Source organism: Emys orbicularis, chromosome 14 (assembly GCF_028017835.1).
Source record: "Emys orbicularis isolate rEmyOrb1 chromosome 14, rEmyOrb1.hap1, whole genome shotgun sequence".
NCBI lineage: Eukaryota > Metazoa > Chordata > Testudines > Emydidae > Emys > Emys orbicularis.
This window is the reverse complement of record NC_088696.1, coordinates 39,069,039-39,190,934: the sequence shown is the minus strand read 5'-3', so window position 1 is coordinate 39,190,934 and position 121,896 is coordinate 39,069,039. Positions and strand designations below refer to the sequence as shown.

Sequence of the window (121,896 nt, the reverse complement as noted above, 5' to 3'; positions counted from 1 at the left end):
TTGTTTCTGGAATATTTAACCTAATTCTGAATGTCCTGCTTCTTTGGGGTTTAGTTGGTTGGTTTGCATGAACTAAAAGTTTCGTGTAAGGTTTTTCTAATGCTTAAGTTACTAGTTCTCTCATCCTTAATTCACCTTAGAAAGGCTTTTTAGCTGGGACCTGTATAACCTTCCACATAGGTAATGTATGATTTACCAGCTGAGCTGTCAGAAGCAAGGACAGACATTTCACAGTGAGAAACGTTTAGGACAAACTTTATTTTAACTTATTTTCCCAAGCCAAAATAGGATATGGATTTGGAATACCCTTTCTTTAGCAGTAAATCAACGCAGTGGCTGTACTTCCATGCAAATGGCAGTGTAAACTGAAAGGAATAATCAAACAGTTACTCATCAGTCATAATACAGAGCAGTGAAACAGCATAGCGTTTAACAGAGTCATAGAATTGTAGGCCTGGAGGGGACCTTGCAAGGTCATCTAGTCCAGTCCCCTGCACTCCTGGCAGGACTAATTATTTAGACCATCCCTGACAGGTGATTGTCTAACCTGCTCTTAAAAACCTCCAATGATGGAGATTCCACAACCTCCCTGGGCAATTTATCCCAGTGCTTAACCACCCTGACAGTTAGGCAGTAGTTCATAATGGCCAACCTAAACTGTCCTTGCTGCAATTTAAGCCCATTGCTTCCTGTCCTGTCCTCAGAGGTTAAGAAGAACAATTTTTCTCCCTCCTTATAACAACCTTTTATGTACTTGAAAACTGTTATCATGTGCCCTCTCAGTCCTCTCTTCTCCAGACTAAACAAACCCAGTTCTTCCAATCTTCCCTCACAGGTCATGTTTTCTAGACCTTTCATCATTTTTGTTGCTCTTCTCTGGACTTTCTCCAATTTGTCCACATCTTTCCTGAACTGCTCCTCAATACTCCAACTGAGGCCTAGTGAGCTCTAGAGAAGGCAAGTATCATTATGTCCATTTTATAGGTGGAGAAACTGAAGCCATCTGACAGATTGGTATGATTTTAAACTAATAATATTAACATCGGTACAACTTTTATCAGTATATGCTGCAAACTAGCTCCTAGTTCAACCATCCCACAAGGAAAGCGGAGGAACCACAAACTAATATAAAAGCTGGTAAATTTGTTCGGCATAGTCTGTCTTCTGTAATGACACAAGGCTCTTGAATGCTCTGTACTTACTTCCACCCATCTAAGTAGCGTTTCATGAACGTGCCTGTCATCGTTAAAAGGTTTTGTGTTCAAGACATCAGCAACAAACTCCTTTGGTGTGATCTGTTGGGTCTAATGTAAAAGAAGCTTGTCTCAGCAGGACTCTCGCCTGGTCCTGCCAATGAGCCTCAGGCTTAGTCCCGTGCAGAGCTGCCTCCAGCCCTGGTGGCCCCCAGTACTACCGATGTGTACAGGACCAGGAGAGAAAACGCATTGCTCCCAGAGTGGCAGATCTGCTACATTCTTAGATCTGACGTGTGAGAAGCAACTCGGCCTCCCCAGGCTGACGGGAAACACTTTTTTAAAACTGGCCATTGAAAAGGAGCTGCTTCCAACCCAGCTCACAGAACCGCCCAGCCTCCCGGGGTCTCTGCAGGAAAGTGGTGGGGGCAGGTATTCACGCTTTGCTCACCCCAGCCCTCGCTGACATGGGGCACGCACTGATTTAAGAAACAAACAGGGAAGGGCAACAGATTTACCCACGATGACGTATCCAGTCATAGACCCCTGGCCAGCCCACAGCAAACCCGCAGGTCTAGAGGTGGGGGGGCTATGCCCCCGCCGCTCCCAGGGCCTGGCCTTGAACAGCAAGGTGTGGTAGCCTAGGGCTCGAGCCACAGAGAGCCTTCGTCTCCTTGCCATGCAGTGTCATTCCCACACTCCCTATAATGCGCACGGGGAGTGAGGTGCCTAACGGTCTGTCTACACTGCAATTAGCCACCTGCAGCCGGCCCCGGCCAGCTGACTCAGGCTAAGGGGCTGTTTAATTGGAGTGTAGACTTTGGGGCTGGGGTCCAGCCCCAGCTCTGGGACCATCCCACCTTGCAGGGGCCTACACCCCAAGCTCCAGCCCGAGCCCGAAGGGCTACACCGCAAGTAACCAGCCCCGCGAGCCCGAGTCAGGTGCCTAACTGCAGTGTTAAACATACCCTACGCAAGCAATTCCCGAAGCCAGCACCCCGAGCAGGAATCCGAACCCCTCTGCCCCTTAAAGGTAGTTGGGCACCTCCCTCCACAGGATTCATAGCCGAGCCTGCTCCTGGAGTGGGGGGCCAGAGCAGCGACAAACTCAGAGCCCGGCACCCCCCCCCCCCATTGCAGCCGGGCACGCAGCAGGCATGGAGAAGCCCATGTTCAAAGCCCTACATTGGAGCTGGGACTTGACTAGTCTCCCACACCCCAGCCACGTGCCCTGCCCACCAGGCTACAGTCACCCTCACTCTGGCCCACCCACTAATTAGTTAGTTATACAAAGTGGAATGGCTTCAATAGGAGAGCGCCAACGCCTCAGGTGCAGAGCATGCGTCTGGGAGGCGGGGCATGTGGCTGCCAGTCACTGCTCTAACGCAGCCAGAGCAGGAAGTTGAAAACCAATCATAGCTGCATGCCCTAACCATTGCACTGGGACAAACAGCTGCCCCCAAAGTCCCAATGTGCTTGTCCCCAGCAGGCTTTCGTGCAGCCTATGCATGCTCAAAACACGCCCACCTGCTGACGCCCCACCGGTGAGCTGGGGGGGGACCGCCCAGGTTGAGAATCCAGCCAGGGGTTAGGTGTGCACTAGGGTGCTGAGCAGTTTGGTGGTGGTAGGACAGCAGTGGCTTGGTGCATGCACATGGGTTGACATGTAGCCACCTGGGGGCCTGAACCAGCAGTAACTTAGGTGCTTACGGGGTTAGGCAGCATCTCAGCAGGAGTTTTGAGGCTCTCAGGAATGGTGGACTCGGCGGCCTAAGTGGCAGTTAGGTGCCGAGGTCCCTTCGTGGCTCTAGCCCCAGATGCTCTGTCTCTTGCTGGCAGTTTGAGCTTCTGCACTCACTGCTTCCACTGGGAAATGTGCCTTTGTGATACCTTGCATCGCCTCTCTCCTTCTCTGGCCCAGGGGAGCGTGCTGCCTTAGACAGTGGGTCTCTACTCTTCCCCTTTGCTCCACAAGCCCAAGGAGGGATTTTCTTCCTCCAGCTCGTGAGACACAGCCGGGACCCCCCTCCTGGAGTTAAGCATCAGCCCAAGTCCTAGCAGCCGAATCTCTCTCTCCTACTCATGCTTGATAACGCTCTGACACTCACCCTACCTTTCCCTGTGCCTCTGGCTACCTTTTATGCAGGCACTGTGCTGCTCCTGCCACCTCTTGGTGGCCTGATGTGGGCCGGGGAGGTGTCCTGTGTGCTTAAAGCAAGCCTATGGGATCGCGCCCCAGTGGCAAGACAAGCGTTCCCCTGCCTAGATTGAGACGCCTGCTTCGGCACCTCTGGGGCTGTGACTTGAGCTAGACTCTGAGCCGCTCGTTAGCTGCGGGAGCAGCATCACTCCTTAGACAGCATTGCAAAGCTGCCGGGCAGAAACGTAGGTGCCATGGGGACTTAGGCACCTTTGATTAAATGTCAGTGGCACCTAAGTGGTGGCTGTAGGCATAGAAAGACGCAATAGGCACCTCAGTACCTGGCCTAGCTTCAGCACGGTTAGGAAATCATACCTACCCAAAGCCTGTGCACAAGCCTCACAACTTTGGCTGTGATCTCTCTGGCATCCTTCTGCCTGATGGAATTCAGGATGATGTCAGTCAGAAAACAGTGGCACTTCCTGGCATAAAATATCTCTTCCCGTGCCAAAGCAAAACTTAGGAAAACGACATCTACAAGGAGAGTGTCAAACACAACGTACAGAATTAGCCACCCTATTTCAGCGTGCCAGCGCCAGCCCATTTAGCCAGCCACTGATCACCTGTCTGCATTGTCATGGGTGCAACAGAATCCTGTAACACTCCATGTGCCAATCCAGGGTCAATGGGAGCGTTGCCAAGTAAAAACTGAGCAAGGATTTCAGGATTCTACCCTGGCTTGTTTTAATTGCTAAAAATATTTGCGCTTTGAGCAGGGGGTGGGACTAGATGAGCTCCCGAGGGCCCTTCCAACCCTGATATTCTGTGAGTCTGTGATTTCCAGCTTTGCCTGCTGAAGTGTTGGGGAGCGTGAAAAGGCCACCGTGATTAGCTAGCAAACAGCTTCAGTACGTTTCAAGCAGTAAAGCCTCTGCCACAGCAGAACGTCTCTAACAAAAGTTTTCCACTAGGTACTGAATTGTCACACCATCCATTTAACTCGGACTGCTACGGAGTTGGGCTAGTACAACAGCGGCTACAGCAATTTAGCTGCAGGGACCTGGCAAGGAAACCAGCTGGGTGGGCGTACACATACCTGGCGAGTTCTCTCAGGGACACGTGTGTGCATGTGTGTGGCCCTGGCCCCAGAGCTGGCCCCGCTGGACTTCTCGCAAGGCACAAAGAGCGCATTGCAGCTGCAATCTGGACAGCACCTTACCCGGTAGTCCCCAAAACTCACTGACAGTTGAAGAGATTAGTGATTGACTTATTAGTTGCCAGGCACTAACAGTGGGGACTCAATCTATAAATTGGCCTGTAGCTTGTACTGCAGGAGCAGGGAGTGGGAGCTCTCGCTACACCCCATATTCGTCACAGTAATATTATTATGATATGATTATGGCATAATGATGATGCCGTTTGTACAAGATGGGTCATGGAAGGTGTCATTGGAAAAGGTATGAGTTGCTGAATATGTGTCATTTTTGTATCTGAAGTTATGGAGATTGACTGTGAATCTGTATTTCAAATGTGCTTCCTCTGGCCACACCCCCAGCCAGCCTTTCAGGTACAGCAATGATGAAGCCAGACGGTGCTGATGGCTCATCAGCGAAGACAATGGGCTGTGGAAAAGCTTCGTCTTCCTGTAACAGTTTCAGCCGGCCTGTAAGTTATGGCTGCTATGTCTCAGCGAGGGCATGTGACCAGACCACATGGTACTGATCATTCTGGGTACCTGTATCTTTCCACAAACTGGGCTGGGAACTGGTTTTGTAACAAAGGGTTCCCGCCATATGTTAATGCTATATACAGTGGGGAGTGACATCATCTAGTGGCCTCACTCTCCACACAAGAGAACTCCTGGAAACACCTGCGGAACAAAGACTGAACTGGGGGAAGAGCTGGTCCCGGGCTAAAAGGATTTCTAGCCTGTCTATGGAAACCTGGTGAACTGCTTGTATCATCAGCCAGGGTGAGAAATTGCTCATTCATATCCAGTCGTTCTAGTCTCTTAGGCTTAGTTTGCAATTTTGTTTATTTCTAGGTAATCTGCTTTGATCTGTTTGCTATCACTTATAATCTCTTAAAATCTATCCTTTGTAGTTAATAAACTTGTTTTTTGCTTTCTCGAGACCGGCGTGCCTTTCAGTGAAGTGTCTGGGGGGAAATCTCAGCTTGGTTAACATATCGAGGGAGAGGCGACCCATTTACGAGCTTGCATTGTACACGGGGGGTGCATGCCTGGGGAGCTGGGTGTTATCTTGGCTGTAGCCTCTCTATTGCTGGTTCATGCAGTAGCTGGTTGGAGCGTGCATGTAACTGCAGCTGGGTGAGTCCCTGCCTGTGTAAATGCTGGTGGGAGCGTAGGACCAGAAGTGGTCTACAGCTTGTCACAGCAGCACGGTGTGAGAGGGAGCCCAGGCTGGTAAGTGAGAGGGCTCAGTGGTACCCCAGTTCCAGGTGGCACCCCGCAGGGAACCCGTCACACTTGCCCTTTGGGGAACAGTCAGTTACAACTCGAGGTGTACTGTAAGTGCTAGGACTGATTGATTCTAACCAACGGTGACTACACACAGCTATAGTTTGTTAGGGATTTATGATATTTATGCTATATCCACTGTCATCTCGTCTTGTCTTCCCTCTACTAATGATATAAACTTGTTGGCCTTCGCGCCAGCGCAAACACCAAACAAGAATAGTTATAAAAGTGCTACCGAGAAGTTTGGTACTTAGCTCCTCATACTATAGACCAGGAAAAGGTATCAGAGGCATTTGTTTTCACCCAAAAAGCCTTGTGGCACCATCGAAATGCTAAATAAGCTGCCAGCTTTCCAGTTCTTTTCAATGTTACTGTACCTCTAGCCACTGGTTGACTGTTTGCATTAGCCAGTTTGATGCCAGCACTGTAAACAACACTCTCTTCATGCCAAGTGCAAGAGCCATCACTGCCTACAACTGGAGGATGTTCGACTTTAAGGATGAATCCTACATTATTAAATTCTTTGGTTACCATGTTGGTTTGGTCATTGACGGTTGTTTCTGGGGATAAAAAATATGTGGATTTTCAGACAATATAACCTGTAAAACGTCTAATAGGATTAGCACGTCTGTTAACAGAAAATGAGGGGCACAGCATTTTCACCCCCTTACTCCTAGTTGTACCCCTTTATTATTAATGAATTATTATTAAACATTTATACTGCAGTAGCACCTAGAGTCTACCAGTCTGGTGTGAGGCACAGAACAACCCAATTATAAATGACAGCTGGCAGCCCCTGCACCAAAGAGCTTACAAACCAAAGGTACAAACCCACAAATATTCTCTCCCTCCTTGGTACTGAAATCCTGGAAATACTTAGCAATGGTTATCGCGTGCGCCCTTAGTCATTGCTTAACCAAGCCCAAACAGATTTAGCTTGGGATGGTCACAGCAGCCTAAAGAGTTCTAGCTATTGAGGTAATCAGATGGGCCTCCTCACCATAGTACCGGAGCACTTTGCAATCATTAACACATTTTACCTTTACACCACCCCTAGGAGGTAGGCAGTGCTAGCACCCCCTTTGTACAAGGCACAGGGTTCATTGTGTGACGTGCAGGAGCATGCAGTAAGCTTTCAGCTAAGACAGAAATTGAACTGAGATCGGGTGAACCCCAGGCAGGACCTGCTCCACCCTCCCCAACTCCACCAGGTGCCTTTGAAAACCTCAGCTGTAGCTCTTTCAGTCTTTCCCCAGGAGTAACTCATTGCAAGCAGAGACTTGCAAAATGTTCTCACTACAGCCTGACATCAGTTGAGCCTATCTCAATTCAGGTTTCAGAGTAGCAGCCGTGTTAGTCTGTATCCACGAAAAGAACAGGAGTACTTGTGGCACCTTAGAGACTAACACATTTATTTGAGCATAAGCTTTCGTAGGCTACAGCCCACTTCATTGGATGCATAGAATGGAACATATAGTAAGGAGATATATATACATACAGAGAACATGAAAAGGTACATTGGCCAAACCGGACAGTCTCTACGCAAAAGAATAAATGGACACAAATCTGACATCGGGAATCATAACATTCAAAAACTAGTAGGGGAACACTTCAACCACTCTGGTCACTCAGTAACAGACTTAAAGGTGGCAATTTTGCAACAGAAAAGCTTCAAAACCAGACTCCAACGAGAAACTGCTGAACTTGAATTAATATGCAAACTAGATACCATCAATTTAGGCTTGAATAGAGACTGGGAACGGTTGAGTCATTACACAGATTGAATCTATTTCCCCATGTTAAGTATCCTCAGACCTCTTGTCAACTGTCTGAAATGGGCCATCTTGATGATCACTACAAACGTTTTTTTTCTCCTGCTGATAATTGCTCATCTTAATTAATTAGCCTCTTAGAGTTGGTAAGGCAACTCCCACCTTTTCATATTCTCTGTATGTGTATATATATCTCCTTACTATAGGTTCCATTCTATGCATCCCATGAAGTGGGTTCTAGCCCACGAAAGCTTATGCTCAAATAAACGTGTTAGTCTCTAAGGTGCCACAAGTACTCCTGTTCTTTTTATCTCAATTCAGGCTAGCACAAGACTAGTAATTGTGTGCTCCGGGCTTTCTGTAATGCCCTGCATCTGAAACTCAGAAGCATACAACTCATAGAGGCTTTTCAGTTTTGTTGTGCAAATAAATTCCTGTGAGCTGGTCTTGTACCCTTCCTGGCTCTGTACAATGCCGGGCGTGCCTATGGCACTACAGACAAAGCCTAAGGAATACAATAACTCCAATAGTTAACAATAATTGTACTAGTATCTTCACACAACCTCTGAAGAAGACTCGGTCAGATCATCTCCCTCTGCTCAAAAAGCCCTGGGACCAAGCTTCGCGGCCCTCTGAGCGAGGACTAGAATCGCACTCCCATTGTATTTTCATCACGCTCCCAACTTCCACACAGAACGTCAGGGTTTGCATAGAGGAGTCATTGAGGGTTATTAAAGTAATTGGTCCCATTTCTTTCCGGAGACAATAATATGTTACTGAGATTCCAACTGCATCAGACAGGAGGATGGGCAAGTGTTTTTAAGCTCAGGAAACCAGATTCTGTTTTCAGCGACACAGGTGAAAAGGTGAAGTAACTATTGACTTTAGCGGAGTTACTCTGGATTTACACCTCTGTAACTGAGGTCAGAATTGCCCAGTGTCTGTAATGGAGGAGGAGCAGGGAAATTATTATCCGTGAACTAATTTTGCTGGGCCAAATGCTTCCCAATTGCAAGTCGATTGAAATCAATAGCGATGAATTCAGCTCTCTTTGTCTCACTATGAACAATTTCCCTGCACAACTTGCTGTTGTTACATCATGCTACCAAAGTGCTGTCACCAAAATCATCTTCTCTCCCACCTCTCTGATCACATTGCCCCCTTCTTGCTTCAGATCCCTTCACTGTCTTCTCCTCTGCCTCAAGTTCCAGATCCTTGTCCTCACCCATAAACCTCTCCACCACTCTTCTTCTTCCTAGACCTCAGTAACTGTTTCTCAGCCCCCTGCTCCCAGTGACTATGTTTGTCCCAAGCCACCTCCAAAAAGCCCTTCTGTGTCCTTCTCCCACTCGCATCTTTACACCTTCATCGTACATCCTCATGTGTTTACTGCACAAGAACACAGAGTTCCCTTTACTCAAATCCCATCTTCTGCGGAGCACCTCGGCAATCATCCACCAAATTGAGAAATATGTGACACTGAAAGACGCATGCCTGTACAACCAACAGGCAGCACTACATAAATGAAGAATACTTACTTGTAACCAGAGTTCTCTGGGAGGACTGCATAGTCACAGTAATGGTAACGCGCTGCCTGGCGCAGTCTAGTGGTAGAACCTTCTCCAACGATTACCCACTAGAGCACATGTGCACCTCCTCCTACTCCTCACTTCAGGGTTTCCAAAAGTTCTGAGAAAGCGCGCTCTACCCCCTCAGTTCCTTCCCCGCTAACCCATACAAATCATAATAGGACTCTAAGAAAGAGGGGAAAGGTGGCGGAAGAAAGAATTTGAGTTACAAGCAAGTAACCACCTCTTCTTCGTGTGGGTCTGCATATTCCCACTTATGGGTAGTTTGACCAGAAGGGCTGAAAAACTCAGAAAGAGGAAGCAGAGTCGTAATGAAATAAAGACTCACGCACCACTCTACCTAATCTGGCATCTGCTTTTGAAGCCAAATCCAAAGCATTATGTTCGGTAATTCACCGACTTCCAAGTCAGTCTTACAGACTTCCCCAGTAGGGCCATGTTTAAGGTAAGCAAGAGCTGAATAATATCTTACAACAGTAGGCCCAGAAACTGTCACCAACTTGTAACATTCAATGATACATTATCTAACCCATCTGTAAATAGGCTGCACAGATACATGATGACCCACAGGATTCTTAGCATAAGAAACAACCAACTTAGATGAACTTCCAAAACCTTGTAGCTCTATTTAAATAATCTCCTAGAACCCTTCCAGCATCCAAAGTATGTAACATATATTAGTATGTGATTTTTTGGGAAAAATACTGGTAAATTAATTATCTGATTCATATGAAAAATCAGACACTAGTTTTGGCACAAACCTGGGATCAGGTCTAAGAACCACCTTGTCCTTATGAAATCTTGTAAATGATGGATCAGTCATTAGGGCATGCAACTTGCTCACCCTTCTGGCTGATGTTATAGCAACAATAAAAATGGATTCTCTGCCAAGGTTTCAAAAGGTGGCTTCATAAGCGTGGATAAAACCAAATGAAGATCCCAAGAAGGGACAGGAGCCCCAAGAATATCAAACCCTGGATGTGAGGCTTCCTGCACAGGAGGTAGGATCAGTGTGGATGCCATGCAAGCCACCAGATCAAGATACCGCAAAGCATCCTCTGAAGGGGAAAATGCAGAAGCCACACTCACATGTTCGTCCAGTGACAAATCAGCGTCATGGGGTCCACTCACCACTAGGGGCAGCTCCTCCTGGCCGCTCTGGGGAATCAGCTCTTTTCAGGTCCGAGGCCCCCTTCTGCTACTTGCTGTACACTCTGTTGCCGCTCGCTCGCTCGCTCGCTCGCTCTCTCACTAACTGGAACTCAGGATGCTCCTTCTTCGTGACTTGTCCCTTCGGCCAGGTCACTGTGCGTGGTTCCCTCTTCAAAGTCTCTGCTTCACTAGCAGTCTCAGGCAGTCTTCCCATTCACTGCCCCAGGGTGCCACTTCCCCAGTGGCTGGCAGAGGAACCCGGGCCCGCTTTCTACTCTGAGTTCCAGCTCAGGGACCCTCTAGTCAGCAGACAAGGTCTGTTCCCTCCTGGACCTTACTGCCTTTCCCTGAGCCCCTTCCTTACCTTCTGGCTCTCCGCTCCTCTCTGGGTTTGCCAGCCTCTCAACTCTCTCCTCCCAGGGAGTAACTGTAGGCTCCCTAATTCTGTAGCCTCCAAACACACCTCCCTTCTCCTAGGGAATGACTGCAGACTACTTCCCTGTGGCCCTTTTCTGTTATCAGCTCCCTGGCTTTATAGAAGCCCCAACTGTTCCTGCATACATGAGCTTCCTCTAATTAGGGCTTTCCCCTAAGCCTTAATTCTCCCAGCTTGTAGCCTAATAGGTTAATTGGCCCATCTGGCCTCCGTTAACCCCTTTAGGGCAAGTGTGGGGTGAACACCCATCACAACCAGTATCAAAGTCCATCTCCATATGGTGGGTGATTCAGAACCTCCTGTGGTGGAATATAATAAAGCCCTAGAGCGCAGGATTACCATTCTTTCCGGTAGCTGGGATCTGGGAACATGCCTGTAGCAGGAGGAAAAAAGAAGTGTGGAAACCTGGGCTAAAGAGGCATGAACTGGGACGAATCAGGTCTCTTAATTCTTGCTCTATCCTCCTCTAGCTGAATATCTGACTTCGGAGCTGCTATGGACCTCACCAAAGATAGCAATGGACTTGGAGGGTAAAGAGAGACAAAAAGCAAGAAAGATCTGCCTGGCTATCTTATAGGAGTCTTACGAGGAGGAGGCATAGATAGATCCAGAGAAAGATTAATAATCTTTGCTCTTCTCTTTTCAGGTGAAGAGGATGCAGATCACAGAACCAACCATCGCCATCTGCCTCTCACTCGTATTTGAGGAATGCTCAGACGCAGAACAGTGCACATCAACCACCACAGTAAAAGTCAACTTCAGATCTGAGGATGGTTCCGGAACAGGAGTGGAGGAAGGAGCAGGCCCCCCTGACCTAGAGAGAACCAGATCTGGAGATATATCAGCCCCACACTGCTGGTCTTCAAAGTCAAAAAGAGAACCAACTTAGGTTTCAGAGACAGAATGAGATGGGACTAGTAAGTCTGATGTACAGGATCTGGCACTGCTAACAGTGACTATCCTCTCCTTCACCTTCTTCTTCAGAACCAATCCACCCAGAGCTGACAATGTGGCTCTAGGTTCCTTAGCAGGCAGACATCTTTTTTCCACCAACTGTGTCTTTGAAGCCTTGACTACTTTAACAGAAGGATCCAGAGCCAGCACCAATGAAGACTTTGGTGTCTTGGAACCTTTAGACAGCTTAGCCTTGCTGAAGGAAGCCAATGGAGATGAAATAGGCCTCTTAGACATTGGATCCGACAACCTCCTGGAACTGGATGGTTAGCAGCAAGAACTTCCTTAAGCAGAAGCATTTGCAGTCTGTTCTGCCTCTCCTTGCACGCTCTGGGTGTATCAGGCAAACAGAACATCCAGGAGTAGTCTTCCCACAAGCACTTACGGCACCTAACATGGTCGTCTGGCACCAAGAAGACAGCTGAGCCTGAAGCACATCTCTTAAAACCCAGCTTCTTCTTCAGTTCCGCCATTGCACGGAACTGCCTTACACACTATACTAAACTAGCTATACTTATTACTACACTTAAAACTACCCTATGCTAAAAATTATACTAATTACAACAACTATACACTATCAAAGGCACTGTCAATGCTGGAAACCCCCAGAGCCCTATGGACTGGAGTGGTTCACTTCCATCTGGTGCAACAGTTGGAAGGAACTGAGGTGGTAGAAGGCACTGTGCCCCCTTATATAGCCTTACCCTCAGAACATTCAGGGATTCTGAGGGGAGGGCGAGGAGAGCGCATGCGTGTGCTCTAACGGCCACTGCTCAGAGGTGTTTCTACTGCTAGGCTGCACTGGGCGGCACATTACCATAAGTGTGAATACGCAGAGCCACTCGAAGAATCACTTTCAGATTAGCCCCCTCTCAAGTCATCTGGTGGATGTGTCTCATTGTTCTCTCTGTCTGGCCCCTATGGATTGCTGAACATCTCCTTGGGGAACTGAGTGTCCTCAATGCCAATGGAGTCAAGAGCAATTGAGGTTACTCAGCCCCTCACAAGAGAAGCTTAGGGTCGGATTTACAAAAACATCCCATTTTTAGGCTCCACTGCAATCCACAAAACTCCTGCTTGACAGCCATCTACCTCTGTAGACACACAAACTCACTTGGCACCTAGGCATCTATGTTCCTGCCTCCGAGCACACGCACTTGAGAGACAGCAGTTCCTCATTCAAATCCCTTCTCATCAGGCAGTAGAGGGGCTTGAACCAGTGATCCCTCACATCCTGGTGGGGCTCTAGCCACTGGGCTAAAGATCATAAGAGAGCTGCTCCTGCTTCCTTCCTCCCCAGCTCTCTTGTGTAGATCTAGGTGGCCTATGAGCATGCCTACTTGATCAGGCTGTGACCCTGCACTCTATGTGGTTTTATGAAAATATGCTAATGAGTATGAATATAATGTAACTGGAATATGCTTCATGCAAAAGGTCTCTTGTAAGGTATCATTACAAAGCTTATAATCTACTGAGTGTGGTCATCCTATTTGTATGTATGTATCATTCTTGTATCTGAAACTAGAAATATGAAATATAACTCAGGTCCTATTGTAATTATGCAAAGTGTGGGCCATTAATGGTGGCTTGGAATTTTGATGGCTCCCATTAACCAGGACAATTGACTGCAGATGGCTCTGTTTACTTGTAAGTCTTCCTGTATACATGTGTGCTGGCAAGTGGGCAGGGCCGGCTCCAGGCACCAACGAAGGAAGCAGGTGCTTGGGGCGGCCAATGGAAAGGGGGTGGCACGTCCGGGTCTTCAGCGGCAATTCGGTGGCAGGTCCCTCAGTCCCTCTTGGATGGAAGCACCCACCGCCGAATTGCCGCCAAAGAATGAAGCGGTGCGGTAGAGCTGCCGCCGAACTGCCGCTGATCGCGGCTTTATTTTTTTTTTTTTTTTTTTCGCTTCTCTACTTGGGGGCGGCATAAAAGCTGGAGCCGGCCCTGCAAGTGGGTAATGAAGTCTTGCAGTGCCATGTGATCATGTCACCTGAACTGGAATCCATCTTTAAGCTGGTGCTTTTCCATTTCGAAGGAGGAGTGGGAACCCAGAGAGGGACAAAGGATTCCTGCCTTGTGCAAAAGATATATAAGGGGGTGAAACAGAACAAAGGAGGCTGCAGTCATGAGAAATCCCCTAGCTACCACCTGAGCTGGAACAAGGACTGTACCAGGGAAAAGGATTGTGCCCAGACCAGAAAGACGTCCAGTCCGTGAAAGAAGCTTATTGAAACATCTCTGAGGGTGAGATTTTATCTGTATTCAGTTTTCTTACTGTACTAGGCTTAGACTTGCGTGTTTGATTTTATTTTGCTTGGTAATTCACTTTGTTCTGTCTGTTACTACTTGGAACCGCTTAAATTCTACTTTTTGCATTTAATAATATCACTTTTTATTTATTAATTAACCCAGAGTATGTATTAATACCTGGGGGGGGGGGGCAAAGAGCTGTGCATATCTCTCTATCAGCCTTATAGAGGGCAGACAATTTATGAGTTTATCCTGTACAAGCTTTATACAGAGTAAAACTGATTTATTTGGGGTTTGGACCCCATTGGGAGTTGGGTATCTGAGTGCTGGAGACAGGAACACTTCTTAAGCTGTTTTCAGTTAAGCCTGCAGCTTTTGGGGGCATGGTTCAGACCAGGGTCTGTGTTTGTTGCAGGCTAGTGTGTCTGGCACAACCAGGCAGGGCACTGAAGTCCTGAGCTGGTGGGGAAAACAGGCTCAGAGGTAGTCTCAGCACATCAGGGGGCAGTCCCATGGGGTTTCTGTGATCCGACCCGTCACACAGGCCCCTCACATTAATTAGGTGGAGGAGGATCTGCCTTCCCACAGTTCATGAATTGTTAGCAAAGCTTGGTGCCTCCATGCAGCCCAGATTTCGACACCTATCTCCATGAGAGGGGCAGGGCTTAGCACACATCTCTCATAGGCATCTCCCATTGGCTAGGTTAGGCAGTTCCCCGCCTAACATGCTGGCTTTTGTAGATCCCATCCCTCTCCTCATACACTGTATAGCAGAGGTGGGCAAACTACGGCCCGTGGGCCACATCCAGCCCGCGGGATGGTCCTGCCCGGCCCCTGAGGCTAGCCCCAGGTCCCTTCCCCGCTGTTCCCTCTCCCCCGCAGCCACGGGGCCGGGGGGTTGGATAAGGGAGCCTGGACACTGAACTCAGGCTTTGTGGATTACAGTGTTGTGTGATTTTCTAGGCGCCTAAAAGTTAGGCATTGTGACGCTCAGCATCCCTATGCCTACGTCCCTTTGTGAATCTGGGCGGTGGTGTCTTGCAGCATTGGGTCTTATATTAAGCTCCTTGGGGCAGGGACCCATGTCTTTCTCTCTGTTTTACATAGTGGTGTGTACACTGATCGACAGCCCTCAATAAATAATCATAATTTGAAAGTAGTTACTTAAGAAGAGGACATGGTACCTGGGCAAGTGCTACTGCTCATCCCCACGCCGAACATGCCAGTTTCAAGCTGCTTTAGCCAGGGAGGGGTTGGGTGAGGATCTGTTAGAGAGGGGAAATCGTGACACAAATAAGAAATCGGGTCTTTTTCGCACAGCTCCTTCCTTTTAATCTCCGGTTCTTCTCAAATCTTTTTTACATCTTGCAGCCCACGTGCATCCTCCCATGTTGCAGTTCCCTAGACACATTAATTATTGTTTCCCCGGGCTTCTGAACTTCAGGCGCAGGCCTCCACTCCTGCAAGGTGCTGAGGAGTCCAGGGTGCAAAACGTATTGCAGCAGGGACTGAGCAGTGCGACATCAGGCGCTTTGATGCTCATATCCCTGCAGAAGGGGCTTTCATTTTAAAATCTGGCACAAGATAAAGGAATACAAATAAATCACAATTAATACATACTGGGGAATCTAGAAAGCTTTTCTGAAGGAAAAGGAAATTTGCCCTTCACCACCTTCGTACCCCTTATGAGCAATCTGCATTCATTTACACATTGTGGGTCAGCACAAGGAGCGTGCCCCACTTCAGTCGCACTCAAGCCCTAGGCCAGGTCTACACTAGGAAATTAGGTTGGTAGAACGATGTCGCTCAGGAGTGTGAAAAATCCACACCGCTGAGCAATGCAGTTAAACCAACCTAACCCCCAATGGGAGCGCTTCTTCCATCAACAGAGCTACCGCCGATGGGAGAAGCCCTCCTGTCGGCGTAGTTAGTGTCTTCCCTGAAGTGCCACTGAAGCACAGCTGCACTGGTGCAGTGTTTTACGTGTACATCTGCCCCTAGTTTGGAAGCTGAAGTGGGCCTCAAGTGGCATAGGTCTAGAGCAGTGTACAGGGGTGAATTTAGTCATTCGAGTGCTTGCCTCTAGCTGCAGTGGGAACCCCTCTGGTTTGTGGGAGAGCAAGAGGAAGAGGTGAGATTCTTTCATCCTGACATTTCTTTTTTGTTAATCAGTATCACCGGACGTCTCTGGTTTGTTTAAGTATCACGTTTGCTAGTTAATTTCTCCTGCCATTGTTAAAGTAATGAGCACATGACACTTACCTTTTTCTGTTTGCTCCTGGCCCCTCCACTCTTTGAATGCTGCAGTTTTTTCCATTGGGTAAATCTCCCTTATGGTGCTGAATCTGTGTTTTTCAGCAGTTAGGGTAACTGGCAAATTCTGTTTGAATGTGTGTTGCTCCGAATGTTTCTCTTCAGCACTGAACGCAGCTTGAATAGTCTGGTCGTTTTCCTGAACTCCATGACTTATTTTCCCAGGAGACCTGCCAGCAGGATCTTTGATGTCACTCCCATTTTCAAGTGTTTTATGACAAGGTATATTATCTGCAAGGTTACTGTTGGATATCATCACATGCCGGAATTCACATCTTTTGGAGTTCACCATGTCCCATTCCTTTACCAGGGAAATTAATTTCTGAATGGGAGTGGCTGAGTTTCTATTTTCTGATTTTTTTGCTAAATTGCCTCTTTCCCCTTTCTTCCTTGGAGGGCTTGCTGAATGTTTACAATAGCTGGAATTTCCCCCGATGTCTGTAGACTGATGATATCCTCCAGGTTTATTCCTTCGTTTTGTCCCTCTGCTCTGTGAAATCATTCTGGTATACTTCTCATTCTCTCCTTTGCTATCCTGCATGTTTTTTATTTTACTCCAGGTATTAACACACCAGTTACTGAAATCCACAGCAGTGTAGGAATGTTCCTAAAAAATGGAGTGAAAAGTGGTTATTTTTAAATTACTCTTTTTATTTGCCCCAAATGAAAGGTAAATTTTGCCTTACCTGATCACTGATATTTTAGCACTGCACAAGCAGGGCCTTTTTGTGGTCTAAGTTGTATTGGCATAAACTTGTGAGGCAGCAGGAGCTGAGAACTGGTCATTCTGAGCACCTGAACCTTGCCCATGATACCAGAGCTAAGCCCACAGAGGTACTTAGACATTGTGGGCTAGATCCACTAGGGATTTGAGTGCCTAACTGCCACTTTGGCAACTCATGAAACTCATGCCAAAGGCCCAATGGAATTCTCCAACTAGGCGTTCCCCTGCCTATCTCACCTGTGGGGCTCAATCCAGTAGGCATGCTCAGAGCATGCCAACCAGACGAGACTCTGCATAAAACAGACACAGGTGGAGGAAGTGCCACCCTTATTCCCATTAGTTAGAGCAATCACCCAGGAGATGGAAACCCAGGTTCAAATCCCCTCTGCCTGATGTGGAGTAGGGCCAAGTGTGCCTGTTCTTAATGATCCAAACTAAAAACCTAGCACAGAGAACATTGAGACAGGAAGTAGCCTTCCCTGAGGCAAACTGGACAGGCCTTGATCAGGCATGTTTACTCCAGAAAAGAAGCACAAATTGCTCTGGGAACTCAAAAAGGCAATGGCACAGAAGCTATCTAAACACACCTGAACACTGAAAAACTATCCAAAGAAGCTCAACTACAATAATTGGCTGCAAATGACTGAGATTTTCTTTCTCCTGTTATAGAAGGAACCCTCTCACATTTCTGTAATAGTTAAAGAAAATACCTTCGGCTGTTTTACCCTGAATCTGTATCTCTTGATGCTCAGAAACCTGTGGTTCTATACACAGGTGCTGGAACTCGAGAAGCTGGGGGTTCTGCCGCACCCCCTGGCTTGAAGGAGTTTCCATCATATACAGAGTTTACAGTTTGGTTCAATGGCTCTCAGCTCCCCCACTGTACAAATTGTTCCAGCCCACCTGGTTCTATAAAAGAAATGTCAGTATTTTTTGTGAACTGCTACTGGTACCTTGATGTGAGTACATTCTCAGAAATGACTGCACTTTTGGAATAAAGATTTCCTCTTCACGTAGAAGTTTCAGGACTTTCATTTTTGTTGATAATTTTGCAATAAGAGGTAAGACAACTTGTCCCAAGCTGCAACTGGACAATTTAAACATTCAGGTCTGAAGTGTTTTTTAAAACTTATTGTTCTGAGGTATTTCTGAAAAAAATCTTACTTCTTTTGGGTCTTTGCTGAACTCATGCTCCTTATCCCAAGTCACAATATTTAATCTTCTAAATGGAAAAGCAGCTTCAGCGTAAGTTTCATGTTTTTTGACCCACAATCTGCAAAATGAATATTTTTCAGTTTTACTACATTTGTAAACCTTTGCATTTTTTTCCAGGGACAGCCTAAGGTTGTCGGGTTGTGTGTGCTTTCTGATGAATGTTAAAATTAGTTTTATATTAATTTTAATTATTGGGGAATTATTAGACAAGATAATGGAGTGGCTGATATGGGACTTGATTAATAAAGAATTAAATAATTAATGCTAATTGACATGGGTTATTCTAAAATAGATCCTGTCAAACTAACTCGATATCTTTTTTTGGATGAGATTACATATTTGGTTGATAAAGGTAATAGTGCTGATGTAATATACTTAGACTTCTGTAAGGCGTTTGACTTAATATTGCATGACATTTTGATTTAAAAACTAGAACGATACAAAAATAAATGTTACACATTAACTGGATTAAAAACTGACCAAGTGATAGGTCTCAAAATGTAATTGTAAACAGGGACTGGTCTGTTTCTAATGGGATCCTGCAGGGACTGGTTCCTGGCCCTACGCTATTTAACATATTTATCAATGACCTGAAAGAAAACATAAAATCATCCCTGATAAAGTTTGCAGATGATACAAAAATTGGGGGAATGGTAAATAAGGAAGAGGACAGGTCCCTGATGCAGAGCGATCTGGATCCCTTGGTAAACTGAACTCAAGCAAACAATATGTGTTTTAATATATGTAAATGTATACATCTAGGAATAAAGAATACAGGCCATACTTACAGGATGGGAGACTGAAAAAGATTGGGGGGGGGGCAGGTGGATAATCAACTGAATATGAGCTCCCAGTGTGATGCTGTGGCCAAAAAGGCTAATGTGATTCTTGGATACGTAAACAGAGGAATCTCAAGTAGGAGCAGAGAGGTTATTTTTCCTCTATATTTGGCACTGGTGCAACCACTGCTGGTATCCTGTGTCCAGTTCTGGTGTCCACAATTCAAGAGGGATGTTGATAAATTTGGTGAGGGTTCAGAGAAGCGCCAGAAGAATGATTAAAAGATTGGAAAACCTGCCTCGTGATAGAATCAAGGAGCTCAATCTATTTATTTTAACAAAGAGAAGGTTAGAGGGTGACTTGATCACAATGTCTAAATATCTACATGGGGAACAAATGTTTGGCTCTTCAATCTAGCAGGGAAAGGTATAATATGATCCAACAGCTGGAAGCTGAAGTTAGACATATTCAGACTGGAAATAAGGTGTTCTTTTTAAAGTGAAGGTAATTAATCATTAGGACAATTTACTAAACATTGTGGTGGATTCTCCATCCCTGGAAAATTTTAAATCAGGATTTGATTTTTTTTTTTTTAAAAACATGCTCTAGTTCAAAAGGAATTATTTGGGGGTAAGTTCTATGTCCTGTGTTATACAGAAAGTCAGACTAGATGATCACAATGGTCCCTTATGGCCATGGAATTTATGAGCCTATGAAACTATAGCAAATAGACAAGCATCTTCTTTACCTGTATCCATCACACTGATAAAGTGCTTCAAAAAGAGAAGGAATTCTGTACTCCTCTGCTTCTTGACAAAATAGAGACCATTCTCTGTAAATTGTAAATAAGCTTAACTGTACAGTAATTCTCTCAAATACATTCAGATTATCTTTTCTAAATACTAGTCAATTTTTGAAATCATCTTCTGTAATCAACAATGCAAAGTGATCGTGCAAAATGCACTCTCCCTAACTTGAGTCATTTTTTTATTTTGCTACCGATGCAATCCATTTTCACACATGGAAAAAATATAGGCCAAAACTTTCAAAAGTGTTTACGAATTTTGGGTGCCTTGTTTTTTGGATGGCATATAGGTATCTCAAATTGGGAACCCAAACAATGAAAGGTGAAATTCTGGCTCCACTGAAGTCAAGGCAAAACTTCCATTCACTTCAGTTGAACCAGAATTTCATTCCAGATATCCAAAATAAGTGAACTCTTTTGAGAAAAACAGTTCAAACTTTGAATACCTAACACTGAAAACAAACTGCTCGTGAACAATCAACAGAGCACGATTTATTTGTAGAAATCATACAGCAAATAATTTTGAACAACAAACGAGTTTAAGTAAACCATAACCTGTTTGCAGTCAATTTGCACACAGAAAAAAGAAGCTAAATTTGGTGAATAAATTATTGGCTACAATTTATTTGCTCATGGTTTCTTTAAATTCACAAAGCCTTATGCTAATTTTTTAACACTAATGTTGCTGTATGAATTTGATAATAAATACTACTGGAACTAAAAATCTTGCTTTAATACTTTAATCACCATGTAAATCAGAAAACCTATAGGTTGAATAAGAGATTAATACCTTTTTTCCTATAGATATCTGGAATAAGACTAATAAAATGCATGATCTCTCTTTTCTTACTTAAATTCAGATGGTAAAAACAGCTTGCCAAGTCTAAGGAAGTTGAGAATGTGTCGAAATATTTGCCCATCTCCATGGATTAGGAGACTCTGACCATATGTAATCCAATAAACTTTTTTGCAGTTTGACAGGAGCTCTGGACACTGGAGAAATAAATATATATCGTACCTTAGGAAGTCAGGGTTACTTTAAGACTTGTCTTCTTCCCACCATGTCCCTCCAAATCTCATATCAAAGCAACTCTCCTTCTAGCCAGGGAAGGTTGAATGTAGCTAAACGTAGAGCGAGTTGTTCGAGCATGATGCTACTTCGCTTGCCAATGGGGTTCATTTATATCAGTGGTGCCGAAACTTTTCCTGTCACGCCCCCTCTTACCAGTACTGGAATCTGTCTGTGCCCCCTCCTCCATTACTGCACAGTTGGCTCAGTAGAGGAGCTTGGGCTGATGGCAGAGCTGGCCTGGTGGGGGAGAGGGATAAGGGCAGAGCTGGGCTGGGGATGGAGCAGGGGGCGGAGTGGAGCTGTGGCTGGGGCCAGAGCTGGCCTGGGGGTGGACTGGAGGTGCAGCTGGGGGTGAAGAGGAGCGGTGGCTGGAACTGGGCTGGGGCCTGAGCTGGGCTTTGTGGCACTCCCTTCCCACACACCCCCCAGTGGCTGGCCCGGGTCCTACCATGTGCCCCCCGAAATGTTTCTCCATGCCCTAGGGGGGCACACTCCACAGTTTGGGGACCACTGATTTATATCATGAGCTTGTTACTTCTGCAGTATATCCAGACTTTCTCTGCTTGCTCTGGCATTTGTGGCAGCACAAAAGCTCAGCGCCAACCATGAGCTTAGTACAAATATTTTAAAGGATGAATGTTGATGCTTGTCATTTAAAGCCTCTGAGGCCAGTGTACAGCAGGCGACACACCAGAAAACGGGGTTCTCTGAATACAGGACTTCCAGAGATCTCCATTCTTAGGCCTGGTCTACACTCGGGGGGGAGGGGGGAGAGAGAGCTAAGTCGGTCTAAGTTGCGCAACTTCAGCTACGAAAATAGCGTAGCTGAAGTCGATGTACTTAGAGCTACTTACCACGGTGTCTTCACTGCGGTAGGTCGACTGCTGACGCGCCCCCCGTCGACTCTACCTATGCTTCTCACTCCGGTGGAGTACCGGAGTCGACAGGAGAGCGCTCGGCGGTCGATTTATTGCGTCTTCACTAGACGCGATAAATCAACCCCCGCTGGGTCCATCGCTCCGGAGGTAAGTGTAGACATGCCCTTTGAATCACATTGGCCTGCATGGACCTGGAAACATGCAAGGCCTACGAAAGAGCCCCATGTACGTTCTTTGATGTCAAGGTTGCATTTATAAGAGAGGCTCATTCGTCCTACCCCCCTCATTTCTTCTCTACCTGCCTTTACATAGACAAGTGGGGATGCAGGGAGGGCAAGGATGGCTCTGTGCAGGGAGAAACATTTCAGTCTGTCTTCCTTGCTTACAGGTGCAATTTGTGTCTGTAAATTACACTTCTAGTTTAGTGCTCCTGCAGTCAGGGAATTAGAATTGTGCACCTGCTCAAATTTGTGCCTTCAGTTGAATTGCAAATCCAAAATTCAGTGCAATTTTTGTAGGGGCAAAAGGCAGGCCACCTTTCTGAAAATGCGCTCTGGGGTGTCATGTGTGCATTTTGAGATTTAAGATTGGCTCTTTTTGGCCCTGATTCAGCAAAGCACCTAGGCTTTTCCTTAACTTTACGCATGTGCTTAAGTCCATCTCCATTCAACGGAGCTCCTAAGCATGTGCTTAACTTAAACTTGAATTCAATGGAACTTAAGATCATACATGAACTTAAGATCATACATGAGGGGAGGGATGGATAGCTCAGTGGTTTGAGCATTGGCCTGCTAAACCCAGGATTATGAGTTCAATCCTTGAGGGGGCCACTTAGGGATCTGGGGCAAAAATCAGTACTTGGTCCTGCTAATGAAGGCAGGGGGCTGGACTTGATGACCTTTCAAGGTCCCTTCCAGCTCTATGAGATAGGTATATCTCCATATATAATTATTATATTATGAAGTTAAGTGCATGCTTATGCGCTTCTATTTGTTCTTATGGATTTCTAATATTAATTTTGAGGGAATGAAGCCTGCCCCCACACATGGTTTTGGCAGCCCATGTACCTGGTGAAAGAAGACTTAACCAGGTTCTATCAGCCCCAGTCAATGCTGCTTGTGTTGTTGGCCAGGAGGGGAACACTTCTCTCATGAATAATTCTAGGTGCTTATTTCCTTCAGAGGCTAAACATGTTGCCTTCAGACAGCTCCCAGCCCAGAAATGAAGCTCTGATTGCCCCAGGCTGCCAGACCAACTCCATCGAATGTTATCTTATCACCTTTCCAATACTGAAATGTCTTAGGCAGACTTACAGTAAGGCAATAGAAAGATACTTATTGACTGTACCTTCAGCAAGGTTTGTAAGTATGTTTCATACCAATGGCTTCCCACATAAATTTTCACAATCTGATGCAGGGAGTAGACTCTTACTTCTGCTGTCCAGTCTTCATCTAAGGGATAAGGTTCAAAATGTCAAGGTCACAGTGCAAGTAATTTTAAATAATAATGAAACTTGGTGGTGGATATGACAGTCGTGAGCTACTGATGGGATATCACAATATGGACTCTTTAGTATGCTAAATGAATGTAGAGAATTCTGTGCAAACACACGCAGAGCTCAGGCCTTGCATTCTGTTTCCAGGGGTCAGATATAAGCATTGTCAAGAAATAACCAGGCATGCAAATGTGCAACAGCAAACACCCATGCTGCAGGCAGTATTCCTCTCTCCAGTCCAGTCCAAAGTCTTGGTCTGCATCTGTGAACGTAAGTCTGGTTCTGTTTGGGCTCACCAACCTGGTACATTTACCTGCCCAATGTAGATAAAGCTGGATATGCTGTTGAACCTACACCAAAAAGCTACACAACGTCAACGTTCAGGAGCAGTGGGAAAAGCTGAGGTGTGCTGGAGTTTGCTTTGAAATTTACGACTGATAGAAAGCTTTCACTGGACTTGACTGTGGGTTTAAGCTCAGGGAACTCCTGGGAGTGCAAGGGAGGCAAAGCTATTTCTTCACCACTGTTTGTGTGTTCCTTTTACCACTACTTTTGGAGACATTAGGCTAGCCTCACATACTGCTTGTGTGTGAGGAATGGAAATAGTGTTATGGTGCCTGCTCCAGTCCCTCCCGTGGCCCTGCACAAGCTTGGGCACAATTTAGCCTCTGTGTTTAGCCTCTAGATTTTAGCTGAATGTCTAAATGACTTTCTGGAAAAGTTTAGATTGAAATCAGTAACAGGAATAGTCCATGCAACTGTATAAAGTTACTTATGGATTATCCTGTGATATGCTGCTGGAAAGTTTAAATAAATATTCACCAGAATAAAAATGGTTAAAAATATTTAATTTGAAAAGCACCTGCATTATGAAATATGTGCCTACAATAGCACATGTCAGTACTGAAAGAGATACATAGCAGTCACATTCTCACAGAAGTGATGTTTGGAGGGATGTGGACAATAATATGAAAAGATTAGACAACTCTGGAATGTGAATATGTAAAATAAAATGAGTTTGTACAGTACCTCACCTAGCACAATAGGCCCCCGGTCCATGACTGGGGTCGCTAGTTGCTACTGCAATACAAATAATAGCAACTCAATTGTTAGGCATTTGAGATTGTTACAATTATTTCCCATTTAATTTCTCTAACACAAGCTATGCACCACAGTATGTCATGACGACATCAAGATGCAACAGAGATGACAGAACTCCTTCATACCAAGCCCTGTTGTCATGGATTTTAATTCCATAAAAAGAATTAGTAGGATTCAGTCCTTTGTAGGTACATACATTTCACACAGGAACCCCACTTTAAATATCAATCCCCTAGTCTCATATAAGAACATAAGAACATAAGAATGGCTGTACTGGGTCAGTCCAAAGGTCCATCTAACCCAGTATCCTGTCTACCGACAGTGGCCAATGCCAGGTGCCCCAGAGGGAGTAAACCTAACAGGTAATGATCAAGTGATCTCTCTCCTGCCATCCATCTCCACCCTCTGACAAACAGAGGCTAGGGACACCATTCCTTACCCATCCTGGCTAATAGCCATTAATGGACTTAACCTCCGTGAATTTATCTAGTTCTCTTTTAAACCCTTGTTGTAGTCCTAGCCTTCACAGCCTCCTAAGGCAAGGAGTTCCACAAGCTGACTGTGCGCTGTGTACAACATATAACCTTAACCAGAAAATGTATTGTAGCAACTCAATTCACACAGACTTTCTGGGATGTAAGACTTATTTGCATATCTGCCTGGAAATATGCTGTATGTCATGAAGAGTCTTCACTAATTCTGTCTCTTTCGAGGGGGGGGAAGAGACAGAATTTTCAAGCAAGCAGTTATATTCTAAACATAAATCTGAATGCCCCTTCAGAAATAAATGTTACTGTAGTGCAGTTACTATGCATTGCTTCTAAAGCTTTTTGTTGTATGTATTATTATACAGCTCGTGGGGCTGCAGTAGCCACTTCTTAATAACTATTGGCTCATACTAGATTTTATGAAAATGAGGAGTTTGTTGGTCACATAAAACCCTGGTTAATTTGAAACCTACCTTTTCCTCCTAGCTAGCACTGGATTATTGAGTCTTTATTCTTAATCAGCCAATATCCACTCATCATATTTTAAAACAATACAATCACTTATTGAAAAACCTTTACTTACTGTGTCCCTTCGTCTCTGCGGGTATCTTTTGTTTCAGATATGATTTCAAAGCATCTTTCATTGGTTCATATGTGATGTCCCTTTTGTCCAAGTAAGCACAGAGTTCATGGATTTCAGACATATTTTCAGTAAGTGGGAGGCGGCAAGTTCCTAGCCAGTTCCTATCCATCCAAAGTTAATTGAGAATAGGTCACTAGATCTTTGTCTATTTTATTATACCAAATACTTTATATGATTTATTTTTTAACTAATTCAGGCCAAGCCATTGTTAAGAACACCTGGTAGAAAGCTTTTCCAGCTATTGATACTTGAGCTTTCAATGAGATTTTTCCCATTGAACACTTTTGCATTTCTTCCACTTGACAAATAATGCTAATTCACTAGAACCTTCACATGAGAGCTCCATACCAGACTTAGAACAGGTCTGCAGCATCAGGCCCTAACAGACTATATGTGTTGTCCGAAAAATTTAAACAAATATAAATTGAAGGTGAACTTACAGGCCTTTCATCTGCCAAGACCTGGCAATGGTTGCTGTGAGTAGAGACACCTAAACCTGTTTAAGAGCTGTCCTCCTCTCTCTGCAATGTTAGCGATCAGTGATACTAGCGGAGGAATGCAGAATGCTGAGAGGAGGGATGAACTCAGGTCACAGCAGGTAAGTGAAAGAAATTATTAAACAATTTTTTTTAAAAAGTATGTTTTTAATGTTTCACTCACTTCTTACATCCTTTGAGTTTCTTACATTTATATACTTTTTGGAAAGCATTTCATTGCTTCTTTAGTGCTCCTTGGGGAGTCATTCCTTCTGTCTAGTGTAATGATGGCTGCCCTTCTCTAGGCATACAGGATCACTTTGTGACAAAGCAGAATTTAGCACTTACAGTGCAGTTTAGAAGTTACAATATTCCATTTTAGTAATATAGCTTCAGGAGTAGAACTAAGGACTGCTCTTCCAAAGTTAGTATGCAATATGGCTGAAGAACTCAAACAGAAAATGAACCTGGCCTCGTGAATTTAATGAAGACTAGTATATCAAAGAAAACCTACTTGACATGTTGAAAGAGGACTCCATTCCCAGAGATGTACAGCTGGTTTCGGTCTAAAGTACTTTCTATATGGAGCTGTCCAAGTGCTGAATCAGGGTATTTTACTAAGACACCAAGTGCCATAACATACAAGGGGGGCCTCACAACTTCCTGAACTTCCAGCATCTTGTTTACTATACCCTTCACAGAATCTTCAAGGTTAGAGGTCAGCATAGAGCAATTTCCTACATGAAAAGGAAATACATAAATGTATCAAGACTGTGTTCTAACAAGAAAAGATTAATAATTACAGCAACACTTGCCCTCTCTCTCAGCATTCATGCAATCTGTTGAGAAGTCCTCTGGGTTCAAAATATCAATTTAATACATTTTTCTGTCCATAAGAAATGAATGTTAAAAATGCTCCCACTCAGAAAAGATGTTCCTTTTGTTTGCAGAATTTGCATTTATAACCAACTCCAATATAGAAAAGGTTTTGTTTGCTTGTTTTAGAGCAGGCCCTGCATTTCTTATGGCAGATGTTTTGGCATAACTACAAGGAGTAATGCTTGCTCAAGGTGCTCCTAGAGCCCTTAAGTAGCAGGTCACTAAGACACACTGGGGTTGGGAAGTAGATCCATGCAAAGGGCAACATGGAATAAGTAGAAGTGGGAGAAGAGAACATAGGGGCCACTGTTAATGGAGAGACACAAAGGAGCAACAAGAGACACAATAAGAATTAAGATCCAAGTTGCAGGCCAGGGCAAAGTTGTTCAGGGCCATAAAGATGAGGGCAAGAAATTTAAATATAATTTCATGGGCAAGGGGCACTAACTGAGGAATTCAAAGAGGGAAGTGATGCTGTCTGATCAAAAGGCAAGGAAGAGAAAACGATTTATCTTCTAATTCTGCATCTGAGGAGACCATCATATAGGGGGTTTTGTCTCCAGGAACTGTTATGTCAGAAATTGCCCTAGCTCAAGATTTTTGAGCCCATTAATGTTGATTTTCAATAAGTCTTGGGATACCAAAGGAGTTCCAGAAGACTGGAAGAAAGCGAATGTTGTGCCAATATTTTAAAAGGGTAAACGGGATGACCGGGGTAATTATAAGCCTGTCAGTCTCACATTGATCCCGGACAAGACAGTGGAACATCTGATATAGGACTTGATTAATAGAGAATTAAATAAGGATAATATACTTAATGGCAATCAACATGGGTTTATGGAAAATAGATCTTGTCAGACTAACTTGATTTTTTTTATGAGATTACAAATTTGGTAGATAAAGGTAATAGTGTGGATGTAATAGACTTCTGTAAGGTATTTGACTTGGTACTGCATGACATTTTGACTGAAAACTAGAACAATATAAAATTAATATGACACACATGAAGTGGATTAAAAGTTGTCTAACTGATAGGTCTCAAAATGTAATTGTCAATGCAGAATCATCATTGAATGGATTGAATGGGTGTGTTTCTAGTGGGGTCCTGCAGGGGTCAGGTCGTGCCCTACGCTAGTTAACATTTTTATTAATGACCTGCAAGAAAACATAAAATCATCACTAAAAATTTCCAGATGACATAAAAATAGGGGAAGTGATAAATAATGAAGAGGACAGGTCACTGATACAGAGCATTCTGGATTGCTTAGTAAGCTGGGCTCAAGCAATATGCATTTTAATATGGCCAAATATAATGTATACATCTAGGAACAAAGAATGTAGGCCATACTTACAGGATGGGTTCTCTATCCTGGGATGTAGAGACTGAAAAGGATTTGGGGTGGGAGGGTAGATAATCAGCTGAACAGGAGCCCCCAGTGTAAATCTGTGGCCAACAGGGCTAATGAGATCCTTGGATGCATAAACAGGGAAATCTTGAGTAGGAGCAGAGAGGTTGTATTACCTCTAGTTGGCACTGGTGTGACTGCTGCTGGAATCCTGTGTCCAGTTCTGGTGTCCACAATTTAAGAAGGACATTGATAAATTTGGAAAGGGTTCAGATAAGAGCCATGAGAATGATTACAGGACTGGAAAACATGCCTTAGAGTGACATACTCAAGGAGCTCAATCTTATTTAGCTTAACAAAAGGGAAAGGTGGTGACTTGATGACAGGCTATAAGTACCCACATGGAGAACAAATATTTCATAATGAGCTCTTCAATCTAGCAGAGAAAGGTCTAACAAGGTCCAATGGCTAGAAGTTGAAGCTAGACAAATTCAGACTGGGAGAAAGGTGTAAATTTTTTACAGTGAGAGTAATTAACCATTGCAACAACGTATCAAGGGTCATGGTAGATTCTCCATCCCTGGCAAAATTTAAATCAAGACTGGAAAATGCTCTAGTTCAAAAGGAATTATTTCAGGTAAATTCTATGTCCGTGTTACACAGGAGGTCAGACTAGATGATCACAATGGTCCCTTATGGCCTTGGAATCTATGTATCTATGAATCACCTCAATATTCAAACACCTTAGCTGAGACGGGAAGTGAATGGGAGAATACACTGAAAATAAAGTGACACCAAATTACCCCTATAAAGCTTCACTGCATCGGTAAGGTTAGGAATTCCCAAAGTTACAACTTCTGCTTCCAAAACATCTATGTTGGAGAAATTATCAGGCAACAAAATCTTCTCTGAGCGAAGAAAATTTACTTGAAAAATAAAGACAAAAACCGAAGTGTTAATTTTGTCATTTACCTGTCCATTTACCTGTTCACTCTAGCAAAAACAATAGGCTGTTGACATTTCCCCCTCCCTCCCCAACAATAATATATTAGTTATTTTATATTATAGCAGTAAACCAGGAGATTCTTGGTGTTTGAAAATAAATACCTGAAAACTAATATAATCATAATAGTTTTTGAAGATCAAGATGTAAAATCAAATGTCACTTTACTTTAAAGCATAGCAAAATGATAGGTAGTACAATCCACAAGAATCAGTTTGGTTTCATTTGCAGCAAAGTTCCACATGACTCAAATATGGGCTATTCTGCAAGCAGAAATCCTTCCTGAAGTATGCTTCAACATAGTTTACCACGGGCTGATGAATTCTGATGCAAGCAGGTCCTTCAAAAACACCAGGGCAAAATTGTGGCAACATCAGAAAAACACTTAGTGGAGGAGCTGTGGTTTTCTGCCACACGTCAAAAGGGTACATAACTCTTTTGAAGCTAGATGATCCTTTCATAAATGAAAAATTATTTTGTTACTACCAGAGAGATAAAGAACCCAATTCTCATATACACTAAGACTCTTTTCTACGGCTTTGGTAGTGTAAAGAGGCTTTAAAAAGGGGGTGAAATTTACTCCCACTTTAAGATCCGTTTATACTGTTCTGGCAGTGTAAAGGACTCTTGGTGTAAATGCGAATCAGGCCCACCATCCTTCTTCCACCTGTTCCACAGCATATTAATGGGACTATTTACATAAGCAAAAGCTATAGGAACATGCCTTAATCCCATATTTGACTTTAGGATATTTTAAATTATTATTTTAACTTTGACATAAAAATTAGTAAATATATATTATTGATTGATTGATTGTAGGTAAGCTTACATTAACATATACTAGTTGAGAATTACATTAAAACAAATATAAGCTTTTCTTTTGGTTCAAACTATTCACCATTAGTGCTATATATTCTGAAACCTGCATAACAAGTTTGATTTGCAGTCTAATTGAAATTTGTTCCAGTACATACATTTCCTTCTATTAAGGCTACGAGCAGTGGTTTCAAAATATTTAGACCATTTTGTCTGTTTCAAGGTAATCTGTACATTTTGACCATATTTTGTGGTATATCTTAATGTTTGTCCTTTTTCAATAGCTAGTTTGTTCCTTGGATGCTGCTTTCAGCACAATGGGAGGCTACAGTTTGTTATAAGTCTCTTTTCTCATCCATATCAAGGGGATTCTATGCTTGGCAATCAGCAGTGCCAGTGGCAGAAAGGGTTTAACACTGTCAGGGTATGTCTACATTGCAAACAAAACCCCGTGGCAGCAAGTCTCAGACCTGGATCAACTGACCTCCCAGGGCTCATGCTAGGGGCTAAAAATAGCAGTTTAGATGTTCCTGCTCAGACTGGAGCCCAAGCTCTGAAACCCAGTGAGGGTGGGTCTGAAAGCCCGAACGGCTACACTTCTATTTTTAGCCCCATTGCACAAGCCCCATGAGCCTGATATATATAGCTGGTACTGTTTTGCCAGTAACATTTGGTATTACAGTTGGGATTTGTAACCTGAACTTTTGCATGTATATACATTTCCACATGAAGTGAAGAAAGGTACCCCTTTGAATATATCTAATATAGTATCTAAACTTTTTTTTTTTTAATTTTAGAAAGTTTCAGTGGCATTATATATGCTTCATGTAGCATTTTGTGTTCTACAGCCATTTACAGTATAACTATATATACGCACACACATTTATGGATAATGTTTTAATGTTATCACGAGTCTTGTCTACATTAGGAAATTACCAGTTGCCAGCAATAGATGTCATCAGTGGCTGCAGCTGAACTAGTTCTAGAAATGGTCTAACTGCAAACAGAGGGAAAAGCCACAGAGAGAGTGTGAGGTAAACTTGCAGGCCAAGTTGCCTGACAAGTGAAGCTTGTTGCACTGCTACCGAGGCAGCTTCTCTATAGCTCACCAGAGAAGATGTCTGGTCTGACTAAATTTACCGGGTCTGTTGGACTGGGAATCCCATTGTGAAGCTTAAAATATCCAAGGGAGACTGAAGGGATATGGATGAGGGACTACAGGCAGGTAGGATGAGGGGTTGGCAAGGGCTGTAGGCAGCAAGCAAGTTAGTACAGTTACTCAGCCTCACTGCCCAGCCCAACTCCCCAATTCCAAGGCCCTCTCTCCATTCCTCCAACTCCCTTACCTCACTCACTGTGGATTAAGGTAATATCTTTTACTGGACCAACTTCTGCTGGTGAAAGAGACGAGCTTTTGATCTTACACAGAGCTCTTCTCTGAGCCTGGGCTTGAAGAAGAGCTCTTTGTAAGTTCAAAAGCTTGTCTCTTTTACCATCAAAAGTTGGTCCAATAAAAGATATTACCTCACCCATCTTGTCTAATAGCCTGGGACCAACACGGCTACAACAACGCCGCATACTTAATGCACAGTGAAAGTTTATATTTGTTTTTAAAATGTTGTATGTTTAACATAATACAGCCTATAATCCTATGCCTGGATTAGTGACATACAGTTCTATGGTATCAGCATATACAGAGACATGGGGGGAGACAGTGTTAGTTCAAAGTTGGCACAAAGCTCACCTTGCGCTCCCTTGATCCTGAAATGGCCGTGTGTTGGGCCAATCCCCTGACAGAAAAGCAGCCCAAGGGCTTGCACTGAATTATGCTGGATGCCAACAGCCCCCCAATACCTGACACCTCAGCTGAAGATTGGCATTGTGCCAGGGAGCCCTAGCCATTGCGCCAACTCTATCCCATGCACCACCAGCAAGGAGGAGGTGGTGCAGGGATCACTGCACTAGATCTGTACCAGAGGATTCCACCAAACTGGAGTAATCCTTCTGGTGTCAGATAAATTGACTATCTGGCCAGATTCTGCTGGAATCACACTGCAAAGCAGCAGCCCCAAACCTGAGACCTCCTGGCCCTATATTGTTTGGTAACCCTAAACATAAATTCCAGAATGCAAAGTCACACATTTTCCTCAGCTTCTAAACTAGCCTGGCTGTGGGCCCGCATATTGATTGGGACACTTAAGAAACGATGCTCAGAAAAACTGCATCACATGGAGGTTGCACTAAGGTGAGATGAAGTCCCCACATGTCCTGTTGCCGCATCGTGGTGTACTGGCCCAAGGAAAACTGGTGGGTAGGAAGAAAATCGAAGATTTTGGTTTAAAAATAAATGTTATTGGAGACTGACTTAGAAGTAGGTTAGTACCAAAAATGATCCAGAGATAGGGTGACCATTGTAGCCTGATTTAGAGAGTACTAATAATATTATTTTTTATTTATTTTTAATTTTATTTAACTTAATTTGATTAATAATATTAATAATAATTAATTGTTAATATTAATTAATATGGGTTTTAGGCTTGCCAATTTGTTTGATTAGAAGATAAAAGTTTTTGTTTTGAATTAGGCTTTACAGAATTTACGAAGGATTTTGGGGGGTATGACAGGAAGCTTACACTGACACAGATATAGCCTTATAGATTTTTTATTAAAATTAATAATAGTAAGTAAATGGTAAAATACTTAGAGTTACAAAGTTACAATTGCATTATTGCTATTTAAAAGATACATATGATAATATAGTATTATATGCAACAAAGCTTTGGTTAATATATTTACTTTCTTTTTTTTTTTTTGACAACCTGGTGGTAAGAGACACAGGACCAGCCTTGCAGTTGAGGTTTTTTAATTTTTGAGTGCGGGATGCAGTACTTAGGAAAAATTAATGCTAAGAGCTATTAAAGCTGACTAGGGTTTACTTGACTAACTTAAACTTAAAATTAAAACCTAATAAACAAAACTAAGAATAAAACTTAGGGAAACCAAGCTTAGTTTAAGAAGAACAAGTATAGCCTACTAATACTAGTAGTTATTGTAAATAGATAGAATAGATAGAGAGATAGAGTAGAAATAGAATGTAAGTGAGAATGATAGAGCGGAGTGCTTTAGCGAGGTGGGTTATTTTTTTTATAGGGCACAAGTGCCGGAATTTTTTTTTTTTATGCCCAAATTTTATTTTTTACCCACAAAATGTTAGGGTACGCTTACTCCATAGGCTAGTATGTATGTGCGTATTGATGACATGTACCTACGCACATATGTTTTTTTGTGGTGTACCTGTTAAGTTTGTAGGTACAAATTAAAAAAAAAAACCCATGCCATTTTTTATTGTTTATTGGTTTAAATAAAAGGCTATAAACATAGGCATGGGTACTTATTTATTTAGGGAACAAAATATAGGTTAACTTTGCTTTTTAAGTAAAAGGTTTTAATATAAATATACTAACTTTGCCTTAGCTTAACATACAAAATATGGCCTGTAGGTTTTTTGCATTACAGCCAAACTTACTTTAATATAGATTTATAAACCGATTACAATAAACCAAATACTTTAACTATATATATATATATACACACACACACACAAGCAAGCAGGTTAGCCCTATAGGCTGCACCATACAGCCCGTTTTGGCCGGGACAGTCCCTTTTTTAAGCCCTGTCCTGGCCGTCCCGATTATTTTGGCAAAAGTGGGCATTGGTTCAGTTTGCTTTTGCCAACTTTATCAGTTGCCAAGATTAAGCCCAAACAGGACAAATGCCTGCTTTTGTCAAAAAAGCGGGGTGTGGGGAAAGTGCGGGGGGGGGAGTGAGCCGTGACACCAGCCCCGCACAGGGGGGCAGCAGGGCTTGGACGGGGGGGAGGGGCAGGCAGGGCTCAAGCGAGTAGCAACGCCAGCCCCAGCCTCGCACAGGCAATAGGCAGGGCTCCGGTGAGTAGCGATGCCAGCCCCGTGTGGGGAGGGGAGCTCGGGTGAGCGGCTCGGGCCAGCCCCGCACGGGCAGGGCGGTGGGAGTGGGGGCTCGGGCTAGCCCCACTTGGTGTCCCTTTTTCCCTTTGGGAAATATGGTCACCCTATACAGAGATACCAGAATGAAACTGAAGATGTTGAGAGACGGGGTAGAGTATAATTATTTGTAACTTATTCTGATAGTGCTCAAATGTGCAAGGTGCTTTCCAAACAGAAAAGAATGAGGTTTACCTATGAAACGGAATTCACTGCATTCACATTCTATCAGAGCTGCATTCTCCAGGAGCCACAGTAAATTATCATCATTGACTAAAGTAGGGTACTTTCCCACCAAGTCTAATGGCAGAAAACAGTAATGCACTTCCTCTTCTGTATCAAGTAATGGTGTATCCATCAGCCCCAAGGGAGCTTTATCATGTAATCCTAGAGGGAAATCAGAGGAGATCAATACACAAACAAGGAAAATTGCCATTGATTTTGTTACTTCTGTTGGTGGAAGGTACAAAGAGTTCTTCTTAGCATGGGTGTTCATGTCTTCTCTCTGAACACAATATGACACATATCAAAGACTAATAATGGGAAATAGAATCTATAGTTGTTAATGGGGAGTTATCAGCGTGTGTGTGTGTGTGTGAGAGAGAGAGAGAGAGAGAGAGAGAGAGAGAGACAGACAATTTGGGGGATCTGTTTATGTACAACATATTAATTCTGTTTGATTCTGGGGATTCTCTGTGTGTATTTGTGCCAGACTGCAAACTCCATTTTGAATGTGGGGCTTGTCTGCCTTCTCTGTTGCCTTTTTACCTTCATTTTGGGATGAAATTTCAAGGGATGGTGACACAGGGTTAACAAAGGAGGGTTGTTAGATCTTGATAGTCTTCTATTGTATGGAAACACCCTTGGGACAAAGAAGGCAGACTAAGAAAACCAGTCCATCTAGGTAGGCTGCTAACTAAGCAATGGATCACCTGGCATGGGGACTTGGATCAATAATCTAGAAGAAAATATAAAATTGCTGCTAATAAAGTTTGCAGATGACACAATTTACCAAGGGTCATGGTGGATTCTCCATCACTGACAATTTTTAAATCAAGATTGGATTTTTTTTCTAAAAGATCTGCTGTAGGAATTATTTTGGGAAAGTTCTCTGGCCTGCATTATACCGGAGGTCAAACTAGATGATCACAGTGGTCACTTCTGGCTTTGGAATCTATGAATCCATGATTGGTAGGGTGGCACATAATGACTAAGACCAGTCACTAGATCACTTGGTTAACTGGGAACAATCAAACACCACACACTTCAATAGAGCCAAATGTAAGATCATTCAGGAGCCAAGAATGTTGGCTACACTTGTCAGATGGGGTACTGATTCCTGGAAAGCAGTGACTAAGAAAAGGACTTAGGGGTCATTGTAGCTAAGCAGCTGAACGTGAGTTCCCATGGCAATGCTGTGGCAAAGGGGGCTGATGTGATATCTTAACAAGGGAGTATTGAGTAGGAGTAGGGAGGTGGTGTTTCTTCTGTATACAGCATTGGTGAGACCCACACTGGATACTGCACCCAGGTAGGTGCACGCCCTGCTTGGATGCACACACCAAAATCCCCAATTGTATGTGCACGTAACTAAATGTGCACCTTTGCTTTCATATAATCAGTCATCTGGAAATTGAGCACGTCCATACAAAGCACAACATATTAAGGACCTTCAGATTCTAAAGGGTTTTAAAAATCCTAGTTTTGGCTGAACACAAGTGAGTGTTTATGACCTACAGAGTGTGCTGAGTAATTTAAAGTACCAGGTACATTCACAGAGAGGAGGACTGGGACATCTACCTGTAAATGCTGGGCTTTTGATAGGAAACTCTGATGGCTTGCTGATACATTTTTGCGTTCTCCAGTAATTCATGGATGCTCTTTCAGCTATTGGTATATCTGCAGGTCGCACACGCAGATTATGTTTCCCTTCCTTCAAATTGTCTAAAGTCTGTTAAGATATAGAAAAGTTATTGACTATTTTAAATTCAAATAAATAGTTCAAAACACAAAAGTAGGCACAGATGATACTCTAATGCATGGTGAACAGCCCTTTGCATCCATAAAAAAATGCCATGGAATATTGTACAATAAGTCTGCAATAGCTTCTATAGGTATGATCAGGTACAAACTTAGAATGTCCCTATTTATGGTAGAAATAAGAATGGCAGGTGGATTTTCATAGGAATGTGTAATCTAATTAGAGCCCTCATATATTCCAAAAAGTGTATTTGGGTCTACATGCCTCACCCCGTGACAGTACAGTACAGCCAACATTCACAGTTTTATCACAAATCTCACAATATTTTGGGAAGGGAGAGGAGGGTAAAGGCTTTTAGGAATTTCTGATTTCTACCTTCAATGTTGTAAAGTTTGGCCCTTACCCCAAAGGGTCACCATCTCCCATTCCTGTCAGTGGGACTGAGCAGGGGTGCAGAGGATAGACGGGGGGGGGGAGGGGCGGAAGGCCTAGGGGAAAGTGGGGAGCAGTAAGGAAACTGAGGTAGAAAGTGGAATAGGCAATGACCTACTAGGCCTGGGTAGGGCGGGGGATAGGTTTGTTGCTCCCACACACCAGGCAGGAGGATAGAATAAGGTAAATCCCCTTCAGGTAGCGAACAGGGAGGCCTACATTTTTGTGTGTGCATTTAAAGTTGAATTTTGAAAACGAGATGGTCACGCACAAAGTGGGGTAAGCAACTTCTCCCACGAGATGAAAATCAAGATGAGTGAAAAGCAATGTGCTATATTAGTTTTTAAAACTCTCAGAAATCTCTCCTGTTTGTTGTCTAACTCTTGAATGTTGAGCACTTTGATTTGGCAATGTTAGCATAGAAAATGAGAAATAAACAGGCCCAGCACAAAGGCTGAAGGACCTGCTGACATCATGATGGGAGGTTATTGGAATTAAGGGACTAGGAAGGAGAGTAAATCATAGAATGTCAGGGTTGGAAGGGACCTCAGGAGGTCATCTAGTCCCACCCCCTACTCAAAGCAGGACCAATCCCCAGACAGATTTTTGCCCCAGATCCCTAAATGGGCCCCTCAAGGATTGAACTCACAGCCATGGGTTTAGCAGGCTAATGCTCAAACCACTGAGCTATCCCACCCCGAAATGTTTAGCATCGTATAAAAAGTGCCCTGGTGCTAGTAGTAAATAGTATCTTATATTCAAAATTTTTGTTCCACCCAAACACCTTTTTGTTTTGTTTTGGCCACTGAAGCAAAAAATCTGTTGTTCGCTCAGCTCTACCTGGATTACATAAACCAAACATCAGTCCCAAGCACCAACCATTAAAAAGAGCTCTCATCCTACTTCACAGAGATGATCAACAGAATAAAATCAGTAAAACTTGTCCTAACCCAGACCAGAATGCAACCACCATCCTGAACTCCTGACTAAATCCAGCTCTATCACTCACAACAAAGGAAAGAAGTCCTGAGGAATGTCTACGTCCTTTCCTGCAGGAAAAAGGGTACATACAATGCAACAAATTAGCTCATATCCACCAACTGGGGCCACTCCCCCACCTAAAAACTAGAGTAAGCCAAGTTGATATTAATGAAACAAGAAATCATTTCTGGAGAAAAGTTAATAAACATGTTTTCTTTCATAATTTGGATGTGCGGAATCTGAAAGTGATGTTTACCAAGCTGAATCTGAACTTTAAGGTAAGTAAAAAGAAAAGAGGAAAAAAGAAAACGGTTACCATTTGTAACATAAAAACAGAAAGTAAAGGAGAGGTACTAATTATGGAATATTTTCCTAATTCTGGAAACTGTGCTATCAGAAAATGCAGGGAGCAATCTCTGTCAAACATCAGACTCGCTGCTTCCTCTGGTCACTTGATGTTATGCACTTAAATTTTGTTGGTTTTGCCATAAGGATGACATTTAAGATTAAGTAAATGAACTACTTTTTCAGGTATTTTTGATATGCGAAGGCGTCAAATGTACTGCTATGCATTGCACAAAGTATCATCCACAATATAGTATGTTATAGTTTATTTCTGTAAGTTCTCCTCTTTCAAAAATATAAATTATTAGTAGCTAATTATTAGCCATAACCACTAAGCTAACCTAAAGCGGACTTTTGCTTACAGTGTGGGTTGAGTATCCATTTGGATACCTAAGCCACGGCATAAGCTACATACTGGTAAATATAGATTATTTATTTATTCAATATTCATATGGTATTTATTCATTATATTTATTATTATCCTCAGGTATCCCATAGACAAAATATGAAGGCACTCTTGAACTAACAGAAGTTACTAGATCACAGGCCCTGGTTCTCATGGGAGACTTCAATCACCCTGATATCTGCTGGGAGAGCAATACAGCGGTGCACAGACAATCCAGGCAATTTTTGAAAGTGTAAGGGACAATTTCCTGGTGCAAGGGCTGGAGGAACCAACTAGGGGCAGAGCTCTTCTTGACCTGCTGCTCACAAACCGTGAAGAATTAGTAGGGGAAGCAAAAGTGGATGGGAACCTGGGAGGCAGTGACCATGAGATGGTCGAGTTCAGGATCCTGACACAAGGAAGAAAGGAGAGCAGCAGAATACGGACCCTGGACTTCAGAAAAGCAGACTTTGACTCCCTCAGGGAACTGATGGGCAGGATCACCTGGGAGAATAACATGAGGGGGAAAGGAGTCCAGGAGAGCTGGCTGTATTTTAAAGAATCCTTATTGAGGTTGCAGGAACAAAGCATCCCAATGTGTAGAAAGAATAGTAAATATGGCAGGTGACCAGCTTGGCTTAACAGTGAAATCCTTGCTGATCTTAAATGCAAAAAAGAAGCTAACAAGAAGTGGAAGATTGCACAAATGACCAGGGAGGAGTATAAAAATATTGCTCAGGCATACAAGGAGTGAAATCAAGAAGGCCAAATCACACTTGGAGTTGCAGCTAGCAAGAGATGTTAAGAGTAACAAGAAGAGTTTCTTCAGGTATGTTAGCAACAAGAAGAAAGTGAAGGAAAGTGTGGGCCCCTTACTGAATGAGGGAGGCAACCTAGTGACCGAGGACGTGGAAAAAGCTAATGTACTCAATGTTTTTTTTGCCTCTGTCTTCACAAACAAGGTCAGTTCCCAGACTACTGCACTGGGCAGCACAGCATGGGGAGGAGGTGACCAGCCCTCTGTGGAGAAAGAAGTGGTTCAGGACTATTTAGAAAAGCTGGATGAGCACAAGTCCATGGGGCTGGATGCACTGCATCCGAGGGTGCTAAAGGAGTTGGCGGATGTGATTGCAGAGCCATTGGCCATTATCTTTGAAAACTCATGGCAATCGGGGGAGGTCCCGGATGACTGGGAAAAGGCTAATTTAGTGCCCATCATTAAAAAAGGGAAGAAGGAGGATCCGGGGAACTACAGGCCAGTCAGCCTCACCTCAGTCCCTGGAAAAATCATGGAGCAGGTGCTCAAGGAATCAATTCTGAAGCACTTCGAGGAGAGGAAAGTGATCAGGAACAGTCAGCATGGATTCACCAAGGGCAAGTCATGCCTGACTAACCTAATTGCCTTCTATGAGGAGATAACTGGCTCTGTGGATGAGGGGAAAGCAGTGGACGTGTTATTCCTTGACTTTAGCAAAGCTTTTGATATGGTCTCCCACAGTATTTTTGCCAGCAAGTTACAGAAATATGGGCTGGATGAATGGACTATAAGGTGGATAGAAAGCTGGCTAGATCGCCGGGCTTAACGGGTAGTGATCAATGGCTCCATGTCTAGTTGGCAGCCGGTATCAAGCGGAGTGCCCCAAGGGTCGGTCCTGGGGCCGGTTTTGTTCAATATCTTCATTAATGATCTGGAGGATGGCGTGGATTGCACCCTCAGCGAGTTTGCAGATGACACTAAACTGGGAGGAGTGATAGATACGCTGGAGGGTAGGGATCGGATACAGAGGGACCTAGACAAATTAGAGGATTGGGCCAAAAGAAATCTGATGAGCTTCAACAAGGACAAGTGCAGAGTCCTGCACTTAGGATGGAAGAATCCCATGCACTGCTACAGACTAGGGACCGAATGGCTAGGCAGCAGTTCTGCAGAAAAGGACCTAGGGGTTACAATGGACGAGAAGCTGGATATGAGTCAACAGTGTGCCCTTGTTGCCAAGAAGGCTAATGGCATTTTGGGCTGTATAAGTAGGGGCATTGCCAGCAGATCAAAGGACATGATCATTCCCCTCTATTCAACATTGGTGAGGCCTCATCTGGAGTACTGTGTCCAGTTTTGGGCCCCACACTACAAGGATGTGGAAAAATTGGAAAGAGTCCAGCGGAGGGCAACAAAAATGATCAGGGGGCTGGAGCACATGACTTATGAGGAGAGGCTGAGGAAACCAGGACTGTTTAGTCGGCAGAAGAGAAGAATGAGGGGGGATTTGATAGCTGCTTTCAACTACCTGAAAGGGGGTTCCAAAGAGGATGGATCTAGACTGTTCTCAGTGGTACCAGATGACAGAACAAGAAGTAATGGTCTCAAGTTGCTGTGGGGGAGGTTTAGGTTGGATATTAGGAAAAACTTTTTCACTTGGAGGGTGGTGAAGCACTGGAATGGGTTACCTAGGGAGGTGGTGGAATCCCCTTCCTTAGAGGTTTTTAAGGTCAGGCTTGACAAAGCCCTGGCTGGGATGATTTAGTTGGGGTTGGTCCTGCTTTGAGCAGGGGATTGGACTAGATGACCTCCTGAGATCTCTTCCAACCCTGATATTCTATGATTCTATGAAGCACTCCTGAACTGTATCTTATGAACAATGCATTATTTGCCAACAACAAGTGAAAAGGGACAGCGTTGTTGCTTCTAGTGAACAGTGATTGGCTATAATACAAGAGGCAACCAATGCAAGACAGAAACTCCGGGGTTTCCAAAACAGGGATGCAACTGATAAACTTCTGTCAGCTCTTCAATCTGAATGCAGGCAATCATTACTTTGGCATAAAAACCATTATGCAACGTGCACAGATAAAGGTAAAATTAGCAGACTTGGAAGTCCATTGAAGGTACTTCATCCCCCAGTAAGGGTGAACTGCAAACCCAATCTTGTGTTACAATCATCAAAACTTTGACAGTACTTCAGAGCAAGTTTCCCCCAGTGTACTGGAGTCTTTGCATTTTCTGCCAGGGTGGAAGTGCCAAACAAAAACTTTCTTCTGTAAAAACTGTTGAGAATGAAGCCATATTTAGGCCTAACAGAAGCCTGCTTTGGATTTTATGCATCTGTTCTGATAACATTTAACAACATAAGCCTAAGTAGAACTATGTACATTAAGAAAATGCAGACTAATCATGTTTAGTGTTGCGCATGTGTAAGCAATTACAGAGTAATCGTGTTTATGAGAACAAGAAAAGATACAGTAACTATAAAACTAGAAAAGACCAGTTTGGACTAACACTAATCTTGTACTGAGCGAGGAGGAGAGTTAACAGGGAAATGAGAGACTAATAGGTATGTATAAGAAAAGATAAAGTTATAAATAGGTTTGTGTAACAAAGAGAAGCTGATGCTGTATTGTCTGGTGCTGGACGCAACTGTGATGAGATCGTCCTGTTAAGCTTCTCACTTGTGAGTATAATTGATCGCTACTCTGAGTGTTTTGCCTTAATAAATATTCGTTACACCCATCTGCTGAGTAAGTGAACCTCAGTCCAACAAGATTCAAAATGAACAAACAAATACATGAGGCACCAGAGTATGAACATGAGCTCTGTGTATGTGTAGCTGGTGTAAGTAACCTTATAGCCTCAGAAGGAAAATACCACCCTAACTGCTAGAAGCATTTCTTTGGAAAAGTAACAAAAAGTAAGCATGAAACCACTCAGCGAGGTATTGACTTGCCAGTGGTCTGAATTAGTATTGGGTTAAAACACTGCAGAAAAAGGCCATGTTTTGGAACTTTTTATGGACTCATTACAGTTTTCTCTCAAATGCAGCCGATGGAGAGGTTCCACATTCATTTGTAAGCCATCTGGCAACCTTTTAAAAAAAAACCCAAAAAACATATTCTACATCTTGATGATGCTTATGAGTTCACTGTCTTACATGATCAACCTGCTTCAGAGAGACAAATATTATTAGTGCCTGTCAAATTCCACCATATCCCTTTCTCTAAACCAGCGGTTTTCAACCTTTTTTCATTTGCGGACTCCTAAAATATTTCAAATGGAGGTGAAGCACCTTTGGAAATACAACTTGTGGTCCGCAGACCCCTACCATAGAGTCTTAGACTGAAAACTGACTGAACAGAATTCAACTATAAATGTTGCACTTGCTTTGCATGGTATTTGACGCCACATGAGAAAGGGCGCTAACCTGTGGGCTTCTATGGTAATGACAACCCGTCTGGGTTTTGACCTGATAGATGGGGGTATTCATTTACTTTTGATTGATCAGAAAAATGGAATGCCTTTTCTGGGATCTGAAACTTTATTTTCATAGTCACTTTTTGTGGATCCCTTAGACTGCAGGGACCACAGGCTGACAACCTCTACTCTAAACTGTTAGACAGAACAGGAGAAGAAAATGTATCAACTATTACAATATACAAGACTGAGGTGGAAAATCAATTTCTCTCAATGATACATGTAGCACTGAAATTATGCTCAGCTATACTTGCTCATCCCAGCTAACTGTCAGGGAGGAAGAGGCACTAGCTTGTGTCCCATAAAGTGATTACATGTTTTCGTGACTCCTCTTGGGTGGCCAGTCTATTCTTGAGGCAGGGGAAGTTGAAGAAAGTGATGATAACAAGGAGGAGGAAGAGGACACAGAAGATGACATTGCACGAGTACGGGAAGATAAGACACAGAAATCATATATGCAGTGTTGTTGTAACCGTGTTTGTCCCAGTATATTAAAGAGACAAGGTGGGTGAGGTAATATCTTCTATTAGACCAGTGGTTCCTAAACTGGGGTTCAAGAACCCCTGGGGGTTCGCAGAACATTACAGGGGGTTCGCAAGAAAAAAATCATTAATGGCGGCCAGAGGACCCCGGCATTGGAGGCAACAGGTGGGACCTGGTTGCAGGGCAGACAACCAGAGCCCCAGGAAGAGCAGGGCCGTGCAGTTGGGGCTGGCAGCCCAAGCCCTGCCCCCATCAGCGGGGGAGCCGGCAGCCCGAGCCCCAGGGAAAGCGGGGCCGGGCAGTTGGGGCCGGCAGCCCGAGCCCTGCCCCTGTCAGCGGGGGAGCCGGCAGCCCGAACCCCAGCGGTCTGGCGGGGCTGGTAGCCCCGAGCCCCAGGGAGAGCGGGGCCAGGCAGTTGGGGCCAGCAGCCCGAGCCCCAGCGGTCAGCGGGACCTGCAGCACAAGCTCAGTGGAGCTCAGTTGACCGGGGCGGTCAATGGGGTCTAGCAGCAGGAGCCCCAGGGAGTGTGGATCCGGCAGCCCAGGCCCTGGCACGGGGCCAGTAGCCTGAGCCTTGTGGCGGGCAGGGTGGCAGCTGAAACCCCCAGACCTGCAGGTGGCAGCTCGGACTCCTGTCCTTGTCAGACAGGGGAAGTTGGCATGGAGGGCAGAGTGAGCAGGAGCAGTGCTGTACGTGGGGGGTGGTCCAAGCTAATTTGTCCCTCGCAGGACACCCTCCTAGGGAGAAATCTCGTGGCGGAAGAAAAGCTGTTTGGGAGCCAAACCAGCCGGAAGCACGTTGTAGCCAGTGTAGCTGTGTTAAGGTGCCTCTGTAATTGTCACTCTCTCTGGAGTGCTGTTTTGCGTCAGTGAGACTTGAGTGAAGCTTCTCATTTTCTAGTTTGTGGGTTGTTAGCAGTCTCTCTGGGTTGTTTTTATTAGAACTTTTGTACACAAGTTCAATGGATAAGTGGCTGAAAAAGGAAAGTGTAAAGACGCAAGAATCAGCTAGTGTTTCCTCAAGTCCACACTGTGGAACATCTACGTCTAACGATCATGATGGTCCTGGAAAGTCACTTACAAAGAAAAGAAAATATGATGAGGATTATATAAAATATGGCTTTACATGCATTGGTGATCAAGAATGTCCAAAACCACTGTGTGTGATTTGTGGTGATGTTCTAGCAAACAGCAGCCTCAAACCTTCTCTACTTCGGCGCCATTTAGAAACTAGGCATCCTGCACAACTCGACAAGCCTGTTGATTTTTTCAAGCGAAAATTAGCTGAGAGGAAAAGTGACATTACCAGTTTTATATCCAAAGCAAGTACTGATAATGAAAATGCACTTGAAGCATCATACCGCGTGAGCTACCGAGTAGCTAAAGCATCAGAAGCCCATACCATAGCAGAGAGCTTGATTGGTCCCTGTATAAAAGACGTAGTTCATTGCATGCTCGGAGAAAAGGCTGCAAAAAGGATTGACATGGTACCTTTGTCCAATAATACGTTGTCACGAAGAATTAATGACATGTCAAATAACGTAGAGACCATAATTGTACAGAGAGTGAAAAATAGTCCATATTATGCTATACAGTTGGATGAATCAAATGATGTAGCTAATCTAGCTATTTTGCTACTGTTTGTACGTTATGTGAATGAAAGTCTGGTTGAAGAAGACTTGTTGTTTTGCCGACCACTGGAAGAACGTACAACTGGAGAAGATATCTTCAATCTGACTAATGCATATTTTCAAGAAAAGGAAATAGATTGGTCTCGTTGCCTAGGCATCTGCACTGATGGGGCCACATCAACGACGGGGAAGTATACTGGATTTGTAGCTTGAACAAAAAAGGTTGCATCAAAAGTTTCTTGGACTCATTGCAGCATCCATAGACAAGCCCTCGCAACAAAACACATGCCTGAGGGACTGAAGGAAGTGCTGGACAATGCAGTGAAAATGGTGAATTTCATAAAATCACGGCCAACAAATTCCAGAATATTTCACGTACTTTGTGAAGAAATGGGTAGTATACACGATTGTCTGTTGACCCATACTGAAGTTAGATGGCTCTCACAGGGCAAAATCCTGGTGCGCTTGTTTGAGCTTAGAACGGAAATCCTAGTTTTTGTCAACAGCCACCCTTTCCACCTTGCCAGCTGTATGGAAAATAATGTCTGGCTCCAGAGCCTAGCTTATTTAGCAGATATTTTCTCAAGAATTAATGACCTAAATTTATCTCTTCAAGGTCTCAATATAACAGTTTTCAATGTGCAAGACCGAGTTGAATCCATGATAAAGAAGTTGCAGTTCTGGGAAAGTTGTTTGGAAAACAATCGAACTGAGTGTTTCAGTAATCTTCATGACTTCCTGGCAGAACATAAACTTCAGTTGGATCAGTGCACTAAAACCAATATAACTGCACACCTAAAAGGACTTTGCACAACATTCAGGGATTACTTTCCAGCTATATCAGGCGATAATGACTGGATTCACAACCCTTTTGATGATACCACTTTCTCAACACAGATATTGAACACTGAGGAAAAAGAGAAATTGATTGAGATCTCCTGTGATTACGAACTGAGAAGGAGTTTCAGAAATCTGTCATTGATCAACTTTTGGCTGAGTTTAAGAAACGAGTACCCCCTTCTGGCAGAAAAAGCTGCTGCAGTTTTGTTACCATTTTCAACAACATACTTATGCGAGAAAGTGTTTTCCTCGTACGCACATCTGAAAACGAAATACAGAAACAGACTTGATGCCGAACCAGACCTGAGACTTTATCTTTCTCCAAAGGTTCCGGACTTCAAAGAGCTATGCAGAGCAAAGCAAGCGCATCCATCACACTGAGGAAATTTAAATTTAAAACCCTGGAAATATTCATTATTAGAAGGGGGTTCACGAGATTTCACAATTTAGAGAAAGGGGTTCGCGGGCTGTTAAAGTGTGGGAACCACTGTATTAGACGAACTTCTGTTGGTGAAAGAAACAAGCTTTCGAGCTTACACAGACCTCTTCTTTAGGTCTGGAGAGCTCTATGTAAGCGCAGAAGCTTACATACAGAAGTTGGTCCAATAGAACATATTACATATTACCTCACCCACCTTGTCTCTCTAGTATCCTGAGACCAACACAGCACAACAACACTGCATAGACAGATACTATGTAAGGAATTAGGTATATACACTGAAAACGTGTTCTTAGATTCTGTGTCAAGGTATAAGTCACCAGCGGAGGTGAAGAAACAGGTTTTCTGTCAGACAAAAGATGTTTATTTATCTATCTCTCTGTCAGATTTAAATTAAGCATTGTAAGCTGATATAATGGATGCCTATTTACATATGAAGTTATCAAAGAGGTTAGAAGTCAACAAAGCACAAAAGAGAAACTAACCACAGTACATACAATGAACTTTAGGGATATAAGAAGGCAAACAAGACACCCCCTTATCCTGTATGCAGGAAGTAAATGGGCAGTGCATTTACACTCATGAAAACGGGACCTCAGCCAACCTTGGCTGAAGATGCAGCAAAAGACATTGGGTGAGATAAATTTCTTTAGACAGGCGGTTAACCTGTTGGTTAAGTTTAGTCTCTAGAAAGCATGTTATAATTTTGTTTCCAATATCCTTACTCACTATAACTTGAATCTTTGGTAATAAACTTCTCCTTGTTTTCACTATAATATAGGTAAGTGCTGTGATATTAAGCAAGGTACTTCTGCTTCTGAGTTGAATCACACAAGCTGGTGGGTACACTGTTCCCTTAAGTACAGCAGACCTGGTATTTCTATCAGTGTTCAATGGAAAAAGGGCTGGGTGCTACAGAGGAATGCTTCAAAGGGGCTTGGGGACTGAGGTGCACCTACTGCTAACCTGCAAGACAAGCTAAAGGCTGGCAGAGACCAGAGGAAAGCATGTGAGTGGCTAAGCTGATGGTGTCAGGGAGCTGATACCCGGTTAAGCACAAGCAAGAGTCACTCAAGCTAGATGCAGGGAGCAACCAGGTGATTCACAGTCCTGGGTACCCTGAGAACCATCACACGCTCACTGGGGGTTTTTAAGAACAGGTTGGACAAACATCTGTCAGGGATGATCAAGTTTTACTTGGTCCTGCCTCAGTGCAGGGCCTGGACTAGGTGACCTCTTAAGAACCCTTCCAGCCCTATGTTTCTATGAATCTGTGTTTTTAATATGAGTAAGGACCTTTCAATGGCCTCTGATGGAAAGGTCAAATGTCATATTTGGGATTTATTTCTGTACTCAGCAGCCCATAATGAATGAGTGTACATGGAAATTAATTGTTAGGCATCCATTCCAAGCATCTATATATTCACACATACTCTGAAATCTTTATATGGTCATTATTATTTATGAATGAACAAAAGCTGTATAAAAGTAATACATAACATCACACTGTACCTGCAATAAAGGTGTCAGCTTCAAAATTAATGCTTGTTCATACAACAAATTCAATTCAGCACAGCTGGAAAAAGACAACTTTGAGGTATGTAGATAATAATGGATGTGTCTAAATGTGAATCCATCTCTGTCGATGAATAGTCTTGGGTTTTCAGATGGAACCAGGGCAGAAGATTCTTTCCAAAGCAGGGATTCTGGAAACTGAGCAATTTTACTTTTCGGAATAGAGAAATGCCAGCCGCCAACATTAAAATGAATTGAGTCCTCTTCTGTGGATTCATTAACTGTCTCTGGTTCCTTCTAATTGAAAAAGAAAATCATATCAATAGGCTAGAGTGAACGGGTAGGTTCTGAAGCAGTGTCTTATAATAATTTATTTCAAAATGCCATTGGTCTTTACATTTGATTTTCCATTTAGTGGCAGCACACTTACTACACATTTTGGGCCTGCTGAAACAAGTATGCATATGACCAATTACATTACCTACACAATCACTTGTGCATACAAACACCATATTTCACACAAATATGGTAACTGTGCATGCAAATTAGGCAAACACATATGCATTTTTGTGCATACAATACATGTCTAAACTTTTGAAAGTCAGGTCCAAAATGTATAGTGAGTGTGTTATCACTGAATGAAAAATAAAATGTAAAGAATAATATCATTCGTAGATGCTCAAATAAAATTGAGCATCTAGTAAGTACTTACATGGCTGACAACAATGGATCTGACTATAACCACTTACACGGATGTTTGACAGAACTGTAACTCAGTTGGCTTCAGTGAAGTTCAGTGATTTATACTAATGTGAGAGCAGCCTGGCCCCAGTGTGTGTAGTAGCAGAAAACACATAGCAGTAAAATCCAAATAGAACAGTGCTAATAAGGTATTATCCTAAACAACTCTGAATAACACATTCATGCATCTTACAACTATCACAGAAAAATATGTTGTTGCTATCTAGAAATGCATATATTAACTATTATTATGGAAGGTCCAGTCACAGTTCTGATGATTTCATAAGGGGGGGACGGGGAGATTGCCTGGGTGCCCTAATAGTGAATTTCCATAGGTTAACACATTTGGACTTCTTTTAAGGTGAACCTTAACCCTGAAGTACCTGGGTTTTAATGCTTGTTTTTGAGATAATTACAACATCCCTGTAAAATTTTTAGTCTAATTTCTCATACTCTTAACGTTAACTAATGCCTTAAGATCATTTTATCTAGACATTTCAGGTGAAAATTTATATATTTATACATTTATATCCATATGACAAATTTCTTTAATCAAGAAAGACTAAAGTTAGACCCGGTCTATACTATGAAATTAGGTTGGTATAACTACGTCACTCGGGGTGTGAAAAATCCACACATCCCGGCGCAACACAATTAAACCAACCTAACCCTCAGTGTAGACAGCGCTAAGTCAATGGGAGCGCTTCTCTTGACAACATAGCTAATACCTCTCGGGGAGGTGGAATACCTACACCAATGGGAGAAGCCCTCCTGTAGGCATAGGTAGCGTCTTCCCTGAAGCACTACAGCAGCTATTCCTGGGGAAATTCTGCACCAAAAATTCAAAATTCTGACCCCTAGCCTCTCCCATTCAGTCAGGCACATCTGACCCTGTCCCCGTGTGTCCCTGCACCTCCATTAGCGATTCAGCCAGGCATATCTGCACATGTCCCCATGTGGCCCTGCACTGCCACTCCCATTCAGCTCCTGTCTCAACGTTGTCACCCCACTAGGTCCTGTGACTCTCCCCAGTCTGTTCCCCCACTAGCCCTTCTGAACCCCAGTCTTTGTGACCTCCCAGCAGCTCATGTGCCCTGCTTTGTCCATCCCCCCCATATCCCATGACTCCTCACCTGGCCACGCGGGCAGGGCACTGTGAGGAAGGCAGCCTCTGCCCCCTCACTCTCTGTGGCTGGCTGCTCCAGTCTCTGAGCCAGCTGCTCTCTCTTCTGACAACACATCAGCCTCTAGTGGGCGAAAGGTGCAATTGCAGCATGACCCCTTTCGTTGCTTCCCTTTGCCTCCCCCGCAGAATAAATTATTCTGCGGGGGAAGGGGGAATCTGTGGGGGATATTAATTCTACACTTGCACAGTGGCACAGAATTCCCCTAGGAATAAGCAGCACAGCTGCAGCATTTTAAGTGTAGACCTGCCCTTAGTTTGCAAAGTTTTGTGCATGCATCCTTAACTTTGATATGCCACCCAAACCTTACATTGTGAAAAGTTTTCTCAACATACTTTTTGGTGCCGAATTCCCTGGTGTTTTTGGCTTTTTAAAGAATAAGGAATTGCAGGAATTTAAAGGAATGAGAAAACAGTCTCCAGGGCTTGGAATGAGAAAGAGAAGAAAAAGTCTCCAGGGCTTGAAAGCCCTGCTGGCTTACAAAAGATTGCAAACAGGTCACAAAAGTTCCATAATATAGATTTATTTGGCTAGACACCAGTAGAAAAATCATCCTTGACCAAAGCCACAGACACTGAGGCCTTAGATAAGGGTGGCAGGGTAAGAGCTTACAACTTCATATCTATTTAATGCCGTGACACTCACTGGTATACTGCTTGCTAAATTTATGCTAAATATGATCCAAATTAAGCAACAGTCATAACTATACAGGATCATTAGCCAAAGGTCTAGTCTACACTAGAAATTGACTTTGGTATAGCTACGTCTCTCAGGGATGTGAAAAATCCATACACCTGAGAGAGGCAGTTATACCCAGCTAATCCCTGGTGTAGACTAGCACTAGGTTCATGGAAAAATTCTTCTGTTGACCTAGCTACTGCCTCTCAGGGAGGTGGATAACGTACGCCGACGGAAGAAGCCCTCCCATCAGTGTAGACAGTGCTGATGTGCTACAGCAGGCTACTGCAGCGTTTTAAGTGTAGACAAGCCCTGAGTCATTTTCCTATTGTTGCCCCTTTTGGCCTGAGCAGTTAGCCAATATCTGGGGCCTTGCCAGATTGTTTCCATGAGGAGAAGAAATTGATTATATAAGTCAGGTATTTCTTTGGTGCTATCCTGTTTATTTGCCAAGTATAAAGTTCTGTTTCCTTGAACACAATGGGGAAAAAAACTACACAGGCAGTTTCCTTGCTCACAATTTCAAAGCTTGCCTCTCCAGTCCGTTCTGTTCCCTAAAGAGCTCCATATCTCTGCTTCACGTCTGGTCCATACTCATGACTGCTCTCTCACTTCCTGTTCAGTTTCTGCTTCTACCAGACACAGATACACACAGCTGCGGCCAATCAATCCCCTCACCTCTGTGTTTGTAATTAGTCCCAGGAAACACAGGACAACAGGCAGACAACAAGGCTAACACTATGTCTACACTACAGACCTTACAGCGGCACAGCCGCTGCAGCTGTGCCGCTGTAAGGTCTCCCATGTAGCTGCTCTATGCTGGCAGGAGAGAGCTCTCCTGCCAGCATAATTAACAAACCCCTAACGAGTGGCGGTACTATGTCGGCAGGAGAGCATCTTCTGCCAACATAGTGCTGTTCGCACCAGTACTTTTGTTGGTGAAACTTTTGTCAGCCCAGAGTGTGTGTTATTTTTCCACACCCCGACTGACTAAAGTTATACTGACAAAAGTGCTAGTGTAGACATAGCCTTACTTTCTAATTGGCCTTGTAATATAGCCCATTGTCTTGGGCAATGGCTTCCTAATGTTTCCAGTTATCACTACATGAAGCAGCATTTAGTTGCTCCACCCATTTAACAAAGTTTGTGATTGTCTCTATATCAAAGACCCACCTGACAGCAGCCATTTACACTTTCCAGCATAATACTCTAAAATGTCCCAATAAAACAGCTATCCTGATATAGTGTGTCCCACTGAAGAAGAGTATGCTGTAGTAATATTTTATAATTACATATCATCTTTCATTTTATACACATAAAGTGTCATGGAATTGCAGCAGCCTCTGTGGAGGAGAGCAACAGCTAACAGACAGGCACAGAGTGCACTACATAATTACTCCAGGGCAAACTAATGAACTCTTACTCTCACAAAATGCATCATGGATTTTAACATCTACGCACTTCCAACACAGTATCACTATTTAAAGGTCCAGCCTGAAACAGCCACACAGTAAACTGCAGCAGACAATGAACTTGAACCTGGGCTCCTCTAAACTGCATCTGGCTTCAATGGCTCTCCAATGGACCATCCTGCAGCCTGAAATCTCTGGAGTCAGGAAGTCTCAGAAAGAAAGGAACAAAACTGTTTGAGGACAGCCCAATCAACTCCAACAGGAACGCTGGGCTCCACACCTGGCTCTTCCACTCTCCAGCTGTGTGGCTTCTGTGCTCCAAGCTCCCTGCCTGTAAAATGACAATTATGTGAACTGCTCTGCATCAGTGAACGCAACACTCAGGCCTCGTCTTCACAGAAATAGGAAGTGAAGTCATGAAACCAACACTGTAGCATTTAATTTCAGAAGGGGGAACTACACAAAAATGAGGAGGTTAGTTAAACAGAAATTAAAGGGTACAGCGCCAAAAGTGAAATCTCTGCAAGCTGTGTGGAAACTTTTTAAAGACACCATAATAGAGGCTCAACTTAAATGTATCCCCCAAATTAAAAAACATAGTGAGAGAACCAAAAAAGAGCCACTGTGGCTAAACAACAAAGTAAAAGAAGCAGTGAGGCAAAAAGGCATCCTTTAAAAAGTGGAAGTTAAATCCTAGTGAGGAAAATAGAAAGGAGCATAAACACTGGCAAATGAAATGTAAAAATACAATTAGGAAGGCCAAAAAAGAATTTGAGGAACAGTTAGCCAAAGACTCAAAAAGTAACAGCAGGAAGCCTGCTAAACAACCAGTGGGACCACTGGACAATCGAGGTGCTAAAGGAGCACTCAAGGACAATAAGGCCATTGCGGAGAAACTACATGAATTCTTTGCATTGGTCTTCACGGCTGAGGATGTGAGGGAGATTCCCAAACCTGAGCCATTCTTTTTAGGTGACAGATCTGAGGAACTATCCCAAATTGAGGTATCATTAGAGGAGGTTTTGGAACAAACTGATAAATTAAACAGCAATAAGTCACCAGGACCAGATGGTATTCACCCAAGAGTTCTGAAGGAACTCAAATGTGAAATTGCAGAACTATTAACTGTAGTCTGTAACCTATCATTTAAATCAGCTTCTGTACCAGATGACTGGAGGATAGCTTACGTGATGCCAATTTTTAAAAAGGGCTCCAGAGGTGATCCCGACAATTACAGGCCTGTAAGCCTGACATCAGTACCGGGCAAACTGGTTGAAACTATAATAAAGAACAATATTGTCATATAGATGAAGATAATTTGCTGAGGAAGAGTCAACATGGTTTTAGTAAAGGGAAATTATGCCTCACCAATCTACTAGAATTCTTTGAGGGGGTCAACAAGCATGTGGACCAAGGGGATCCAGTGGATATAGTATACTTAGATTTTCAGAAAGCCTTTGACAAGGTCCCTCACCAAAGGCTCTTACGCAAAGTAAGCTGCCACGGGATAAGAGGGAAGATGCTCTTATGGATTGGTAACTGGTTAAAAGATAGGAAACAAAGGGTAGGTATAAATGGTCAGTTTTCAGAATGGAGAGAGGTAAATAGTGGTGTCCCCTGGGGGTCTGTACTGGGACCAGTCCTATTCAACATATTCATAAATGATCTGGAAAAAGGGGTAAACAGTCAGGTGGCAAAATTTGCAGATGATACAAAATTACTAAAGATAGTTAAGACCCATGCAGACTGCAAAGAGCTACAAAAGGATCTCTCAAAACTGGGTGACTGGGCAACAAAATGGCAGATGAAATTTTATGTTGATAAATGCAAAGTAATGCACATTGGAAAGCATAATCCCAACCATACATATACAATGATGGGGTCTAAATTAGCTGTTACCATTCAAGAAAGATCTTGGAGTCATTGTGGATAGTTCTCTGAAAACATCCACTCAATGTGCAGCGGCAGTCAAAAAGGCGACCACAATGTTGGGAATAATTAAGAAAAGGATAGAAAATAGGACAGAAAATATCATGTTACCGCTATATAAATCCATGGTATGCCCACATCTTGAATACTGTGTGCAGATGTGGTCGCCCCGTCTCAAAAAAGATATATTGGAATTGGAAAAGATTCAGAAAGGGGCAACAACAATTATTAGGGGTATGGAACGGCTTCTGTATGAGGAGAGATTAATAAGACTCTGACTTTTCAGCTTGGAAAAGAGATGGCTAAGGGGGGGGATATGATTGAGGTCTATAAAACCATGACTGGTGTAGAGAAAGTAGACAAGAACTAGGGGTCACCAAATGAAATTAATAGGCAGCAGATTTAAAACAAATAAAAGGAAGTATTTCTTCACACAAGGCACAGTCAACCTGTGGAACTCCTTGCCAGAGGATGTTGTGAAGGCCAAGACCATAACAGGGTTCAAAAAAGAACTAGATAAATTCATGGAGGATAGGTCCATCAATGGCTATTAGCCAGAATTGGCAGGAATGGTGTCCCTAGCCTCTGTTTGCCAGAAGCTGGGAATGGGCAACAGGGAATGGATCACTTGATGATTACCTGTTCTGTTCATTCCCTCTGGGGCACCTGGCATTGGTCACTGTCGGTAGACAGGATACTGGGCTAGATGGAACCTTGTCTGACCCAGTAGGGCTGTTCTTATGAAATTAACTGCAATTCACACCAACTATTTCAGCACAAGTCTGCATGTGGACGCTGGTTTTGGGAGAAGAGTGCCCCAAACTCAAGTCAGTTTAAACAAAACAAAAAAGATTTGAAAGCATCTACGTATGGATCGGCACTGAAAGCTCCGATCATACCTGATTGCAATGACACAGTGCCAGTCTGTGCAGACAAGGCCTCAGTGACAAGCTGGCTGGGCAGACACCAACCATGATGCCCTCAACTGTGACCTGAGGAGTCCATTACAATTACATGTCCAGAGAGCAACAGAGACAATGTTTGCACACTGACTCATGCATTGCTCAGAACACCCGGTGGAAAAGGGACCCTCCCCAGCCCTATGCAAATGAGCAAGGGAGGGAGGGAGGGTGGGGGAAAGCGACCAATCGAGGGAGGGGGGATGGTGTGAGCGGGGTGGGGCCTTGGAGAAGGGGCAGGGCAGGGATGTTCGGATTTGTGCTATTACACAGTTGGCAACCCTGCCAACTTCTCCCTCCTCTGCCCACAATGCTCCCAGGGGAGGGCTGACCCATGTTCCCCCTTTGATCCTGTGGGGGCCTTCGTTCCCTCTCCCCCTTGCATCCCATGGGGGCCACTCTCTCCTCCCCCCTTTGATCCCATGGGGGCCGCTCTCTCCTCCCCCCTTTGATCCCCTGGGGGCAGCTCTCTCCTCCCCCCTTTGATCCCATGGGGGGTTACCCCTTCCCCTTTGATCCCATAGGGGGCCGCTCTCTCCTCCCCCTTCATGGTTCATACCATGGCGAAGGCAGCGGCCCCTCTTCCCGCGCGGGGCGGAGCGGGACGGAGGGGGGGGGGGGGGCTGGACTGAGGTTCCAGTAACGGGCCCTGTCGCGCGGCTGCGCGCGCCCTCCATTGTCCGATCTCTGCGCGTGCCTTGTCCTAGGCGCGCGCTCGCGCGCGCTGTGGGTGTTTAGCTGCGTTGCCCGGCAACAAGGCGGGGATGGCGCTGCAGCAGGAGCTGAGCGAGGCCTGGATCCGGGAGCAGGCGGCGCTGCGGGGACTTGGCCCAGGTACCGCCCCCGGCAGGCCTGGGGATGCGGGAAGTGCTGACGGGGCAGCACCAGGGTACTGGGGGGAGAATGGGGCCCCCAGGTATTTGGGGCAGGGGCTTGAGGTTGGGGTGGGGAGGGAGGGTATTTGGGGGCAGCAGCAGGGGTTTGGGGCATGGGAGGAGAATCGGGGCTCCAGGGTATTTGGGGGCAGCAGCAGGGGTTTGGGGCATGGGAGGAGAATCGGGGCTCCAGGGTATTTGGGGGCAGCAGCAGGGGTTTGGGGCATGGGAGGAGAATCGGGGCTCCAGGGTATTTGGGGGCAGCAGCAGGGGTTTGGGGCATGGGGGGAGAATCAGGGCCACAGGGTATTTGGGGGCTGCAGCAGGGGCTGGTATTGGGGCAGCTGGTAGGGTGGTGGGGCACAACGGGGTACTGGGGGACACTGGGTTAGGCAGGGCTGTTTGTGGAACCGTGATGGTTGGAAGCACAGGAACCCAGGGAGCAGTGATTGCACGTGAGTACCAGGCCCAACCGTCCAGGAAATTACGCTCATTCAACAGGGCATGTGTGCTAGTAGCCATCTGTACAGGTGCATGCTGCAGCCATGCACATAAGATAAGGGTGGCAAGTTTCCCATACTCCATAAGGCAACATCTGTGCTTGCTTAGCCCCAGCATCACTGGTTTTTATGATGCATCGAGGTATGACAAATTAAATATTTTAGTAATAATAGTAAAAGGTGTCCTTTTGATACGAAACCATATGCCAGTCCATTGTAATAGTGGGAGGTCAGCATCAGGTTATATAGAAGTGTACAATGCTGGTTCTGATACATTACCTGGCAGTTGTTAGTACCTCCATACTTCCATAAAAAAATTGAAGTTCATGGCAATAGCTGAAATAGTAATGGACAGGGGGACCCTCACAAAGGTCTCATTTGTGTAAGATCCACAAGCCCTGGTGAAGTTATACATTCCTATAGACAAAGTGCTGCAAGCACATAATGGAGAACAAACAGTACCTGCATAGTATTAGCAGCATTTTCTAGTTCATCATGCAGTAGTGTGCACAGATACAAAACAGTAGTATGATTCAGAGGGATCTTTGAAGTGGAAAAATCTGACAGTCAGTACTATGATGCATAGTCTGTTCAATCTCTCTGGTGGTCTATGCAGTCAGAGAAACATGTCTCTCCTTTGGCACACTCATTTGCATGCTGCAAATACTATCAGCACTGAGTATGACAACTCATGAACAATAAACAGCAGGAAGGCACCCCCCCCCCCCCCAATGGCTAGATTCACAAGAGGACTTAGATGGCTAACTCCCTCTTACAGTGCCTAAGACCAACACTTAGGCCCACTCCCATCACAAAAAACATTGCTCAACTGCCAGCTGAAGTTCCTAGGTGCCTAAGCTTCTGCCACTGGGCACGAGCAGAGCCACCTACGTCCTGACACTTGGCAACTAAGTGCTGGCAGGATTCTCAAGCTAGGCTTTTCCCCATCTATCTCCCCTGCAGGGCCCAATGCAGTAGGCACGTCCTGAGTCCACCAGATTGAGCCTTACATAAAGACAGTCATTGTGGGCGTGTGTGTAGCCCTGGCCTAGTAATTAGGGCACTCCTATAGATCCAGATTTGAATCCCTATTCTGGCTGATTTGAAGCCCTTACATTTTCTCTCATCTTTCTTCTCTCACTTCCCTCCTGTGCCCTCTCGTATTATACATCCATCCATGCACCCACTACTACACACCTGCTCACACATAGGAGTGGTGAAATTTCACCATACACATCACAAAGGACTAATCCCACTAGCCAAATGCCTGTGTGAAAGGTGAGAACATCCTATTGTCCCATGTCATTACCCAGGTGAGAGGCCAACACCTTCCAGTCCCCAACCTGCTGTGTGAAGCAAGCATGAATAGTCTTTTTCTGTTCATCCCTCTCATTCAGAAGCTTCCTGGTTGCTGCAAGGGTTGGTTTGTGTCCCCTTATCCCTCCCTCAGCCTTCCTGCTGTTGCATGGGGGTTTCTTACTTTATCCTTCCCTAGTCTGTTTATCTTCTGTTTTCTTCTCCAGCACACAGCTCCATCCCCTCATTCTGCCAAGCAGCAGCAAAGTGGAATTGATTAGACTTTTGTCAGTTTCATGGTTGGCCACAAGATACTGTAGTGAAAACTGAGCAGAACCAGGTTACTTTTCACTCAGCTGCTGCATGGAATGGCTCTGAACAGCAGCAAACTCAGTGGTTTGAGCATTGGCCTGCTAAACCCAGGATTGTGAGTTCAATCCTTGAGGGGGCCATTTAGGGATCTGGGGCAAAAATCTGTCTGGGGCTTGGTCCTGCTTTGAGCAGGGGGTTGGACTAGATGACCTCTTGAGGTCCCTTCCAACCCTGATATTCTATTTCTATGAAAAGGCACTGGCACTATCTGCAAATTCACACAGACAGCACTGCATCTGTTACACTCTGGTTATGACTGAGGAGTTTTGTTTGTAGCCATAAGGGCTGGCAGCTGTAGTTTATGGCAGTTGCCAGGAAAACATGCCTACTAGCAACACTGTCAAGAGGAGTTGTCAAGCCCTGCTCTGAATAGAAATTAATTCTTGGCTGAATGTTCCCAAGGCTGGCTACACAGTCAATGTGTGGTTATGGTAGTTTGGCTGTAGTGAGATCAATTGAGTGTACGCAGTCAACAGGTTAATAAAAAAAAAAAGCTGGAATGGCAAGGATTCAATTTCTTTCATTTCTGTAGCTGCATAATGTTAGCCATATCAAAGGAGAGAGAACTACAGACTACTTCCTGACATCCAGAGATGCTGAGAAAGGATGCACATTAAGCCAGGTATAGTTAGGGTGACCAGATAGCAACTGTGAAAAAACGGGACAGGAGGTGGGGGGTAATAGGCACCTATATAAGAAAAAGTCCCAAAAAGGGGGACTGTCCCTTTAAAAACGGGACATCTGGTCACCCTAGGTATAGTACATGATCAGGTCACACAGAAAGGGAGCGATCATAACAATTTACAGTTATCACCTGCTGTCAGGAGACCAAATCTTCTAAGGTTCAGTGCAAACAAACTCCAGCCTGAGACTGAGCTGCTGTGGAAGTAATTCATAGTCTTTAATATACAGCAAAATCCTTTTGCAGCAAATCCCTTAAACGTTGCTTTCTTCCAACTGAGTTCTTGCAAAGCGTATCCACGCGTGGTCTCTGTAATGGGGTTGGCACCCACGTCTCATGAGTGCCCCCTTTCTTTGGCCGATGTACCTGCAATCACAGTTCTTTTCAGGGGCGGCACCCACATCGCGCGGGCGGCCCCCTTTGGTTGGTTGGGTGTGATCCTGCGTTTGGTTTTAGTTTTTTTCAACAGGGTGGCACCCGCCTCTTGTGAGCACCCCACAGCCAATGGTTCTCTCGGCAAGTCTTCAGCAACTCAGCCCTTCAGCCAAGCTGCATACACTGCCCCCACTTCCAGCGTATAGAGTCCCGGGTTTTTATCCTGGCCCTGGTATGGGGCCGTAGCTCTTAGGCTTCTTTCCAGAGGCACTGCCTTCTTCAACCACCCAGCCGAGGCCCATCTTGGTACCCTCAGCTGGTGGTGTCCTTTTCAGCAGCCCTCCCTGGGCTCAGTCTGCAACCAGATTAGCAGGACTCATCTCGGTATCCTCGCCTGGTCTGGCCAGGTCCTGGGCTCAGTCCCCCGGGCTCAGCCTGCCCACCCTGACCTTTTTGTGGTCCTGCTGCTATTCTATCCAGACAGCCAGGCACCCAGTCTTTGGCAGCCTTCCCTGGGTGGTTCTGTCTGGTGAGCTCTCTGCAGTGAGCTGTCCATGGTCCTGGTCCTGTTTGTCTAGCCAGCCAAGCCCCCAGTCCTCCCTCATCAAGCTCCAAGGGCAACTGAAGACTCTGGTCTGTTGCTTGCCTTTTATCTGACCCCTTACTGGTCACTCCAGCAGCCCCTCTGGTTGGCTGCTCCTCTGCAGCCACTCTAGGCTGCCTGGAGGACTTCTCGCTGCTCTATTTTGGGGCAGGGAGACACAGGGCCACGAGGCCTCCAGCAGGGGGCCTCTGGACTAGTCCACCCTGCCACAGTCTTCATGTTATGACTCGAATGACAGTAGTAGCTCAAGATTGACCAAGGTGTGTCCAGATGCTGATAGACAACTGGACGTGAAACTTGGTGAGAAGCCAGCAGGGCCTGGCAGACTTGGAGTAAACACTCTACCCAGGGGTCAAGTCATGGCAGAATGCTTTGGAATACCATTCTGGCACTTTTTGAGGAAGTACCAGAAGTGTGTTATGGCACTTTTTTTTTTAAATAAGGACTCACCTACTTACTTTACCAGTGCAGAGTATTTAGCCTAGTGTAGATAATGTTGGACACCAGCAGAATAGAGCGCTATATAAGCCAAAATTGCCCATTTCCCCTCCAGGCTAGTTCCCCTGTGGAGCTCTAAAGGGTATGACACCTGCAACATAAGTCAGTTTTCTATGGTGGGTCCGGACACTACAGTCCTGAAATAAGGGTTATTTTAAAGAAAGTACTACTGTGATTTCCCTCTCTTCTAGGGCAGTTGGGGCATTCACTGCAGAATTCTAGCAGGGTCAGATTTTCTCTCAAAAAAAGGGCACTTCAGCTCACTGTTACTGAACAAGAGAGACCTCTAAAAATGAAAAGGTCAGACTCTTGCACATACAAGCAGCTGATGAAACTGGAGTTACTGAACAGTCTAAAATACAAGTTACATTCAGTTTTTAGAAAACTAGGAGAGACCTTAGGACCTTTACAAGTTCTTTCCTTTCAGAACAGGTGGAGTCCCTCTCACTGCAGGGAACATATGAAGGGAAAATCCACTCCCTTGGAGATGCCTTCAAAAATTTTAAAAGCTTGCAATCATTAGATCTGTCCAGAAATATGATTGTCAGTCTAGAGGTAAGTTCCCCATTCTCTGTTGAACTCTCTACAACCTCAAGAGACTTTGTAAGAGGTTTGGTGTTATAAAGGATTAACAATTAATTTTTTTTTAAATCTAGTCAATCTGATAGCCTGATTAAAACAAACTGGTTTCCTTTCACCTCAGGCAGGGAAAACTTTTCATTATTACCCTTTTGGTAACCCGTCAGTCCCATTCCTCCAGGCAAAGAGTTCTGTTTCCATCTTTGAGGTGGGGAAATTAATTTGGGCCCTGTAAAAGCAATTCAAGTTCTCCCTCATGACAAAGCAAGGGGAAAAAAAACAATGAACCAAAAACACCCAAAGGGATTCGCTCCTGACTACATAGTATCAACCAAAAACCCCCCAAAAGTTGTACCTCCCTTGTCAGCAGAGTAGACAAGCACTCATAAAGATGTCCAGCTCCTCAGGTTCAGACTAAGCATTCTACCGTTTTTCTGAGCTCCTTTTCCTCTGGGTTGACTTTCTCTGCAGTCAAACTTCTCTTAGCAAGTATGGCTGGCTTGCCACCTCCCAAGCACCCCATTGTGGTGCTACAGCTCCCTGCCTCCATTTCCACTTACTACAGCTGGGTCACAGAGTTCAATCACCTTTCCAGGTAACAAAAGTCCCCCCAAAAAAGTTCAGCAGAAATGAATATTTCTCCAAAATATTCAGACAAATGGGTGTTTGGTAAACCACATGTGCTGTGAAAGGCAATTGGGAGAAAGTGAACCCATTCAGAACTGATTGGCTAAATGATGTTTGCTTATCAGAGGTTATCCTGTATTGCTTTCCATCTCTATTTGGATCACAGGATAATAGTCCTTTTAGAGTGCCTTTTATCTGAATATCTCCCAGTGCTTTACCGAGCTATACATAAGTATAATTATCACCAGTTTACAGATAGGGAAATCGATGTGAAAAGAATGTAAAAGACTTGACCAGTGTGCCACAGTAAGTCTGAGGAAGTCTCCCTGTTTAGTGCTCTAAAGACTATACCATGCTGCTACTCTTTTAAATATATAACTTTGTTTTTCTCCTTACAGGGTATTGAATATTTATATTTGTTACAAAATCTGAATTTATATTACAATCATATCTCATCCTTGCTGGAAGTGTCACGCCTCCAAACATTACCAGTCCTCTCAGAGCTGGATCTGCGCCTCAACCCCGTTACCAGAAAAGAATCAGATTATAGACTGTTCACTGTCTACACGCTACAAGCCCTGGAAAAACTGGGTGAGAGAGATTACTGTTGAATGCTGAAGAAAAGGTATTCAATAGCAGCAATCTGTTATTACTGGATCAGTGACATAAACTGTTGTGGCAGTTCATACACACCCTGGGAAGGAGCCTTTCTCCCATGTCGTTTATCAGCTCCTCAGGCTCCTCCCTTCTTGCTGAGTTTATAATCATGCAAATTGTGGTTCTTCCAAGTTCTGCAGGTAAAGCTGGCAAAACCGGTAATCTCTACAGTTCCCATAGTTGTGGTTCAGAGAACTTACAAGCTCTTCAAGTTTAACAGCTCAGTATTTTTCCTTCCTTTTCTTATACAATCAAAACAAACAATTGTATAAATGTAACTTTACCAATTTACAACTACAAATTGAAATCCTCAGCATAGCAAATGAAAAACATAAGGCGCTCCTAGTAATGCTGATTCAGCCACAAAGTTGTTTATTCCTGTGTTGCTTCTCAAAGGCTCAGCCCTAGTCTACAATCTTTTCTGCTGTGTGTAAGGACTGTTTCTACAGTCTGGGCAGAGCTGCTCTCCAGTTTAATTTTTTATAATTCTGTGTTTTTCCGACTGTTTGAAGGTACTTGATTAGACCCCAGCATCACTTTATGCTCGCCCTAGAATTAAGTCTTCATCCTGAATTTATCACGTTGCAGTCTGTTGCTATGGAAATAATTGAAGATAAAAGCAGGTTTATGACTTCACTATAGAATCCATGTGAAAGAGCTGAAGTCAAAGCAGTATGTCTGACTTCAGAGGCGGTTGCCATGGCAGTAGACTGTAAAGTGAAGTATGCCCTATGTTGGCTAGCCTTTCTCCGTTTGGATACTCAATTCAGTGCACAGCGACTATGAGTCAGGGAGGAGTGTGGCTAATAATTCTGCCCCTATCTTGGCATGTATGAGGCACTCCAACCCCAAAATGGACTAAGGTAAGTATGTATACTTGGGCTAAAATTTTAAAGAGCCTTGAGTAACTTAGGCCATGTCTACATGACAAAACTTTGTCGACCTAACTTAAGTCAGCATACAGACACCACAGTTATTAAATCACTGGTGTGCACACACGCTTGGCTCCTTGTAATAGTGGTGTGGGTCCTCACCAGGAGTGCTTGTTATCAATTGTATTGTCAGCGTGGGGCATTGTGGGATGGCTGCTGAAAGGCAGTAACAGTTGTAAGTAATGCAGCCTCTACACTGACACTGCGGCCACCGTGACTCTACGCCGCTCGGGGTGGTGGTGTTACTACATCAGCATAGAGGGGCACTTATGTCGGCGAGAGCCAAATTTAAGTGAAGACCCTTCCACAGCTAGGGCGACGCAAGGCAGCTTATGTCAACCTAACCCTGTAGCGAAGACCAGGCCTCAGTCCCTTTTCAAAAGCGATTCCAGCACAAGAAAGCCTAGACCTTATTCAAAGTCAGTGGAAGTTAAGCTCCTGATTCAGAGGCAGACTTGAAAAGTTTACTATTGGTATTTAGATCCTAGCTTAAAATCTCGGTTGGAGCTATAGTAATGAACAGCACCACTCTGCTCCCTTGAATTCCTCCCCACCTTGACTTAGATCTTTTTAGGCCTGGCTTTGGAATCATCAGGTGGTTTGCTGTGGACAGAGATTTCAATGTTGTAATGAGGCAGGGATCCATTGCCAGACCCAGAGTCTCTTTTAGATGGTTTTATTGTCCCAAACTTAAGCAAACCAAACAAACACAGTTCTGCAGTTCACGCTGGGCTATAACTCCCAGGGGTTGTTTCCTCTTTACCTCTCAGGCACTCATTCTGCCTCCTCTCCCAGGGGACTCTGGAAACCTTGCTTCCTCGTTCTGACTCATCAGGTCTTTCTTACTTCCCCAGGTCAGGGGCCCTCCTTTAAAGCCTAATCCGGGGCCAGGTCTGCACTAGAAATTAGGTTGCTATAAGGTATTCCAACCTAACCCCTGGTGTAGACAGTGCTATGTGGATGGGAGAGCATCTGGGGGAGGTAGAGTATCTATGCCCATGGAAGAAGCCCTCTTGTCGGCGTAGGTAGCATCTTCACTGAAGCGCTAGAGCGGCACAGCTGCCCTTGTGCAGTGTTTTAAGGGTAGACCAGCCCTGGGTCAGCTGGCGCAGCACAGGTACACTGGCCCTGCCCCCTCTTAAAGGGTCAGTCACCCTGTAACAAATGTCTACACTGATTTTATTATATTCATCTGGGGTCTCACAGCCTCTGTAACAACCATCAAATTGGCTCAGGTAGTTCTGTAGCATATTGGGGGATTTGGGACACATTGTGTTGGGTCCTACAAACACAAACTGTTCCTGCCCGGGAGGGCTTAGGATTTAAAAGACCTAAACAAATGAAGGGGTGGGGATGGGGATATAACATATAAACCAATGAATACTCGATTTTGTGTTAGTTACATGTTTTGTTGTTGAGTTATTTATTTTAAGTTGGGTGAGGTAGGATGACAGTGAATGGCAAGAAAAGAGGAGTTAAGAGTAAGGGAATAAGAACAGGGAGCAAGAGGGACATCTCAGCTCATCATGTGCCTAGCCAAGTGACGAAAATGTGCTCTACTTCTGGCTGTCCTTGAAAAATACCTGAAGATTTCAACTGGTGCAGAATACTGTGTAACTCACTTCTTAAGGAGGGTGACCTGCTATGAGCATGTAACACCAGTGCTCTGTACTGGGATATCGGATTATTCTTTGAGTGCAATTCAAGGTGTTAGTTATGGTCTTTAAAGCCCTGAATGGGACTCTCCCATCTGGGAGATCTCTCTCTAATATATGCTATTGCAGGAGTTACAATCTTCTTGGTTCCTTGGGTTAGACTGTCTATGGTGGGCAGGGGGGTGTTCTCCGTGGAGAGCCACGCCTCTGGGCCTTTTCCCTCCAGTGTTCAGATGGAGCCAGAGTCTGGAAAGCTTCATGACATAGACTAAAAGACTTATTGAATTGGGAAGCCATTTGAAAATCTTTGGCTTAACGTAACAGGGATTGGAGTTTTGCTAAGGAACAGAGGTTCCATTGATGGGCCTTTCAGCAGCTTGAGAGACTTGCATTTTGTCGTCTTCAGACCTGCTGATTGTTTATCGTGGAGTGGTGCCTGCTCATGTGTGCTGATATAAATTTCTGAATGAATGAAGGGACAATGAGGTGATAATTTCAGCATTATGGGCAAAATGTTCCTGGGTACTTATGAGCGATAGAAGCACCCAAAGTGCACAGCACACGCTGTATTACTTACCCACACCCCCAGTCTAGAACACTGCTGAGAGTCCCAGCAGCTAATGTATCTTTTAGTCAGAGATCTCCATGTTTCAGCCTAGAACTCTGACACAGGGTTTACCTGCCGGGGAAAGGTGAGATCTCACTGTTTACTAGTCACAGGATGACAGCACACCCAGTGACAGGAAGGGGAGCAGACTGTACCTTCTTTCAGTCTTGAGTTGATAGAACCTTCACTCCAAAAGGCTGGAGGCTGCTAGGCCCCACTGCTTGTGCTCTAACTCTTCCAGTAGCCTCCCCTTCCAATGTTCTGCCCTTAACCCCACAAACATCCCTCTAGCCACAGGTTTTTGTCCTGGTGCCAAAACCACCACCGCCAGCTTACTGCAGTGCAAATAACCTTGGGATATGGCCCCCGACCGACGTCTAAGGGCTTGACTACACGGTGGGGTGATGCGCTCTACGGGGTTGTGATTTCTAAAGCGCACGAATGTGTTGTGCATCAATTGATCTGTGTAGACAATGCAGGTGCACACTAAAAGTTCCATAATGCATCTTAACGTAATACTATTTCAGACAGCACTACGTTAAAGCCCACCAGCAGGGTCTGTGCAGCCCAATTAATGCACTACATGTTAGTGCGCTTTAGAAATCACACCTCCGTAGAGCGCATTACCACACCACATAGACAAATCCTTAGTGCCAGACATGAGTGAGTGAAGCTCCAGCTCTGTGGACACAGCAACTTGAGTGTTACTTTGCAGTGTGGCTCCTTTAACTCGAGCTAGGCTAGCTTGGCAGAGCTATCTGAAGTGTAGCTAGCACACGTTAGAGTCATGTCTGAAACTTACAACCTGAAAAGTGAAAGTTTAAGAAAGTCATAAGTAATTGAAAGGGGGAGGGAGGGTAGAGTGGAGTTGTTTATGTAATCTTAATTTAAACAGTTGCTACCACTCCCACAAACAAAAAAATTCAGTGCATTCATCTTATGTTTCTTGGTGACACTAAATACACAAATTTGGGCAATGAGTGATAAAGCAATTTATCAGAATCTTAGAAATTAATTCCCTGCTGATTTTGAATTAACTTGCTAATAAATTGATACACTGAGTATTCATATGGAAATATTTTTGTAATACTATTAGCAGCTGCACTGTGAGACTATCCCATACATTCCAAATGGGGTTATATAGAGCTTTAGTCTTTGGTTAGGTTAATCTGTTATCCGTTTTCTAATAATTAATGGAATTTCACCTGGTGTGGGAAAGGCTTTAATTGTTAATATTTTACTTTCCCGAGTTGTGGTTATGCTGTATACAGGCTGTTGCTGTGGCAATTTCTAGAGTCTGTTTTTGCTTACACTTGTGATAACAGTCATCAGGGCTATACTGTAATGCTAGTGTGCTTATATGCAAAAAGAAATCTACAAATGTTCAAATAATCTTTCCTCTTTTTAGATGACAGAATAGTTAGGGAGAGTGAAAGAAAAGCTGCCCTACTGCATTTTGGCCTCAAGAGAAAAGAGGAGAGTTTATTTTCTGAAAAAGAAAGCGTAAGGTAAGCATGTTTGTTTTGTATTTAATTGATAGGACCCTACATAGTGACTTGATGTTCCTTTGCCATGTAGACAAAGTCCCTGAAAATAAATATAACAAACCCTCCGCCCTCAGGAATCTATGGGTATGTCTACACAGGGATAAAAAACCCACGGCTGGCTTGGGTCAGCTGACTCAGGCTAATGGGGCTTGGGCTTTAGGGATGAAGAATTGCTGGGCAGACATTTGGGCTCAGGCTGGAGCCTGAGCTCTGGGACTCTGCGAGGGTGGAGAATCCCAGAGCTTGGGCTCCCCCGAGCCCGACTGTCTACCCAGCAATTTTTAGCCCCATGAGCCCTAGTCAGCTGACCCAGGCCAGCCACAGCTATGCTGCGGGGCTTTTATCCCTGTGTAGACATACCCATGAATCTCTGGGCCAAATTCAGCTTTGGGTTAGCAGATGCCACGCCACTGATTTCAGTTTGGTCCTGATGGTAAATAGTTACTATCTCTTGGAATTATCTGCTGTAGAAATCATGGGCTGTAAACAATGATTAGTACTTTACTGTTCTGCCTAAAATCTGTACAACTGATTATCTAAAAAGTGACTAAGCGCTACAACAGAAGGGAATATTATGGAACACACCTTAGCTATATCATTGGGAAATCTGCCTTTCTTTGCTTTGTGTCAATTTGCTAATTCATAGGGTTTTGTATTATTCAACTCAGTTTTCTGCTAAATTGTCTTAGTTCTTTGTTTTATAAATACAGCACCATAAGTTGTACCTGTACTTACAAAATATATTGCTTTGGGTTATGCTACGAAAGGCAACAGGCAACATGATTAACTGGCACACACAAGTATATAATTTCTCTGAATATAAAGGGCAAGCTTTTGAAAAGAGCCCAGATTTCTTTTAGGCGCCTAACTCAAGTGGCAAGATTTTCTACCTTTGAAAATCTGTCTGCTTCAGCTGGGTGCCTAAATAGGACCTGAGCTCTTTTAAAAATTGGGCCAGCAGTGTTTTGCAATGTCTTATTAACACCAGACATGCAAGTGCTGGTCATGTCTCAATAGATGCAATTCCATGCTGAAATAGGCTTAAAATGGGGGGTCCATTTCTGTTTGTCTCTATGTGTAGTTGTCTTTCTGTGTGAAATTTTACACCATGATAATTCATGTCCTTTTAATTTTTTGTGTAGGTTTTTTAGCTTCTTATTATAAATTTCTAATGCAAGTGTTTTTGGAATTAATCTCTGACTAAAATTTGGCAGGGGTTTTAACTCTTTATTGTTGACGGGCCACATTTCCAAAAGACCTCAGCACCTAACTGCTCCTGCTGTTCTCACTGGGAGCTGCTGGCTACTGAGCACTTCTGAAAATCGGGTCCCAGTTGTGAGTGCAGAATACTTCTGAAAATCGGGTCCCAGTTGTGAGTGCAGAATACTTCTGAAAATCGGGTCTAGTGTGCATCTTTAAACCAAGGCTGACTATCTACACAAAAATTACGAGTTAAAATTTGAGCATATGTGAGGGGGGGAAATGTTGGGTTAAGGGAATTTTTGCCATTTTTCATAAAAGAAAATGTATCTGTCAGCAGAGACTCAGTCAATGAATCTTCTCTTTCGGAGACACTCACAAAGAATTGTCCATTTACAAAATGGCTCCCATCTCCCATTGTTCTCTGTAGGCTTGTTGCCTCAGGCTGCCCTCAAATAATTAGGTGCCATTTCCCCAGGTCTTATAAGGAAGAAGTTTAGATTGCCCGTAGCAATAATGGCCACTGCTTCCCATTGTTCTCAGCTGCAGTATAACTATTGAATATTCATCTTATTAAAGCCAAAGACTCAAACACAGAGACAGTCTGTTCAGTGGTTGTAATTTTATACAACATGGCCACTGAGTTTTCCCAAGTATAAAGCAACTCTGTCTGTAGCCCAGCTTCTGTAATGGACCCAAATACAACAGTGCTAGGGACTTCCTTTTTCCACTCAACATACAGCATTATTCATAGTACTTCTCTCTCCTTGCTTCACCAAAGTAACAATCAACAATATTTTAAATGCTGCAGAGGGCTCTGTTCCAGATTGGCATATACAAGTCTTGAAAATCTATTTACATACCAATAACTCTTTGCAAATATTTTAACAAAATATTGATCGCATTTACATAGCTGAAACAATACAGAGAGAGGATAGAGTGCCTGAACCCTGAGATATATTCAACATATTTTTCTGATTTTAAACCCATTGTGTTCCCCATCCCATGAGGTTCTGAGTTCCTCCTGAATAGTGATGATTGTTTCCCAACTCCCACTGTCTTCAGGGGAAAATTAGGGATCTCAGCCGCTTCCAGTACTGGCTGTTTTACCATTGTCTTCAATGGAAGCAATATTAGACCATCCGATCTGAATCCATTTTAAGTTAATGAAAGGGCTTGTATACATGACCATTTAGTTCGCAGCAAGCTCGGGGTTTGAATCTACCCCACGCTAACATGTCGCACACCAACTTTCCATATGGAGCCTGCTGATGCACACTGAGGGCTTGTCTACATGGTGCATTAAAGTGCACTAGCTGGGGTGTGAAGTCTAGTGCGCACCAGAGTGTCGCACATTAACTGGCCGTGTGGACGCTGATGGCAGTCACTAAAAGTTCCTTAGTGCATGATGGCATAGTCCCATTTCGAACAGTACTATGTCCATGTGCACTTAGGAACTTTTAGTGCATGCCAGGAGGGTCCACGCAGCCAGTTAGTATGCAACATGCTTGTGTGTGCTAGAATTTATACCCCAGCTGGCGTACACTAGGGCACTATGTAGACAAGCATTAACAGTTCCTTAGTGCACTTTGACCTAGTCCCGTGGCAAGGCAGGGTAGATGAAAGCACACTAAGGAACTGTTTGTGGACCCTGCTGATGCACACTAACAGTTCCTTAGTGTGCTTTGATCTACCCCACTTTGAAACGGGATTGGATCAAAGCACTCTAAGAAGTAGTTAGTATGGGGGGGTAGATTTACACCCCAGATTGCCAGGAGCTAAATGTTTGAGTAGATCAGCCCTAAGAAAATTGTCACTCTTCTATGCTGGGATAGACAGTGGTAGAAGAGAACGTGGTAGATCAGAGACTTTTGGTAGCTATGGCATGCCCTTTAAACCAGTCATATTTTTCTTGTTTGTACTTGCATCCAGAGGGTGGGGGTATTCTTTGTAAAATGTAACTGGTAGGAAATGACATTTTGAGGAAGAAAAGGAGTGTAAACATGGTATTAAAATTCTATTACATTTGGGTACAGTCGCAGGGCCCGATTTTGCCACTCGTACTCATATTACTCCGCATCTAACCCTGGTAAATCTCTTTTCTGTTGCAGCTGTAGGGAGAATACAATGAAGAACTATGCAGTAGATAAAGGGACTTCTTCAGTACTTAGTTTGGATATTGATAGCAGCAGAAATCAAACTGGTAAGTTGCTTCTTACCAATTAATGTAGCAAATACAAAGATGTCTAGTAGGTCTGTATACAAGGTTGGAAATATGCAGGTATTGAAAATACAGGAGGAAGCGCAGCCTCGTGTTTTTGGAAATCACTCAATAATTAGCATATCTTTAAAAGGAAAAAGTTCAGCTACTGACTACAGTCCATGTACAAAAACTAAAGCGCACTGCCTTTGAGGTTTGGCTGTGTAGATCCACACTTTGCGTTGTGTGCATCCCCTCATGCTGCTAGGTTGGAATCCTCTGTAAAGGAGTGATTGTTGGGGTCCTGCGGGCAGGGCCGGTGCAACCTATTAGGTGACCTAGGCGGTCGCCTAGGGCAGTAGCATTTGGGGGGCGGCATTTTCTTCGGCGGCGACGGCAGCAGCCGGATCTTCAGCCATCCCGGTTGTCGTCGGTATTTAGGCGGAGGGAGCTGGGGCAGAAGGGCGCGGGGAGGGCCACCTGCAGCAAGTAAGGGGGGGAGCGGCACGCAGGGGAACTCCCCGCCCCAGCTCACCTCTGCTCCGCCTCCTCCCCTGAGCACGCCGCCCCGCTCTGCATCTCTCCCTCCCAGACTTGCGGCGCCAAACAGCTGATTGGCGCCACAAGCCTGGGAGGCGGGAGAAGTGGAGCAACGATGGCGTGCTCGGGGAGGAGGCAGAGCAGAGGTGAGCTGGGTTGGGGAGCTGCCGCACGGCTCCCCGGGCCGGGGGGGGTGGGTGGGGAGCTGCTGCGGGGGTGGGGGGTGCCTCAGGGCGGAGGGGGGGGAGGGAGCTGCCGCAGGGCTCGGGGAGGGGGTGGAGCAGAAGTGAGCTGGGTTGGGGAGCTGCCGCACGGCTCCCCGGGCCGGGGGGGTGGGTGGGGAGCTGCTGCGGGGGGGGGTGCCTCAGGGCGGAGGGGGGGAGGGAGCTGCCGCAGGGCTCGGGGAGGGGGTGGAGCAGAAGTGAGCTGGGGTGGGGAGCTGCCGCATGGCTCCCTGGGCCGGTGGGGGTGGGGAGCTGCCGCAGGGGAGGCGCCTCGGGGGGGGGGGGCGGGGAGCTGCTGCTGGGCTCAGGGAGGGGGGAGGGCGCAAGGTGGAAGTTTCACCTAGGGCGCGAAACATCCTTGCACCGGCCCTGCCTGCGGGTGTCCCCTTGTGAGCACAAATATTTGAGCCTGAAGGGTATTAAAAAAGAATGCACTCCCAACCATTTTCATTTCCTTTTTGGTCACTGGCTGCTCTGGACTTCAAGGACCTTTGGCCCCCTGTTCAAGCTGTCTCTCGAAGGCCCAGACATTTGTGCACTCACTATGTGCACAGTGTAGGGTTACCATATTTCCACAAGCAAAAAAGAGGACACGGGGGGGGGGGAGGAGCCCCGCCCCCATCCACTCCCTCCCACTTCCCACCCCCTGATTGCCCCCCTCAGAACTCCCAACCCACCCCCCCCCCGCTCCTTGTCCCCTGACTGCCCCCTCCTGGGACCCCTGCCACTAACTGCCCCCTAGGACCCCACCCCCTATCTAAGCCGCCCTGCTTCTTGTCCCCTGACTGCCCCCTCCTGAGACCCCCCACCCTCACTGCCCCCCTACGACCCTACCTGTCCCCTGACTGCCCCGACCCTTATCCACACCCCCACCCCATATTCACACCCCCGCCCCCAGACAGACCCCCAGGACTCCCATGCCCTATCCAACTGCTCCCCGCCCCCTGATAGGACCCCCAGAACTCCCGACCCATCCAACCCCCTCTGCTCCCTGCCTGCCTTGACCCCTCTCCACAACCCTGGCCCCGACAGCCCCCCCAGAACCCCAGACCCATCTAACCCCCCCTGTTCCCTGTCCCTGACTGTCCCAACCCCTCTCCACACCCCTGCCCCCCTGACAGCCCCCCCAGAACCCCAGACCCATCTAACCCCCCCTGCTCCCTGTCCCTGACTGTCCCAACCCCTCTCCACACCCCTGCCCCCCTGACAGCCCCGCCCCCGAACTCCCGACCCATCCAACCCCCCCTCCCTGTCCCCTGACCAGGGCCGGCTTTAAAGAGCCCAGGAATCGGGCTGTGCTCCGGCCGGAGCTCCGGCCGGGGCTGCGGGGCTTGGGGCCGGGCCGGAGGTGCTCGGCCGGGGCTGGGCCGGTGCGCTCGGCCGGAACCGGGGCTGGCGCTGCTGGGGCCCGAGCCAGGCCGGAACCGGGGCCGGTGCTGCTGGGGCCCGAGCCGGCGCTGCTGGGGCCCGAGCCGGGCCGGGGGTGCTCAGCTGGCGCCGGGCTGGTGCGTTCGGCCGGAGCCGGGGCCGCCGCCCTGGGGCCCGAGCCGGGGCCGGAGCCGCTGGGGCCCGAGCTGGGCCGGAGCCGCTGGGGCCGCCGGGCGCCGCTCGGCCAGGGCCGTGCCTCCCCAGAGCTCTCCTCTTCACGCCCCCCCCGCCCCAGCTTACCTGCTGCTGCCTCCCACCTGCCCCTGCTTCTTTTCAGACTTCCCGCGAAGATCTGATTCGCGGGAAGCAGGGGAGGGGGAGGAGCAGGGGGGCGGAGCGTTCAGGGGAGTGGAGGAGGGGGAAGACAGCTGCGGGGCCGGACAGCGTGGTAAGGCTGCAGGGGATGGGGGGAGCCGGGAAGGGGCTTTGGCTGCCAAGCGGCGCTTGGCCGCCGCTTTTCTGTCTATAAATAACCGACCGGGGGGAAATCCCGGACATTTTTAGATTTTTAAAAATCCCCCCCGGACGGCTATTTATAGACCAAAAAGCCGGACATGTCCGGGGAAATCCGGACATATGGTACCCCTAGCACAGTGCATGTTTTTTAGGGAAAGCTTTTGAAGATTGCAAATGATCAGGCAGTTTTGCTGAGAATCGACCCTTCTCCCATAATAAAGCAACCGCTTTCTAGTTACCTCTACAGCAGGGGTAGGCAACCTATGGCACGTGTGCCGCCTTCGGCACACGAGCTTATTTTCAGTGGCACTCACACTGCCTGGGTCCTGGCCACCGGTCTGGGGGGCTCTGCATTTTAATTTAATTTTAAATGAAGCTTCTTAAACATTTTAAAAACCTTATTTACTTTACATAACTTTACAATAGTTGAGTTATATATTATAGACTTATAGAAAGAGACCTTCTAAAAATGTTAAAATGTATTACTGGCACACGAAACCTTAAATTAGAGTGAATAAATGAAGACTCGGCACACCACTTCTGAAAGGTTGCCAACCCCTGCTCTACAGTGTTGAGTCACGGCTTCTAATTATTTTCTCTTTAACAGAGTCAAGCCAAAAGCAGTTAACTCATAAGCTTCTGTTAAAATGCGAAGCAAAGGATTCCTCAATAAATGCTTCATCTACTTCTGCAGTACAGGCCAGCAGTTCAGCTAAAGAGAATAAACAATGCAGCAACACGCTGGGAACACAAGTAAGACACTCTTGAGTTGTTGTTTAAGCGCTAACAATACGCTTGCACATTGCTTGCTCTTCTTTAAGTGATTTGTATCTATTTTTGGTAATGCTTTAATTTTTTTTTCTCCTTCCTTCCTCAGCAGCTGTATATAACATGGGTGCAGATTGGCTGGATAGTATAGTTTAGTATAGCTTTTTCCTTTTACTTTAACATCATTTAAAAAGCACATTAAGTTCAGTGCAAAAATCTTTATGAATAGAGCCTTAAGATTGGGAATTGAAATGCACAATAGTCAAGACATTCATAATCATGGTTCCTACAGCTACAATAAGTTGTCCACATCTTAGGCCAGCTCAGATGTCCCAGAACTCCAGTTGGTACACATGGGGGCAGCATAGATAGCTTTCGATCACCTGTCCTGAGACGGCTTGATCGCAGGGCACACTGAATGGCTTGCTCTAACGTGGTAATAACAGCTCCAAATTTGTCGGTGAGGCGCATGCTGTAGCCATGCCATTAGCCCTCCCCATATGCTCCATATTGGCAGGATTGGACGGTGTACCTCCACACTGGCTTGCCACCACCACCTGGGGACTCCCATACACAAGGGGAAACTCCATTTTCCATCCTCTTTGGGCTACTTGAGCTGAGGCTATGCTCTGATTCATTGTACCTACAGCAATCAGCTTAAAAGCAGAAATGGGTATACAGAATACTTCAGACATCAGTGTGACCTAGTTCCCCTTGGTGTGGGAATCTTTACTTTTGATTATCCTGATGTTTGTGTTTAAATTCTTAACCTTAATGCAGACTTCCAATGAAGCGAACGTACTGTGGGTTTGAATTCCTGGCGCTAGTGACTTCATGTTTGAAAAGCTTCATTTAAATTTGTGTTCAAGCCTGCACTCTTGTGTTCTGCACCTAATTTGTTATCAGTGTTGCCTTCTGTAGCCACAGAAAGCCTGTCCATATCGCAGCCTGGACAGACTCAGGGAGCACAAGGGCTAGACAAGCCCATGGCTTCACATTTTCAAATTTTCTTTTAATAAATGGATGACTCGGACCCTTTATATCAGTACGAAGTGCATGATCTGATGTTTCAAATATTTTTCAGCTGGAAGAAGTGGCAGGAAAACAGTTGCTGAATCACAGTCACTTGGAAGATGGTAAATGCTTCAATCTTCAATTTTCTTTCAGCACTTTCCTATATCAATAATAATCCTGTAATTCTCTTTCAAATTCATCCTGCTGCACTACTGAATCTAATATTGACATTGGAACAATTTATCACTGCTTATGGTGGATTCGCTATCACTGGCAAATTGTAAATCCTGATTGATGCTTTTCTAAAAGATCTGCTCTTGTACAAACAGGAATGAATTCCAGGAAATCCTCTGGCCTGTGCTACACAGGACAGCAGACTAGATGATCACAGTGGTCCCTTATGGCCTTGGAATCTATGACTCTGTTAATTGACTGTGCCAGTAGAAGTGGTGTCTGAGTATAGTTGTCATGTATTTCCTGTACACAACAGGCTGAAGGGCTGCTACAAACAGGTCAGGATTCTGAACCAGGTATGGACTGACCACAGAGCTTCCTGCTCAGTGATACACACCACATATGTTCACTGTAGGCTCCTTTACTGTTCTATCCGGTATGGCTGAGGTTAGCTTAAATAAGGTATATTACACACAGCGCCATCAAGTGGCTGAACAGTATAATACAGTTAAGTATTCCATTACATCTCCTAAGGTTTACATTCCTACCATTTACAAAACGTACACTATCACCCTATCATTAAAGTTCAGTACAGATCAATCTGTTAAGTATCTCTGAATTGGTACTCTCTCTGTGCAATCTCTGTACTGGTTTTCTAATTACACTCGTAACAACATATAACAACTTGATCATCTGGCAGTCCATTAGTTGCAACGACCAGCAGAGGTCGGTTTGGAATTCTTGAATCTTCTTCTGCATCTGTCATCCGTAGATTTTGCTCTGATTGCTCTTTCTGAGGAACAAACTGTAGATGTTGATAGCTTCTGTTGAACTCTCCACTGTTGGTCTCAATCACATATGATCAGGGACGGATTTAGGGGCAGGCGACCCAGACGACTGCTTGGGGTGCTGGGGTTGGGAAGTATGTGACTCTCTTTGAATTTCCACTGTTTGAAAGTTGTTGGAGATTTTTTGGGGGCAATGAACATCACAAAAAGCACATGATTGCAAATGGTGACGGGGCATCCAGATGTGGCGCTTAAGAGAAATGGTGGAAGCCCCATCATTTGAGACATTTAATACTGGAATTTTTCAAGCACTGGGGAATATGTTGTAAGGAATAATCCTGAATTGGTTCTTGTAGGAGAAGGGATAGCTGAGATCAAATGGATCTTTTCCACCTCTAATGTATGATTTCATAAGTGTGTACAACATAAGACATGTTACATTCAAGTGCCTGCTTTCTTATGACTTCTTTCTGTGGGGGGCCAGTTGTTCTTCACAGGAGGCTTATAAATGCAGGCAACTTAAGTGTGAAGTTGGAATATGAGTAAAAATAACTTTAGGTGAATGTTTTGCAGTTTTCACAATTTTTACTCCGATGTTTGTGCTTGTTTTTTGGCAGAATACAGATCCCTTCCATCACCACCACAAATGCGTTCATCCCTGCGCTCCCCAGACAAAATAAGAGCCGGACTCACAAGAGGAGGATTTCGGGTGACCTTTTCAGAAAACGATTCCTTAGACTCCTCTCTTGAGAAAGACGTAATAGGAAAACCTAATATTTATTACCTTAACCAGGACATTTCTTCAAGCAAGAAACTGCATTTGAGTGACACCAACAAAACGAACCCATACAAGTCACACAGAGATACCAGTCTAGATAATTATGACCACCTCTACCTTTCCTCCACGCCTCAGAACAAGGACTTTAAGAGACTTCAAAAAGATAAGAGAAGTACAAATTTCAGAGATTACAGTGTAAGCCCTGCTTATGAAATGAAGACAACTTCACAGTCCGCTAGTAGTGATCTACTGACACAGCATACTGAGATGGACAATAGCACTCGAAGCCTCTTAAAACTCAGTTCAGGTAAAGACATACTTACTTGTCTTAATGGTTTTACTTTTGAGAGGTTCAGGCCATGGCCGGGAGGATTGTATTTACTGCCGTTCCTACTTTTGTGGCCACTAAATGAATGTTAGGCCCTTGCTAACCTACAAATAAAAGCCATGTTCGTTCCAGGATATGAGAGAGACAAGGAAGGTGAGGTAATCTTTTATTGGACCAGCTTCACTGGTGGAAGATACAAGCTTTCAAACTACACAAACTCCTTTTCGATCTGAGGAAAGAAATCAGCAGGGGTGGCTCTAGCTTTTTTGCCACCCCAAGCACGGCAGGCAGGTTGCCTTTGGCAGCGGGCCTGTGGGAGGTCCCCGGTCCCGCGGATTCGGCGGCATGCCTGTGGGAGGTCCACCGTTCCCGCGGATTCGGCGTACCCGCCGCCAAATTGCCACCGAATCCGCGTTATCAGCGGACCTCCCGCAGGCATGCTGCCGAAGGCTGCTTGACTGCCGCCCTCGCAGGAACTGGCAGGACACCCCCCACGGCTTGCCACCCCAGGCACGCGCTTGGAGCGCTGGTGCCTGGAGCCGCTGCTGGAAATCAGAGTGTTTGGGTTAAATACAAGTTGGGATAGATAGTTAAGCATAAGAGGTAACATGTTGTAGGAAGTCACTGGAGATAGAGTAGGCAATAAGGGTTAGCTTGTTTATATAAAAAGAGTTTGAAGTGGGCCATTAAAGGTTAGCTGGCAGGTGTGTATTACAGGGTTTTGTAATGAGCCATGAAACCAGTGTCCCTGTTAAGTCTATGGCTTTTAGTGTCTAGCAGCATGAACTTCAGTTCCCAGTCTCACCTTTTGAAGATGTTGTGTAGGTTTCCCTTGAGGATGAGTATTGAAAGATCAGGTATGGAGTGATCATTTTGTGAAAAGTGTTTGCCCAGGGGTGATATGGTGTGTTTGTCTTCTATCACTTTTTGGTGTAAGTTCATTGGAGAGCGTAGTGATTGTCTGGCGTCACCCACGTAGTTGTTGGGGTATTTGATAAAACCATGTCAGGGAGCATGATTATAACTCAGTTGTCCCCTAAGCTGATTGCAAATAGAGTTCCAGATAGCAGAGGAATCTCATAATCAGACTAAAGCCCGATCTGGACAAACACAGTGAAGGGCCAATGTACATTACGAGTTGGAACCATGTTAAGAAAAAAATAAGTTTTAACCAGACTCCCTGACAATTTTATTTGTGGAGTAAACAGGACCTTGATTTTACCTCTCTATCCCCTATGTCATGGGCTGACTCTAGGTCTGTTGTGTGGTCCATATTTGACTAGTTGCAGAGCTCTGAACACAAGCTCATTTAGATTGAAGCCTCTTTTAGATTCCTAATATAATAGCATAGGTGGATTTCTTGCGTCCTCTTTTTATTAAGGCAAAGTTACAATAAAATGTTAACATGCTGCATAATACGTTATTTATTGAGGATCCGGTTAATATTCAAAGAAGCTGGCTAAAGATTCTGGCTTCTTTGCTGGGGAGCTCTCCTCCACACTAAAAAGCGCGATCAAATTTCTAAACACCTATACTCTTTTTGGTGCTTCTCTTGTGTGTGTACTTGATGTGAAAGCTTTTCCATTACAAGGACAGTCCATATTTTGCTGTACCATAACTCCAGTAGTAGGAGGGGTCACACCTTTCCAATAATGTGCAATACAAAGCTTACCTTCTAACAATAAAAAAAGAAATTAATTTGATCAGAGCCGTAACTAGGCATTTTAGCACCTGGGATAAGCAAACATATTTGTGCCCCCCAGAGGTGACGCTTGGGTGGCCAAACGGGGTCATGGACCCACCCACATTTCTGCCTTCCAGTTAGCACTGAGGTATTAAAACTGCAGGGCGAACCCCACAGTTTGAAACCATTGCATCCTTCCAGGAGGCTGTGGATTGGAAGCTGGTGGGAGCCACTTGGGCCCCTGGCTCTCCACACTGTGGGAGCAGGGGCGCTGCTCAGCTGCCCTCCCTGCCCTGCTCCCTGAGCTGGGCTGCCTCTGCACGGCCAGACACTCCCCAGGCATGGTGAGCGGCACACCTCTGAGCTGCACCCCTGATATGCTCTTGCCCCTTCCCCAAAGGAGCCCAGCACCACTGACCTGGCTCTTCAGGAGCAGCAGTAGAGCCAGGAGCACCAGAGCAGCAGCGAGTAAGCGCCTCTGGTAGCACCTCATGGCAGCCAGGCTACGCGGGCAGGGGATGGCCCTGGGGGTGTCGCTGGCTGGTGCCGGGCTCCTTCAGGGAAGAGGCAAGAGTGCTTCAGGGGTGCTGTTTGGAGCTGTGCTGCCCAATCTGCCTGAGGAGCGCCCAGCTGCGCAGAGGCGGCTCCAGACACGTATGTCCTGTACTGCCCAGCCCCCTCCTGGAGAGCGCAAATATATTGAACCCATTATTCCTCTAAGCGCACCAATTTGTTACCCCAAATGGAGTTTCCCAGTCCCTTCAATTTAAACACACTGGATTAGATAAAACAATAAAACAAGTTTATTAACTACAAAGAGGGGGTTTAAGTGAATACAAGTAATGAAGCATAAAAGTCAGAAATGGTTCCAAGAAAAAATACAAATAAAAGGCTTACTAATGCCTAATTTATCAACTATATTAGATTCAAGCAAAGTTTCTCACCACATGCTTCCAGCAGATTCTCAGGCCTGGTCTACACTACGAGTTTAGGTCGAATTTAGCAGCGTTAAATCGAATGAAGCCTGGACACGTCCACACGACGAAGCCCTTTTTTTCGACTTAAAGGGCCCTTTAAACCGGTTTCTTTATTCCACCTCCGACGAGGGGATTAGCGCTAAAATCGGCCTTTGCGGGTCGGATTTGGGTAGTGTGGACGGAATTCAACGTTATTGGCCTCCGGGAGCTATCCCACAGTGCTTCATTGTGATCACTCTGGACAGCACTCTCAACTCAGATGCACTGACCAGGTAGACAGGAAAAGCCCCGCGAACTTTTGAATTTCATTTCCTGTTTGCCCAGCGTGGAGAGCACAGGTGACCATGTAAAGCTCATCAGCACAGGTAACCATGATGGAGTCCCAGGATCGCAAAAGAGCTCCAGCATGGACAGAACGGGAGGTACAGGATCTGCTCGCCATATGGGGAGATGAATCAGTGCTAGCTGAACTCCGTAGCAGTAAACGAAATGGCAAAATATTAGAAAAAGTCTCAAAGGCCATGAAGGACAGAGGCCATAACAGGGATGCACAGCAGTGCCGCGTGAAAATTAAGGAGCTAAGGCAAGCCTACCACAAAGCCAGAGAGGCAAACGGAAGGTCCGGGGCAGAGCCGCAAATATGCCGCTTCTACGCGGAGCTGCATGCCATGCTAGGGGGTGCAGCCACCACTACCCCAACCGTGTGCTTTGACTCCATCAATGGAGAATCATGCAACAGGGAAGCGGGTTCGGGGTACGAGGAAGATGATGATGAAGACAATGAAGATAGCTCACAGCAAGAAAGCGGAGAAACCGGTTTCCCCAACAGTCAGGATATGTTTATCACCCTGGACCTGGACCTGGAACCAGTAACCCCCGAACTCACCCAAGGCGTGCTCCCAGACCCTGAGGGCACACAAGGGACCTCTGGTGAGTGTACCTTTGTAAATATTACACGTGGTTTAAAAGCAAGCGTGTTTAATGATTAATTTGCCCTGGCAATCGCGGCCAGTACAGCTACTGGAAAAGTCTGTTAACGTGTATGGGGATGGAGCGGAAATCCTCCAGGGACATCTCCAGAAAGCTCTCCTTCATGTACTCCCAAAGCCTTTGCAAAAGGTTTCTGGGTAGGGCTGCCTTATCCCGTCCGCCATTGTAGGACACTTTACCACGCCAGGCCAGTAGCACATAGTCTGGAATCATTGCATAACAAAGCATGGCAGCGTATGGTCCCGGTGTTTGCTGGCATGCAGACAACATCCATTCCTTATCTCTCTTTGTTATCCTCAGGAGAGTGATATCATTCACGGTCACCTGGTTGAAATGGGGTGATTTTATTAAGGGGACATTCAGAGGTGCCCGTTCCTGCTCGGCTGAACAGAAATGTTCCCCGCTGTTAGCCACGCGGTAGGGGGGAGGGGTGAAGTGATCATCCCAGAGAATTGGGTGTGAGGGGGGGGAGTAGTTGGGTTTGTGCTGCATGTTAACCCGGAAACCGCAGCCCCTCCTTTTACATTGCAAACCCATTTTAAATGGCCAACCCAACGGGTGCTTGGTATGGGAAATGAGGGCGCTACTGTTTGAAACCATTCCCACATGTTAAGAAGGTTAAAAAAGCCAAAAGACTGTGGCTTACCATGGCTGCCTGCAAGCCGAAATCTGTTGCCTGGCACTGCGTGAGTGATCTCTCACACCAAACCGGCAGGCCCTCAATATAAGAGGAAAAATGCAACCTTGTAACGAAAGCACATGTGCTGTGTAATGTGAACAGCAAAATTTAACGTGAAAGAGTGTACCCATTGTTCTCTAAAATGTGTCTTTTTTAACCACCTCTCCCTTCTCCTTCACCAGCTGCAAATGTTTCTCCTTCACAGAGGCTAGTGAAGATTAGAAGGAGAAAACGGCGGACTCGGGATGATATGTTCTCGGAGCTCCAGATGTCCTCCCACGCTGACAGAGCACAGCAGAATGTCAGAGTGCAAAAAAGCACAATATGAATGAGAGGAGAGGTGGCAGGCTGAATCGCGGGCTGAAGAGAGCAAGTGGCGGGCTGAAGAGGCTAGGTGGCGTCAGCTTGCTGACAGAAGGCAAGAGTTGATGCTCTGGCTGCTGGAGCATCAAACTGATATGCTCCAGCATATGGTTGAGCTGCAGGAAAGGCAGCAGGAGCAGAGACCACCGCTACAGCCTCTGTGTAACCAACAGCCCTCCTCCCCAAGTTCCATAGCCTCCTCACCCAGACGCCCAAGAACTCGGTGGGGGGGCCTCCGGCCACCCAGTCACTCCACCCCAGATGATTGCCCGAGCATCAGAAGGCTGGCCTTCAATAAGTGTTAAAGTTTTAAAGTTTTAAACTGCAGTGTGTCCTTTTCCTTCCCTCCTCCCCCACCCTTCCCAGGCTACCTTGGCAGTTATCCCCCTAGTTGTGTGATGAATTAATAAAGAATGCATGAATGTGAAGTAACAATGACTTTATTGCCTCTGCAAGCGGTGCTCGAAGGGGGGAGGGGAGGGTGGTTAGTTTACAGGAAGTAGAGTGAACCGGGGGGGTGGGGGCGGAGGGTATAAATGCTCTTCCAGTGATCAGCAGTCGCATGTGCATGGACGTGGTGGGAAGCAATATGAGGACACGACAAGAAGATGATCATGGCTATACTACCTAGCCAAGAAATGTCATAGTTCTTCCATTCCTTCCGGTCTTTTATTATTGTATTCCACATTGGACAGTAATGCTTTTTATGTTTCTCCACAACCTATTTAAATATTTTAAAGATTCCTTTACCCATTTAAATGTACGTAGCTGACAACAGTTTGGTTTGACCCTTTGGGGAATAGTAGTTACTACCATTTCAGATTTTTTGTAGTTCATGTGGAAGCCCTGATACCTGCCCACATTCCAAAGTCCATTGTTCTCTCATTTTTAACAGGGTTTCTCGTGCCTGCAAAAACAAGACCTCGTCAGCATGTACAAAGCTATTTTCTGTTCTAATCCAGAAGGCATTTTGATCCCTTTACCATGGGGTTGTTTCTCACATTTATTGCAAATGTCTTCATTGCAAAAGCAAACAATAGTGGGGGATAACCAGCTACTTGGTCTGGTACCTTTAAACAACTTACAAGGAGGGGATAACAAAAGTCTTTTGTTTCCAATGATTAATCTTTTGTGTCAAGTTTCTTTACAGTGTTGTGTACATAACTAGGAATTCTTGCATGGATTGTTTCATTTACAGCTTGTGTATACAGTGCTTCCTGTGGATGAAGCGGGTGGAGGCTAGAATCTTGAAGCATAATCAATCTCCATTGGCTAAACTTACTAGGATGGTTTTTTAAGGGAACATATCTATCAAAGGTATTCATGTAGACCCATCTCTCTTTTCCATAGCTAGCCTCATAAGACTACACCCTCCTTTCAGACAAGATGTCTGCAAAGTGATGCATCTCTCACATTTTGCCTAAAATTGAATTAATATTTGTTTAATTAGATTATTTTTGACTGTGTAAAAATGTTGGTTCTATAATCACATTGCAGATCATTGATCTTTTGGCGGGGCTGGACATATTCACTCAACGTGGCCTACATCTATCCACCGCCCCAGCTGTTTCCCCTCTCTGCCCTTCCCAGAAACACAGTCACTCAGTGTTTGGGGTTTGCTTTTGTTTTATATGAATGACCCCATTGAAACTTTATGTTAGAATCATAGTCCTTCCTTTACTGATAAGTATATGTGAGTTACTGCTTAGAGGAGAGCACAGAAAGATACAGGGGGGGAAAGGAGGATAAAAGTGTCTGAGATGGTTAATCTGCATTCCTGTTTTCCTTCCCCTAGATCTGAACACCAATACACACCTAACCAGTGACCCTGCTCTGTTAGCCACTCGTTTTTCTACACTATCTACCAGCTTCAGTGATTTAACATCAAGGCATCAACCTTTATCAGCTGAAGCGTTGCTTGAGCATTCACAGCCAGCAACAATGAGAAAAACATTCCCATCTGCAATGCCTAGGAAAGACAGCGAATCTGCAGCTAACAGGTGCTTGAGCCCTTCTAGAATGGGGTATAAACAAAGTGACAGACTGCATTCATCACTGTCCCCTCAGCATTGTTTTAAAGAGTCAAATAAGGAGGCAAGTGTCTTACTATTTAGCCTCTTTGCTGTACAGAAATGCATTTGCTATTAATGGAGATTTATATTGGCATCTCATTATAATATGCCTATTTGCAACAGAAAATGGTTGTAAAAGCTATGGTGTGGATATGTTTTTGTATGATTATTCTAAATACACCTCTACCCCGATATAACGCTGTCCTCGGGAGCCAAAAAATCTTACCGCGTTATAGGTGAAACCACATTATATCGAACTTGCTTTGATCAGCTGGAGTGCGCAGCCCCCCCTTCCCCCCCCCCCCCCCGAGCACTGCTTTACCGCATTATATCCAAATTTGTGTTATATCGGGCCGCGTTATATCGGGGTAGAGGTGTACTACAAAACTGTAGAATGCTACTTATAATGGGTTACGTAAAATAACATGAAAAAGGTACTCTAAGAAAACAGTACCCCAACTTGAGTAAGCAATAGATCCTCCTCTGACACTACCTGGCAGCACTTAATTTTGAATCCAGGATCTTGCAGACTTGGGGGTTCAAACCTAGCAGCATTGGGATCACCTTAATATGGAATGTCCAGTCTTAGAGATGGAGTTTGCCACTTTGCACCACACTGGCAGCATAGGTTGGATACAAACATTTTCTAAGTGGTTTGGGGATTCTCACCCAAGCACAAGTGTGAGCGTGCAGTGGTCTACAGCCGTCTACGAGGCTGTACATCACATGTCCTCTTTGTTGTAAGTGTAGATGAGAAGGGGGCATGGCTACCAAAAAGGAGGAGTGATTGTGATGACATTGCACCATACTAGCTGTCCTAAGCCTGCTGCTGTTCTGCACCTCAGGCTGCTGTAACATGGAATACATAGTTGAGGGCGTGCACAGAGTAGCACCACAAATATACTGGGAACTAAACGGTTCTTTTGTCTAGCAGAGAAAGGCAGAACAAGAACCAGTGGTTGGAAGCTGAAGCCAGACTCACTCAAGTTAGAAATTAGGCACAAATTTTTAGCATTGAGGGTGGTTAACTGTTGGAACAAACTTCCAAGGGAGATGGTCAACTCTCCATCTCTCAATGTCTCAGATACAAACTGGAGGCCGTTGTGGAAGATCTGCTTTAGCCAAACCTAAGTTATTGGGCTCAATATGGGATAGCTTGGTGAAATGTAATGGTCTGTGATATGCAGGAGGCCAGACCAGATGATCTAGTGGTCCCTCCTGGCCTTAAAACTCTAGGAATCAGAACACCACAAGCAGGGACTTTATGCCAACATTGTACGCTAGTCCTGATTCCCATTGTATGCATTTTGTGAATTCCTGAGGATCTAGTTTTGGCCGGTGTCTACTCTCTTGTGTCTTCTTAGTTCCATATACCTCAACACTGGGACTAATTTGCCACTGCATTATACCAGTTTTACTCATAATTCCATGGAAGCCAATGGAATTATCCCAGCAGGTCACACTGCTATGATGCAGTGGAGAATGTGCCCCATGGTAAATTTTCTGAGGTTCTAAGAGAACAGGCTGGGAATTCCTCAATATCTCAGGTATCAGAGGGGTAGCCGTGTTAGTCTGAATCTGTAAAAAGCAACAGAGGGTCCTGTGGCACCTTTAAGACTAACAGAAGTATTGGGAGCATAAGCTTTCGTGGGTAAGAACCTCACTTCTTCAGATGCTCCCAATACTTCTGTTAGTCTTAAAGGTGCCACAGGACCCTCTGTCAATATCTCAGGGCTCTTGAAAGGAAACATAAAACCATTGTTTATAAAGCATGTAGATGACACAAATATTGCTTGGGTGATCATTAATGATAATTAGCGATGAGCAATCTGGGTCACTTGGTAAACTGGGCACAGCCAAACCTATGTTTTAATATGGCCAAACACAAGGTCAGACAGGTAGGGACAAAGGTAGGTCACACTTGCAGGTTGGGAGACTGTGTCCTGGAACGCAGTGACTCTGAAAAGGATTTAAGGGTCATGGCTGGTGGAAACCAACTGTACGTGAACTCCCACTGCGATGCTGTAAGAGGGCTAATGCAGTTCTTTGATGTATAAAGAGAGAAATATCGAGTAGGAAGATTATATTAGCTCTGTAAGAAGCCTTAGTGAGACCTTTACTGGAAAACTGTGTGAAATTCTGACTTCATTTAAGTATATGGCAAAACTACTATTGACTTCAGTGGAGCCAGGATTTTACACCCCGTGTCCAGTTCTAGTGTCCACATTTTAAAAGGGATGTTGAAAAATTGGAAAGGGCTTAGAAGAACCAAGAGATTGATTCAAATACTGGAAATGAGAGATTTACGGAGCTCAGTCTATTTAGCTTATGAAAAAGATTAGGAGGCTACTTGATTATGATCTGTAAATTCCTAAATGGGAAGAAAAATAGTAGAGACCCCTTGTTAATCAAGCAGAAACCAAGGGCTGGAAGTTGAAGCAAGACAAATTCAACTTGGAAATAGACACTAATTTTGAACAAGTGTAATTAACCATTGGAACAGCTTCCCAAGGAATGTGTTGGATTGTCCAGCACTTGAAGTCTTTAAATCTAGATCAGATGTCTTTCTAAAACATATGCTCTTCAGATGATGAATTAATTACAGTGTGAAATTCTCTAGCTTGCATTATACAGGAGGAGAAGTTACATGGTTCCAGTAGTCTCTTTTGGTATCTCTCTTAGTACCCATCTTACTTGTAGTACCTCTGTGCAGCATACGACTTCAAAGGGGTTTTATGTCCTTAATACAAAGAGAGGAAAATTTCTCTTTTCTTTACGTTTTTAAAGCCCTATGTGATTTATTTAGATTGTATGTATCTTTATGTACACGTGGCCTTTACAAAATGAACCTCATGCAATTGTGCATGTAAGTTCAGGTGCCCCACGTTTACATTCTCACACAAATCAGGTATCTCCCTGTGCACCTGGCCAGTTCTGTGCCAGTTGGAAATATGCATGCACAAACACCTGGTTTATGCACATAAGTTAGGTGCTTGCAAATCTATTGCATAATTTATCTGGAAAAATAAACAGTTGGTTTTGCCTTTTTCTCCTTAGTCTGTCCCCAATGATCTGAGCAATGATACGAGTTTCACAGAAAGTCAAAGTCCCAAAAGGACTGAGAAAGCATCACATATTGCTGTTGTCCTACAGCAGCTCCTGGAGCTGGTAGATCGTTACTGGGATGGAGCTGGGTCCCTCCTCCTCAACAAGAATTTTCTTGGTAAGCTATTTCATTTGAATTTGAATGAATAGTCTAAGTCTGTTTTTGTCTCTCCTGTACCGATCCTCCCAGGCGACCTGAAATGCTTTGGCTTAAACATCAAACTGCATTCTCCCAATTGGCATTTGCGGATGGGAAGTTATTCTAACTCTTTGTCATTTGGATTTCACTTGGTGCAATTTCTGGCTCAAAGGGTAACTTTTCCTGTAGTCCCTTCCTGTTACAAAGTGGTAGCTCCCCATCCTGGAGAATTCTCTTAAGATGTGATAATGTTTCATATATTGCTGAGCAGTAAGTAATGTTTTCTGTGACTCTGAGGTGTGGTTTTCCTTACAATTGCTGCACAGTATATGCTGTGCAGGTGTAGTGCATAATAGAAGTGCAAGTCAAGAAAAGCTGCAGTTCACAAAAGGAGCTAACAACCACTTTAGGCACCTAAATCCCAGAATCAGGCCCCATGGGGATTCACAAAACTGCTGCTCAACTGCCCCCAAGCCCTGTAGGCTCCTAAAATAATCACTCAGCACCTATATTTTTGCAGTAAGAGTTCCCTAGGTGCCTACGTTTTTACCTCTGTGCACTCACACTGCAGCCACCTGCCAGACATCTGGAAGCCTAAGCCCCAGTATGATGCATGAGCTGGGGGAAGAGAGGGATTCTTCTACCTAACTCGCTTGCAGAGCCTGATCTGGTAAGCGTGCTCAGACCTCACCTACCGGACTGGGCTCTGTGATGGGGTGCACTCCCCACACTGGTTCGGAGAGGGCCCAATCAGCCAACTGAGCAGCAAAAGAGGGCGATATAGGCTGAGTGGAGAACCTTGGTTAGAGGGAAGCTCACCTGAGTAGAGGTGGGCTGGGCTAGTATGAACCCAGGAAGCTGGCAGCAGCAAAGGCTGCTGAGAGGAAGTTTGCAATCACCCACTGTTTAGTAGAGAGGGAAGGAGGGAACCCAGCGAAAGAGTAGGACCCTGGGGGCCTGGCCCAGCCCAGAGGGAAGGCTGTACCCCGAAGAGAGCAGCATGGGAAAGAGAGCCTGTGGGACACAGGATAGGAAGCAGCCCAGGGAGTAAGCAGCAAGGTTGGGGACTGAACAGACCTTGGCTGTGAGTCGTGTAGAGGGCAGGCCTGGATTTCCCTACCTGCCACGGGGGAAGTGGCATCATGGGTTAGTGAAAGGGAAGACTGCTGGTGAGAAGGGACTTTGATACACACCCCAGAAGGAGAAATTGCACGGGGAGCTGGCCAAAGTGCCAAGTCATGAAGAAGCAGCAGCAGCTCCTGGAGTGAGAGAAAGTTTGGAGACCAAGAGAGATGGCATGCAAATGCAGTGAGGGATCTTGGCCACACAGAGCCAGGCCTGCTGACAGAAATTCCGGGCCCCAGGACCAGGGCCAGAGCCGTCTCTATGGGGGCAGGGCCCAGGGCAGAAATGACAAATCTGTCACTTCCAGGACTGCCTGCGCTGGCCAGTCGCGCCAGCCCATGGAGCCCCGCAAAGCGTGGGGCCCAGAGCAGTTGCGTGTGCCTAGGAGCCCTGCGGCCTGCCTGGGCGATTTAAAAGGCAATTTAAAAGGGCCTGGGGCTGGCGGCAGCGGACAGGAGCCCCCAGGCCCTATTAAATTGCCTGGGCCCCTGGGCAATTGTCCCCTTTGCCCCCTCCGTCGGCAGGCCAGGAGGAGGTGCCATCTTGCAGTGAGTAGAGTACCCCGTCACAGGCTCCTATACGTGAACTCACACAAAGCAGCTGGTGGAGAAGGTCCTACCTTAATGTTTAGGGTACTCACCTGGGATGTGGGAGAGCCCGGTTCAAGTCCCCCCTCTGCTTAAGAGGGAGCGGGGATTTGAACAGCAATCTGCCACCTCTCATGTGAGCGCCCTCACCACAGGGCTGTAGGATACTCCAAGAGGGGGACTTCCTCACTAGAGTTCTGACACTGGATCCTAGTTCCTCCACCTCCCCAGAGGGTGCTCTGATCACCAGGCTATAGGGTCATGGTCATGCTCTGTTTCTCTGGCCCAATGATCCTTTCATTATTTATCCAGCGTGGAACAGATTCAGCATTGTGCCGGAGAGAAAGAGAGAACAGGTGAGCATGAGAATAACCCTGTAGCTTGGTGGGTAAAGAACTCATGTGAGAAGTGGGACACCCAGGATTCAGTCCCCCTGCTCCAATGACTTTTTAAATTATGTATCCAGAGTGGAACAGCTTCAACAGGGAACTAACTCCAGCGCAGAAAATCCCATGGCCCAGTGGCTCGGGCAGTCACCTGAGACATGACAGATCCATGTTCAAATCCTTTCTCCCTCTCAGGAAGAGGTGAGACTGGAGCTAGGGGGTCTCCCATGTTCCAGAAGAGTACCTTAACCACTAGGCTAAAAGTTATGCAGGAGCACCTGCACCCCAGCTTCTTGCTAGAACCATGTAAGCACCTAATGCCAAGAGAGGGTTCACACCTGACAATCCCAGGCAGAGAGAGGCACCTCCCTGCAGCCTAGATTTAGGTACCTATCTCTGTGAGGGGCAGAGCTTAGCACAGAACCCTTGGCATCTCACACTGGCTATTTTAGACAAGGAGTTGCCTAGCACACTGGCTTTTGTGAATCCTATTCTCAGGCATCTGTGTCTCCCCATTCATTGTATAGGGAACCTGGGTGCGGAACTCAGGCTTTGGGAATCCCAGTGATTTTCCAGGCACCTAAAAATAAGGTGTGACGATGCTCAGAATCACCCTTCTTAAGCTCCTCTGTGAATCTAATCCTTAGGGACTGTCAGGGTTCCCGCCCCACTCTGAACTCTAGGGTACAGATGTGGGGACCCACATGAAAGACCCCCCCTAAGCTTATTTCTACCAGTTTAGGTTAAAAACTTCCCCAAGGCACAAATTCTTCCTTGTCCTTGGACGGTATTGCTGCCACCACCAAGTGAGTTAGACAAAGATTCAGGAAAAGGACCACTTGGAGTTCCTGTTTCCCCAAAATATCCCCCCCAAGCCTCTTCAACCCCTTTCCTGGGGAGGCTGGAGAATAATATACCAACCAAATAGGTAAACAAGGTGAGCACAGACCAGACCCGTGGGTTTTTAGGACCCATCAGATTCTTAAACGCAGAACTTTATTATAAAGAAAACAGTAAAAGAAGCACCTCTGTAAAATCAGGCTGGAAGGTAATTTTACAGGGTAATAAGATTTAAAACACAGAGGATTCCCCTCTAGGCAAAACTGCAAAGTTACAAAAAACAGGAATAAACCTCCCTCTTAGCATAGGGACAGTTCACAAGCTAAAACAGAAGATAACTGAACGCATTTCCTTGCTATTACTTACAATTTGTAATCTTAGATGCTTATTTCAGATATGGCTTTAGGAGATGTATTTTCCCTGCCCTGGTCTCTCTCTGTCCCGGAGAGAGCAACAAAAGAGACAAAACAAAAACCTTGCCCCACAGATTTGAAAGTATCTTCTCCCCTTATTGGTCCTTTTGGTCAGGTGCCAACCAGGTTATTTGAGCTTCTTAACCCTTACAGGTAAAGGAGGGATTTTATGCTACCCTTAGCTGTATGTTCATGACAGGTACCAACCAGTATGTCAGAGCCAAACTGTCCAACATTTTAGAATTTATGCCTTTTCTACAGCTGTGATACTGTCAAATGTCCAGGTGTATTGATACTTAGAGCTGGTCAGGAATTTCTCAACTAAGCATTTTTCTATCACAAAATTGCCATTTTGTTAATGTTTGGAGGGAAAATGTTTCTAATTTGTCAAAATGGGACATTGACATTTTCTAAATGAAAAAGTTCCAGGTTTTGGTTCAAAATGATTTTTGGTTTCAAAATACTATAAACTAAGTACATTTCAAAATTTAAATAAAAAAGATTTTCAAACAAAAATGGTTGAAGTCTAAATAAACTGATTTGAAATTATTTAAACAAACAGGAACTGATTTATTTCTGGGGGAGATTTTCAGTCTGAAAATTTTTGAGATTGACTTTTCATCCTGATTCAAGGCCGGACATTTTTTCAAAATCTTGAAAGTTTCCCCATATGGGAAAAACCATTTCCCACCTAATGCTATTGATACTGTCACTAAACATGAAACCAATGTTCTATTTTTCAGACTCTGCTTTTCCAACCCATTTGTTTTTCTATAGCTCCAGCCCAAGATTTGCTTTTGTATCTTATGGCCTCTACCCCTCCACAGAAGGATGTTCACCTACCAGGTGGGGATAGCCCATCAGTCTTAGCTGGAAATGCTCCCAGACTTCAGAGGACCCAGGTGAAGTATGCTGAGCCGTTTGACAGAGCAAACATGGCTTTGGTAGGTGTTTTCCTTCCCTTCCCATGCCTGTCTCATATGGAAACAAGGAGATGAACTTTTCAATAAGGAAAACTTCCTTGTAACATAAAAATCCAAAACTGATAATCAGTACAGCTCATTACAAAGAGGTATAAATGACACACAAATTGTCTTTTTGTCTGCATTCAAGTGGGATTTGTATTCCTTGAGTCCCACAGTACTGTAGATCAGACTAGACCTCCTGGGAAGTGTCAGTACAGTGGAAGTGTCAAATGTGAGCACATTTTTACTGACAATGCCTTGTGAGAGAAGGATCTATCTTGGATGTGCCTCTGGTGGTTCGAGAGTTATGGTCTTGCATTTGATTTGCAATGTCATTTGTTTGTTAAAGGGACATTGTCAGGGAAAAGATGTATATTAAAAATCATCCCTGATCTAAGTCACTAATACCATTTCAGGGGTCAAATTTTCAAAGGCACAAAAGCAGCGAGGCACTCAGCTCCCCCTAAAAGTCATTAAGCTTTCAGCTCCCATCTGCCTTTCATGCCCAGGAAAATCTTCCTCCAGATTATTAAAAATGAAAGAATTAAAAATAATAATTTATCATGTATGTGGTTTGCTTAGTTTTTGCGCTTCATGCAGTGTGACCAGTGAAACAGACTAGTCACTTTTACCTTTGTAGCCAGATGGTTTCATTTTCTGCTTCTTTTGCAGCAGTGCACTAATGACAGTAATAGCCATCACTTTACATATCAGTTTTCATCTTCAGAGCAGTCTACAAACATCAGTCCAGACCTCATCCCTTTGAGCAAGTTAACACCCTGTTACAGAAGGAGAAACTGGGGCAGAGAGGTTTTGTGACTGGCCCAAAGCACAGGGTAAATCAGGGACAGGGCCCATGCTCAGGCTGAGAGACCACACTGTCTTGCAATGCTGCAGTGTTCAGGTTGCAGACACTGCAGGGGAAATGTTTATATCCAAAGTTAAAACCTGTTTTCAATTAAATCCTTTAAACAACGTATAGAAAACATTTCAGTTTAAATCCAGTTCCTGACAAAACTTTGAACTATCTGCCAGTGTCCCTTAAGTGCCTTTTGTATTTTATTGGTTTTTAAAGTATTTATTTGGAAATGGCAGAACTCCCCCACACTCTGTTAATGGCTGAGAGCGCCATTTTCCTTTAAGAACGCATTTCAGCCGAGTCTTTAAAAGGCTAGGTGTACTGGCTTTGGGGAAGAGCACAGCCGCACTGCCCCCATTTGCATTCATCACTGCACAAAGGGCCTGATATAATGACCATCAAAACCAATGGAAAGACTCCTATTGGCTTTGACAACGAGGAGTCCTCGTGGCACCTTAGAGACTAACATTTATTTGGGCATAAGCTTTCGTGGGCTAGAACTTACGTCATCAGATGCGTGGAGTGGAAAATATAGTAGGCAGGTATAAATATACAGTTGATGTCACTCAAGTAATCTTAACGAGGAGTACTTGTGGCACCTTAGAGACTAAAACATTTATTTGGGCATAAGCTTTTGTGGACTAAAACCCACTTCATCAGCTGCATGGGGGGTCAGTGCTAACGAGGCCAATTCAGTCAAAATGGATGTGGCCCATTCCTAACGGTTGACAAGAAGGGGTGAGTATCAATAGAGGGAAAATTACTTTTTGTAGTGACCCAGCCACTCCCAGTCTTTATTCAGGCCTAATTTGATGGTGTCAAGTTTGCAAATTAATTCCAGACTTAAAAGTGGCCATTCTTCAACAAAAAAACCCTTCAAAAACAGACTCCAACGAGAAACTGCAGAACTGGAATTAAGCTTATGCCCAAATAAATTTGTTAGTCTCTAAGGTGCCACAAGTACTCCTCGTTTTTGCTGATACAGACTAACACGGCTACTCCTCTGAAACCTATTGGCTTTGGTGGACATTGGATCAGACTGTAGGAAAATATTTAATTTCTCTTAACATGTTTTGATTTTTCAACCGTTTTTGTTTTGTCAAATTCCGGACTGTGTGAAGCAGCAGCAAGCCAAGGGGCAGGAGGAGAGCCATGGGTCATCTTCCCAGTTACAGGAAGTGGACTACACTGCTGCTTCTAATTATTGCTTCAGTGGGACTCACTCACTCACTTACGGTAGGTTCACAAGGCTTGGTTTTGGCTTATTATATGGAATAGGATTGTGTCTGAATTATTCTTTTCTCCTTGCCAGTAAGTGCTGTTATTGCAGCTCTGAAGAATTAGAAATAAGTCCCAGTGTTTGTTTAGATGCTGCTCAACACTAATACCCTGAGAAATGAAGGATCTGTTTTCAGCCAGAAAGGCTGTACCATCTAATTAGTGGTGTTGTGATGGTTGTCGGGGTGCCCAGGACTGTGAGTCACTGTTACCTCCCTGCCTCTAGCCTGAGGGAGTCTTGCTTGTGGTAACTGGGTGTTAACTTTCAGCCACTCACGCGTTCTCCCCTGGGCTATGCCAACCCTGGCTATGCCAGCCCTGGCTTCATCTTGCAGGTTAACAAGAGGGGCACTCCAGTCCCCGAGTCCTCTTGAAACATCCCCCTCTGATAACCAGCCCCTGCCAGAGGCTACTCATAGAAATCCCAGATCTTCTGCTCCCAAAGGAGTAGCTTACTAATTTTACCTTAAATCACTGCTCCTGTCTACCACACAGCACTTGTAATAAAACAAGAAAAAGGTGGAACTCCTTGCCAGAGGATGTTGTGAAGGCCAAGACCATAACAGGGTTAAAAAAAGAACTAGATGAATTCATGGAGGATAGGTCCATCAATGGCTATTAGCCAGAATGGGCAGGAATGGTGTCCCTAGCCTCTGTTTGCCAGAAGCTGGGAATGAGCGACAGGGGATGGATCACTTGATGATTCCCTGTTCTGTTCATTCCCTCTGGGGCACCTGACATTGGGCACTGTCAGAAGACAGGATACTGGGCTAGATGGACCTTTGGTCTGACCCAGTAGGGCCATTCTTATGTTCTTTATTTAAGAAGGAATAGAGATTCAGCTATAAACAAGAGTGTGATAGAAACAAATAAACAAACGTAAAACATGAACTAGGGGCTACACTTATTTATGAGTTAGGAAAGGTACCTATTAAGTAGGTTCTTCTTTGAGTGATTGCACATGTCCATTCCACTGTAGGTGTTTGTGCACTGGAGTGCACAGTTGGCAGAGAGTTTTTACCCTTAGCAGTATCTGTTGGGACAGCCTGAGCACCCTCTGCTGTTGCACATCGCGCAGGTATAAAGGGCCGAGCTGCCCCAGGCCCTCCTCAGTTTCTTCCTACCTCCTGTGATAGTTGTTGGAGCGCCCTATCCTTGCTTCTGCAAGTCTCTCTCAATACCCGTATATGATTCCCGTCTATAGTTAGTTAAAAAAAGAACCCGGGCGGCCCGGCCTGGACCCAGCCACAGCGGCCTGGCCCAGCCCAGCCCTGTCACAGGGTGCCCCTTCCCAAACCCAACCCCAGCCCAGACCTGTTGCAGCCGAGGCACCCCACCCTGAACCGAGCCCCGGCCGGACCTGCAGGGGCCAGGCGCCTATCCTGTGGCCCCAGCCCCAGAGCTGCCGTGGCGGGAAGAGGCGCCTCCCCACCCCCCGCCCCAGGTGCTGCTGCAGGGAGAGAGAGCTGCGGGGAGAGAGAGCTGCAGGGAGTCCTCTCTTCCCGCCATAGTCCCGGAGCACCCTCCTGCACCCCAAACCCCTCATCCACGGCCCCACCCCGGAGCCTGCACCCCAGCCGGAGTCCTCACACCCCTGCCCCCCAACCCTCTGCCCCAGCCCTGAGCCCCTCATCCCTGGCCCCACCCCAGAGCACACACCCCCCGCCGGAGCCCTCACACCCCTGCACCCTAACCCTCTGCCCCAGCCCTGAGCCCCCTCCCACACTCCGAACCCCTCGGCCCCACCACATTAATTTTGTTATGTGCACCAATATGGAGGTGATGTGTCACACCACCTCCATATTGGTGCACATAACAAAATTCATTCTGCACATGTGTGGGAAAAATTAGGTGGGAACACTGATAATGAGTCTTGATAAGTTAAGAGCTTTATGTAGATACCTTACATGTTGCATCTTATGAACAAATACCCTACAAGACCTCTGTTCGGTCTAGTGAGTTTCTCAGGTCTGAGGGACTGTCACAGGCATCTAACGTGATTTAGTGCATACAAATATTACCACTGCACAACTAATGAAGCATTATGCTGATGACCAGCTGTGTCACATGTGCCCCTTCTGGGGCACATCAGAGGATTGGGCAACCAGAACAAGATTGCTATAAATGTAGGGATCAGGAAACACATTAGAACAATACCACCAGAGGACAGACACTCTGAGAACCCTAGGACCTCCCTAATTCCTGTCAGGACTAAGTGAAGGAATACCTTTCCACATATCAGATAGCTTTGACCTGTCTCTATCCCACAGAGGATAATGCACCAGACGGCAGTGGGATTAAGCTTAAACTCATGCTCCCCAACATGAGATCAGTGGCCAGTAATACTGGTAGTAGCCACAATCTCATCTCAGGCAGATTCATAGATGAAGGCTAGAAGGGTCTGACCATCCAATCTGACCTTCTGAAGCAGGCCCTAGAATTCTACCCAGTGATTCCTACTTCTAACCCAACAATTTGTGGTTGAACCACAGCATACATTGTAGAAAAACATGCAGTCTTGACTTAGACTTCAAATGATGGAGAATTTACTACATCCCTTGGTACTCTGTTCCAATGATTAATTACCCTTGCTGTTAAATTTGTCTTATTTACAATTTGACCTTCACTGACTTCAACTTCCAGCCGTTGGATCTTGTTCTGCCTGTCTGCTAGACTACAGAGTCCTCTAATATCAGAAAGTCTTCTTTTGTAGGTACTTACAACTCATCATTAAATCACCTCTTCTCTTTAATAAGCGAAATAGATTTAACCCCTCTAGCCTCTTGCTGTAAGGCATGTTTTCCAGACTTCGAACCGTTCCTATAGTTCTTCTCTGAGCTCTCTGCACTTTTTCACAATATACAACATCCTTTTAGAAGTGTGAAAACCTGAACTGGACACACTATCCAGTAATGGCCTTACCGATGTCATTTATAGAGGTGATGCCACAACCGTGCTCCTGCTAAGTATTTGCCAGTTAATATATCCAAATATTCTGCTAGCCCTTTTTTAAGCACAGTATCACACTTAACCAGCTAAACATAAACTTCATCTATATTGACCCCTAAATTAATTTCAGGGTCACTGCTTTCTAGCATACAGTCACCCATTCTGTGGCCTACATTTTTTGTTCCTAGATGTAGGATCTTGAACTTGGCCATATTAAAATTCATTTATCAACACAATTATTCTTAACAGTTGGACTTTAAATCCTGTCAAAGTATATCGAGTTCATTTAATAAGATCTATTTTACATGAACCCATGATGAGGGGTATTAATTGTATTTCCACCCTTTAACTCTTTAGTGATAGAGTATTGTCGTCAATTGCCTTGCGTGTTTGTGTGTGCTTTCCGTGTGCTTTCCCAGCTCTGCGCAGATAGCTGGTTCAGCAGATCTTGATAGTACTACCCAGCGTGGTTAAGTGCTGGGGGCTGGAATATTGTTGCCTTGGTAGCACTGTACAGGCTGCTCAGTGCTTCTGTCCTTGAAATTCAATGTTATTAGCAGATATCGCAGCCTGCTGAACTAACGCTGCACTGTCACTCAAAGACAGACCACAGGCACGGTTCAGTGACACAGGCACTCGGCCAGGTTTATTGCCATCAAGACACAGGCCTAGGGCCCTGGCTCGGTGGTTACAGGTACGCTAACACATGAGTGCCCTGTGTCAAGGAACGGCTCAGTCAGCAGCTGGACTTTCTGCTGCCACCTCAGCTGAACAAAGAATCAAGACAAAGTACCCCAACATTTATAGGCTAAAAAAAACCTAACGTACACAACTTACACATTTCATGGCATTTGTTTGTTACCTCCCCTTGTTCCTGATATCTTGGACAAAACATCCCTCTTTATTATGTTGTCAACCTCTCTTATCTTGTACTAGTTTGGGATGTATCTGTACTAGCTGGAATATATTTACACAAATATCTAGTGCCTACTATGCTAGCAACAGCTTTGCCAAGTTCATGTACCGGACAGTGAACTTGTAAGCATCTGCTTTACTACAGGGCCTGACTTTGGTTGTGGAATTTGATAACACCAAAGATTTGGCTGAGCCCAGAGCTTGCAACGAGCAGATTATGCTGTGGGGCTCCTCTTTGAATGTAGGCAATTCCTTAACAGACAAACCATAAAATGGCCCTAGCAGTTGCTCCTGAAATAATGCACCTAGAATCTAGATCAAATTACTCATAAAATATGGAACTACAGAACTGACTCCTCCTCGGGAGGGATCATAGATTATTTTTCAGTTTGTTTAAAATAGAATCTAGGAACTTTGGTGAAAATCCCCTTAGAAACGTGAATTAGAATAATAAAATAAAAGAACAGGCTGAGGTTCTGCATTCAATTTAATGGCAGTTCTCTGTCTGTAACACAGTTTTTGAACGTCACAGCCAGCTGAGTAGAACTATACTGATTTTGGTGAAAATCGGAAAACCAGAAAGGGAAAAAATGGGAGACATACGGAGTCCCTTTCCTCTGTGCAGCAGAACCACGGCTTCAGGCACCTCTGTAATTACCTGGAGATCAAAGAACTGGTTAACACTTTCCAGGATAACAATACCTCATCTCATCTCTGCCCATCTTCCCAATAGACTTTAACGGGTTGATATTTTGAATGACTTATCACCAGACAGAAAGAGGACAAATGGGGAGGGTGGAAGGAAAGAATGGGACGTGCACACTGAGCCCCTGGCAGGGGGCAGAGTGGGAAACCCTGGGCCTGGCGGAGGACGGGGGGGGGAGCACACAGAACCCTGTCATGGGTGGAAAGAATGTGGGACCCCGGTATGAGGGATACACGTAGACTCTAGCATGGACGGGAAGAATGGGAGACAGTGGCATGATGGAGAGGGAAGCACGTGGGACACATGGAGCTTGTGAGTTGGAGTGGCAAGATGCAAGGAGCCCCTGGTTTGTTCCATGAGTTTGACCTACAGAAGCTACAAAATGTGCAACCCTGTAGTAGTAGTAATAATTACCAGTAGTTCATTCTACTCAGAGATTCTGTCATTGCTATTAATCATGTTAATTACGTATTTTAAAATGCATTTTCAGGCATACCGCTCTGTAGTTTGCTGACCCCAACTCACTGTAATTCTTTTAGATGAGTTGCTACATAAGAACGAGCAGCTGAGCGTCCAAGTAGAGTACTTAACTCTGGAATTAAAACAACATAAGAAACTGCAGGAGACTGTGCATCTTCTGCAGGAGAGTCAGAGGTATGATGAACGGTATGATGTAGAAGCTCTACACACATGGAGGCCAGGGCTACAGTAAGCAATTAGGTCGGTATGACTACGTTGCTCAGGGGTGTGAAAAATCCACACCCCTGAGCGCCTCAGTTAAACTGACCTACCCACTGGTGTAGACAGAGAGAAGCCCTCCCGTTGCCATAGCTACCAGCTCTCAGGGAGGTGGAGTACCAATGCTGATAGGAGAAGCCCTCCCATCGGCGTCGATATTGTCTTCACTGAAACTACAGTATAGACCTGCCTAGAGACTTTTTGCAGAAAGTCTCATTTTCAAATGTCCTGGTCACACACACAGCTCTCACTGAAGTCAGTGAGAACAAAGTATGCTCCACACCTCTGAAAATCAGGCTACACATAAGTGCATTGGGGGGTGGGGGGGAAATAGTTCTGACTCGTTAAATCAAATTGGGTTTTAGGCTCATCTCCTTTTCTAAAAATGGGATCTACCTAGATTACGGTGACTCGCACTGTGTCACTATATTGTCTCCACTGTATATTTGTAGAAACATGATTGACTTACTCATAGGGTGGGGTGAGCTACTATAATTTTCATTATAAGCCCGGTTTTTAATCAAAAGTGAAATTTCAAGCAGATTGATTTTAGAAGCATGAACTTTTAAACAGCGGAGGATTTTTCACAGAGGTTCAGGCAAATCTCACAAAGCATTTGATGATCTCACTTACACATTTTCCAAAATGTCTTGAACTAAAAATCCAAATATGTTTTGACCTTGGTAAAGACTTTGATTAGTTCAGGGGGAAAGTATCTGTGTGTTCAAAGCAGTTTCCTCATGTATCTAAAGCCTGCATGGAGTTCCGAACTCCTCATGGCCCCAGGCACACTTCACAAGCTCAGCCCAGTATCACCGGTGTGTTTGCAGAGCTCATACGTTTGTCAGGGACTCCTGACGGTGAGCAGTTCTTAAATACCTTAATAGGCCAAAGCCACACTTCGTTAAGTAGGTTCTAATTCTAAATTGGTTAAATGAATGAATACTGTAGTTTTCTTAAAATACAAACATATTAGCCTGGAAAAAAAATCAAAATTAAGATTACATAAAAAAAAATCAGCTAAACTTTAAAAGTAAGGAACTTTACAGTTGATGTCACTCAAGTAATCTTAACGAGGAGTACTTGTGGCACCTTAGAGACTAAAACATTTATTTGGGCATAAGCTTTTGTGGACTAAAACCCACTTCATCAGCTGCATGGAGTGGAAAATACGGTAGGAAGATATATATACACACAGTACATGAAAAGATGGGAGTTGCCTTACCAAGTGGGGGGTCAGTTTTAATGAGACAATTCAATTAAAGTGGGCTATTATCAACAGGAGGAAAAAAATCACTTTTGTAGTGGTAATCAGGGTGGCCCATTTCAAACAGTTGACAAGAAGGTGTGAGTAACAGTAGGGGGAAATTAGCATGGGGAAATTAGTTTTTAGTTTTTGTAGTGACCCATACAACTCTGATCTTGTACAACAGCTCATAGAACAACCAAAAACCCAGAGACAATCCTGCGTTCATATTATGGACATATAAAATAGCATACTTATTCATTGTAACAGTGACTCTGAAAACTGAGAAGCAATCTAATTAGACACTGGCTATGTACACGCTACAGCTTAGGTGAGTATAAATTATGTCACTCAGGGGTGTGAATAAGCCACCCCCCCGAGTGACGTAAATTACACCGACCTAAGTGCTTGTGTGGACAGCACTATGTTGGTAGGAGAGCTTCTCCCGCTGACGTAGCTACCGCCACTCGTTGGGGGTGGATTAATTAAGTCAATGGGAGAGCTCTCTCCCATCAGCTTCAAGTGTCTGCACTAGCAGCAGTACAATGGTACAACCCTACACTGTAGTGTTGCCATAGCCTAATGTAGTCGATCGACATTTCTCTAGCATTTTCACCACATTGCACCAATCTAAATTGGTACTACAAACTACTCCTTCCTTCTTTGAAACCATAGTCAGTCACTGGAAGAAGACAGGCTGTTCCTTACTGAACCCTAAAATGACCATAATAGAGGTTGTGTTATGCTAGGAAACTCTCAGACATGTAGCTACCATGTGTAATGATCAGAACAAACAAACAAACAAAAAAGAGGTAGCTTGCATGCATCAGCATGTGGTGACAGATCATACTAGCATATCATAGATACATATGTACAAAACCAAAGGCACACATTCCAGAGCGGTTCTCGATGGCACAGGAAAATTGCTCTGATATGGAAGTAGTGGATTTAATATATTCACAGGTCTGAACAGACCACTTTTGTGAATCTAGTCCCATGTGTTCTAATGGGTGGTTAATCAATTGCCCATCAGGTCAGTAGGTTTCTTATTATCATCTACAGTACAACTCTTTCTACTGATGTGCTTGTAGCTGTCCATAACACATTACTTATGCCTGTAACAGGTTTATAACATCAATCATTTTAGCCCCTTATAAACTATTTATAAATGGAACCTTAAGTGTAATTGCTATTATAATTGGTTTGAAATACAGAAGCATGAACTACACACTTCATTTTAACTTTTCGTTTGCTATGAATTTGAAGAAATGGAAATTAGTATCTCATTTCAGGGAATACATTCCACATCTTAGCAGAGTTCATTCAGATGAATGCATGCTTATGCATCATTTTAACCACCTCTTCGCCATCTTGCCCAGGTCTTTAGTGTCCACAAACAACTTCCTGCTGCAACAGCTGAATAAAGAGCACAATCCTAATTCAGTAAAAACAACGCTTTCTTCTGAGAAATTCACCATTCGTGAGAGATCGCCTCCCTTAGAAAGAACTCCTCCTGTATCAGCACATGGCTATAGTCAGTATGGTAATGCAGAGCAATTAAGCAATTCTCCTCTCTAAAGGAAACATGGAGTCACTTCACATATTTAATGTTATATGGATTATGTTCTTTTCCATTTAAGTACAATATGAGATGTCAAACTGTATTTAAATGTGTCTGTCTACTTTTACTGAAGTGAATTCACTATGTCATTCTAATCTTACCTTGCATTAGCATCTTAAGCACCACTTGGTGTTAGCATTCTTATGTTTTTCTGTCTTTATTGATTTACCAAAAAAATACAGAAGGCTCCTTATAATAAAACGGTAGTCTGCAGTCTTGCCATCCCAAGGAGGTATGATCTTCGCAGATACTACAGAGCATACAGAGTCACACTTCAGGAAGTATTGGTGATTCAGTAGTGGATTCAATTTCCTCTGAAATGGTACTGAATCAGTGTCCCGTGCTAGGTGGCTGTTTGGGTGGAGATCCAATATTTGATATAAAGTGTAAAATCAAGGTTATGTCCCATGGCATTTTTTGCAAGAATTTGGAGTGACCTGGTGAAATTTTATTTGGGATGATAATCTGCAGATAATTATTCCCTCTGCAATTTCAGTTTAATACAGAATAATTTTTCTCCCCCTATCCTAAATTGTCCTGTAGTGTTGCTGTTTGCTGCTAACAGCTGTCATGTTCTACCCTAGAGATGGTTGCATTTCAGCTATGGGATGGCGATTCCAGTGTATGTTCACTGAGAAAGATTTAGCGAGTTAAGGTTGCCCGGTGGTATCATGTGCTCTTCCACAACATCCAGTTCAATACAACTCAAACTGCTGAAAACCAGGAAATAAAGAATTAAGGTAATTCAGCCTTTAACGCCTGAAAGGTGGACACCAATGCAACCTTAACTCTGTCCCCCTGGAGCTGGCACTAGCCTATAGGAGTTATCTGCATGCATTCTAGCTGCATTCACTGTGTTACGTGTAGCTGTACTGAATGCTGGAGGGATTGGTTGGGGCAGCTTAGCAGAACTGTGATTATGATCTGAGGTGATTATGATCACCTCTGAGTGATGAAAAGCAATGGGTATATGTGTACCCTGAGGGAGGCAGTTTGCCTCATATCAGCACTCAATTGTGTAGTTGTGCCTGTAGCGATACTGAGGGGGATTGTGGGCAGTGAGGTGGGATGTGGGAGTACGGTGTGGCTGTTATGGGGAGAAATAAAAGTGCTGTGTTATAGGAACCCTGTATGCTAATGTGAAAGGAGAGATGCAGGAGAGATGGGGATGTTTTATGGAGTAGGCTCAGTGTCTGAGTGTAGGGCAGGTGCAGGTAGTGCTCTGAACAGGAACCTCAGCTGCATGCAAGTTTTGCCTTTGACTGTGTCCTACAGTGGGCATATGCCCTATTGAATGCACATGCTGCACTATCTACAAAGGTAGCAGATGTGTAACCCTTCTGCCAGCTGGTATTGGCAGTAACAAAGGCTGGGTTCAATATCTAGGGATTCCTCTTAATTACAAAACAAAACCCATTTGAGCCCCATGGCACCTCCCTCAAGGAGCCCGGAACCATAAGCCACTGTGTTACCTCTCTGCCTCAGTAAGAGAATTTTGCTGGATCTTAAACCGTGCGCCAGCTCCCTGCCACACCAGCAAACTCTGAGACTCTGCCAGTCTTAACTTTGCCTTGTAAGTAACATTCAGCGAAACCTGCTTTCTCTCTGTAGTGTCCAGTCCCTCTCACTGGACATTCACAGAAGTTAAGTCCAGTGCCTCCAAAGAGCCAGAACACACACACACACTAGCCCAGTGGTTTTAAAACTGCGGGTCGTGACCCAGAACTGGGTCGCAGATTGTAAGGCATTGGGTCACGGCGGCTCTGGTTAGCACCGCCGACCGGGCCGGTAAAAGTCCCGTCAGCGGTGCTGCCCGGCTAAGGCAGGCTACTAGTCCCTACCTCTTCTGACACTGCGCTGCGACCCGGAAGCAGCCAGCAGCAGGTCCGGCTCCTAGGTGGGGGGGCCACAGGGCTCCACACGCTGTCCTCGCCCTGAGCACCGGCTCCGTACTCCCATTGGCCGGTTCCTGGCCAATGGGAGCTGTGGGGAGGTGCCTGCAGGCAAGAGCCGCGCAGAGCCACTTGCACACCTCCGCCTTGGAGCCGGACCTGCTGCTGGCCACTTCCAGGGTGCAGCACGGTCCACGGTGCCAGGACAGGCAGGAAGCCTGCCTCTGCACCCCCGCTGCGCCACTGACCGGGAGCCGCCTGAGATAAGCCCGCGCCCCAACCCCGTGCCCTAATCCCCTGCCCCAGCCCTGAGCCCCCCCAAACCTGGAGCCCCTTCCTGCACCCCAATCCCCCCAGCCCCACCCCAGAATCTGCACCCCCAGCCCAAAGCCCTGACCCCCTCCCACACCCCAACCCCCTGCCCCAGCCCAGAGCCCCCTCCCACAACCTGAATCCCTCATTCCCGGCCCCACCCTGCAGCCCTCACCCCCGCACCCCAACCTTCTGCCCCAGCCCTGAGCCCCTCCCACACCCCAAACTCCTCATCTCCAGCTCCGTTGGGTCACGGACATCAATAATTTTCTTCAACTGGGTCGCCAGAAAAAAAAGTTTGAAAACCACTGCTCTAGCCTGTTAGCTCCGCTGAGGACATGCTCCTTACCTTAATAGAACTACTCTGAGGTAAACTTATTGTTTTATTATAAATGTATTAATAAAGAGCAGAGAGTTAAGTGATACTAAGCAGAGATCATAGAGACCGAAAATAGGTACAAATGTAACAAAATAAAGCACACTTTCCAGTGTCTAAAATGTAACCGATTATAATCCTGGTTTCATGCAATTTCTCACCTACAGTCAGAGGGTCCGAGCTGTTGGCCCCGGGCTATGGCTACACACAGACACTCAGGGTGTCTGGCTGTGAGAAGCCCAGGTTGGGAGCTGCAGCAGTCAAGCATTGTGAGGCACCCCACGTTGCAGGGCAAGTGGTGACAGTCTCTCAGTGCTCTGGCTTGCACCCTGGAATGTCATAAGTATCTAGGACCCTTAAACCCACGGCTCACCACTAGTAACAGCTGCCCTGTCCCCTCTGTTTTTTACTTGGAAAGAGCTCCCTGCCCCCATTGTTAGTGAGTGAGATTACAGTTATGGTGACCGTAGCTAATATGCGTCAATTAGGGCATATTAAGTACAGTTCTGCTGCCCTTTAGTCATCAAAGAGGGATAACATTACCTCTGCATCCAAGACTAAGGCCTGGTCCACACTAACCCCCCACTTCGGACTAAGGTACGCAAATTCAGCTACGTTAATAACGTAGCTGAATTTGCGTACCTTAGTCCGAACTTACCGCGGGTCCAGACGCGGCAGGCAGGCTCCCCCGTCGATGCCGCGTACTCCTCTCGCCGAGCTGGAGTACCGGCGTCGACGGCGAGCACTTCCGGGATCGATCCGGGATCGATTTATCGCGTCTAGACAAGACGCGATAAATCGATCCCAGAAGATCGATTGCCTGCCGCCGAACCAGGAAGTAAGTGTAGACGTACCCTTAGTGAATTTTAACCCAAACCAGCCAAAATGTATCACCTTGGCAAGATGTATGTGTCTGTGCAGATATGTATCAGAGGGGTAGCCGTGTTAGTCTGGATCTGTAAAAAGCAACAAAGAGTCCTGTGGCACCTTACAGACTAACAGATATATCTGGTGTGGTCAGTTCACGAGGTCTTTTCCTCCAGTTCAGCAGTAGATGGAGAGCTCATTCGGACCACTGTCTTACCTAGGTCTTAGCAACATTGCTCAGAGGGCAGAGTTAAGGTGGCATTGGCAGGTACCTTAACTCTCTATTCCTTGGGTTTCAGAGGTTAAGTTTTGCTGAACTCAGAGTTCTGGAAAGGTAGGAGATACTCCTGAGCAACCTTAAACTCTGCATTAACAAAGTTTTTTGTCAGAGAATGTCCTAGTTTTTCTTTGTTATACGGGAGATCAGACTACATGATCAGAATGAGCCCTTCTGGCCTTGGAATCTATTATTCAGACTTCCTGCAGCAAGGCAAGGCCTCCAATCCCACCACACATATGGGGGACAGGGAGAGGGGTTCATACTCCCCAGAGTGGCAGGGCTCTCTGGATCCCAGCTCACATGGAGGGATGGGGGAAGGGGCTCAGACTTCCTCCCAGAGGGGTAGGGTCCTTTTGAGATTCTGGTTCACATATGGGGGCAGTGAGAGGGGATCAGACCCCCAGCTCCCAGCACAGCATAGGGGACTGGCAGCAGAGCTCAGAGGGGAAGGCACTCCAGATCCCAGCACAGTGGCAAGGGAGGGAAGAATGTGGAGGTGACTAGGCCCCTGCCCTTACTCCTCACCTCTCCCACTTTCACCTACTCCATCTCCTCCCCTTCCACTCCCCCAGTCTCCTCCCTCTTCCACTGGCCTAAACCCTCCCAACCCTTCTTCCTATTTATACCCCCTACCCCATCCACCTCCCCTCCCTGCACGCTGCCAAACAGCCCGGTTTTATCACTGCTTCTCCGCAAGTCTGCATTCCCCTTCACAGCTCTGACCCTGCCCCATATTCCCTAGCAGGGGCTCTGTGTGCCCCCTATTCCCACTTCACCCCATACGCTCCATTTTACCCCCCACCCCCATTTAAGCTGCTCTGCATGCCCGGATACCCTACCCCCCAATCTCTTTTCCCCCACCTCAGGAATTCTGTGTGCCCTATTCCCCTTCCTCTGCATTCCCACCTTCCCCCTACCCATGCCAGGGGCACTGTGTGGCCTCCCTCTCCCCAGTCCAGGGTCCCCCATCCCTATTCTCCCATCTCTGCCCATGCTCCTCCCCCTCCCACAGCAGAGGCTCCCATTCTCCCTCATGGCAGGGGCTCTGTGTGAACCTTCATTAAGCCCTTTCCCTCTTTCCCCTTCCCTGCCATGCCTGGGGCTCTGAGACTGTCCCTCATTTCCCCCCCCCCCCCCATACCAGGGTACCCCAATCTAACTCTGCCATTTCCCCTTCTCCTCCCCCCAAACCAGAGTACCCCATTTCCTCCACCCCGGGCCAGGGGCCTTGCCCCTCACCATTAGTCATCTTTCTGGGTGAGTGATAAGTCACTCAGGATTTCAACATTTAAACTCTATTGGGAGGATAGGCAGTGCTGAGATGGGGTATTGGTACATTTTTAACCAGTTGTTTGATCTATAGACAGTGGAAGGGGGTCCCTGAGGCAGTGGCTATGCTAAAGAGCCAGTGGGGGCTTCATGTGGCCCCATTATCCCCTCTTTCCGCTTTCTGATTTTCCCCAAAATCAGTAGGGTTCTGGTCACCAATGTCTAGAACTTTCCCTCAAATTTTGGAATTGATCAGTTGCAGCATTCAAAAGTTTAGACAAACAGGAAAAAACAGAAATGCCATTTAGTTGAGGGTAAGGCCTTGGTGCACTCAATGAAAAATGTCACGAGTACTTCCTGTTTAAGGGGCTGTGACGCGGGAACCCCTTGGCCTTCAAGTGATCATTTCCATTGTTCAAGAAACATGATTACATTATCCGGTCTTTCATCTTGCCTCCAGCCAACTTGTGCTGACTGAGCAATCAGGGCTGACGCTGTCCTATGCTACTGCAGGTGGAGACAGTAGCAACATGCCCTGCCATCATTCCCACATCAGCGGAGAGCATGTGTAGTTTATTGTCTATGAGAAAGTGGTTTGAACTTCTTCTAAAGTCACTGTACAAATTAGCAGGGCACATTCCCCAAAAGTTAAAAAACCCTTGAGACGCAGCTACTAGCCCTGTTCCTACAAATCCTTCTCAGATCTCTGCCACGTGCCGGGTTCAGCTTTCCAGTGCAGGGGTGTAGCATGTCCCCTTGAGCCACCCACGTCATCTGATCAGAGGGTGGCTGGAAAGCCTCTTGCCTCGTCTTGCTGCCTATGCCCATTTCACTCTCTTCGTTGCATGAGTGTTTGCCATGTACCAGTCTAGAGAGCTGAGCTCTTCCGTGAATGTTTTCAATGGAGCTTCCCCCAAGGGGCACACGTGGAGATGAACTTTGAGCAACCGGTGGGGGATGGTGAAAGCCACGGTTTGAGCCCCACGTGTGCAAAAATAAACATTGTCAGAAGCTGCTGATTTTGTGAAATGTGGTTTTGTTTTGTTTGGGGCGGGGGGTGTATCTCAGGAACCCTGTGCTCAAAGGACACCAAATTTGCACTAGTAACCTTACCTAGCTCCTCCATGGGGCACACAATTTCAAGACAAGCTGAATAAGCATGCAGGTTTTAGAGTACTTAGAAGAGTCATCTTTTAAATAGAAGGCACGGCTCAACCTGAACTCAACTGAGCAAAGAAGAGAGGAAACTTACACCTGTAGAATCAGATATATTTTAAAGTAAATGTGATGGGTTGGACCCCCCATTCTGGGATGCCACCTGATGTACTGGGATTTATTTCACTGAGCCTGCCTGCTCCACGAGGCTGGGCTCCCTCTCCCTGTTTTGCTGACTTAGGCTCTCTGGCAGCACACACAGGTAGGGATGCACCAGCTGTAGAATCACAGAGTCTGCAAACGGCTCTCTGAGAAAACTCAGCTAGGAAATCGCCCAGCACTCAAGTGCAGCTCCCCTCTGGAAAGTCCACCCAAAATGATATTGTTTTGCACTGTAGAGAAATGTATTCAATGTAAGCTCATAAAAGTTGCAGAGTTTCTGTAGCTTAGAGTTCCAGGTATTTCTCTTTACAGACTAGACTCCTGTCTTCATCTGGACTCAGCCCTTGCCTTTCCCACTGCTCAGTTCCTTTGTCTCTTCGGGTACTTTCAGCAGGCTTTCTTCTTGAGCAGGAAGAGTTCTGTTTGCCTTACTCCCCAGCCTTACACAAGATTTACATAAGGCGGGAATCTTTCGTTTCCCAGTCTTGACCTCCCCCTCCTTTTAATGGAAAATTACTAGAAGTCCAAGATGGTGTTTAGTCCCAGGTGACAGGACCACCTGACCTAGTAGCGTCACAGCTACATCCCAGGATACCTCTCAGGAAGGAGATAGATTAGTATCTTCACAGTCTTATTGTTTCTTCCTAATGGCCCATCAAGGCTGATGGCCTGTTGTCTGGTGGGTGTCTCCCAAATACACAGAGTTGTAATTGTTACATAGTCAATATTCCTAACTTTAGATCAGGGGTCTGAAACTCCCAGCCCGCGGGCCATCTGCGGCCCGCAAGCCTCCCCAACGTGGCCCGCGGGGCTCCAGAAGTTTTGGGACTGGGTCTCTCCCTTGGCCCCACCTGCCGCCCCCGGGCGCTTCCCCCTCAGGGGCCCCAGCAGCGCAGCGGAGCTGAGCGGTGTCTGCCTGCTCGCTCCAGCGGCTGCCGGCCCCTCCCTTTGGCCCAGGGGCGGGGCTGTGCCTCCGCGCACTTCTGTCCCCACCCCGAGTGCCCCTGCAGCCAATAGGATGCTGCAGGGGTGGTGCCTGGGGGCAGAAGCGCACGGAGGCCCCCTGGCCTGCCCCACCTTGGAGCCCCAGGTAAGCACAGCACCCCTGACCCCCTCCCAGAGCCTGCAGCCCCACCCCTCATACCCCCTCCTGTCCCCACACTCCCTCCCAGAGCCTGCACCCCATCCCCACACACACCCAGCCCCCAAACTCCCTCCCAGAGCCTGAACCCCCTTTCCTCATACCCCCTCCCATCCCCAAACTCCATCCTAGAGCCTACACCCCAGACCCCCTCCCCCACCCAAACTCCCTCCCAGAGCCCAACCACTCACCCCTTCTGCACCCAAACTCCCTCCCAGAGCCTGCACCCCAATCACCTACCCCAGACCTCCTCCCCCAGCCAAACTCTGTCCCAGAGCCTTAGGCAGGTGCGGGGGCAGAGTTTTGGGGGGCATGAGTGACATTGGCCCGCTGGGAGGATCTGAGGACTGGCACTGGCCCTAAGGTAAATTGAGTTTGAGACCCCTGCTTTAGATACAGAAATGATACATGCATACAAATTAGATAATCACATTCAGTATATTATAAGCTTTCCGATGATACCTTATGCCGTAGCCATATCGTAAGCATATTTCCATAAGAATATGGGATGTAACGTCACAATGAGTTAATTGCTTTTATGTTTAATGATTGAAAGCTAAATCCGGGGATATCTCTGAGCTCCATGTTCTTCCGGGTATGCATCAGTGTGGATCCCACTGTAGGTGCACATGTGAGATTGGGGTTCTCAATAGCAGTGTCCGATGGAGCCGCACATGCATTGTGTGTCTCCTACTGCTCCCATGAGAGGGCATAAAGGGCAGAGTGGCCATGACCTTCCCTCAGGTTCCTCTTACCACGTGTGGCAGCGTGTCTGAGCCACTAGTTCTTAGCTCCAGCTAAATCTCTCAAAACTCTTCTGATCTCCTCTGATCTCTGATATATGATCCCGAGGAACATCTGTGACCTGTCTGGAATAAATACTGACAGTCAGACCTCCCTGGACAAGCCCCCTGTGCAACCCACCATACAGACCTCCCTGTACGGATGTGATGCTTCCTGGTGGTACAATGGGTGGTGAGGCACCTCGCTACCACATACCCTTAGCATGAGGGGGCGCTGTCTGTGCCTGCCATGGGTCAGTTCCCTGACTCCACCAGCCACAGGCAACACAAGCCTTCCCCTCTCAGCCTGTGTAGGCTCTGCTGTTCCTCTGCAGGTTAGCAAAAGGCCCACACCAACCCCTGAGCCCTGTGAGCTTCTCCCTGGAGTGTCCAGCCCCTGAATCACTGGGCACTCACAGTATTCACAGACTCGCTGCTCCCACAGGAACCCTGCCCCTCATCTTATTGGTTACAGCCTAGATCAGAGCTCCACTGATCACACAGCACCTAGATATGTTTATAGTGAAAACAAGCAAAAGGTGATATAACAAAGAAGAGATTCTAGAGATATCAAGTAAAAATATTGGAAACGAATGGTTACATATAAAATAAAATCATAACATGCATCCTAGAACCTAGACTTAACTAACAAGATATTTTCACATCTTCTGGAGCAATGGTCACCCCAAAGCCCTTCCAGCATTTTACAGCCAGGCTCGGCTGTGATCTTCCATTCATGGACAAGTCACGCTGTCAACTTGTCTTCTCAGTTAAAGATGCAGGGGGGTACCTCTGTCCCCCAGCTATACCCAAACAATCCATTATCTGTACTCAAAAACAGGATCCCCTCCCGCTGTACATTTCCTCTCGAAGATTTCAGTCTCGATTAGCATTTTGGCTGCATATGCAAATAGATCTGCATTGTGAAGCAGATCACAAGCAGATCACACACAATGACCAGACAGGGAGATGTGCTTCTGTTACCCTCTGCCTGGAAGTAATCAGTCACCTCCTGTTTACCTGCCTTAATTCCAAGGCTTTGAGAACATAATTTCCAGTATAGGTTCATAACTCTTTAAATATCTGTATGTACATTTCAAAATGACTATGACAACCAGTAAACCTGGCAGTATGATAACCTGTAAAAAACCCCAATGCATCCCTGGTGCCCTCTGCCAATTGGCATCAATAGGCTCTGGGTCACAACAGGGCACCTCAAATGTTGGATTCCAAACCTGTTGGTTTTAAGTCCTGCCCATCCTGCAGTGGACTAATCTCTCTGAAAGATGGACAGAGCAGGTGCTGCTTCTATTTAGGAGTGTTGCTGGCTGGACATTTCCCAGTGTCGTTGGAAAATGCCCATTCGCTGAGGTGAAATGTTTTGCTGCATTTTTTTTGCAGACTCAACTAAACTTTTGCTGAAACAGGCAACCTATCAGCCTCCAGAGCCCCGGCAGGATCTGGGTCTCTGGGGGCACACACACACACACACACACACACACTAGTCTACAAAGATCCCCTTTGCCCATAGCATCTGGCACTGCTCAATATAATAGTCTGACATTTACATGCTTCCAAGATCTCACATCTGAGACAGTTTACCATTGTGTTTTCAGGGAATGCATCCAGTAGTTCCCAGATTGACAGGGAAAGTTGCCAATTTTATCTGAATTGCCAAAAAAAATTAACATCCTGGCAAATGGAAACACACACTCCTGAAATCATTTGTAGAAAGGAGCAGCAATATCTGACCAAGTTCAGTGTTCAGGACAGAGGCCGATCAAGGTCTCCTGAGGCCCTGGGCTGGAGCAAGTGATGGGGCCCCTGCCCCAGCCTTTCCACCTGCAGCCCCACCCCCATTCCACCCCTTTAACCTGCAACCCCAATCCACAGCCCCACCCCATTCCACCCCTTCCCTGGCAGCCCCATCCTGCTCACTTCTTTCCACCCCCCCCAGCAGCACAGAGACCAGAAAAGCACTGCCCCAGGGCTGCGGCAGGGAACGAGAGTCCCTCCAGGCCTGGGGCCACAGTGGGTGGGGTGGAATTTAACTGGGGGCCTGGAATGGGGTCACAGTCACCTCTCGCGAGCACCCCCTGGCTGAGTGCATGTGCCTGCACTCTCTCTCCACCTGTCTGTGGTGGGTCTTTGGTGACTCATCCTCCAGCCGAGTCACACACTGTCTGTGTGATAAAAGCAAAGCAAACCCCTTCTCAGCACCCTCTGTAGGATCCTTCGATCGGCAGCACTATCCCGGGGCTCACTCTCCAATCAGTCCAGCAGGGCCTATCACTAGGGGCCTACCAAATTCACAGCCATGAAAAACGTGTCACAAACTGTGAAATCTGGTCTCCTCCTGTGAAATCTGGTCTTGTGTGTGCTTTTACCCTATGCTATACAGATTTCACAGGGGAGACCAGCATTTCTCAAATGGGGGGTCCTGACCTGAAAGGGAGTTCCGGGGGGGGGGGGGTCACAACTTTATTTTAAGGGGGTCGTGATATTGCCACCCTTTCTCCTGCGCTGCCTTCAGAGCTGGGCGGCTGGAAAGTGGCAGCTGTTGGCCAGGTGCCCAGCTCTGAAAGCAGCGCCCCGCCAGCAGCAGCACAGAAGTAAGGGTGGCAATACCATACCGTGCCATCCTTCCTTTCTTCTGCGCTGCTGCTGGCGGCGGCTCTGCCTTCAGAGCTGGGCTCCCGGCCAGCAGCCGTCGCTCTCCAGCCGCCCAGCTCTGAAGGCAGCGCCGCCGCCACCAGCAGCGCAGAAGTAAGGGTAGCAATACCGCAACCCCTCCTCCCCCCACAATAACCTTGTGCCTCCCACACACACACACACACAGGACCGCTACAATTACAACACTGTGAAGTTTCAGATTTAAACTCTGAAATCATAACATTTACTATTTTTAAAATCCTATGACCATGAAATTGACCAAAATGGGCCATGAATTTGGTAGGGCCCTACCTATCACAATACGCTGGCCAAACTGTCTCTCAGCCCCTTTTGGGCTCCTTCAGTTATCTCTGCTCTTTAAGCAGTCCCAGCTCTGGTGTGGGGCCACATCCCCCAGGGCTCCCTCCCTGAAGGCTCTTTGCTTCTCCAGGCCTTTCGGGCCCCAGCTCTTCAGCTGGGCCACTAAAAGAATTCAGTTCCCCTTCTGGGGTGCATCAAAGTCCAGGCCACTTTCCCAGTGGCTGGTGGGAGGGGGGACCCAGGCCCTCCCTCTACTGCAGGTCCCAGCCCAGGGACCCTATAGAGAGCAGCCATCCACCATTTCCCTTTAAATAAACTGCGTTGCTGCTACAATTCCCTGAGCCACTTCCCCATGACTCCAGCACATTCTTCACTTACCCAGGCCGGCCTTAGGATTTATGGGGCCCTCTGCAGTATTATTAAACTGGTGACCCTGTGCCCCGTGGCAGCCCAGGCTCGCGTGTGTATTTTAGATACCGTGGGGGGGGCGGGGGGGGGGGGAGGTCTTTTGAAGGATTTATTTTAAAAACGATGTCTGAAGATCCAAGCATTTAAGGCTAAAGATGAATCCTCAGATTGTGCATCTAAAAATCTATGCGAGGGTTTTTTAGAGATGTGATTTTATCATCTTCACCATCACACTAATGAAATATTTTTAAAACAAATTTTAAACTAAGGTCCTGTAGACTGACATGTCCTGAGTAAACATGCCAGTGATGCACAACTGTTTTTGTCAGTAAATGGCTCCATTACCCCGTGAATGGCTCGCTAACAGTTTCAGTGTTGTGCTAATAGGTCTGGCAGTCTGGAGGCTTTTTCACTTTTAAGTACTAGATCCCCTCTGGAGGAAGACTGGGGAGCCTGCAGGAAGGGTCAGAACAGGGAAAGGAAGAGGTGGGTGGGAGGACACTAAGACCCAGGGGTGCCCTACACAGCCGCATATGCCTAAGGACCACCCCTGCCCTTACCTCAGGGCCTTGTCCTGGTGGAGTCCCAGCACAGAGCCCCATCCAAGCTCCTCCAGCTCTAGTAAGGAGCAGAACTGGCACTGGCCCTACAGCTCTTCTTATACTAGCCTTCTGGGCCCTGATTGGCTACTTCCCACACAGCCGCTCTAGGCAGCTTGGAGGACCTCTCTACTGCCCTTTTCTGGGGTGGGTGTGGCAGGGCCACAAGGCCTCCAGCAGGGGGCCTCAGGGCTTAGTCCACCCCATCACAGGGCCCCAAATTGGCTGGGCCCCTGGGCATGGGCCCCATTGGCTCGTGCGGTAATCTGCCACTGGTTCAGGAAAGTAAATACCATCTCCTCTCTTTCCCCTCTTCCTTCAAGCAGCTATTGTTTCCACAATCCTAAGGAAATCTTCATGTGGACCCACTTGTCTCTCTATGCCCCATCTTCCTCCTCCCCTTAGCTTGTAGTTCCTTGAGCAGGGTATCTGTCTCCATGTTTTCCTCTACACCAATGATTTCCTGAACCTCCTGTCCTCGCCACTCTATGGAAAGTGCCCTCACATAGGGTCCTAGTGACCTCACCCTTCTTCAAGTTGAATTTGTTTTCGGGGGGGGGGGGGGGGAATAACACTGGGAAACAATTGTACAGACTGTGCAAAAAACAGAGCTAATGAGAAAAGATTAGTTACATTTTTGCCCTGGCAACCTTGCCAATGTCCCTTTAAATGGTGTTATATGCCAAAGGGATGACTTGATTACAGTAAGTACCTACATGGGGAACAAATATTTAATAATGGACTCCTCAATCTAGTAGAGAAAGGTCTAACACGATCCGATGGCTGGAAGTTGAAGCTAGAGAAATTCGGACTGGAAATACGGAGTAAATTTTCTAATGGTGAGCATAATTAACCATTGGAACAACTTACGAAGGGTTGTGGTGGATTCTCCATCCCTGAGGGTTTTTAAATCAAGATTGGATAATTTTCTAAAACATTTGCTCTAGAAATTAGTTTGGGGAAGTTCTCTGCCCTGTGTTATAGGGAGGTTAGACTAGATCAGCAGTTCTCAAACTGTGAGTCGGGGCCCCATTTTATGGGGTCGCCAGGGCCAGCGTTAGACTTGCTGGGGCCCGGGACTGAAGCCGAAACCTGAGCCCTGCTGCCCGGGGCTGCAGCCAAAGCCTGAATGCTTCAGCCCGGGGGGGCACAGGCTCGGGCTCCAGGAATTCCCCCACTCCACCCCCACCTGGGGTCATGTAATAATTTTTGATGTCAGAAGGGGGTCGCGGTGCAATGAAGTTTGAGAACTGCTGGACTAGATGATCACAATGTTCCCTTCTGGCCTTGTAATCTATGGGTCTTAAGGCACTCTTAGCAATGTGATCCCTGCTCTTTCTAGTGTTGAATATAAAAGGGACTAATTTAAAACATCAAAGGCAATTGCTTAAAAGTTGTTTGAGAGTCTCTTGGGCCAGTTTACTTGGACTTACAATGGAGCACTATGCAGCTAGCATTACTCAGTTAAAATCACACGTATGGTTCCTTGGGGTCCCACTAGAAAGTACAGACTCAGCAAGGAAACTTTCAGTTACTTAATCTTTGAAATGGAATGTCACTGCTTCTTCTCAGGCCTGTAACCCTAGGAGTGGGGAGAGCTGGCCACAGAGCTGGTCCAAGTGTCTGGTAACTCTTCTGAATTCTGTAGCTTCTTTTGTGGGTTCAGCAAACTTCTCTTCTTTGTCCTGTGACCCTGGAGGAAGGGAGAGGCTAGCCATGGGGGTTCAGCAAAACTTTGAGATCCACCTCTGTAACCTCCATTTACATACCCTCTTTGGGATTTGTCGGAGGAGAACAGTCCTCTTATTTCTTTTGGACGCTTGCCCAGGGGTCTCTGGTTTCTGTTCTCTGTTTTACTGCTGCTTCCATCAATATCCAGTAGATGGCAACAGTGTATAACAAGTTTCAGAGTAGCAGCCGTGTTAGTCTGTATCCGCAAAAATAACAGGAGTACTTGTGGCACCTTAGAGACTAACAAATTTATTAGAGCATAAGCTTTCGTGGGCTACAACCCACTTCTTCGGATGCATAAAGAGTGAACCATATATTGAGGAGATATATATACACACACATACAGAGAGCATGAACAGGTGGGAGTTGTCTTACCAACTCTGAGAGGCCAATTAAGTAAGAGAAAAAAAACTTTTGAAGTGATAATCAAGATGGTTCAGTACAGACAGTTTGATAAGAAGCAAGTGTGAAAATACTTACAAGGGGAGATAGATTCAATGTTTGTAATGGCTCAGCCATTCCCAATCCCTATTTAGCCCTGAGTTGATTGTGTCTAGTTTGCATATCAATTCCAGCTCAGCAGTCTCTCGTTGGAGTCTGTTTTTGAAGTTTTTCTGTTTTAAGATAGCCACCCGCAGGTCTGTCAAAGAATGGCCAGACAGGTTAAAGTGTTCTCCCACTGGTTTTTGAGTATTATGATTCCTGATGTCAGATTTGTGTCCATTAATTCTTTTGCGTAGAGACTGTCCGGTTTGGCCAATGTACATGGCAGAGGGGCATTGCTGGCACATGATGGCATATATCACATTGGTAGATGTGCAGGTGAACGAGCCACTGATGGTATAGCTGATGTGATTAGGCCCTATGATGGTGTCACTTGAATAGATATGTGGACAGAGTTGGCATCGGGCTTTGTTACAAGGATAGGTTCCTGGGTCGATCTTGGGAGACAGACCTGTCCTCGCTTACAGACAACCCCCCAACCTAAAGCAAATACTCACCAGCAACCACACATCACTGAACAAAAACACTGACCCAGGAACCTATCCTTGTAACAAAGCCCGATGCCAACTCTGTCCACATATCTATTCAAGTGACACCATCATAGGGCCTAATCACATCAGCTATACCATCAGTGGCTCGTTCACCTGCACATCTACCAATGTGATATATGCCATCATGTGCCAGCAATGCCCCTCTGCCATGTACATTGGCCAAACCGGACAGTCTCTACGCAAAAGAATTAATGGACACAAATCTGACATCAGGAATCATAATACTCAAAAACCAGTGGGAGAACACTTTAACCTGTCTGGCCATTCTTTGACAGACCTGCAGGTGGCTATCTTAAAACAGAAAAACTTCAAAAACAGACTCCAACGAGAGACTGCTGAGCTGGAATTGATATGCAAACTAGACACAATCAACTCAGGGCTAAATAGGGATTGGGAATGGCTGAGCCATTACAAACATTGAATCTATCTCCCCTTGTAAGTATTTTCACACTTGCTTCTTATCAAACTGTCTGTACTGAACCATCTTGATTATCACTTCAAAAGTTTTTTTTCTCTTACTTAATTGGCCTCTCAGAGTTGGTAAGACAACTCCCACCTGTTCATGCTCTCTGTATGTGTGTGTATATATATCTCCTCAATATATGGTTCACTCTTTATGCATCCGAAGAAGTGGGTTGTAGCCCACGAAAGCTTATGCTCTAATAAATTTGTTAGTCTCTAAGGTGCCACAAGTACTCCTGTTATTTTTGAGGAGTACTTGTGGCACCTTCCCACGAAAGCTTATGCTCTAATAAATTTGTTAGTCTCTAAGGTGCCACAAGTACTCCTGTTCTTTTAGTGTATAACAAATTTCTTTTATCCTTTTTCTTATTAAGAAGCTTTTTATGTTCCATTGTTTTCCAGGACTGTATTTCTGTCTTAGCCAGACTATTACATGGAATACCCCCTTTTTCAGGCAATTTCTTTTACTACTTCAAAGCTAGACCCTGGTTAGGTGCTTACATCTTTCATCTTTACAACTTACATCCTTTGTGTGCTATGCTGTTCATGTCATTGCTAGAAAGAAAGCCAACAAAATCCTTTATCGCTCCTCTACATTTAGTGGGCCGAGTCCATTCATTCGTTGGTTATATTTCACACCTTTCATTTCACATCATTGAGGAACTTACACTACAACTAGACATTATTCTGAAGGGAAAAGGCAGGTTAACCGCATACAGAGAGATGTATGTCTGCTTCATAATTAGGCCACGTCTACACTACCCACCGGATCGGTGGGTAGTAATCGATCTATCGGGGATCAATTTATCGCGTCTCGTCTAGACGCAATAAATCGATCCCCGAATCAACGCCCGTACTCCACCTCGGCAGGAGGAGTAAGCGGAGTCGACAGGGGAGCCGCAACGGTCGATTTGCCGCCGTGAGGACGGCCAGGTAAGTCGAACTAAGATACTTCGACTTCAGCTACGCGAATAGCGAATAGCGTAGCTGAAGGTGCGTATCTTAGATCGATTCCCCCCCCCCCAATGTAGACCAGCCCTAAGGCAGACAACTTTACAGTTCTTAGTTGGGGGTGAAAGCTAGCTGGCTTGGATTTCTAGGGGTATCAGAAAGTTTGCCCATAGAACCTTTCTCTTTCTACAGGTCGTACAGGAAGTTATTTCTACCTAGCTCAACTCCTGTGGTTTTCACACTCTCCTGTGAACTTGATGAACTCCAGGATGCAATGGCCACTATACAGAGGAAAACAAGGTGTTATTCTCGGCTGTCAACTTTTGGGGCATTTTTATAGTTTAGACCAGTGTTTTTCAACCACTGTTCCGCGGCACACTAGTGTGCCGCGAGATGTTGCCTGGTGTGCCGTGGGAAAAAAATATTAAACCATGCTTGAATGTCGGAACTGGTTACTAAAATTTTTGAATCCCACCACTGATGTTAAGGACTATAAATAGCTCAGAATATCAGCTTTGTGTTCAGCCAAACAGGCCCAGGTTGCGCACTGAATAAAGTATTTTATAATTTTTCATATTTCTGTTTACTTACTATTTCATAATAAAGTAATTATAAAATACTTTCTTTGTGTTTATTTGATTCCTATTCAAGAGAATTACTTTATATATAGTCAATATAGGCACAGAGTTAAATTTTTTAACATTTTCTAATGGTGGTGTGCCTCGTGATTTTTTTCATGAAACAAGTGTGCCTTTGCCCAAAAAAAGGTTGAAAAACACTGGTTTAGACAGAAGAAGAGAGCGAGATGCACAGGGAAATTCTATGCATACATAAATTATGAGATTATGGAAATCGAAACCATTGACACTGTAGAGCTGCAGGAAGAGAACTTAAATGGGTGACTAAAAATTGGAAATATGGGGCATGCTTTATGTACTTCATTTCCACAACATGCTGCAGGGGTGGGCAAACCTCAGCAGGTTCACAGGCTCAGTCTGGATGCACATGCAATAACTCATGGGCTTCCCTAGACCACTTCAGAGAGAAAATCTCGCGCAAGCAAGTTTCCTAGCAGGAACTGCCTATAAGAACCTCAATAGAATAGAACATCCTAAAGTAGCCTCCGCCATCCAAACAGACACTTCTTGGTGAACCACGTTTTTGCCACAGGAGGCACTTGGCACCTGCAGAGAGCTCTGGGACACATAGTGTGATCTGACTTCTTGTTGAGAAGGCTGTTTAGTTGGTAGGGTACTTGCTGCCCAGGGGTGTTTTGCAGAGTTGTCAGGAGACTCTGGCCTGTGAGATAGGAGGGAAAGTGCCAGGAACCAGCCTCCACAAAGAAGCTAATGGAGAGAAGGATCGTTAATCAACCGGTTGGGTTCGTTGGTGCAGAGCTACTTGCTGTACTAAGGGAGCAGGAGCTACGGGGACCGGCAATGCTGAGTCAGGAACCTAGCATCATATTAACCTTCTTCATGCTTTCCTTACCCTTCTTCTCCCCCGCTCCTCTCCCCTTCCCCCAGTGCTTCCTCCCTTCTTCCTTGCTCCTCCCAGCTCAATTGGGATGATGACAGTTATCTCCGTTGGCAGATTGTGAGTTCTCCGGGATGTGTTTTCTGTTCTGTAAAGTTCCTAGCACACTTCAGATGCTAAATAAATAATAACTCAGCTAAGGCCTCATTTCGGATGAGAAGGGAAAATCCAGACGAGAAATGTTTAGGTGAGCTGAAGTGGTGCATCAGAGGAGTGGCTTTGTCAGCACAGCAGGGCTTCAATGCTTTGAATTCCTCCAAGGCACACAAGCAGGGAAAAGGGGATATAAGACCAGCCATATTGGGTCAGACCAATGGTCCATCTATCCCAGTATCCTGTCTTCTGACAGTGGTTGGTGCCAGATGCTCAGAGGGCATGAACAGACCAGCGCAATTATCGAGTGAGCCATCTGCAGTTCTCCAGTGCCAGCTGCTGGCAGTCAGAGATTTAGGGACACTCAGGGGTAACATCCTTAACCATCTTTGCTGATCGCTATTGATGGACCTGTCCTCCATGAACGTATCTAGTTCTTTCTTGAACCCTGTTATACTTTTGGCCTTCACACCATCCCCTGGCAACGAGTTCCACAGGTTGACTGTGCGTTGTGTGAAGAAGTCCTTCCTTTTGTTTGTTTTAGTCCTGCTGTCTATAAATTTCATCAGGTGAGCCCTGGTTCTTTTGTTAGGTGAAGGGGTAAATAACACTTTTTCTCCACACCAGTCATGATTGTATAGACCTCTATCATAGCCCCCCTCAGTGGTCTCTTTTCTAAGCTGATCAGTCCTGAGGCCCAGCAGTGGCTTCCTGAGGCAGTGGCATGAGACAGGACGAGATGGGAGAGTTGAGCATCAATACTCGCAGACACACAGTATTCCCAAGGCCTGGTCTCTGGTGACCTCCATATTCTTGCCCACTCTGGTATCCTCTCTGGCCTAGTGGCTCTGGGATTCCTCTAACCTCTGACTTCAGAAGAGAGAGACGCATCAGTCGGGAGGCAATTCCAGCACTCTCAGTGGGTGTGAGGCCAGAGCCCGAGGCCCAGGTATTTAGGCACCTGGGAGTTAGGGGCCTTTGAGGATCTGGGCCTTAGGCCTGTGTGCAAGAGGCTTTAGAGCCCTGTCTAAAGCACAGCAAGATTGGGGAGGGGCGGGGGGCAGATGCTGGGCCATGTCCATGGGAGGTGGTGGTTCCAATTAAGACCCAGTTCCCAGGGAGTGTTACCAGGAGCTCATGTGTTTGGTTGCAAACACTGCAGCAGCTGGAGCCAGGTGCCTGAATGTTTGTGTGTCTCTCTGGTTGCTCTGGCAACATTGGGGCACAAGGGCGGCCAGGAGCTTGCCAAAGTCATGAGGTGACAGGGCCAAGCCCACACCACTCCCCGCCTAGCGTCTGACTCGGAGCCAAGTCGACTGACTGGCCCGTTTGATCTGATCCTGGGTCAAAACCAGCCTCCTTTGCCTGAGCCCTGAATTGCCTGCGTTGTTTCCTTCCGAAAAAACACACGGGGCGCTAGTACAAAACGGGGGGTGGTTTATTGCAGAGCCAGGTTACAGAGCAGGGAGGCCTTTGGCTGTGACTCCACCAAGAAGGCAGGCGTCTGAGGACTGGGCAGGGAACGATGGGGCCTGGGGCTGCTGGAGGAGCCCGAGGGGTGGGGGTGAAACACAATGCAGGCCAGTTCTCCAGGGAAGGCGCATGCAGGATGCTATTAATGCTGACGAGTGAAATGCCCTGGGGAGAAGGAGCTGCGGTAATGCTGGTGACTGATGTGCCCAGAGGGGAGGAGGTGTCGTTAATCTTAGGGCAGGTCTACATTTAAAAGTTGCACTGGTACGGCTGTCCTGTACGCCACCCCCCGAGGGGCAGTAGCTCTGTCGATGGGAGATGCCCTTCCGTTGACAGTGCTGCTCTGCGCTGGGGGTTAGGTTGGCATCACTGCATCGCTAGGGGTGAGGGGGGATTTTTTACACCCCTGTGCAACATAGTTCTACAAGCCGAACTTCCTAGTGTAGACCTGGCCTTAGCTGAAGGGACATAGGGTTGGAAAAGGCGCATCTGTCACTAGCAGGAGGGATATTGGCATCTCTAGTGAGTAGAAGACCTCACTAGTGGAAGAGATACAGGCAAGCACCCAGTGCATGAGTAAGGGAAGGCCTCATTGTAGCGAGTGGGAGGAATGTGGCGGCCTTGTGAGGGGTACGGAGGAGAAGGTCTGGTTGGCACTAGCAGGAGGGGCGTGGTGGACTGGGGGCACACAGGGGAGAAGGTTTCGTTAGGGCTAGTAGGAGGGGCGTGGTGCCCTGAGGGCGCATGGGGAGAAGGTCTGGTTGGCACTAGCAGGAGGGACGTGGTACCCTGAGGGCGCACGGGGGAGAAGGTCTCCCTCTGGGGGGAGGGATAGCTCAGTGGTTTGAGCATTGGCCTGCTAAACCCAGGGTTGTGAGTTCAGTCCTTGAGGGGGCCATTTAGGGATCTGGGGCAAAAAAATTGGTCCTGCTAGTGAAGGCAGGGGGCTGGACTTGATGACCTTTCAAGGTCCCTTCCAGTTCTATGAGATAGGATAGGATTAGTGCTAGCAGGAGGAGCGTGGTGCCCTGGGGGCGCACGGGGGAGAAGGTCTCGTTAGTGCTAGTAGGAGGGGCATGGTGCCCTAAGGGCGCACGGGGAGAAGGTCTGGTTGACACTAGCAGGAGGGGCGTGGTGCCCTGGGGGCGCACGGGGGAGAAGGTCTCGTTAGTGCTAGTAGGAGGGGCATGGTGCCCTAAGGGCGCACGGGGAGAAGGTCTGGTTGACACTAGCAGGAGGGGCGTGGTGCCCTGGGGGCACACAGGGGAGAAGGTTTCGTTAGCGCTAGCAGGAGGGGCATGGTGCCCTGGGGGCGCACGGGGAGAAGGTCTGGTTGACACTAGCAGGAGGGGCGTGGTGCCCTGTGGGCGCATGGGGGAGAAGGTCTCGTTAGCGCTAGCAGGAGGGGTGTGGTGCCCTGGGGGCGCACGGGGGAGAAGGTCTCGTTAGCGCTAGCAGGAGGGGCGTGGTGCCCTGAGGGCGCACGGGGGAGAAGGTTTCGTTAGTGCTAGCAGGAGGGGCATGGTGCCCTGAGGGTGCACGGGGGAGAAGGTCTCGTTAGCGCTAGCAGGAGGGACACGGCTCACAATACATCTGGAGCTGATGTAATGTTGGGAGCAAAGTGCAAGGCCAGGTCAGTTTCTAATCACATCAGCTCTTGGTGACAAGAGGCCTATCAGCCTTGGCTCCGTGGCTAGGAGCTAGGCCCAGCACAGTCTCAGGAGGCCTGTGCCATTAAGGCCAGTTCCCAAGGCTGATGTGATTGAAGGCCCAGATGCTGTGGGGTGCCTGGACCTGGGAGGGTCGGTGGCACTTCCAGTTGTCCCTATTTCTTCA

General features: G+C 45.8%; 3 protein-coding genes across 3 annotated transcripts in view; 1 reads left to right on the top strand and 2 right to left on the bottom strand.

The window, feature by feature from the left end:
- Nucleotides 1–15,196: 15,196 nt before the first annotated feature.
- On the bottom strand, nt 15,197–49,281 carry KCTD19 (potassium channel tetramerization domain containing 19). Its single transcript, XM_065416804.1, has 13 exons — nt 49,174–49,281; nt 47,297–47,596; nt 35,825–35,975; nt 34,220–34,411; nt 28,987–29,109; nt 26,473–26,695; nt 25,423–25,583; nt 23,103–23,206; nt 20,656–20,798; nt 19,749–19,832; nt 18,170–18,278; nt 17,243–17,295; nt 15,197–15,233 (listed from the first exon to the last, which is right to left on the bottom strand). Exons 1-13 carry the CDS (start codon nt 49,279–49,281, stop codon nt 15,197–15,199), a joined length of 1,788 nt encoding a protein of 595 aa, XP_065272876.1.
- Nucleotides 49,282–54,966: 5,685 nt separating this feature from the next.
- Nucleotides 54,967–100,500, top strand: LRRC36 (leucine rich repeat containing 36). Its single transcript, XM_065416836.1, has 14 exons — nt 54,967–55,036; nt 59,832–59,959; nt 61,009–61,201; nt 65,870–65,969; nt 69,320–69,411; nt 72,664–72,809; nt 73,909–73,960; nt 75,418–75,885; nt 82,395–82,693; nt 85,729–85,894; nt 90,044–90,168; nt 92,212–92,326; nt 97,478–97,592; nt 100,302–100,500. Exons 1-14 carry the CDS (start codon nt 54,967–54,969, stop codon nt 100,498–100,500), a joined length of 2,268 nt encoding a protein of 755 aa, XP_065272908.1.
- A 21,385-nt stretch (nt 100,501–121,885) lies between these two features.
- TPPP3 (tubulin polymerization promoting protein family member 3) overlaps nt 121,886–121,896 on the bottom strand; it is a 3,670-nt gene continuing 3,659 nt past the window's right edge. The window contains exon 3 of the mRNA XM_065416762.1: nt 121,886–121,896. This exon is cut by the window's right edge and continues 178 nt beyond it. Coding sequence (XP_065272834.1) covers nt 121,886–121,896 — 11 coding nt within the window.

Excerpts from the sequence above, each read along its gene's own strand:
- KCTD19 (XM_065416804.1), bottom strand. The coding sequence starts at position 49,281 with ATGTGTTGTCAGAAGAGAGAGCAGCTGGCTCAGAGACTGGAGCAGCCA. Across the intron at positions 47,597-49,173 it reads TGCCCTGCCCGCGTGGCCAG|AAGGAACCAGAGACAGTTAA; the intron begins GTGAGGAGTCAT and ends TTTTTCAATTAG. Across the intron at positions 29,110-34,219 it reads CAGTGAATTCCGTTTCATAG|TAAATTTTCTTCGCTCAGAG; the intron begins GTAAACCTCATT and ends TTATTTTTCAAG.
- LRRC36 (XM_065416836.1), top strand. The coding sequence starts at position 54,967 with ATGGCGCTGCAGCAGGAGCTGAGCGAGGCCTGGATCCGGGAGCAGGCG. Across the intron at positions 55,037-59,831 it reads GCTGCGGGGACTTGGCCCAG|AACAGGTGGAGTCCCTCTCA; the intron begins GTACCGCCCCCG and ends CTTTCCTTTCAG. Across the intron at positions 97,593-100,301 it reads CTTCTGCAGGAGAGTCAGAG|GTCTTTAGTGTCCACAAACA; the intron begins GTATGATGAACG and ends CATCTTGCCCAG.